This window comes from Acomys russatus, chromosome 21 (assembly GCF_903995435.1).
Source record: "Acomys russatus chromosome 21, mAcoRus1.1, whole genome shotgun sequence".
Classification (NCBI taxonomy): domain Eukaryota; kingdom Metazoa; phylum Chordata; class Mammalia; order Rodentia; family Muridae; genus Acomys; species Acomys russatus.
In genome coordinates, this window is record NC_067157.1 from 51658817 (window position 1) to 51802417 (window position 143601).

Here is a 143601-nt window from a genome sequence, read left to right on the forward strand (position 1 = left end):
AAAAACAAACAAACAAAAAAACAAAAAACAAAAAAACACTGAGGAAGACCCAAAATATACCCTGCCTACACAATATACAGGGATAAAGATGGAGCAGAGATTGAGGGAATCTCCAACCAAGGCCTGGCTCAACCTGAGACTCACCCCACAGTAGAGACCTAATTCCTGACACTATTATGCTATGCTTGCATACCAGAGCCTAGCATAGCTGTCCTCTGAGAGGCTCTACCCAGCAAGAGATCGAAACAGATGCTGTGACTCACAGCCAAACATTAGGCAGAACACCGGGAGCCTCATGAAAGGGGCAGGGGGCAGGGGGATACAAGGACCTGGTGGGGACAAGAGCTCCACAAGAAGGCCAACAGAGTTAACTGACTTGGGCCCAAGGGCACTTACGGAGACAGAAGCACCAACCAAGGACCATGCATGGATTGGACCTAGGCCCCTTACACAGATGTAGCCAATGGGCAGCTTAGTCTTCATGAGGGTCCCCTAGTAAAGGGAGCAGGGGTTGTCTCTGACATGGACTCTGTTGCCTGCCTTTCAATCACTTCCCCCTGGTAGGGCTGCCTCACTAGGCCACAGGGGAAGAGGATGTGCTCAGTCCTGATGGGACTTGAAGTACTGGGATGGGTTGGTGGCTAAGGCCTCCCCTTTTCTGAGGAGTAGAGAGTTGGGAGGGGAGGAAAGGGAGGACTGGAGGAGATGAGGGAGGGGGCTACAATTAGGATGTAAACTTAATTAATTAACTAGTTAATTAATTAAAAACATTAAGGAAGACACCTCTGCCTTCCACATGTTCATCACACATGCATGTGCCACCCACACATATGTACACAAACATACACACAAAAGTACTTACGGTTGTTTTATTATAAATTATGTGTATATAATAAAAATACGCATTACATCAGTCAGAACAAGCTAGGTTATCTGCCGAAACAAATGACCCTGAACTCTTCTTAATGGCAACAGAGACTGATTTGCCACTCACCCCTAGAATCTGCTGTGGCGTCTCCCATGTCTTCTCCCTGCTGAAGGCGAATGACTCTGTAGTCACTGGGGGAGGGTGGAAGGAGAAGAGTGGGGGACATGATGCCTGGCTATGGACATGCTGCTTCAGGGGTCACGTGCCATCTCTGTACACATTTCTCAGAGTATCTCTGGACACAGCTGATGGCACAGAGGAGACACAGGGCTGGAGGTGCCACTGCCTGCCTTCTCAGTGCCGTTAAACCGTCACCTGGCCAGCTGCTCCGTCACCTACCCAGCTGCTCTGCCCCTCCACTGCTAATCCACCTGATCCCATGGCCAATTCAATGTCACCACTCTTTTGCTTTTGATCTCTTTGAACTTTGCTCTATTTATACCTGCTCAGTTTCTACACCCAGCCACATTTGTCTTTGCCTCAGAGGAGGGGCTCCGAACTCTCTTAACTGTCTTCCTCTGACAGGAAGTTTCTTTTTTAACCCAAAGATATATTTTTAAATGATATACTCAGTCATATACTCTTTTATTAACAATTAAGTTTAGGTTTTAGCTTTTAGAAAACGAACAGAGGGGCTAGAGAGGTGGCTCAGCAGTTAAGAGCGTGCCCGCTCATCCAGAGGATCTTGGCTCTCAACACACATATGAGGCAGCTCTCATCCACCCGTAAGTCTCTCTCCTAGGGAGCAGATATCCTCTTCTGGCCTCACATACATTCACACTGATACATTCCTAAGAATAAGATCTTTAAAATTAAATAATAAAACCCAATCTTCCCATCTCTATTTTACAAATAAATAAATAACTTGGTTGGTCTCATCTCAAAGCTTACCCTTGTCCCAGTTTTTAATGTTATTTATGTATTTGCTTTCATGTGTGGTATGTGCATATGTAGGAGCCAGAGGTATCTTTCACTATTACTCTCTCTTACTGAGTCAGGTCTCCCACTGAACCTGGAGCTTGCCACTCTGCCTAGACTGGCTGCCAGCAAGCCCTTGGCGTTTTCCTGTCTTTACCCACTTTTCATATCACTTATACCAAATGCTGTGGCAGTTACATTTGAGTAAGGTTGGGAAGGGACAGCCATTCAGAACATGACAAGTGTGCTTATGATTTGCATATTATTCTGTGTGCATGTTAGCCTTCAAAAAAAAAAAAAAAACCCCAGAAATGCCCACGTCTGTCCATGAGAAGCTGTGCATTGCGGTGTTGCTAGTCATCCATCTGAGGTCACACACAGGAAACACTGGGCTCTACTCGCGTTTTGGGGGAAGGGTAAGAGATTTCACCAAAGTCTTTTATCTTTCCTCTAGCTGGCAGTGTAAAATGCTTGTGTGAGTTCCTCGGCGTGGCATTAGGAAGTCTCCGTTGTCTGGGTCCTTGGTGACATGGGATTAGCCACAGACACGCTTGGGGTAGCCATGGAAGCTATCAGCCTCGGCCAGTGCCTGGCAGGATGGAAGGAGACACAGGTCAGTGATTGAAGGACTGACTTCCTCATCAGGGCACCTTCCGCATTAAGGTAGGAGGGAGCTCCATGTCTACATGGGAGCTCATGGTTTTCCCAGTGGGGTGGGTGAAACTGCAGTTGTTAGAGTTCTCCTCAGATTGATGGCAGGAATAAGTAAACTCATCGGAAGTTAGCATGCCTTGCAGTTGTGTTGAAAATGTACTGATGAGCCAGCCAGGCAGTGGTGGTGCACACCTTTAAACTCAGCACTCAGAAGGCCCCAGCAAGTGGATCTCTGTGAGTTCAAGGCCAGCCTAGTCTACAAAGTGAGTTCCAGGACAGCCAGGACTACACAGGGAAATGCTATCTCAAAAAGAAAAAAAAAAAAAAATCAGGAAGAAAGAAAGAAAGGAAAGAAAGAGCAAGGTAAGGTGGTGGTGTCTGTCGCATGCCCTAATCCTAGCACTCAGGAGGCAGAGGCAGTCAGATCTCTGAGTTTGAGGCCAGCCTGGTCTACAGAGTGAGTTCCAGGACAGCCAAATCTACACCATAGAGAAACCCTGTCTTGAAAAACAAAACAAAACAAAACAAAAAAGAAGAAAGGAAAGAAAATGTACAGATAGTTTAAACAATATTGGTATTGAGAAAGTAATTTAAGATTTAAAGAACAAAACACTCTGCCAAAGCCATGTGGCTCAAGCTTCTTTGGCAATAGAATTATCTGGCTTCTTTAGCTTTCATGGTCTTATGCCCACAGCTTGTTGTTTTTGTCCCGAGTCAACTTCACTGACTTAGACAGTTTTCATCAACCCTGACCTCTAAAGTGAAGATGAAAGATAAATACAATTTTACAATAAAGAAATTAAACCACCCAGAGTCTTCTTTAAATTCCACCTTTATCTGTCTTGACAGGTTCTCACTTTGAAGCGCTTTCTGGCCTGAGCTCACTATATAGACCAGGCTGGCCTCAAACTCACTACATATAGACCAGGCTGGCCTTGAACTCAGAGATCCACCTGCCTCTGATTCCTGAGTGTTGAGATTAAAGGCATGCACTACCATGCCTTTAAATTTCTTTTAACTGAGCTTCCTTCAATCCCAAATAGATACCTTGGTAAGACATAGGTTGTCAAAGAAAAATGCATATTAGATCTTACAGACCTACTGACAGTAAAGTTGACAGAGGAAAAATTATCCAATCAAGGTAATGAATTGGAGATTATAACGTTTAACTTCTGTGTCTAGACCTAGGTTCCATCATGACTTCAGGTAAATTACCAAATGTCCTGCCTCCCTTTCCAAATCTGTAGAGTAGGTGCTGACTTCAGACTGTCACAGTGACCATTGGTGTATAACATACTAAATTGCCTGACCCAAAGTGAGCACTAACTAAACAGTGGCTATCCAAACAACAACAGCAAAAATAGTGACAGCTGTCAGTGGTAACTATGGCAACATCAGTGTGTGTGTGTGTGTGTGTGTGTGTGTGTGTGTGTGTGTGTGTGTTTTCTACTTCTTTGGCCTTCTATATGGAGAGATCAAGTTTAGTTTCTTTGGTTTTGTTGTTATTTTAGGTTTTCAAGACAGGGTTTTCCTCTGTAGCCTTGGCTGTCCTGGATTCACTTTGTAGACCAGGCTGGCCTCGAACTCACAGCGATCCCCTTGCCTCTGCCTCCCAAGTGCTGGGATTAAAGGCCTGAGCTACCATGCCCAGCTGAGATCAAGTTTAAACGATGAAAATCGTGATTTTTTTTTTCACTCTGATTCTACAAGAGCGTGGGAGGTGCAGGGGAGAGCTGGGTAGTAAGAATTCACCAAAATGAGGAGTGATATATAGTCTCCCCACAAAACAGCCTAGATTCTGGCATAGCCTCCCAGGGCTTTATGTACAGGTTTGAATCTTAATGTTATTTTCTAAGGGATTTAAGGCTGATCCACCTTGTAGAAACTGTAAACATGATTATAAAGGGAATGGGACCTTGGCCAGGACTTTGCTAGTTCCCCAGAAAACCCACCAACAATTAATGATGAAAGATAAACCTTTTAAGCACACAGCTCACTTCCTGTGCAAGGCTTACTGGTAATGCTCATTTCTGCAAAATATTGGAAGTGTGCAAATGGGAGCCAGTTTGGGCTGTAACTAGAGAAAATTGCTCTTCTTTATTCAGCATCTGCCTGAGGCAGGCCCCGTGTTCTTTGTGGCTGTGAAAAGCCTTCATAGAGAAACTGTACAAGAAACATAAGGGGTGTGATTTCTCAGGGACAATGTCACTGGGCTTTTCCTATGCGTTGGAGGTAGAAATGTTGTGGTCTGATACTGACGCTGAGAAGATTCTCAAGAAAATAGCTGTGGTGGGGCAGCTGGGCCTAGCTGCAGCCTCCGAAGACCTCAAGCTTCGTCATTGTGAGTCTGCGGCTTGCAGGCTGTGAGGACAGAGCGGGGACAGTATGTTCTCAGGTGCGCGTGCTGCTACGCGCTCATTTCTATTCTACTGTTGTGTTGCCCCAACACAAGACCGACATCTATTTCCTTTGGTTCAGTGGCTGCCCGCTCAAAGAGCACACACACCAGGAGATGACAAAACAAGGGCCTGCCTTCAAAAAAAGAACTGCCTCTCCCTCCCAGCCTCCTCTGTCCTTCAGCCGGCCATTTCCTGTACTTGACCACTTGCCAGCTCTCAGTGTCAACATCAAGGTTGGCTGTTGGGCCCAGGACAGCAATGAGCATTGTTTTATGTTTCCGTGGCAGGAATGAATGCAGTCATGTGTCAGCCCCAGGGACATGTTTTGAGAAGTGTCATGTTGGCTGTTATTGTCACTCTGCAAAGGTCACAGAGCATAGGTGACTACGATGTCCCCCAGAAGAGCAGTTTTATGGGACTGCATGATTGTTTTGTCAACTTGACGCAACCTAGAATTCCCTGGTTGGAGGGTCTCAGTGAGGGACTGTCTACGTTGTGATGGGCTGCGGGCATGTCAGTGCGAGAGTTTCTTAATTAAATCAGTTAATGTGGGTGACACCGTCCCCTAGATGGGGGAGAGAATGGGGGGGCCCTGAAGATTGAGCTGAGTTTAAAATATATATCTTCTGTGCACTCTTTCTCTCTGCTCTTGTCTATGGACGTAATGCAAGCAGTTGTTTGAAGTTCCTGTTTGACTTCCCCACAGTGAACTTAGAATCATAGGCTGAAATCAGTCCCTTTCCCGCTAAGCTGCTTCTGCTGGGATATTTTATAACAGCAAAGGAAATGAAGCCAGAACAGGCTGCCATTCTGTATGATCTCTCTCTCTCTCTCTCTCTCTCTCTCTCTCTCTCTCTCTCTCTCTCTCTCTCTCTCGCTCTCTTGTTCTCTCTTGTTTTTTGTTTTTTGAGACAGGGTTTCACTGTATAGCCTTGGCTGTCTTGGACTCCCTTTGTAGACCAGGCTGGCCTCGAACTCACAGCGATCTGCCTGCCTCTGCCTCCCGAGTGCTGGGGTTAAAGGCTTGCGCCACCACACCCAGTATGAGCTCTCTCTTTATAGCTATGTGACCCTTTCCATCACCGATGCTGCCACCTCTGTGTCTAGGTCAGCCCTCCCTGCTTCTTCTGGCCCTTTGTTCCCTCACCGTGGACATTAAAGCATCCTTTCTGTCCCCAAGCATCTGCCTATGAAGAGCCTCCTGTTTGTTTGCTCATCCTCCTGAGATGAGAGCGGTTTGTTTGCCTGCTTTTTTTTTTTTTTTTTTTCTGGCTCTGGAATACAAATCGGGTGTGACCTGCTTTGTGTTCTCAATCCCTCACTTGTGCCTGACACCAGAAGGTCAATAAAACTAATGGTGCTGAGGTGCTGCATCACACCCCGTGAGCAGACTGTCTGGGTCCTGGGTGGTGAGCAAGGCACAGGACAGGACTTCTCACAGGACAGCAGCCTCTTTCTGTCTTCAGTTGCTCAGAGTAAGTGAAATTTAGGTGGCCAGAAGGCAGAATTGGGAAATAATGTGGAAATGGAAGAGCATATGATGTGTTCCATAGTCTGTGGTTGCGGGGATGGTAGGGGGTGGGGGTGGAAAGAGAGACACTTTACCGTGCGCATATGGAGGTCACAGTGCAACCTCGTGTGTCAATCTTCACTTTCCACTGTGTTTGAGGAGGGTCTCAATGTTGATAAGTTTCTGGGGGATCCTTCTGACTCTCCTCCCATCTCACTGTAGAGTGCTGTTCAGCCTTTACGTGGCTCTGAGGATCTGAACTCGCGTCCTCACATCTACAAAGCAAGTGCTGTACCATCTCCCTGGCCCCATATGAATGCTCTTAAATGAGTTCATTTGGGGTACAGGGGACACTCTGGGGGTTATTGAGAATGGAAAAGTACAGACCCACCCTTGTGTGGTTCATGGGATAGTGCGAAGACCATGCAAGCTAAATTACCCACCCTTGCATGGTTTGTGGGATAGTGTGAAGACCACGCAAGCTAAACCCACCATTGTGTGGTTTGTGGGATAGTGTGAAGACCATACAAACTAACTGCCACAGGATTATTTTACCTTCTTGCTCTATTCTAAAACATCACAAAAACAAAAAGCTTCCAAGAGAGAAGTGTGTTTGTTTCGTCCATATTTTTTTAAAAAAATACGTGGAAAAACCCCAATTTGGTTTTAAATTTCTTGGTAGTACACATGACCAGAAATCTAATTTGTAGCTGTGTTCTTTATCTTGCTAAAACTGTGTTAGTATCTGCTGTGGGCCTGCTTATCTTTCTAAATAACTTTGTCTGACAGGAAAAGCCCTATTGACTAGGAAGAAATTTATTAGCAATTTTTCAAATAAAGAAATTATTGTAAAAAGTATACTGTGACTCAAGAACAGTTTCAATAAGGTTCTTTTTCATCAGCTAGGCTCTTGTACATCCTAGGCAAGCATGCTAACATGGATCTGTGCTCCCGGTCCACTTTTTTATTTCTTCAGACAAAGCCTTGCCAAGTTCCCGAGGCAGGCCTCAGCCTCCCAAACAGCCGAGATTACAGCAGATGCTGCTGTGCCTGGCAGGACTTGGTTTTCAAGAATTCCACTGTAGAGTCTCCACACTGGCAAATGACTCCCAAGAATCCAGTGCCAGCCAGCTGAGGAAGGCCTAGAGCACCGGAGACATACAGCGGAGGTCACTTAAATGATTCATATCGAAAGAGCAGCTACGAGCTCTGTTCTCCCCCCCCCCCAAATATTTATTTATTTATTATGTATACAGTGTGCTGCCTGCTTGTACCCCACAGGCCAGAAGAGGGCATCAGATGACATTATAGATGGTTGTGAGCCACCATGTGATTGCTGGGAATTGAACTCAGGACCTCTGGAAGCGTAGCCAGTGTTCTTAACTGCTGAGCCATTTGTCTTAGGTAGGGTTTCTATTGCTGCAATGAAAGACCATAGCCAAAAAGCACGTGGAGGAAAGGGTTTATTTGCCTTACACTTCCACACTGTAGTCTATCAATGAAGGAAGCCAGGACAGGAACTCAAACGGGACAGGAGCCCGGAGGCAGGAGCCGATGCAGAGGCCATGGAGGGTGCTGCTCACTGACTTGCTCCCCATGGCTTGCTCAGCCTGCTTTCTTGTAGAACCCAGGACCACCAGCCCAGGGATGGCACCACCCACCATGGGCTGGGCCCTCCCCATCAGTCACTAACTAAGAAAATACCTTACAGCTGGATCTTATGAAGCCATTTTTCTCTCATATTTTGATTGTGAGCCTAGCCTTTAATGGCTGAGCCATCGCTCTAGGCCATGAAAGCGTTTTCTCAATTGAGGTTTCCTTCTTTCGGATAACTCTAGCTGGCATCAAGTCAACATAAAACTAGCCAGGACAGCCCTCTCGAGAGGCAACAAGTAAACAAACAACAAAACCAAGACACATTTCCAACAATAGACGGCTTTACCAGCACTCTGTGCACCAAGGACCAGAGATACTAAAACTATGTGGAAATGAGAATAGAGTCTCTCATTTGGCTGAGTGTATGGAGAAGCTGGGATCCAAGACCCCAAGAGTGGAGAGAAACCACGGGGAGCACGGATTTGGAATGCTCATGCCTGGGGTCGTCGAACCATTGTCTCGATGTCTTCTGCCACACCAGAAAGCTCTGTGACCGACATGTGAAATTCTTTCAGTGAGTTGACATTTTGTGTTGCGTCCTTAGCTTTGCATCTGTGGGATAATGACACGTGGATCATAGTTCCTTGTCTGCTTTCAAACTGTTATCTATCGACGTGACCAGCTAGCTATCTTCGGTGCTCAAGGATGGGCGCCCTTTGCATTTCTTGCGGTTTGTTAGAACTGTGTGCACCCTCTGGGTTTTCTGTTGTGTGATGTTTCGCCTTGGTGACTAGGAAGGTCAGAAGTCTATGTAATATTGAAGGGATATCGCTGTCTCAGTCCAGCCCCCTGGTAGAAATTCCAGCCCCCTTTCCTTGCTCTTGACTTCTCTCTGCCTTTGTTCTCGTCACATGCTTTTGTTATAATCCCACCACAAAATGGGGTATAAATAGCAAATAGAGACACCCAGAATAGTGCCTGGCACTTGGAAGGTGCTGCATAAATATCCAACCATGATGGCTAGATCTTTAAGGGAGGGAAAAAAAAAAAAGGTATACTCACTCTTTCTCCACAAGGGGGAGCCCAAGTTCTCCTTCTTCTTGAACAGGATACTCCTTGAAGCTTGCCCAGGATTGGGGGAGAGGGCGAGGAGTAGTGTTTTGTATATTTCTGAAATGCGCAAAGGCACCTGCTATGTGAGCACTGAGGCGCAAAGGCACCTGCTATGTGAGCACTGAGGACCCCAGAGTTCCTCCTGTTGAAATCCCATCATTGTCCTTCCTAGATGGCACTCACTGGGGCAATGCCTTGCTGAGAAGTGTGCATCCAGCCACTAGAAACTGTTCACATCCAGTGCTTTGAGCTGTGCACAAAAATATTCATTTAAAATAACCAAGAGTTGGGGGAGCTGGAGAGCTAGCTCACAGGTTAAGAGCACTGGCTGCTCTTCCAGAAGTCCTGAGTTCCCAGGACCACAACCTCAGGGTGGCTCACAACCATCTGTAATGGGATCTGATGCCCTCTTCTGACCTGCAGGTGTACATGCAGGCAGAGCACTGTGTACATAATAAATAAATCTTTAAAAAATAAAATAAAATAACTGAGAATCAAGCAAAACAGCACATTGCTAACCAGTATGTTTAGTAGAAATAGAAATGAGAAAAGACAGCAAGGGGCGGGCACAGGAGGCTATGCTTGAGAAGCTAGTGACATAAATACTGACTTGCTTCTCATAGCGTTTGGTCACGCTCTGTTCTGGGGGTGTGTATGCACACGCTCATGTGTGCCGGCTGACACGCATGAAGATGCATTAGTGTGCACATGTGCATGAAAGCCAGAGGTCGTCCACCCATGTTGTTCCTCAGGCGTGTCATCTCTTTGTCTTTTGAGTCAGGGTCTCTCACTGGAACCAGGCTAAACTGGGACTTCCTCCTACTGCCCAGTGTTCGGATCACAAGCCGTGCCACTGAATCATGCTTTTATTAAAAGATTTATTTATTTATTATTATGTATACAGTGCTCTGCCCACATATACACCTGCAGGCCAGAAGAGGGCATCAGATCCCATTATAGATGGTTTTGAGCCACATTGTGGTTGCTGGGAATTGAACTCAGGACCTCTGGAAGAACAGTCAGTGCTCTTAACCTCTGAGCCATCTCTCCAGCCCCTGTATCAGGCTTTTGGCATGGATGCTGGGGTCTGAAGTCAGGTCCTGGTGCCTAGGAGGCAAGCACTTTTCAGATGGATCCATCGCTCAGCCACCACCACAATCTTTCCTATTGTCCTTTTTCTGTGGCAATTCAGAGCTCTGAAAGCTGAGATCAGCTAGTTCATTTATCCATCTGGAAAATGGGAACAAGGGGACCCAAAGCTATGTCACAGAGACGTGCTAGGTGGCTTCTCTAGAGTCTGGAGTCCTGTCGCCTTACGTTTCCTGCTGCCTGTGTAGGAAGCCTTTCCAGAACAGGCACCTAAGGGTGCTTTACAGGGACCAGAGGACAAATGGGCCCCTTCAGACCTCTAACTTTCCCCATCCAACCCCTACAACTGTTATGTTAACTTTATCCTGCTGTGGAGAAACCAACAGATATAGAATCTCTTAGGCCATAGTCCTTAGCTTATGGGCCCATAAACTTGGTCTGAGGGCAACAACATCTTTATTTTTATTAATCTTTCTAAGAATGTATTTTATTATGTGTGTATGGGTATATCTGCACACCACTTGTGTGTCTAGTGTCCTCAGAGGCCAGAAAAGGGCTTTGGACCCCCTGGGGTTGAAGCTACAGATAGGTGTAAGCCATTATGTGGATGCTAGGAATTGAATTCAGGTCATCTGGAAGAGCAGCCAATGTCCCTTAGCACTGAGAAACCTCTCTAGAGCCTATTTTCATTATTCTTTAAGTAAAAGTTAACATTTCCTTCATTTGTGGATATAAGCAAAGGCCAAGGTAAAATGAGTTAGACCTGTAAATGGGTCCTGAGAAAAATCACACATGTTTTCCTATGACATCATGTGCTATAGATATTGCAAAGCAATATTGCCACTTTAACATTCTCAGTCATTACATCTCTGCTAGACCTCAATTATCTTGCATATTGGGCTGGAGAGATGGCTCAGAGGTTAAGAGCACTGGCTATTCTTGCAGAGGTCCTGAGTTCAATTCCCAGCAACCACATGGTGGCTCACAAACATCTATTGTGAGATCTAGTGCCCTCTTCTGGCCTGCAGATGTACATACAGGTGAAACATTGTATACATAGTAAATAACTAAAATTAAATCTTGGGCTGGAGAGATGGCTCAGAGATTAAGAGCACTGGCTGCTCTTCCAAAGGTCTTGAGTTCAATTCCCAGCAACCACATGGCGGCTCACAAACATCTATAGTGAGATCTGGTGTCCTTTTCTGGTGAAACACTGTATACATAATAAATAAATAAACCTTAAAAAATAAAGCCTTTAAAAATTATCTTGCATATCAATGAATACACATGCTACCATAACAATTTTTTCTTTTGTTTCTTTGTTTTTTGAGACAGGGCTTCTCCGTGTCGCCCTGGCTATCCTGGACTCGCTTTGTAGATCAGGCTGTCCTGGAACTCACAGAGAGCAAGCTGCCTCTCAAGTACTAGAATTAAAGGTGTGCGCCACTACTTGCAGCCTATGTAACAATATTCAAATAGGTTGGTGTGGCCAATTTCTTTTACAACCCAATGTGCTTTATTATATGCATTGAAATACATAGACCTCTGCAGACGGCTACAGATTAAGAAAAGGGCTAAGTGCGTTTGTTGGTATCATTCATGAATTCAAAAGGACTGTAACTGTCAATGTACAGACAGGCCCCTCACCACTAAAGGATCCGATAAGCTGGAAAATGAAAATGGCATTACAGAAAGCACACCGCGTGAACCATCTGCGTTTTCCTCATGGGTGGAGGAACGCAGAGTCTTTTGACCTGAACTAAACAGAAACAAGGCCTGATGCCTAATGATGCTGATAGCACTATTACAGGGCATGAATAATTGAAGCTGCCACAGTTAATGCATATTCCCCTAATTGATTATAACTTTTCTGAGCTTTGACGATACTTGTGAAAAAATAATAACCAACAGCTGAGGACCTCCTTTCTCTAATGTATTTTCAATTAAGACGATGTAAAGTCAGCCACGTACTCTATAATGATGCTTCGGTCAACAACTGTGTAACATATATATATGTGTGTGTGTGTGTGTGTGTGTGTACATACATATATATATATGTGTGTGTGTGTGTGTGTATGTATAAAAGACATAGTGGTCCCATAAGATTATTACAGAGATAACAAGTTCCTATCTTGTTCTGCATGTTTGTGGTGGCTTTGGTACAAGCATGCCTACTGCATGGCCAGGATAGCAATACAACCATGTGTGTATATACATGTGAAAATGCTACTTGCTGATAAATGACCATGTGTAAATGTAATGCCCATAGAAGCCAGAAGGTGGATTTGGGTCACTGGAGCTGGAGTTACAGGTAGCTGTGAGCTCTTTAGCATGTGCGCTGGGACCAAAACTTGGGTCTTGGGTCCTCTGGATGAGTAACAAATGCTCTTAACCACTCAGCCATATCTCCACCCCCACCACACCATGGTTTTTAATGTGTGTGTGTGTGTGTGTGTGTGTGTGTGTGCAGGTATACATGTGTGCTCATGCATATGAAAGCCAGGTAGCTGTTGTCCCTCAGACATCACCCACCTTGATTATTTTTAAAGATTTATTTATTTATTACATAAACAATGTTCTGCCTGCATGTACACCTGCACACCAGAAGAGGGCACCAGATCTCATTAAAGATGGTTATGAGCCACCATGTGGTTGCTGGGAATTGAACTCAGAACCTCTGGAAGAACAGCCAGTGCTCTTAACCTCTGAGCCATGTCTCCAGCGCCCCCACCTTGATTTCTTTTAAAGACAGGCTTCTTCACTGGCCTGGAACTGGCCATTTGGCTAGGCTTGTTTGATCAACAAACCCTAGGGATCTGCCCATCTCCGCCTCCTGGATTGTAAATACGTGCCTCCCTGCCCAGCTTTTTCACTTGGGTACTGGGGATTCAGCTCACTCTTCCTTTTCCAAGACAGTTTGCCAACTTAGCAAACCCCGTAGTCTTCATATTTTTAAAATATGTTTGTCGTCTACATTTATATATTTATTTATTTGGTTTTTCAAGACAGGGTTTCTCTGTGTAGCCTCGGCTGTCCTGCACTCACTTTGTGGACCAAACTGGCCTCGAACTCACAGAGATCCACCTGCCTTTGCCTCCCTGAGTGCAAGGATTACAGGCGTGGGCCACCACGCTGGGCCTTGTCTTCTACCTTTGAAAAGGCAAATAAAAGAAGCTCAGTGTCAAATTGTTGCTCTACACAGTGGTTTTCAACCTCACTGGGGACCACATATCAGACACCCTGCCTATCAGATATTTACGTTACAATTTGTAACAGTAGCAACATTAGTTACAAAGTTGCAACAAGATAATTTTCTGGTTGGGGGTCACCACAGCATGAGGAACTGTATTAAAGAGGGTTAAGAATCACTGGGTAGCACCATTCCCTCCACCTCTCCATGGCATCATTTTCTCTCAACCATCTAATCTTGTCTGGTGCTGTCCATCACTCCAGAGCCAGTGAGCCATATCATCCTTAGGATAGCTGCATATTGCCTGGTGTGCAGCAGGTTAGACCATCTGAGTCTATGTAACTAAATAGGTGAATTCTAATGTCCGGGGTGACTGAACGGCTAACACTAGCCTCTCGGAACATTAAACATGGGTCTCTGTCCTCTCACAAGTGAAGACCCAGAATTATTGGTAGGAAAACTCAAGTTTGGGAATGATAAGAAACATTGAAAAGATTTTTTTTTTTTTAATGGAGTTTTAATCACAGCTGAAAACGCGGAGCTGTGTCTGCAGAACGTGCCCTCTCTCCTAGAGCGAAGTGCAGAGGCGTCAAGCCAAGGGAACCGATGGGGCTTTTGTTTGCACTTTTTGACTTTTTTTTTTTTTTTTTTTTTTTTTTTTTTTTTTTAAAAGCAGGTTTTAAGCCATTAACCAGGCTGGACTTTCATTGTCACTCCTGCTGACCTGGACGTGTTTTTCTGGGGCAAGTTCGTTGCCGTAGGTCATTGGCGCTTTCTCATCGCAGTTTGTGATCTTCATCGGGCTGGAGATTGCTAGTGGCGTCCAGAAATTATCTGCTCAGCAGCCATGCATCACTAATAACAATCTCTGGCAAAACCTCAGAAAAAGATACGCTCTTGTCTCATCGGGCAGAGCCCAGTGGAAACTCTCCCCCGGTGGAAGTGAGTCCAGTACCGGGGCAGCCTCGTGGAGCTTGCTTCTCTGAAGGAGTACGGCACAGTTAGGAGTACGGCACAAGCCAGACAGAGCCCCTGGTGAAACCAGAGAGGGGCTCCTGCGGGATCCAGCGAAGCAGCTGCTGGACTCCGGCTTCTCCCAGCTTCTCCGCAGGACAGTGGATCTCTTCTATAGTGAGGACAGGAAATGGCCCAAGAAGTGGACCTGGAGTCCTTCAAGGAGTTGGAACGGGAGGTCATTCTCCGGGTCCTATACCGAGATCAAGCTCTTCAAAACATCGAGGAGGAAAGGGTCCGGTAAGCTGGGGTGGACCTATGGGGTGTGGGTTTTTCTGCTTGGGACCTCGGCTAGGCTCCTTGGCGTTCTCGTGGCTGATAGCTCGGGGCTGAGCTTCTGACGCAGAAGGGTCCCAAGGAAGGTGTGGGGATGGGGATTTTTTTTTTTTTTTCAATAGAACTAAATTAATCTCACAATTCTTTGGAAAAGGTGCCTTCGTGATGTTTGTTTGCTCTTTGTGCGTTTGCCTGCTTTGTGCGGGTAACTAGAGGAACACTGCCAGGCTTCTGGCAGCTTCCCAAAGGAAAACTTCCAGTTAAGATTTCCCCCTTGTTTCCCATGGTACCCGAAGTCACAAAGGAGGGGGTGGGGTCAGAAACAGAAAACCGGTAGACTCTATTCCTGTCTTTTCTCGTTGTTCGCTTTTGCCAAGTGCAGCCTGGAGGAAAGTTGGGTGAACCTGCTTAGCCTGTTCCCTGACCCCTTTATCAACAGGAGCGTCTTTTCTGGCCTGGCTGGGTTGCAGGAACTGTTTGGTGTGAGGTTTTACTTACTGGCAGCTGTCGACGTTGCCAGAACCGTCCACTGTTAGCTGGGAGGTTCCCTCTGTAAACACATCCCTTGTTTTTCCAGGTTCGCGGGTACACCTGAAATCTCAGCACCTGGGAGGTAGAAGCAGGAGGATTAGTTCATGGTCAGTCAGGGCTGGAGAGATGGCTCAGCACTTAAGGTCACTTTTTGATCTTGCACAACCATCTGTAACTCCAGTTCCAGAGGGATCCAATGGGCTCTGTGGGTACCAGACACTCACGTAGTGTACATATACTCATAAAGGAAAAACACACACAAAATTGAAAGAAATCTAAACATTTTTAATTAAAGAAGAAGAAGAAGAAGAAGAAGAAGAAGAAGAAGAAGAAGAAGAAGAAGAAGAAGAAACCAGGCGGTGGCACACACCTTTAATCCCAGCAGTTGGGAGGCAGAAACAGGCAGATCTCTGTGAGTTCAAGACCAGCCTGGTGTATAGAGCGAGTTCCAGGACAGCCAGAGCTGGTACACAGAGAAACCCTGTCTTGAAAAACAAAAACAAAAGTTCAAGGTTACCGTTCAGCTATTAGGCAAGTAAACAGCTGGGTCAGAGAGCACAGGCTTAGCACATAGTAAGCCCTTGGTTCAATCCCAGCACCAAGTGGGCGGTATAGACCATTAATTTTTAATAGGAAAGCATTTTCGCATTTTCAGAGTTACAGGGAGGCTGGCTCATCAGTTAAGAGCACTGGCTGCTCTTCTAGAGGACCACAGTTTGATTCCCAGCACCTATATGGTAGTTTACAATCATCTGTAACTCCAGTCCCAGGGGAGCCCAATACCCTCTGTAGGCCTCCACAGGCACTGCACACACACGATGCACTGACACACATGCAGGCAACACACATAATAATAATAATAATAATAATAATAATAATAATAATAATAATAATAATAATATCACATATAAAATAAAAAATTTCAAGAGTGAGGGAAATTGTCTGGTTAACCAAAGATACAAAGTTTTTTCACATGCTCTTTCATTTCATTTACTTATTTATTTGAGACGAGATCTCTTTCTATAGCCCTGGCTGCCCTGCAGTCCCTGTGCATATAGACCAGGCTGACTTTGAGATCATACAGATCTGCCTGCCCCTGCACCACCATACCTGGTTCCCCCCTTTATTTCAAAACTCTTTAAATATACTTATAAACTCTAATTCATTGGAAGAATAAGCTGAGAAAATGGAACTTTCTTGATGATTAAAGGGACTGTTTGGATAGTAACAGTCTCGTGGACACTGGTGAGGAAGGTTCTATTCAGAAAGGATGGAGAGCATGGATGAGCTGCCTCTGAGACGGCTGTGGAGTCAAGCCTTTGTCATGTGATCCTCACAGCCACCCTGGGGGATGGGGTTCTGGGCTTTAACAGGTGAGATAAGAGACCAGCTCATCAAGTACCAAAGCCCTCTGGCTCGCTACGGTGGGTCTGTGGAGACTTGTGCCTGTAGTCTGCTGTCCAGCTTCCTGTTTCTCCTGGTTTTATCTCTATAGCTAAAGTAAATTACCCTGGACAAAAGCAGTCTTGGGGGAGAAAGAGGTTTATTTCATCTTACAATTCCAGGTTACCACCCATTATTGTGAAGATGTCCCGGTAGGAACTTCAAACACCTAGTCACATCACATCCACGGCCAAGAGCAGAGATAAACCAATGCTTATATTCTTGCTTGGCCAGCTCTGTTTCTCCACTCTCACATAAGTCTCCCCTGCCTAGGGAATGGTGCTGCCCACAGCGGGCTGGCTCTTCCCACCCCAGTTAACTCACCACGGTCTCCCACAGATATGTCCACAGGCCAGCCCCGTGTAGACAACCCCCACCGAGGCTTTTCCCAGCTGAGTCAAGGTTATGCCAAGCTGACATTGAGAGGAAACCATTACACTACCCACTCGCTGTTCACAGGAAACTGAAAACACACCTGCAGCATCTCCGGTGGAAAGGGGCAAAGAGCTCCAGCCAGGAATACAAGGAAAAGAGCTGTGCACGTTGCCAGGGGGCTCTGGGCTTCCTGCTGAACCGCGGAGCCGTGTGCCAGGGCTGCAGCCACCGCGTGTGTTCAGAGTGCCGTATATTCCTGAGGAAGACTCGCGTATGGAAGTGCACCGTGTGCTATGAAGACAGGTGAGCATCATGGGTAGAGTGTGCATGTGTGTGCATATGCTATAGTGCTCTGTTTCTTCTCTGACCCAGGACTCAGGGATGGTTCCAAAACAAACAGGTTGGCTTCAAACTCAGCATGTGTAGACTTCACAGCTCAATCATCAGTCAATGCTCCTGAAAGCCATGTTACCGGATCTGATCCATAGACGCCCCCGGGCTGCCTGCACTAGAGCGGCTTCTCTCTGCCTCAGAGGAACACGTCCTAATTAGAAAATGGTTTTATTGTGTAAACTCTTTTTGAGACCGAGTCTCACTATATATCTCCGGCAGATATGCAAATCGATACACAGACCAGGCTGGCCTTGAATGTACGGAGGTCTGACTCCTGAGTGTTGGAATTAAAGCTAAGTGCTATCTTGCCCCAGCCATAAAATAGTTTTATTTAAGAATGTTTGGTGACTGGTGGTGGACTGTCTCAGAACTTGCAGTTTATTTGGATTTCTTGATTAGTGCCTTAGGCTTTATTCCGTTTCTCCATTCTCATATAATTTGCCACTGCCTAGGAGATGGGCAACACCACAGCCTCCTCCAAGTGCTGGGATTATGGGGCCACTGTATGCCCAGCCCAATGCCTGGGCTTCCTGAGATGTTATTCCTTTCAGGAAAGGTATTGGAATGACAGCTGGGATGTGAGGAGGATCCCGAGAGTGTTCTGAAGGAGGAACATGGGCTCAGATGCAGCAATAGGTGGTGCCTATAGGTTATTTACTGAGTCTCTGTCTATTTGATGTCGAGGAGTTTATTTTTCCTATTTGTATATATTTTACATGCATGTGTGTCTGTACATGGTCTGGGGCCCACAAAGTTCCCAAAAGGAGATTGCATGCTTTGGAGCTAGAGTTAAAGGTGGCTGTGAGCCACCATGTGGATGTGGGGAATTGAACCCAGGTCCTCTGGAAGAGTAGCCAGTGCTCTTAACCAGTGAAGCATCTCTCACGAGTTGTTGTTGTTTGTTTGTTTTTGTTTTCTTTTGAGACGGGGTCTCTTTCCATAGGCCTGGCTGGCTTTGAATTCACTCTGTAGACCAGGCTGTACTGGAACACTGAGCTCCACTGGCCTCCACCTACAAGTGCTGGCACCAAAGCCTCAAGCCACAGCACCTGATTGACAATGAGGTGGCTTTGTTGTTGTAGGTTTTTTTTTTTTTTTTTTTTTTTTTTTTTGTTTTGTTTTGTTTTGTTTTGGCTTGGTTTGGTTTAATTGGTTTTTTGAGACAAGGTTTCTCTGTGTAGCCTTGGCTGTCCTGGACTCACTTTGTAGACCAGGCTGGCCTTGAACTCACAGCAATCCACCTGCCTCTGCCTCCCGAGTGCTGGGATTAAAGGTGTGCACCACCTTAAACACAGAAGCGGTGCTTTTGAACAAGTCATTTTGAAAATTAGGAGCATATTTGACCTGCAGTCCCACTGTTCCAAGTGAGAGCAGACCATAGGTTTCTTGAGAGTATGGAGGGGCACAGCCACTTGAAGGACGTGCAAACAGTGATTCCCACAGACCTGACTGGAAGAGGGGAGTGTGGGGCAGATGTGACTCTGGAGAGTGACCAGAGACTTGGGTCTGAAAGCAGCTTGTAACATCACTGCTCGTGTTGGAGGCCCCTAGAACAGATCATGGAAGACAGACGCGTACACAGAGCAGCATTCAAGCTGGGTTCCTCTTCTAAATCAGGGGAGCCATCTGCCTGGAAACCCTGACACTAACACTTCATTTCCTGCCCCTTTGTAAGGCTTAATGCATGTCAGTTGCTCAGCAAATGATGGACTGGTTCTGTCCTCGCTGTTTGAACCAGTCCCTTCCTTCTGTCACAGCACCCATCTGCCTCCTGGATCAGCTGCCCTCCTCAGAGTCTGTGTCCTTCAGGCTTTTCTTAGTTCAGGAGAAAAACCCCGAGTGGGACCATGAGCTACCCTGGCCACCATAGAACCCACTGCCATTGAGGAGGTAACTATGTTGAAATCTCTGCCCTACGCGGCATCATGCCTAGCACTGTAACTTGACTCAGGAAACACACAAAATGTGATTTCTATAACCCCCAGCTTCCTTATTTCGAAATAAGGATATTTTTCAAAATACCTGCAATAATTGCGTCACCCCAGGTGGCTTCGTGAAGGAAGCTGTGCTAGGAGAAAGCTAATTAGCAGTAACTCAGGCTTTCTCTTGCTTCAGTTGGCTCACCTCTTCTTCATTCCCCTCACTCCTAGCTCTACCTTTGCCCACTCAGGGGCCACTGCCTTGCAGAACTTAGCCGCTCCCCCTCCCCCACATCACATACTGGGACCTAGGAAAGGGTCTTGATTCTCTCCACTTTTCTTCCCCCTGTTTTTCCCTCAGGAAATTAAAAAAAAAAAAAAAAAAAAAAAGAACCAGCAGGGTGTGGTGGCGCACGCCTTTAATCCCTGCACTCAGGGAGGCAGAGGCAGGTAGATTGCTGTGAGTTCGAGGCCAGCCTGGTCTACAAAGTGAGTCCAGGACAGCCAAGGCTACACAGAGAAACCCTGTCTCGAAAAACAGGGAACAAGATTTTTTTTTAATTCAAGGAAGAGGGAGACTTGAGGGTACCAATTAAAAGTATACAAAGAAGGGCCAGACATAGTGGATTTCTGTGAGTTCCAGGCCAGCCAAGACTACAGAGTGAGGTTCTTTTTTTTTTTTTTTTTTTTTTTTTTTTTTTTTTTTTTAAGAATGACAGTCAATTTAGATTCCAGCAGGGGCCGGGCATGGTGGTGGCACATACCTGTAATCCCAGCACTCGGGAGGCAGAGGCGGGTGGATCGCTGTGAGTTTGAGGCCAGCCTGATCTACAAGTGAGTCCAGGACAGCCAAGGCTACACAGAGAAACCCTGTCTTGAAAAACCAATAAAATAAAATAAAAATAGAAATAAAATAGATTCCAGCAGGGGAAAAGGCCTTTGAAATATGCTGGCTGTGGACTGCTGGAGGCCCCAGAAGACATTTGGCAGACAGCTTCTTCCTTGAGGGCAAGTTTTCTCTTGAAGACCTGATCAGCTCTAAGCTTCCCCGCCACCACCCCTCCCCCCTTGCCCCCCCCCCCCCAGAGTTCAGGACCCAGAAAGACAAAGGAGCTGGACTGACTCAGGGCTGACGGGGACTCCCAGACCATGGTGGTGGGAGAGCACCTTTAAGCCTTCCTTAAAGCTCCCATCCACCTTAAGGGTGGCTACTACTGCTGCCCATGCTAGGAGTGGCTGCTGCCTCACACAGTGTGTCTGAGGCTATGAAGCAGTGTGGAGCCTGAAGCCTAGGCCCCCTCTTCATTGATACTAGCCTGCCTGCCAGGATAGACAGCAGCCCTGGGAAAGCAGCGCCTTCAGAGGCTCCTGGCAAGCCTCTGCCGTGGGATGGCATGCTCACTGCTCTACAGAAGCCATGGCTATGTCATCTAGTGGCCCGAGGAGGCGGAAGGCCATGGTGAGTGAGCAACAGGAACTGGGTCTGGAAATCGGGCAGCAGAAGTAATTCTGCTTTCTTCAGAAGCTGAAGTACGTGGATCAAAGGTTCAAGGCTCCAGAGTGAGTGTTAGAGCAGCCTTGGGGGCTTGTGCCATGGCTCATTGGACTGAGACACTTGCTGTCTAACAGTACAAGCCTGACAGCTTAGTAAGGCCCGTATCAATATAAAAATAAAGGTGGTGGCGCATGCCTGTAATCCCAGCACTGAGAGAGGCAGAGGCAGGTGGTTCCTTGTGAGTTCGAGGCTAGCCTGGTCTACAAAGTGAGTCTAGGACAGCTAGAACTACACAGAGAAACCCTGTCTTGAGAAACCAATAAATAAATAAACAAATAAATAAATAATAGGGCTGGGAATGCCTCTCCGCGCTAGAGTGTCTGACTAGTATGTTCAGGGTCCTGGGGTCAACATGTAGTATATTTTTTTTTAATGTAATAAAAACTCTGTTGCAATGAATGAGCAGCCAAGTGTGGAGGCTGATGTCAGGGGTGACAGGAAACTTGGGGGTGGTTCAAAAAGGGACTTGGCTCTCATAGGTAAAGGAGGGACAAATGAGCCTTGATCCCGAGTCTGTCAAACTGATAGCATTTCTGATAGAAGTGGACCGAAGGGTACCATAAAACCAGAAGAAATGGAGATGTGGGAAAGCAACAGCAAGAATTCTGTGGGCAAAGATTGGAAGGGCTTAGAAGGATGTGGCCCATTGGCTGGAAGTTGCTTTCTGGGGTGAAGGAGGAGCCGAGGAGCAAGGGTGACTCCAGTGAGAAGGCACAGTTAAGTTGGGAAGAGGGGCTGGTTCCAGAGAGAGGGGATTGGTTCCACTGACTGGGGGTGGGGATGGAGGGGGGCAGAGGTAATTCCAATAGGAGAAGCTGATTCCCAAAGGAAGAGGGAGATGCCAGGAGCAGGAGATGAGTCCAACAGGAAGAGGTGACTCCGTGAGAAGGGGGTAGCTCTCTAGGGGAGGTGATACTGTGGGCTAGAGTAGTAGCTCTCGACCTGTGGGTTGCGACCCCTTTGGCAACCCTCTATTACATCACAACTCATAACCACAGCAAAATTACAGTTATGAAGTAGCAATGAAAATAATTTTATGCTTGGTGGGGAGGGGGGTGGGTCACCACAACATGAGGAACTGTGTTAAAGAGTCCCAGTGTTAGGAAGGTTGAGACCCACTGGGCTACAGTATTCACCATCAGGTGATTTCAGCCTGAGGAAGGCAGTGAGCGGAAGGAAGGGGAGCAAGCGAGCAGCCAAGCTCACCCTTGGGTGACATATTGACAGTTCTGCCGTAGAATGGTCCAAGGCAGCAACTGTTGAAAACGTCAAGGAAATTTAGCTGTTGAGGTTTTGATTTTCTCCTTTATGACATGAAGCCAAATTCCTCACACCCGAGAGAAGTGGATTTCTGAGGAATTGCTCTTGCCCAGACCTTTCCGTCCTCAAACTGTGGGCTTTAGTCTATTGCTTCGTAATTGGCTGGGGGCGTGAGAGTCCGCTTTGCTTCAGATGTTTGTGAGCACACACTGTGTTTCTTCAGGGTCTTTTGTGATGCCGGGGATGGAAGCAGGGCCACGTGCGTTCAATCCTTTTTCCCTTCTAAGGAGATGCCTAGGACCTCATGCGTGAATTGACCCGGCACATTCTCTGAGCCGCGCCGTCCAGCAGGTACACGCGCACAGCCTTAGGCAGTTGCTGCTGCTTTACACTGGGAGTGGGCTGTCAGAGGTCAGAAAGTCCGTGTGCCACGGAGCTACACCCCCAGCCCCAGGTGACCAAGGATGGCCCTGGATGTGGCCAAACAGCAAGTCATAAATTTACTTAAAACATTTTGAGATTGTCTTACTTGAAAAAGAAATCTCCGTTGTGGCTCTCAGACTTGAACTTTGAGGACAACGCGTGCGTGCCCTGTTAAATACCTAGAGGCTGGACCCTGCTGTGTGGTCAGAGTAGATTCAAACCTGAAGCTTGGGGGAGCTGGTTACACAAGCTTGAAAATATCTGAAGAGTAAGTGTGTCCTGGGGTTTTTATAAAATAACTAGAGCAGAGTGTCTTTGTTAAGGTTTCTCTTGCTGTGACGAAACATCATCACCAAAAGCAAGTTAGGAAGGCAGGCGCTTACTTGGCTCACACTGCCACCTAACTGTTCACCCTCCAAGGAAGTCAGGACAGGAACTCAAACAGAGCAGGAACCTGGAGGCAGGAGCTGATGCAGAGGCCATGGAGGGGTGCTGCTTACTGGCTTGCTCCCAGTGGCTTGCCCATAAAGTGCTCATGTACTTTCTTATGGAGTAGGGGTTCTTAACCTTCCTAATGCTACAACCCTTTAATACAGTTCCTCATGTTGTGGTGACCCCAGCCATAAGATGAATTTGGTTACTATTCATCACTGAATCTTGCTACTGCTATGAATAACAGTGTAAATCTCTGTGTTTTCTGATGGTCCTAGGTGAGGCCCAAAGGGGTTGAGACTCATAAGTTGAGAGCCACCAGCTCTGGGATGGCCCACAGTGGGCTGGGCCCTCTCACATCAATCACTAATTAAGAAAATGCCCTACAGGCTTGACTATAGACCAAGCTTATGGGGACCTTTTCTCAATTGAGGTCCACCCCTCAGATGACGCCAGCCTGTGTCAAGTTCACGTAAAACTAGGCAGCACACAGAGTTTGAGATGGAAAGTTCGAGATTGCGGCAGGCGGTACTGATGTTTTGGATTGTTCAAATGTCCTGGATGCACCATCCCTGATGCCCCAGTGGACAGGAATTTAGGTGAGTTCAGTTGAAAGTTGACCCTGGTCCTGGCATCACCCCACTCTTGAGTTATTCCTACGAAGCAGAAATGATTGCTATAAGATCCTGGCATTCATTAGAAGGGACTCTATTTGGTTCAAAATACCTTTTCTTTCTTGTGCGTGTGGAAAGCAGAGGCTAATGGCAGGTGTTTACCACTGATGCTCTCCATCTTATATGTTGAGGTGAGATCTCTCACTTGAAGCCAGAGCTCATCAATCCAGCTATTCTAGCCAGCCAGCTTCCTTTGGGGATCCTGTTTGCACCTCCAGTATGCTGGGATTACAGATGGAGGCATCACACCTACCCAATGTTTATGTGGGTGATGGGGATCTGAATCCCGGTACCCAGGCTTTTTGTGGCAAGCATACTACCTAGATTAAATCACCTGTTAGGATAGGACTTAGGAAACCGAGGGCCTCATGCTGGGCGAGTGCTCTGTCACTGAGCTACAACGCCCACCGTTTTAACTTGTGTACTTTTCTTTTTTTATTATTTATTTATTTATTTATTTGGTTTTTCGAGACAGGGTCTTTCTATGTAGCCTTGGCTGTCCTGGACTCTGTAGACCAGGCTGGCCTCAAACTCACAGCGATCCGCCTGCCTCTGCCTCCCAAGTGCTGGGATTAAAGGCGTGCGCCACCACACCGTATTTTTACATTTTGAGCCGAGGTCTGGTAGGGAGCCTCTCCTGGCCTTGTACTCACTCTTCAGCCCAGACTGTGTGGTTCTCTTGGGTCACCCTGTCCCACCGCTGGGATTCCAGGCCTGTATCACCAGACCCTGCTAGTGTGGGATTTGGACTGGGCATGAGTGCGTTCTTACGGGATGGCGTGGCGTAATATCTGCACGGCATGAGAGACATTCTAATGAAAATCAAGTGACATTTTAACAAAGATCCTGCTACAATTATGTTTCCTATTAAAGTAAAACTTCCCAGAGTGTAAAAAAATCCTGTGAATTTCAGACTAACCCTCAGTATACCTGTAATTCCATTGTTTAGACAAAATCCTGAGTGATCACTTTCAGCCCACAGGGGGCAGATGGCCCACTGTGGACGTGAAGTACTTTCCGTTCACTGTTGTCAGTGCATGCAGTCCTCCTTTGAGGAAAGGACCATCCATCTGAAAGACAGGAAAGTGACAACCGAGAGTGTCCAAGCAGGGCTTCCCCTCAGTGCCAAGATTAAGAATTCAGTTCCCTCACTGCCCGTCTTTTGTTCCAAACATGATAGGCTTTTCCAAGGCCCACCTGTAACACTGCGGACAGAGATGGTGTTTGTGTGCTGCCTGAGGGTGGTGTGCTGGGCCTGGAACCCATGGCTTTTTGAGAGTTAGGCAAGCACTCTGCAGAGCTACATCTCCAGATCTGTGCGTTTCCCATGCTAAATAAAGAAGTCTGATACAGCGCATAAAGAGCCTCACATAGTCAGACATTAGCCAGGAAAGGTTCCAAACGGGCAGTGTTGTGTGTCTAGGTCCTGTGTACAGCGCATGCCATTTCACGTGGAATACGTATAAGAAAAGGGAAATTATTTACAGGATTATGATATTTCATTCATGCACAAAAGAGAGTAGAGGTTCTTTTTTGTTGTTGTTTTGTTTTTGAGACAAGGTTTCACTGTTGTAGCCTTGGCTGTCCTGGACTCACTTTGTTTTTTGTTTTTTTTTTTTGTTTTGTTTTTGTTTTTGTTTTGTTTTGTTTTTAATATTTATTTATTTATTATGTATACAATGCTCTGCCTGCATGTACCCCTGCACACCAGAAGAGGGCACCAGATCTCATTATAGAAGGTTGATGAGCCACCATGTGGTTGCTGGGAATTGAACTCAGGACCTTTGGAAGAGCAGCCAGTGCTCTTAACCTCTGAGCCATCTCTCCAGCCCCTGGACTCACTTTGTAGATCAGGCTAACCTCGAACTCACAGTGATCCGCCTCTCAAGTGCTGGGATTACAGGCGTGTGCCACCACGCCCAGCGAGAGTAAAGATTCTTAATATTTTTTGAAGTCTTGAAGCCAAAGCAGACATTAAAACTGTAGAAAATTGCTGGGTGGTAGAGGTGCACTCTGGAAGCAGAGGCAAGCAGATCACTGTGAATTTAAGGTCAGCCTGGTCTACAGAGCGAGTCCAGGATAGCCAGGACTATCACACGGAGAAAACCTTGTCTCTAAAAAAAAAGACCCAGTGGCTTGCCAGATGTTCATGCTGCAGACATACCAGATGAAGCTGCTGACCACTGTGAAGCAGGGCAACAGGCTTCCCGCGTGGCCGGTCCAGCCTCTAGCCTGCTAAGAATGGTTTGTGCACTCACCCAGTTGAAAACTTTTCTTCGATCTTGCAGCTAAGATGCTTCACCGTGACAAAGCAGAAGGGTGTGGCCTTGTTTTTGCCTGCCCACAAGCCCAGCTGAGCTGCTTTTGGTGTTGGTACAGGAAACAGACAGGCATTTGTGATTAAACCCCAGGCAGCTATGAGAAATGTGGAGAGGCTTGTAAAGAAGATAAAGCAATGATTTTTATCACGCTGCTATCAACGCTTCTTGAGAAACATTCACCACCCCTTCCTTCACCTCAGGCCCCCTACTTGTCACACCCAGAGACACTCACAGGTCCCAGCACAGTGTACAGATGAATGCGTGAGGACTCCCACCTCTCCAGGGAGCACCCTGAGAAAAAAGGGATGAGGCAGGGCTCAAAGTGGACAGAGCCCATAGCAGTCCACCCTCAAAGGGGTTCCTGCTACCAAAAGGACAGTGCTAAGGGCACAAGGAAAGAAGCACTCACTCTTCGTGCTTAGTGTATGTGTTTTTTAATCTACATGTAAGTATGTGACTTCCGGGTCCCCATGAAGGCCAGGAGAGGGTGTCAGATCTCCTAGGGCTGAGGTTAGACAATTGTGAGGGCTGAGGGAAAGAGCAACTGGCAAAGTGCCACAGGCAACATCCATGGAGCCTGCAAGACCAGGGGAACTAACTGCCTTGCTGAGCAAGCATCACCATGGCAACAAGAAAGTACTAGGAAGAAGCACTTTTCAAAAACATGGCTGCTCCCTCCATGCAAAAGAACCCCAGGCATAGCAGGTAATCCAGGCTGGGTAAGGGGACAGGGGACAGAGTGAAGGGGGTTCTGGACACTGACTAAGCCAATAGGGAACCCTGTCGGTGCCCAAATAAAGGCAGAACTAAATCAGCTTAGTTCAGACTGAGGTTTGCTCTCTTCAGTTGCTTTCCCAGAACACAAAAGGGAAAAAAAAAAAAACCCAACCAAAATCACCAACAACAACAACAAAAAAAAAACAACAGGTGTGAAATGCGGAAGAGAAGACAACACATTTTTTTGATTGATTTGATATGGGAGGGGCCAAGCCCATGGTGGGTGTGGCCATCCCCTGGCCAGGGGTCTTGCACTGTATAAAGAAGCAGACTGGGCAAGCTGTGTTCTTTCTTCCGTGGCCTCTGCTTCAGCTCATAAAGATCAAGTGGAGAGGCCCCGCCCCCTTTCCCAGAAGCACTTTACCTATAGGGTCAGATGCCTCTGTGATATTGCATTTGCTATTACAAAAGACAAAGAGGCCTTCATTGAGTTTCTTGATTAGAAGGGCAGGACCCAGGATTAAAGACCCAGTGAGGTCACTACTCCTGTGAAAGCCCCTGGAAGACACAGGGAAATCCATTGACTTGGGGGACACAGCGTTCTGGGGTTACTGTATGGAGGGCAGGCTGTTACAGGAAGTAGGCAGACCCAACTGCTTTCTTATAAAAGGGGCTCTTCGTTGGCTTATGAAAACCACTAAATAAGCATTTGAATTCAAATGAAATTCCAGAATCTAACCCTACCATCACCCAAGCACCATAGCGTAGGAGGGAGTTCAGAGCAGAGCGGACTAAGGTCAGCTCTGTGGCTAGCCTGAAACCCGGGGGCAGCCCTTTTCTACAAAAAAAAGAGGTTCATTCATGGCTATACTGAAACAGCTGCATCAATGGGCCAGGGCAGGAGCTGAGTCATCTGGGGCTGCATTGGGAACACGCTCTGGCCGTCTCGTCTTGTAGACATGAACAAGTTATTATAGAAAGCCTTATAAAAGCACGATGCATTAGAGAAATACTCTCTACCCGCCCCCTCCTCCCCCCCCCCCCCCCCCGCCCGAACTCTCAAACCCAGCCCCTCTGTGACCTTGAGTACTCACCAGGGTAGCACTTGACCTGGTGACCACACAAAGCGCCAGCCTGGGGAACCTGCCTCCTTGTATGGTGACAGGCTTCGCTGAACTAAGCAGATGACAAACGGAGTACAGACCAAAGGTGCAATAAAACCGAAAGCTCACTAAGTCTCAAGAGGGTTCTAAAGATGGGACCTGCAGTCAAGTGCCGCCCACAGAATGAGCTTGACCTTCACGCAAGAATGGCACACAATAAGTGGAGAAGCATTCTCTTTCTGGGCATGCTGGCATGGGCCTAATAATCCCACCACTCAAGAAGAGGAGGCGGGAGAGTTGTGAGTTTGAAGCCAGCCTGAGCCTGAACGACCTAGCGAGGCTCAGTCTCAGAAATGTATTCTCTTTATTAAGAAAAAAAAAAAAAGTAATCTAGGGCTGGGCTCAGGATAGTCGGCGCTTGCAACGCAAGTGTAAAGATCCAATTTCTGATCTCCAGAACCCACATGGAAGACAAGGGCTGGAAAGATAGCTCAGCAGTTATGAATGTTGCGATTAAAGGCCTGTGCCACCCACCGGGCCTTCAGGATGTTCTAGAGGCTTCTTTGCCATCGGGCCTTTGCCAGAGAGCAGGCATGGAGGGAAGGGCCATTTCAGGCACTCAGAGAATCCTGTAGACATAGATCCATCTTCCATTCCAGCTGTTGTCAACTAAACAGTGATAATACCAACTGTACCTCTGGAGGCACCGCGCCCACTGCCTCGGGGCCCTCTGGAGGCACCGTGCCCACTGTCTCAGGGCCCTCTGGAGGCACCGCGCCCACTGTCTCAGGGCCCTCTGGAGGCACCGCGCCCACTGCCTTGGGGCCCTCTGGAGGCACAGCACCCACTGCCTTGGGGCCCTCTGGAGGCACCGCGCCCACTGTCTCGGGGCCCTCTGGAGGCACGGCGCCCACTGACTCGGGGCCCTCTGGAGGCACAGCACCCACTGCCTTGGGGCCCTCTGGAGGCACCGCGCCCACTGTCTCGGGGCCCTCTGGAGGCACGGCGCCCACTGACTCGGTGCCCTCTGGAGGCACAGCACCCACTGCCTTGGGGCCCTCTGGAGGCACGGCGCCCACTGACTCGGGGCCCTCTGGAGGCACCGCGCCCACTGTCTCAGGGCCCTCTGGAGGCACAGCACCCACAGTCTCAGTGCATAAAGCATAAATGCAACTGCTTCCGCACCCGCGGATGCAGCAGTTTGATGCCAAGTGAAGACCTAAATGTCTTTTTAATTCGCGACTTGCACGTAGCAGTGAGGTCAAAGTAGCTTTTTTTTTCTGCCTCGACTCCTCATTAGGAGACATCTGTGCGCTGGAATTTGCAAAGCACGTTCAACAGTTACTGCTCGTTTGCTAATTCGGCATTATCAGGGTTGAAGACCATAAAGATGGATGCTGGTGCCTCCAGAAACAGATGAAGCGCCAGGTGCTCGATGTTTGTAATTCTAGCCTCCCTCAGGCCGGGGACTACCTTCCAGGAGTGTTCAGCCTGTGGCCCTCAGGTCGCAAGTGTACATATATGTTTACGTGACATCTAGACACAACACTGTCATCTACAAAGACCCTTGTGCTGGTTAGTTTATGTCATCTTGACACGAACTAAAGTCACTTTGGAGGAGGGGAACGTTGAAAAATTGCATCCATTGGATTTACCTGTGGGCAGGTCTGTGGGGCATTTTCTTGACTGATGATTGAGATGGATGGGCCCAGCCCATGGTGGGTGGAGCCATCCCCTAGGCTGGTGCTCTTGCATCTTATAAGGAAGCAGGCTGGTCAAGCAATCTTGATGGCAAGCCGGGCAGCAGCGTTCTTTTGTGGTCTCTGCTTCAGGCCTCTGCTTTTTTTCCTGGCCTCCCTTGGCAAGGGACAGTGACCTGTGAGCTGAACAAGACTTTCTTCCAGCAGGTGGCTCTTGGTCAGCATTTTATCACAGGAACAGAGAGCCAAGTAGGACAGCGTGTTTGGGCATTTCCGCAAAGTATGAAAGAAAATCACCAAGAAGCCTCAAAAATGTCTTTAGGGAGCTTACAATTTCATGTTGGGTCACCCTCAAAGCTGGCCTCAGGCTGGATACTTCTCAACGTGTGACCCAAGATAGTTGGGCCAGAAGGTTGGGTGTCCATGGGCTATGTAGAGAGAGGTCAGGTGGCTAACAGTTATCTATAACTCCAGTCCCAAGGAGTCTGCCACTTCCTGCTGGCCTCCAAAGTCACCAGGTATGTACATCGTGCACAGACATACTGTAGGCAAGGCACGCATACAAAACTAATACTACTGTTTAGTAAGTAAACATTTCAAATGTGCTCTAATTGAGAAAATGGCTCACACCTGTAATCCCCCCTCCCCCCGCCCCAACACTGGAGAGGCTGAGGCAGGGGTGTTGCCAGGTGTGGAGCTGGGCTGCATAGTGAGTTCCAAGTCAACCTGGGCTGGAGGGTGAGGCCTGCTCTCAGATAATTTCCCTTGCTTTTCAGAAACGTGAAAATCAAAACTGGGGAATGGTTCTTTGAAGAACGAGCCAGGAAATTTCCAACTGCAGGTAAGTTCTCTTAAAACCTAAACTCATGTAAAATGATCCTCTCTAGTTTTAAAATATTTGGCGTTAAGTTTTTTGGTTGAAGGCGCGGGGGTGGGGAGGGAGGACAACCCTCATGGTCATGGAATTGTCAAAACATCTGGCTGTCACTTGCACATCACAGACTGAGGCAGCTTCCGGTGTACAGAATCAAATGAGGGCACAGTAAGCAGCCACCCCAAAGCAGAGAGTGGGGTTCGAGGGCCAGGGACAAACTTAGTGGTGAGCACGGGGTTTCTTCAGCTTACTGACGTGAACTTCATATGCAACTCAGATCAAGTAGGCCCTCCTGTTTCCAGGTGTCAGTCGATGTGGGATCTCTCTTCTCAGAGTTGCGTATTTAGCATGAGTGACTCTGTTTGAGCTTGGTCTGGCCTCTTGGGACTTAGTGCTGGAATTCAGACCACAGCAGTGGTCCTCCAGGACTTCAGCTGTGGCCCTGACACCTGCTCCTCCCCACCACCCGCCTGAGCGTCCAGCTCCCGAACTGAGCCCACTGGTTACCTTCACCTGAGGCTCCTCCCTGTCTGTCATTCCCGCCTCTTGGAGGGCACTTCCACTGAGCTTCTGCTTTGCCAGGCTCCAGGCACTATTTCAAATGTCTGGTTTGCTCCCGTCCTCTGCAGCGGTTGCAAGGTACTTTTGTGTACCTACTTTCATTGCTTTCTACGGGTAGAATCTGGGCTTTTAATACTCATTTAAACATCTTTTAGAAATCTTATTAATTCAGTATTTTGTTCATGATCCTTAGTTTTAAAAAACTGGCCTAGATCCAAGCTCAGTTGATAAAGTGTGTGGGACCTGAGCTCCACTCCCAGAACCTACCTCAAAAAAAGGCTGGGCATGGTGGTCCAAGCTTGTAATTATGATGGAGGCAGAGACAAACGGATCCTTAGGGCTTACTGGGCGGCCAGTCTACCCTACTGGGCAAGCTCCCAGTATCAAATAAACAGAGAACACCTAAGGACCAACACCCCAAGTCTGGTCTAGGCCATGGTAAATAACCAGTCCAATCTCACAACCTTTAAAAAGACTTAGGAGGACTGGCATGGAGGTTCTGGGTTCAAGTCTCCAGAAGAAACGATAAAAAGTTAGTGTGGCTGTATCTGTGCTAGTGACCCCAGGACTGTGACTGGGTACTGCCGGGGCTTCCTGGCCAGCAACCTACTACAGATTCAGTGACAGAACCTGTCTCAAGAAACACGATGGACCCCGGCAGAGGCAGGAAGACCTCTGTGAGTTCAAGGCCAGCCTGGTCTACAGAGTGAGTTCCAGGACAGGCAGGGCTGTTACACAGAGAAACCTTATCTTGAAAAACAAAACAAACCAAGGAAGAAACAGGCTGGAGAGTGACAGAGCTAACGGCATCCGTGTGCACAGCTGTGCACCCCTACACTCGTGTCTGCTTGCTCTCTCCATATATACACATCACACATGTACCAAATAAAGATTTAAGAATAAGCAAAACATGAGCTCTAATTCCTCATTTTGCACAAAAACAATATAAAACAATTGGTTATTTTGGCTCATTTTTTTCCCTCATGCTATACAAACTAAATTTTACATTAGTTTTATGGTTTTTACAAAAAAAAAAAAACAACAACAAAAACCCAATTTACCTGTTTTATGTGAGTGCCTGAGTGTATATACATGCACCATGTATATGTGGTGTCTGTGGAGGTAGAAGAAAGGGGTTGGGTCCCCTGCAACTGGAGAGACCTGGGTGCTGAGATCTGAGGCCGGACCATCCACAAGAGCAGCAAGTGTTCTTACCCACTGAGCTGTCTCCCCAGCCCCTAGTTTTGCAGTGTTGCTGTCGAGGATTATCTGTGCCATCGGAATCAAGTGTCCGGAGTGTCACATCTCTAAAGTGTCTGCAGGAAGCTTCCCTGGGTGCCCTGACAGGGTTCCTTCTAGATCTGCCGTCCTCACTATTTGGTGGCGTGTGCAGAAAGTTTTTAATGTGGTTTCTCCGACCATGGCTTTGCCATCAGCTGAGAGTGTTTCAAGTTTGTAGCTCTTGGCTTCACACACTTAAATTCCAGTTCAGTGAAGCACTGGGGGGCAGAGGGGTATGTTAGCTGGAGTCAGTGGGACTTGGACAAAGTTGTGTTGGGAAGGTACCCGGGGAATCCTTTATGAGCACTGGGAATTCGAGAACCTAGTAAAGTGGCTATCCTAATTATGAAGGACATTTTCTTAAGTTCCTAGTAATTGCAAAGCTGAGACTAGAGATCCAGCCTTACTTTTGGCGCCACCTTTTGGCTAGTTGCTGTAAGTGCACATGTTTACTTTGGTGCCAATAGTAAGTAAGTACAAATATGGCACTTTTATACCTTAATAGCCATCAGCTTGTAGAATATCTGCTTAATGTGCACAAAGCCCTGGACTCGATCCTCTACACCATATAAAATGAGGCACAGGCATGCATGTTTGTAATTCCAACACTTAGGCATCAGAGACAGGAGCATCAGATACAGATACAGAGTGAATCTCAGGCCAGCTGGACTACCTGACCCCTTGACTCAAGTGTGCGTCTGTGTGCGTGTGTGTGTGTGTGTGTGTGTGTGTGTGTGTTAGATGAAAGTCAGGCATTATACACATCTGTGGTCTCAGCCCCCAAGAGGCTGAGGCTGACTATACAATGGGATCCTGTCTCAAAGATTAAATAAAAACAAAACCAGAAAGCAACATCAGTACTTTAATACTACCTCTACTTCAAGTTAGGAGGGTAAATGTTACATGTGAACAATCTACTCAGACTTGCTCTATTGTTAATAACTGAAAATAAAATGAGTTGGGAAGGTTGGCCCTCCACACGCCCTCACTGCATCACCAACCAAGATGAATTTTGCATCTGGCCACTATAGAGGGGCAGGAAACTTTATCCCCTCTTGGTGGCAGGCAAGGTTTAATATTTTAAATGACTTTTGAGGGAATTATTCTTATGCATAGGAAACTCAGTCAGTGCCCATCCATCCGCTCAGTGGCAGAGTGCTTGCCCAGCACGCCCAAGGCACTGGGTTCCATCCGCCTTCCAGAAAAGACAGAAGATAAGTTGGGCTGGTGGGATGGTTCACTACCAAGCCTGATGACCTGTGTTTGCTCTCCAGGCTCCACAGACAGAGATTTGACTCCCAAAATGTGTAGTGTGCACATAGATAAAAAACAAGAAATAAATGTAATACAGGTTTTGTTTTTCTAAGAGCTAGATTCCATTAAGTATGTGTGGGACTCTGCTCAAGACTGTGCCTGTGTCCCTCCCTCCCCACTGTTCACTCAGGGCACACCCATCTACCGCAGTCATCAGGTAGACTCAGGCAAGGGTGCTTCTGTAAAGCTATGGCTGATTGTTTATGGGAGTTCACTCTCTGACTTGTATCTTTAATGAAATCACATTTATTTTTCCAGAAACAAAAATGCTCTATTTCTTATTGTAAAGAAAAGACAGGACTCTGTCTTTGATTCCTTTTTTCTTTCTGTTTTCCTTAAGAGGAGAGGGAACAGGCGCAGCACCACAGAGGGAACTGTGCGCCCTAGAAGTGATGTTCCCAGTTGGCTGGGTGCTCCTCAGGCCCCAGGACTTTAGGAATTTTAGACTGGTCCCACCAAGCTGGGGAGAGCAGAGATAGTCAAGTTGAATTTAATCATCAATAGATAAAGTAAGACTCTGGCCTTTAAACTTTCTGCTTTTACCCAATGGTCATAGGTAGTAATCTTCCCAAAGCAGAATCTTGATTTTTCTTTTCCATTTAAAGTATCAATTTAGCTTGTTTTTTGGCAATTCTACAGATGTATAGGCTGCACTCTGATAACTCTCCCGACCCTTTCCTACCTCCTTCCCAGCTCTGTAAAACCCTCCCGCATCCTCACCACCCCTTTCCCAGATTTTTTTTCTTTTTTTCGAGACAGGGTTTCTCTGTATAGCCTTGGCTGTCCTGGACTTGCTTTGTAGACCAGGCTGGCCTCAAACTCACATCATTTCACCTGTCTCTGCCTCCCGAGTGCTGGGATTAAAGGTGTGCGCCACCACGCCCGGCCCTTTTCACAGATTTATGTCTTTGGGATACCTCCTTATGAGCTGTTGGTCAGGAAGACTCAGCCTCTTGTTACTACTTAGATAGTGTCGTTCCTTTCAACGCTATACTCATGACCCTTGCGTGGAAAACCGCCTTCTGAGAACCTGGGATGAATAATATAAGGCTTGTGTCCTCAGATTTCTCAATCTAATGGGCAATGTGAACACACACACACACACACACACACACACACACACACACCTTCCTGTGGGGGAAGGCACAGGGACTTAAGTCTGTATAATAGCCACTGTGGGAGGCCAGCCTCGCCATGACAGTCGCTCATTGTTCCAGGTTCATTTCTGTTGCTGTGATAAAACAGCCAAAAGCAACTCAGGGGAGCAAAGGGTTTGTGTGGCTCACAATGTCAGGTCACACTCATCACTGAAGGGAGTCAGGCCAGGGACTCAAGCAGCTGGTCACGTCGCATCCACAGTCAAGCGCAGAGAGAAACGAGTGCACCTTTGTTTGCTTGCTTCTTACACCTGGCTGGCCTTCTTCAGTCTTACACAATGCAGGGCCCCTAACTAGGGGATGGTGCTGCCCATAGTGGGCTGGCTCCCCCTATGTCGGTTAATAACCAAGATGATCTCTCAGATCCGGGCAACTCTGCAATTGATTGCGCCAGGTTGACAGTTAAAACTAAGAGCACACAGCAGTCCTATCTCTGTAAATAAACCTTCAGTGAGGCAGGAACAAGAGGTACAGACAAGATCCTGTTGGTGGAGAGAGGCTTAGGGACACAGTGTGTCTGGGAAGCTGACCTGGCCAGAACCAAGTATATGAGACGGTAGTGGCAGCAGGTGACCCTGGAGAGGAAAATGTTGAATAAGACACAAAGGGTCTCTAATCTGGCTTTCTAGGACACCACAAAAAATGGGCGGGGGGGGGGGGGGGAACATGGCCTTTGTTACTTTCACAGCGCCAAGCAATGAAGAGTTATTGTTAGATATCTTAAAGGCTGCAAGCCTAAGACCAAGGTGTCCAGGACACCTTGCTTCCCCGTTTCAGCAGGCCCCTAGTACATGCCTGGTGTTTAGAAGCTTTACCCCTGCACTGCCTCTACTGTTTTTGTTTTTGCAGTGTTGTTTGTCTGCTTGTTTACCTGCAGGCCAGAAGAGGGCACCAGGTTACATTATAGATGGTTGGGAGCCACCATGTGGTTGTTGGGAATTGAACTCAGGACCTTTGGAAGAGTAGGTGGTGCTCTTAACCACTGAGCCATCTCTCCAGTCCCGCCTCTACTGTTATGTAGCCACCTCCATGTAGTCTCCCTCTCAGTGGGTCCAGCTCGGGTTCAAGTTTCCCTTTTTATAAGAAAATAGCCCTGCCAGAGAAAGACTGTAGTGGCTTTATCAGCTGAGGGCAGATAAAACAGACCTGTTTTCCCCATGTTCTATACTGTAAGCTGAGAACAGAGCATACTGTGAGAAAGTGTCTCAGAATGCAGGGAGCTCCTAGCCTTCCGAGGGAGCTCTGAGCCCTGGGCTTTCACTCTGAGTGACTAGGTACCTACTTAGGAAAAGGGGACTGTAATGTGACCAAAGTGAAAATGTCCCTCTCATGTTGAAAAGTGTGTGTGTGTGTGTGTGTGTGTGTGTGTGTGTGTGTGTGTGCGCGCGCGCGCGCCCATGAGCACTCCTGTATGCTAGAGCTAGCTTTAACATAATAAGTCACATGGCCTTGCAAGGAGCTCTACCCATTCAGGAGTTGCTCTTGCCTGCCACTGGGCAGGATACAGACCTCTCCATCCCTACTCCCTACTCCTCCCTACTCCTCCCTACCCCTCTCTACTCCTCCCTACCCCTTTCTACTCCTCCCTACTGCTCCCTACTCCTTCCTACTCCTCCCTACTCCTCTCTACTCCTCCCTACCCCTCTCTACTCCTTTCTACCCCTCTCTATTCCTCCCTACCCCTCTCTACTCCTCCCTAACCCTCTCTACTCCTCCCTACTCCTCCCTACTCCTCTCTACTCCTCCCTACTCCCCTGAGCTCCAGGAGAATCTGTCTGTGCACATTTCCTTGGAGAGCTACAGGAATTAGAAACATGTTTTTTAAAATGAAGATTCACTGGTTTTCAAGAGTAAAAAGCAAAGGGCAAGGGAAATGGGAGTGGCTGGGGATGAACAGAAGCCATATTGGCAGCATGCCTCAGATGCTGTGCCCCTCCCTCCAACGACCCTCATTTTAGGACCTCCTGCCATGTAGGTTCTGAATCTACAAGGAAGGTTGAATTGGTGGTTCTGGGTAGCCTCCTATTTCCCCACAAAACAAAACATGGATCTGAGGATTTTTTTGTTATTCTTTTTTTGTTTGTTTGTTTGTTTTTTGTTTTAAAGATTTTTTTTTTTTATTTTACTTTATGTGTATGAGTGTTTTGCCTGCATGTATGAATGTGTGCCACATGTGTGTCAGGGAACTGAGTTGCAGGAGGTGGTGAGCCACCATGTGGGTGCTGAGAAATGAACCTGCGCCCTCTGCAAAAGCAACAAGTGCTCTTAGCCTCCACGTCATCTTTCTACCCCAGAGAACATAAGTGCTTCCCATTTGGTCTTGGGCCTCAGCTTGCCACAGCCAGTAGGGGACAGCAGAGAGCCAGGTGCACAGCAGCAAGGCCACTTTATGAAATGTGGAGGCCAGGCTAGGGGTTAGTGGAGGGGTTGAGATAAGAGCCTGAGGTAGGAATGCCTGGGGAGGTAGCTCAAAGAAATGAGGTGGGGGGTGACAGTAATTGTGGAGCCTGGGGTCAGGTGTGGCCCAGGGAAAGCAGGCAATGAGGAACTAAGAGGATGGAGGAGCCCAGGGAGACAACACCACAGGGATGCCACATAGGGCTTGTGATTAGGCCTTGGGTGACAGAATTAGCATCAGATTACAGGTCGGGGAAGAACAGGGGCCTTGGGGGTTATGCCTCAGGGCCAGGTATCCAAGGACACACAGTGAGAGGGGCCAAGGGAAGGTAAATGGACAATGAGGAGGGTGCTCAGAGCTCACAGTCCCTGTGCCTTTGCCTGGGGTCCTGCTGCATGCGCAGTATTGCCGGCTTTCCTGTCTCCCTCTCTTCTCTCTTTGTTTCCCCTTCTAGGACCAGCCCAGCTAAAGACCTGAGCTGGGGCTACACCTTGCTTTGAGGGTTGGGGCTTGACATCAGGACTTAACTCTGAGTGTTGTCTGTCCCTCCTAGAGGCCTCCCCTTGCCTACTCCATTGCTCCCAACATCCTATTCTGTCAGTGCATGCTTAAGTAGCACCCACATCCAAATCTGTGACATGAATTAATCTTCCAGACAACACAAGAACTGGCCTGACTCCCAGAGCGGTAGTCTACTGGGTTGGCCAGAGTGGAGGCTCTGGATGTCTCCTTGAGCTGCAAGGTGACTACTGTGCTACAGCCCCCTCCACATGCCCCCTATGTCCCCATCCCCCATCCTCCCCCCCCCATGCTGGTAGCCAATAACCACTGTGGGGTCACAGGATTAGGGACAGGCAGAATTTTGTTTGGGAGGGCTAGTACATTGTAAAGCAAAAAGGGCTACCTTGGCAGGTGCAGTCTCATTAGGAGATGATTAGTCACTCTGACTGGACTTAAGCAGATTACGTTGTTAAAGAGATTAATTTAAATCTTCATCACAAGGGGCATTTCCAGGAATACATTCAATTATGTGGTGTTTCCTAGGTGAAGGAACTGGGGAACTTGGAGGATTGTTTTAAATTACCCAGATTTAGAAAGTCTAACTCAACGTTAATGTCTAATAGAATTGGTCATTCTCAGACGTGATGGATTGTGGTGTGTGCATGTGTGTGTGTGTGCATGGAGGGGGGCTATTAACAAGTCAATGACTGTCCAGTGGACAGAGAGTTACACATTAACCTTACCTCCTATATTTTTACGTTTATTATTTTTTATCTTATGTGTATGGGTGGTCTGTCTGTATGTAAGTGTGTGTTCCACATGCATGCCCACAGAGGCCAGAAAAGGGCATTGAATCTCCTGGAATTGGAGTTGCAGATTGTTGTGAGCTGCTCTGTGGGTACTGGGAATCAAATCCAGGTCCTCTGCAAGATGATCAGTGCTCTTCACTGCTGAACTGTTTCTCCAACCCTACACAATAGTGTGTGTGTGTGTATATGTGTGTGTGTGTGTGTGTGTGTGTGCATGTATACATGCGTGAATGTGCCAAGCACATGTGTGGTGATCAGAGAACAACTTGCAGGAGTTGTCCCTCTCCCTGCACCATGTGGACTTTGGGGACAAAGCTCAGGTTGGCGGGTTTGGCAGCCATGGCCTGCTGAGCCATCTCGCCAATCCTTCACGATCTGATTTCTGAGCATTTTTGTCACCCCCGAAGGATCTCTTTTTTACTAACAGGAAGTGATATTAAAATAATCTGACTGCATCGGCTCCTGTGCTTGTGTCACCTGCTTTGAACTCTTAGCACTGACTGACCTTGACTTGTTCCTCCTCCAGGCAAACTCGAGACTGCTGGGGCGAAGCTTCTGCAATCTTATCAGCGGCTGAGGTGAGTGCAGAAGGACAGAGTGTCCCACGTCAGCAGGGGCTCAGAGGACGCCCTGAAAGAGGTCACTGCTCTGGGATGTGGCTTTTTAAATTATAAAGTTCCTGGAAAAGGTTGAGAGGAACGTGCAGGTTTTTACGCACATTTCACCCCTCAGACTCTCCTGAGATGTCACAAAGAACGAACTATTGATGACACTCCACACGGTGCTGTCACTTCTATCTCCTTTTATTTCTCTGGCGTCTCCCCTGGGGCTGGGCATGCACCTAATATGTTTATGGAACAAAAAATACTCATTGTCTGTTGATGCCTTCTGAGAGATGTTTACGTCTTTGCACAGAGTTCTGAATCTCTGACAGCCTGAGGCGGCAGGAATCACACACATACCCCATCCCGCTGAGTTTAGTGATTGTTACCTAGAGTTTCCAGGGGTGCTACATATTTTGGCTCATGATGAATTTATCCAGTCTCAAAATTTAGAACCTCCTCCCCTTCCCCTTCCCTCCTCTCCCCCTCCTGTCCCCTTCCTGTCCCCTTCCTGTCCCCCTCCTGTCCCCCTCCTGTCCCCCTCCTCTTCCCCTCCTCCTCCCCTTCCTCTTCCACCTCATCTTCCTCATCCTCCCCTTGCCCCTGTCTGGCCATTGCTATGTAGTCCAGGCTGGCCACAGGGTCCTGACAATCTCCTTGCCGCAGCAGCCTAGCCGGCTCTGAAATCGCGGGCATGCGGCCACATGCACTTGTTAATTTCTTATTCCCCTCCCCCACCCCATTTGTTCTTTCTTCTCTTAGCTCCTGCTTCCAGTATTTCTCAAAGTGTTTAGTTCTTTGCTTTTCCTTTCACATTTGGCTCTTCTGAGAGTGTGGTGTGCACTCCGAGTGCACAAATCCAAATAGGACCTCACATAGGAAGTGTGAGTTCAAGAGGCTCAGTGAGGGAGCCAAGGTCCCATAGTGGCTTCAGAATGTTCTGGAGAAGTCAGTTGAAGCCTGGACTAAAGGCAGTGACACCCTCGTGTCCGTACCCAGACACCAGAGCACAGCGAGGCAGGGTCAAGCCGTGTTCCCACATCATTTTCTTTAAAAGGAGGTGAGACACAAGCCAAGCTAGAGCTTGAATGATAAAGTCACATGTTTGGAAATCTGTAACCACTAACTTGGGAGTTCTAACCCATTATCCTTATGTTTCTCCTTGGCAGCAAAATCTCTGTGGTCCCTCCAACGCCACCGCCTCTCAGTGAGAGCCAGTGCAGCGGCAGTCCCGGCAGGGTAACTTGGCTATCTGTGGGTCCTTGGGTGGGATGTGGGAGGGAAGGCCAGGTTAGGATGCTGGAGCATTAGCACAACAGCCTTGGAGCATGTAGATCTGACTCAGCTGGAGCAAGAGGTGGAGAAGCCATTTTATTTTTGTTCTGTGGCAGGAACCATCTGCAGTCTCTGCTGGCTCCTCCTGCTTGTACCCTGAGACATTTTGTCCTGAGTCTTGTCGCCAGCTTTTGTCCCCAACTCTGTGCTGTGCCTTTAAGTGTGTGTATGTCTGTGTCTCTCTGTGTATGTGTATGTGTGTGTGTGTGTGTGTGTGTGTGTGTGTGTGTGTGTGTGTGTAGGGCTGTGTGAGTGTGCGCGAGTGGTGTGCCTGAGGGGTATCTTAGTATTTGCAGGCTCTGGGGAGACCATAACTATCTCTGGCCCAAGAATTTATCTGTGTGACCTCAGAGTGTTATCTTGATTTTCTACCCGAGAAGTGAAAATAATTCTTTATCTGACCTGTCTCCAATACAGGATAATGCCTACGTGCACTTGGAAATAAAAGTGACTTGGATTTTATTATCTTTATCAATCTGCACATAAAAAGGAGCAATCATGTCCTATGTGGGATAATATATGTGTCCTTTTGAGAGACCAAAAGATGTTCATTCTTTTTCAAGTTCACAGACACCCCAGGGCAAACCTCACAACTCTATTCTGTTTTCTCCTATGAGTGTTCTGAGGGACATGAAGGGATGGACACTGCAAGTGTGGATAGATGGGTTGTTGGGTGGGTCGATGTTGTATGGGTTGACGGAAGTAGGCAAATGAATAGATAGCGAGAAGGTGAACAAATGGATAGTCAGCGAGTGGGTAGATGGCCTCTGGAGGGCTGGATGGATGGATGGAGTGGTCAGTGAGTGCATGGGTACATGGGATGTTGAGGAGGCAATGGATAGACAAGTGGAAACTGGATGGGTGGATGGGTGGATGGATGGATAGATGGATGGATGGGTGGGTGGATGGATGGATAGATGGATGGATGGATGGGTGGATGGATGGATGGATAGATGGATGGATGGATGGATGGATGGATGGATGGATGGGTGGATGATGGATGGATGGATAGATGGATGGATGGATGATAGATGGATGGATGGGTGGGTGGATGGATAGATGGATGGATGGATGGATGATGGATGGATGGGTGGATGGATGGATAGATGGATGGATGGATGATAGATGGATGGATGGATGGGTGGGTGGATGGATGGATGGATGGATAGGTGGATTGATGGATGATAGGTAGATGGATGGATGGATGGATGGACAAATGGATGGATTGGTACACAGAGGGATAGACAGATGAGTGGGTAGGTAGATACAGATAGATAGATGAATAAATAATGGATACATGAATAGACAGTGGAAGAAAGAGCAGCTAGATGGACGATAACAGGGTAGATGGATGGATTAGGCCTGGACAAAATTACTGTTTTCCCCTTTTCTGTGTTCCCTTTTGGGAGAGAGAGCTCTTTGTTTCCAGTGTTGGTCACCTTGCCCCTAATACCCTCAACCCCCACGTCGCCTGCATTCTGTTTCATCTACATAGGCTTTAGGTAGAGCTAGAAGAGGAAGGCGGCCAAACAGGCAGTAATTAGCTGAGTGCCGTCTTTGAGCCAGTGAAATGTCAGTCATTATGTCTAAGAGGTAGTTGTTATCTTGTGAAGTGCCCATTGATAACACTCCATCCTTTAATGAGGCTGCAAGCCACAGAGAAAGATGGCTGGGTGCCAGGGATGCCTGGGGGCTGTGCCCTGCCCCCTCCAGACTCACCCACACACTTTTCCCACCCCTTCTCACCCACAGCGTTTGGAGGCTGGCAGCCTGGAGATGGTGGGGCAAAGGCGGGTGGTGGTCTAAACAGAACGTTCTCTTTTAGTTACAGGAACTTGGTCACTTTCGAGGATTTAATAAGTCCGTGGAAAACTTGTTTCTGTCAGTCACCACCCAGATGAAAAGTAAGTGACATCCAGGTTGTGTGCTTCCATCCTGGCCTGTGCAAGCCCGGCCAGCCAGGCAGCCTCAGATGGTAAAAGCATGGGTCAACAGAGCAGCCTCTGGCTCCTTGGGGAGGGCCTCAGATGCCATTTCAGTCTGTCAGCCTCGCCCAGCTCAGCAGCACAAAGGATTCCAAAGGAATGAAAACAAAACACAAAAATACCTTGCAATGAATCCAAGGCCAGGGCCTTTCTGGCTGGTGGAACCCAGTATCTGCCACTTGTCCTGCAAGTGGTAGTAATCCCCCAGTCGCAGGTGCAGTTAAGCCCAGCCTACCATGACCTGCCATCCCATCTCTGTCAGCATTTCTTCTGTTCACATATGCTTTGTTTCCGTTTCTGATGATCTGGGCACTGTTAGAGCAGGTCCAAATGGATCTTGGGCACACCTTTCTCTTCCTCTGCTCCTTGTCTTCCACTTGCTGCCCCCTTTCTGTAGCTGCCTGTGGACGGTCTCGCTGTTGACGAGCCGGAGCCAACGGGACAATTTGATTTGAATGAGTCGTCTGTATTCCACACAGGCTCCCTGTCACACAGACAGCTGGAATGAAAGCCCTGCTTTGTCAGATGAGCAGTGGGCTGTCCTGGGTCTCTTTTGGGAGGAGGAAATCACTGAATTTCATGGGCCTATTTGCCCCTCTGTGGCTATCAGCCTAGCTGTGACAGCTGTTTCTTCCCCACACAGCTGGCGCTGATCCCATGGCAGCCTTCTAAGTCAGACCCCTGCCCAAGTCCATGTGGCTTATGTGAAGTCTCTATCAATGCAAGAACACAGCTCTCACGTCAGAGGAAAGGAGAAACAGTTTGTTCTGGAGCCAAAGATGAGCAGCCCAGGTTATCCCAAATACCACAATCAAATGTGGTAAAAAGTTTCATGAAAATCTGTGGTAATAATGCAAGGAAAGCCATAAGTCAAAAACACTTTTCAAATTCATTGGTGAGAACATCAGACAGTTGGGTTATGGCAAAGTCCAGAACCTCTGTTACAGGCCTCAGACTTTATCTGATGACATTCTTAGCCCCTTTGGGTCAATGGAAGCTAGGAAGTTGTTTATATATTCCGAAAGGATTGACTTAATAGTCACAAGGAGGACATTAGCTCACACAGAGGTTGGCGCTGAATGTCTGTTAAGGAAACCAAAGACAGCTCGAGATGATCTGGCTTTGAACCTGCATCATTCGAACTCTACAATCAGACTAATTCAATCAGCCAGTCTGCCTTGCAGATTCCTTAACACAGGCAAGACTTCCTTCTGCCAATCTGGTTCACCTTCCTCAGTCGAAGGCTACCATGGAATCAGTACCTCAGAATTAATCCCAACAGCCACTAAAATCCAAAGAGGCAGGACACCTGTGTCACAGCATAGTTGCCCCATAGGCACAGGGAGCCCTAATTGCAGAGGTGCACCTGATGCCAACATGTGGCATACAATATCTGGTCACCCCTGGTGCCCTCTGTTCTGTTATAGACTTGCCACCCTCACCTAGTCATCTTTTTGTGATTTTTCTAGTCTCTAGGATCTGTGGGTGGTGGGGTACCCCAGAAGAAGGCTCCCTTGGGTCTTGGCAAAGCTTCATGCTCCTTACTGTCACCTCTTGTCTTCTAGAGCTCTCCAAGTCCCAGAATGACATGACCTCTGAGAAACATCTTCTAGCCATGGACCCCAGGCAGTGTGTAGGCCACACGGAGAGGCGGAGCCAGTCAGACACCGCTGTCCATGTCACCACCAGGGTATGCGCTAAAGTCTACTGGGTTCTGCACAGACTGCCTTCATGTCACCTTTCCTGGGTTTTCTGGCCTGTTTTCCTCTATATTTACTTTTCTTTTGTTAGGAAACCTTAATCAGGCAGGAAAATCTAATTATATATAGTCTGTATTCGGGCACACGTGACCAAAGGAGGCACAGAGTTTTAGATCCGAGCCAGAAGCGATAGCTTGTGTCTGTATTTCCAGTTACTTAGGAGGCTGAGGCAGGAGGCTTGACTGAATCAAGGCGTTGGAAGCCAACTTGAGAAATAACATGAGACTCCTCTTCCTGAAAACAGAAAAAAGAAAAAGGAAAAAGAAAGAAAGAAAAGAAAAAAAAAAAAAAAAAACAATAATGGTTCCAAATCACCCCGGAAAGCCTTTCACTAGCCTGATTCCAAGCTCCTGAGGTCGCTTCTCACTTGTGTCAGTGCCACACCAAAAGCAAGCCTTCCTTGCAGGCTGACCTGCTGTTTCCTGGGGGTCTGCAAGTTTCCTCTCATGATTAGGAGGCCTTCCTACTGCCATTCAAAGCAAAGAAGCTCTGGTTAGGCTCTGCCTGGACCCCTGATGGAAAGTGGGAAAAAGCTAAACTCTGTGCATGTGTGAGTGAGCAAGAGGCAGGGCTCCTGCCCTGTGATCTAAAGAAAGAGAGCTTATCCCGGAAGGCACTCTGATCTCTACCACATGGGTTATGCCAAAAGCAGGTGCACTGGGTTCCAGTCCAGCCCAGGTGACCTGGCTGGCAGTGGCCAGCGTCTGTTTGCAGGCCAGTGTGACTGACCTGCTGAGCTCTGCAGGACCTATGCCCCTCCATCCATGCCGTCCCCAGTCTGTCCCTTTTTGAGACAATGGTGAGCCTCTGGAAGACACTCTACAGCAGTGGCTCTCAACCTGTGAGTCTCCACCCCATTGGCAAAGCTCTATCTCCAAAAATGTCTATATGAAGATTCATAACAGTAGCAACATTACAGTTAAGAAGTAACAACGAAATTAATTTTATAGTTGGAGGTCACCACAGCACAAGGAACTGTATTAAAGGGCCACAGAGTTAGGAAGGCTGAGAACCACTGCTCTAGAGATTTTTTTTTTTTCTTTTTCGAGACTGAGTTTCTTTCTGTAGCCTTGGCTGTCCTAGACTCGCTTTGTAGACCAGGCTGGCCTCGAACTCACAGCGATCCTCCTGCTTCTGCCTCCCAGGTGCTAGGATTAAAGGCATGCGCCACCATGCCCGGCTGCTCTAGAAGTTTTTAAGTCCTGCCCTTCACCTGAGCCCAGGATGCCCCTTGATAAAATAAAAACAGTAGGAATCTGCTTGCCCAGCACAGAGCTCCTGTATACAGCCTCCATTTTGCCATCTGTATCACCTGATACATTCTCTGAACCTCAGCATGTTAGGATGTGCTAGACTCTGTACAGACCTTTACACGGACTGTCAGTCCTACGAGAAGGGTGTTAAGGGTAGTCCTGTTCTTCACTGAGAAACACAAAGGCTTAGAGAGGTTAGGACCTATGCCCCGTTACATGTCTGGAGATAGGAATGCTGTGGCCGAGCTCTAGAGTAACTGCTCCAGCTGGCTGTTGGTTGTGGCTGGAGGAAAGTCAGCAGACACTTGACATGCGGACTCCCACATCATGGAGTCCTCACTGGTGATGAGATTCGGAGTTCCTGAGTCATTTCTGCTGAGCTTCTGGGTGATAAGGGGCTGCTGATGCTGGTGGTTTTCCAGTGACTTGTGCCTCAAATATTTGAGATGTACTCAGGAGGGCTTTTGAAGTTCCCAAGTGCAAACAGGCACCAGCTCACAACGGCCTCCCTGGAGCTGACCTCTTTTCTTCTAGTGGGCAGGTGGGGGCTAGCATGAGGTCCACTTCCAAAGAACTTTGTTCTAGGCAGATGGAGCCTTAGTTGCCTGTGTTATCAGAGAAGATAACATGGCTCCCATGACCATGATCAGAGGCCAGCCAACACACCCAGCAACTCACAGCTAGTGAAAACGGTGCCAGGAGTAGAACCCAGCTTTAGATGTTGCCTCCCGAGGCCTGGGATTAAAGGGGTGTGCCACCACGCCCAGCTGAATAAATACAATTTAAAGATGCATTTCCCCTGTTTACGGTCACATTAGAAGTAATCTTGTTCATCAGTATGAGCCCTATATTTCATGCGATTACATGTCATGGTCATTACTAAAGCCAGAACTTTCTTTAACATGTTCTATATTCCAAAGCAACCCACCTGTTAAAAGCTTCCGAGTGTCCCTAATGATTCTGCCTCGGGGGCCCTGCTGGTGTGGTGGCGGTGTGCGCGTTCATCCAGACACGTGGCTTTCTCCTCATCCACTAGACGTTTGCATGTTAGAGACACAGTTCACAGATGCAGGCTGGCTTGCTGGACACTCAGACAAGCAGGGACAAGGGGCTATGACGTCTGTCCTCACTCTCTCCAGAAGGCCAGCACACCCGATATCCTGAAAGCCTTCCGCCGAGAAGATCCCAAACATCCTCCCAGCCCTGTTTTGAAGCAAGACACTCTCCCGTCCAGTCCAACACGCAGCACTGTCTTCTCTGGAGGCTCGAGACACGTGAGTCTTGTCCCAGTGCTCTTTAGATAAGATGTGTGGTTATCGGGGCTGGAGAGGTGGCTCAGAGGTTAAGAGTACGGTCTGTTCTTCTAAAGGTCCTGAGTTCAATTCCCAGCAACCACATGGTGGCTCACAGCCATCTGTGATGAGATCTGGTGCCCTCTTCTGGTGTGCTGGTGTACATGCAGGAAGTATACTCTATACATAATAAATAAATAAGTAAATCTTAAAAAAAAAAAAAAAAGATGTGTGGTTATCATGCTATCAGGGTCTGGAGAGGTAGCTCAGTGGTAGAGCACAGGCACAGCATGTACACAGCACAGCCCTGTACCAGGGAAGAAAAACCAACCAGACACTATCCAATTGGCCTGGCAGTCAGGTGTGGTGCATTGAGTGGCCCCCATAGGCTCAGATATTTGAATGCTTAGTCCTCAGTTTGCTAGAACTGTTTGGGATGGATTGGGAGGTGTGGCCTTGTTGGAAAAGGACAGTCATTGGCTTGAACTTTGAGGTTTCAAAAGCCCGTGCCATTTCCAGTCAGTTCTCTCTCCCTCCCTCCCTCCCTCCCTCCCTCCCTCCCTCCCTCCCTCCCTCTCCCCCCCTCCCTCCCTCCCTCTCCCCCCCCTCTTTCTCTCTGCCTCATGCTTGTGGCTCAGATGTGAGCTCTCAGCTACTGCTCCAGCACTCTGCCTGCCTGCTGCCATGCCCCCCAACTAATGACTGTTATCAACTCACCTTCTGAAACTGTGAGCCCCCAATAAACTCTCTCCCATAAGCTGCCGTGGTGATGGTGATAGAAACAGAAAGGTAACTAAGGCACACAGGAAGGGATGGACTAATGTCTTGTGGTCAGACTGTAAGAGTGGAGCTAGGGGGTGATTTTCAGTGAGATTTGGGGCTAGGGAAAGCCTCAAAATTACCTTGAGGCTAGCTTTTCCCTTCGCCTTTTAAAAACTGTCACCTTGTTGAGAACATTGTTGTATCTTCAGAAAGTAATCGGTGCTTGTTAGTTTTTGTCCGCCTGACACACAACGGAGTCGTCTGCAAAGAGGGAACATCAATCAAAGAGCTGCTGGCTCCTGGGCAAGTCTGTTGGGCATTTTCTTGATAAATGACCAGAGGAGGGCCCAGTCCTTTGTCAGCGGTGTCACCCTTAGGCAGGTGATCTGGGTTGTATAAGAAAGCAAGCTGAGCAGACTGTAATTACTGTCTCCCTTCGTGGTCTCTGCATCAGTTCCTGTCTCCCGATTCCTGTCGCGAGCTCCCCCCAAAGTTCCTTTAGGCCATGGCGTTTATCAATGCAACCAAAAGCAAACAGGACAGTAACAGCATAATGGTGTGTTTCAAGGAAAAGTTTTAAAGTTTGTTTTTATTTTTAAGACAGGGTCTCCGTATACATCCCTAGCTGGCTTGTAACTCACTCTATAGACCACACTGGCCTGGAACTCAAGGGATCTGCCTGGCTCTGCCTTCCAAGTGCTGGGATTAAAGGCGTGCACCATCATGCCCAGAGAAAATGTTTTAAAGTTTGATGATCTCATTACCAAGATTTTCTTCTCCGGATATTCTTTCTTTCTTTCTTTTTTCTGTGCTTCTTTTTTTTTTTTTATTTTATTAATTTATTCATATTACATCTCATCTACAGATATTCTTTCAGCTTGTGTCTTCATGGGCTGTGAGGATAGTGCGCTGATTTGTCTAGAAGCTTAATATGAATTTTCCTTTTATGCTTTCATCTGTGCTCACACTCAATGTTTGGTACGATACACAGGTTGAGGCTAATTTTATGTGGCTATTTAGTCAGCACATTATCCTTTGTTTTAAAAAGATTATCTCTCCTCTAGAGAGTTGGTCATTTTCTCCCATCAAGTTTTAGCAAAGTCCCTGTCCTGGACACTCTTCCTCTGGTCACTGGGTCTATCCTTATGCCACGACCACCTTGTCTTGTTTCCAAGTTTTGAAGTATAAGTCCTCCGGTTATAGTCTTCTTTTTCAAGAAGGCTTCATGACGTTTAAAATCTTCCTGTTTCTAGAATAGATTTGTAGTCACCTACTCTCTCATTTACTAAACAAAACCAAATGCTAGTTATGCCTAGAATTTCTATGAAGGAACAGGAGGCCTCAGTTAACAGTAGTTTCTGTTTTTTTGTTTTTGATTTGTTTTGGTTTTTTTTTTTAATGTTTTGTGTTGCTATCACAAAACAATAGAGATTCACTGCTTACCATTCTAGAGGATAGGATTCCAAGATCAAGGCCGTGGCAGGCTCAACCTTTTAAGGGACAGTTTCCTGCTTCACCTTGGGCGTCTTCAAGCTGGGTCCTCACGTGGTTGGAGCTCCAGGTTTATCATCGTCTTAGCATTGTCTGCGTGAGATCAGCTTCCCTGGCCTGCCTTTTTATCAGCTGTCCGTTAGACTGTAGTTCCCAAGTCCCCCTGATGAATACATAGGAGGTGACTGCTGTTATTCTCTGATGGCTTCTCATCTCAGACGTCCTCATGTGACCCTGTGGTGGGCACTGTTTGTTTACCTCACAGTCGAACAACTTGAGTGTCCAAGGGTCAGATGGTTTACCAGAGTCCTACAGGGGCTGTGGGACTTGAGGTCGTGATAAGACCATAGAATATCAGAGATGAACCAGGCGGCGGTGGTGCACGCCTTTAATTCCAGCACTTGGGAGGCAAAGGCAGGTGGATCACTGTGAGTTCGAAGCCAGCCTGGTCTACAAAGTAAGTCCAGGATAGTCAAGGCTACATAGAGAGATCCTGTCTTGAAAAACTAAAACCAAAAAGGGAGGGAGGGAGGGAGGGAGGGAGGGAGAGAGAGAGAGAGAGAGAGAGAGAGAGAGAGAGAGAGAGAGAGAGAGAGAGAGAGAGAGAGAGAATGAATATGAGAAATGACTCACAGGCTTGTTGACTTTTACCTGAACTGGTTTTTCTTTGTTATACTGTCCTGTCCCTGTTTCTTCTTTTCCCCCTGTAGCTGATCCCTGCCTGGAAAAATCTTTAAGAATTAAGACTGGGCAGAGGAAATGGGTCAGTGGGTAAAACTATAACCCTGATGACCTGGGTTCAAATCCCTGATGCCCTATAAAAGTCAGGTGCCATGCCATATGTCTCTAATCCCAACACCCCTGCAGTGAGATGGGGGTGGAGACAGGAGGATACCCCAAAAGATCAGAGCTAGCTAGCTTGGTGTAAATAAGGTGAGGGCTGGCAACCAAAGTTGTCCTCTGACCTCCACACATGCACTGTGGCATGTGTGCCTTCACACTGGCACAAGTCTGCACATATGCATAAACATGGTACAGGAAAATGGACTTTCAGGAGGTTTCTTAGGAACAGTTAGGCCATGACACTGAGGAAGAAGTCATTGCGATGGGCATTATTTCTCAGGATAGTTTTTTCTTTTTTTAAAAAAAGATTTATTTATTTATTCATTTTTTTAAAAGCAGTATTCTGATTGCACATACATCTATATGCCAGAAGAGGGCACCAGATCCCAGTACAGATGGTTGTGAGCCACCATGTGGTTGTTGGGAATTGAACTCAGGACCTCTGGAAGAGTAGACAGTGCTCTGAACCTCTGAGCCATCTCTCTAGCCCCAGTTTTCCTTGACTTAAACGCAATAAGGCACTCCACTCCCACACCATCTCATACTCTTCCCTGGTGTGCACCTTTCAAATGGATGACGGTGAGCTTAGATTGATGTCTCAGTGTAACGTCAGCTTTTAAACTGAAGCAGGTTTGCCTGAGGGAATCAAACTTCCATAAGGCAAGAAAAATAAAACAAAACAAAACCCTGTTATTTCTTATCCAAAGATGTTGCCTGCCCTTCCTAAAGGAATTCTCAACTCTGAGAAACAAGGAGTTGGGTTAGAAAGAGCTTGTGAAATCTCCATGTACACACAGAGATGGACAAGAGAAAGTCAGTTACCTCCCAAGGAGTGGAATCAGGGCACAATTAAAACAAAAGGCTATTTTGGGATGATGTTAATAACATCTAAAAAAATGCAAGGCTAGGGCACAGAACAGCAGGCACATGAAAACCACATGGTGAATGGAAATTGTTCTGGCTTCCCTGGTGGGCAGTTGGAGATAATATGCATATATTCAAAAGCCTTGAGGTGCTTTCTCCCTGCCTGTGCTGCAAGTGCCTTGTGCATGCTAAACACCCCTAGCCCTGCGGGTTCTCTTGAATAATTTAATAGACAGGAAACACTTTTAAAGACTGCCCTGAATATTTCCCCAAGTGTGCAATATGGATGTCCAGGGCAGTGTTCTTTATAATTGTTTTAATTTTGGAAATTTGGCTGCGGCCAAACAGAAAACGAGCTGCAGTTCCTGTGTGTGCAAGACGCTTTTAACTGTGTGGATACCAGAATAAGGCAGAATATTTGGGAGGGGTTGATAGTACATATTTAACGAAACCATAAAGAAAAAATAAAGTTGATTAGCAGGTGGTTTTGAAGGAGCCTGTACTCCAACAGGAAGGAGGGGCTGACAAAAGGAGGGGAGCAGTTCTGAAATCCTGGGGATGCTTTTTTAAAAAAATCTTGTGTGTGTATGTGCTTGTGCATGTGAAGGGAGGCAAGCACGTGTCGTATCATACATGGAGTCAGAGTAACCTCAGGCATCCATCTCCACCGTCCACCCTGTTTGAGACACGGTCTCCTGTTCCTAGTGCCTGTGTCGGGCTGGCTGGCCAGAGAGATTCCAGGGGCTCTCTGTCTCTGCCTGTAGGATCAGCGAGATCACAGGCTTGTGTTACTATATCCAGCTTTATGTGGGGTGTGGGGATCTGAACTCAGGTCCTCACGTTTGCATGACTTTCCTGGAGGAACTGTCTCTCCCCAGCCCCTGTGTTCTTTTTCTTAACATGAGAGTGGGGATAGACGTTAATACCATTTTTATTATTTAAAAAATACTATTTATTTATTATGTATACAGTGCTCTGCCTGCACATACACCTGCAGCCCAGAAGAGGGCATCAGATCACATTATAGATGGTTGTGAGCCACCATGTGGTTGCTGGGAATTGAACTCAGGACCTCGGGAAGAGGAGTCAGTGCTCTTAACCTTTGAGCCATCTCTCCAGCCCCAGTCTTCCCGTTTTCAATTGGGTGGAGGAGGAAGGGCTGGGAACCAAAGAGCTGACAGTGCTCTTAAGTGCTGAGCCATCTCTCCAGCCCCTTATTTTTATTATTTAACTACTCTTGTGCATTACACGTCCTGCTTACTGCCGTATACATTTCACAGCCCAAAAGAAGACAAGAACAAAGGAAAAGGCTTCTCTGGCTTTCATAGGGTCCCAGATGGTACAGAGTTTTCAGCGGACAGGCAAGGTTCTAAGCTTCTTTGTCCTTATAACTGCCTGAGCCAGCTAAGCCTTATGCAAGAGATTCTGTTTTACAAATAAAGAAACTAAGGAAAACTGCTGGAGACGACACAGCCTGCTGGGCTCGGGCCAGGGCAAAAGGCCCCCTGTTACCAGCTCACCTACTTTGTAGTACTTTTCCATCTGTTCTTGGTTTTGTGGCGCACACGCCTTTACACCTAGCGCTTGGGAGGCAGAGCAGAGACAGGCAGTAAGTTCGAGGCCAGCCTGGTCTACAAAGCAAATCTAGGACAGCCAGTCCTACAAAAGAAACCCAGTCTTGAAAAACCAAAAAAAAAAAAAAAAAAAAGGAACTTAATTATTTTCTTAAATGATCTGCCTTTGTGATGTAGGCAGGCCCAGGATGACCTTCAGGGGGACCCAGCAAATGAGAATCCCTGACCGTTGGCAGGTGAATGAGAGCTGGCTTTCCTTTAGAAGGCAGATGGCACCAGTGGCTCTAAGGGGAAGCAGGCAGCCAATCTTCATTGGTCTCTTGGGCCAGAACCTTTGGGTTGACTCTGATTTGCTGCTCAAGTCCCAAGCTTGCTCTGAAGTTCTGCCCTGGCTTTTGGGAAAACAGAGCTGAGCCTAGACAATGACCTGGTGGGAGGGTTAACAAGCAACTCTGAAGAACTTTGCCCTCATCTTTCTGGGCTGAGATCCTGGGTCTTGAACTCAGGGCCTTTTGCACTGTAGGCAAGCACTTTATTGCTGAGCTATAGCCCCAGCCCAAATGTTGTCCTCCCGACTAGAGCTCTTTAGCTCCTCCTTTTCCTCCATCTCTTCCTTCTCCTAGGCAGCTCACCTCTTTTGCCGACCCCTCTCCCCATCTCCGCAGCCTTCGCTTCTGACCCTCGCTCCTCCTCTGAGCCTCACTATCTTGTGTGTCCTTGAATGTACGCCATTTCAAAGTTGCTTCCCGTTCTGGCACCCACACGGTCTGGTCTGAAGACATTTTTCTGAGGCTGGGTGTGGCAGAGCCTGGCATTAGTTAGTTCAGGTTCCAGGCCCTCTGAATTGCTTTGGTTTGGTCTTTCTTTCTCTCTGCTGGTTCTGGCTGTCTGCTGTAGGCTTTCTTGGTTTCTTTTCAGGACTTTTACACTATGGAGGAGCCAGTTGGGTATTAGAAACAAATTACTTAGACCTCACTGTTCCTATGAAGTCTATGCGACGAGATGGACTGTTTACAGATGGCGGCAGTTAAGTAAATTTAACAGTGATTAGACGACTTAATCTTTTAGGCACAGGCATCCTGTGACACATAGCTTTGTGTGTCATTTAAGCTTAGATGGCTCTAATATTTGAAGGTAACTCCATTTTTATTTTAGGTCCCCATAAGATTTTAAATATAATTTATCGTTATCTTTGTGCAGTCCACATGACTTGTTTCTGTGTAGTCCTCTTCATAACTGTGAGGTCAGCATCAGATTCCTCTGTTACACTTTGACACAGACAGGGTCAGCCAGCCCTGGACCCCAGTTCCCTCTGATCCCCAACCTCAGCCGCGTAGTCCCATTGCTGCTTTATACACACTATCTGGCTATGAATGCGCCTGGCCCGAGACTGATGCTTATGGAATAGCATATGAGCTAGTCCACTTCACTCTTGGTAAAGACTTTGATTGGGTAACCCTTTACCAATAGGCAGAGACGTAACGAGCAAGCAAGGCAAGGCCTGCCAAGCACCACCTTAGGATTTACCAGGTGGCAACTTAGGTTAGCAAAATGCAAGCCCAGGTGCATTTATCAGCTTAACAAGAGTCCGGGCGCATGCTTCTGTGTGACCTGTGATCTATCGTGGGAGCAGAACTGCGAGATACTTACTAGCTGTGAGGTAATTTATGATGTCTGCCATTGATTTCAGGGCAGCTTAATTAGCATTAACAGCACCTGCACGGAGATGGGTAATTTTGACAATGCTAATGTCACCGGAGAAATAGAATTTGCCGTTCGCTACTGCTTTGAAAGCTGTTCCTTAGAAGTGTACATCAAGACCTGTAAGAACCTCGCCTATGGAGAAGAAAAGAAGAGGAAGTGCAATCCGTAAGTTGGTTTGCTGGGGAGGGGGGGGGGGGGACGTTGTTTATAATTGAGATTTTTGGCACCACACAGCTGCTGTGCTTTGATGTGTTGCTCACAGGAGGGTAAAGATGGGTCAGTAGCATATAGGGGAATTTGGGTGCTCAAGGGGGTATTTTAGATCATTGGAGTTGCTGTAACTGAAGACTCAATAGGCAAGAGACAGCAGACACTTATCCTTGAGGTTGTGGATGCTGCGAAGCCCAGGTCCTGGCAGAGCTGGTGTCCCTGGTTCATAGGTGGACATCTGTGCCTGTCATCCCATGGGAGAAGGGAAGAGGGGCAGGGGTCTGAGGACAAATCCTATTCCAGGAGGGCCACCCTTATACCTGACTACGGCCCAAAGGCCCAACCTCCACATGCAATCACGTGGGGGTTAAGTTCCAACAGAGGACTTGAAACTTAGGGCCATAAACGTTCAGTGTGCATCAAGGAGCCACAGCCAGGCAGTGGGGAAAGGAGACCGTCCGTAAAGGTTGTTGGAAGTTTACTTCATGCAGGAAAACCAAAATTAATGTCATCCTTTATACAATTCATAACTGTTTTTGAAGATCTGTTTATTTTACTTTACATGTCTGTATGTTTTGCCTGCACATATGCATGTGTGCCACATGGGTACAGTGGCCGTGTGTCTTAATTACTTTTCTATTTGCTGTGATGAACCCCTATGACCAAAGAGTCTTACGGTTTCAGAGGGTTAGAGTCCATGATGGAGTAGGAAAGGAACAGCTGAGAGCTCACATTTTGACCCACAACTACAAGGCAGAGAGAGGGAGGGAGATAGAGAAGGGGGGGGAGGGAGACCTGCTGAGACTGGGGTCAGCACAAGGCTTTTGAAGACTCAAACCTGCCCCAGTGAGTGACACACAACCAGGACAGCCATTCATCTGAGTCCTTCCCAAACAGCGCCACCAGCTGGAGACTAAGTGTTCAAACATCTGAGTCCATGGGAGCCTTTCTCATTCAAAACACCAGGACAGGGTGTCGGATCCCATAGAACTGGAGTCACAGTCACTATGTGTGTGCTAGGAACTGAGCCTAGATCCTCTGCAAAGCAGCAAGTGTTCCTAAGTGCTTAGCACCCCCCCCCCACTGGTATATTAAAAAACAAAACAAAAAAACCCAAAACACTGTTATTTGAAGGTGAAAACTAACAGTTTCCCATAGAGGCATTAGCCGCTTGGATCCCCACTGGTAGATTCTTTGTTCATATCCTTGGCCCATTTTTAAAATTGCTTTGTTTGCATGTGTGTGCATGTGCGTGTGTGCGTGTGTGTGTGTGTGTGTGTGTGTGTGTGCGCGTGCGTGCGTGCGTGCGTGCGTGCGTGCGTGCGTGCACGCACACACACCTGCCCACATGAAGTTAGAGGCTGATGCAGAGCCTCACATCCTCTGACACAGAACTTCCACCCTCGGTCCATCCCAGGCCTCAGGAATTTGTTTCATGGTGCAGAGGATTAGGCCTCAGCCCCTTGTGCATGCTGGCCACATACTGCATCGCTGAGCTAGACCTCAGCTCTAGGAAAATGGCTTTAAACCCTATTTAAAATAGACTAGATCCCCTGTTTAAAATAAGACTTTGAAAGTTCTGCATTTGTGATATGTGTGTGTGTGTGTGTGTGTGTGTGTGTGTGTGTGTATTTTTTTTTACATCACTTACTCCAGCTATTGCTTCTTTTCTAGGTTATTTGTGATGACTTTTCTTTCTTTCTTTCTGTCTGTCTTTTTTGTTTGTTTGTTTGTTTGTTTGTTTGTTTTGAGACAAGGTTTTTCTGTGTAGCCTTGACTGTCCTGGACTCACTTTGTTGACCAGGCTGGCCTCGAACTCACAGAGATCCACCTGCCTCTGCCTCTCAAGTGCTGAGATTAAAGGCGTGCGCCACCACTGCCCGGGCTGTGATGACTCTTCTTAGCAAGAATTTGGTGTGATAAATTTTCCACGTCTTTGCCTTTTAAGCCCCTGCTCTTGAGGGCAGGACTCAGGTGGAGCATGCTCTTTGCATGTACAAGGCCCTGTCTTGTGATTGCCAGTGCTGCAAGGAAAAAGATAGATAGGAAACTCAAAACAATATACATATATAATATATAATATTAGAAGTAGAAGAATTGGTTTTTTGGTATAGCTTAAGGCAAGGACTTTTCCCCTGTAAATTGTTTCAGTTACTAGCTTGTAAGTGATGGTAGGAAAAACAATGAATCAATGAGCTAATCAAACTCTTCTCCATTCTGAAGCCCTCAATAGCTCCTCAGTCAGGCATATTTATCAAAATTCAAATTTCTATAGCAATTACAATTTTTCACAAAGACCCCCTTCTTGCCTGGCCTCAGCTTCTGTCTCCCTGAGGACACCATAGCGCCAGGGATCTGGAATAGTCTTACTTCCCAAAACACTCCCTGACTTCACATTTAAATTTGAGGTATTTAGTCAAAGTAATGTTTATGTTTACAAAGAAGACAGACTGAAATATAATTTTTAAAACTTTAACCTTAAAGCCGGGCATGGTAGCACATGCCTGTAATCCCAGCACTTGGGGAGGCAGAGGCAAGGGCGATCGCTGTGTGTTCAAGGCCAGCCTGGTCTACAAAGTGAGTCCAGGACAGCTAAGGCTACACAGAGAAACTATCTTGAAAAAACCAAACCAAACCAAATAAACAAAGAGTGTTGATGAGCAGTTCTGCTTTTCTGGGTTCAAAAGCTCTTTAGCCAAGAAGAGAGTATAATCTTTGAGGTCTCTGAGAGCAAAAGGCTAAGTGTGAGTCGCGAGTTTCCATTTTCCTCCTTTGTTCTGAGGTCTCAAGGGTAGCGATGGGTGGAGGTGGAAAGAGGGAGCCTGGCACACACTGGAAACATCTGGTTCTGGGGTCTTCATCAGACAGGAGGTAAGGAACCAGAAACAGATTCGAGAAAGTCAAGGTCGGGAGCTTTTCCTGCTGCAGTCTTGACTTGCAGCAGGGAGTACATGCTCCACACTTGGGTAAGGCTGTGAGAGTCAGAAGTTATTCGCACAGCACTTGGCCTGCAGAGGGATACCCCAGCAAACAGCGTGCTCTACAAGCGCAGGGACCTGAGTTTGGATCCCCAACAGCCGTGTAAAAAGCTGCACGTGTTGATGCGCGTAGGCAATCCCACATCTGTAATCCCAGTGATGGACACAGACACATGAAGCACTCTGGGGCTTGCAGACCAGTCTAGAGACCCAATGATGATGATGATGACAACGACAATAATAATATTGAGGGCAACTAAGGAAGACACCAAACATAAACCTCTAGCCTCCACGTGAGGGTCCATATGCGCACGCGTGCACGCGCGCGCACACACACGCATACACACACACATACGTACACATACACACATGCATACACATACACACACAAGACGGCTCAAGCTCCAGCAGGGAAGCAGGGCAGAGAAACTGCTGGTGCTGCATTCTGCTTCCCTGAACTCTGTTCACCCCACGTTCAGCTGTCCCTTTGTCCATCTGCTTCTGCCTACTAGGTATGTCAAGACCTACCTGTTGCCTGACAGGTCCTCCCAGGGAAAACGCAAGACACAAGTCCAAAAGAACACCCTGGACCCGGCTTTCGAGGAAACCTTGCAGGTAGGTACTTGCCAGGCAGGGCGAACATTCCTGAATCCTCCCCGCAGGCTGGGCCTAGGGTCAGAGTCCAGCGTGCCTCCTTGAAGTGCTCGAGGCAGTTACCTATAACTGCAGACAACTATACGTTTCTTCATGGTTCTGCCGGTCAGTTGACAGGAGGCAGACATTAGCCTTTGCACTCTGCCAGACTCGAAAACAACCTTGGGTTAATGATTTCTAAGAAAATGCACATCTTGAGCTAACAACTGGGTGCACATTGTGACTTGTAACATTTGTCTGAACATCAGAGAGGTATTCTTGAGCAAAGGATTCTGGGAATGAAGCTGGCTGCTATGGTTTAGTCTTCACAAAGTGCCTCTTTATTGGAATATATGAAAGCCATAGGTTTCTTCTTTTTATGAAAAATGTCATTTTTATAAGCAAAACAGAAACAAATTGCAGGACTAGGGAGATGGCTCTGTGGGTAAAGTCTTCAGACCCCACACAGAGCAAGACTCTAACACTTGTCTATAGTCTCGCTGTCCTTCAGCAAGATGGGAAGTGAGACAGAGTCCCCAGAAGCTGGCAGGCCAGCTAGCCTGGTGGTCGGGCACAGCAGCAAAACAAGAGACCTGTCTCTCACAAGCTAGAGGGTGAGGGTAAGCGTGAGGTTGTTCTTTGACCTCCATAGGTGCCAGTGCAAGTGCCACACTATACTCAGTCATGTGCAGTGTACATTGTACACACCCATCCCACACACCCATCCTGCATACCTATCCTGCACACCCATCCCCATCCTACACACCCATCCCACACACCCATCCCCATCCCACACCCCCACCCCCATCCCACACCCCCATCCCACACACCCATCCCACACCCCCATCCCACACACCCATCCCCATCCTACACACCCATCCCCATCCTACACACCCATCTTCATCCCCATCCCACACACCCATCCCCATCCTACACACCCATCCCACACACCCATCCCACACACCCACCCCCATCCCACACACCCACCCCCATCCCACACCCCCATCCCACACCCCCACCCCACACCCCCACCCCACACCCCCACCCCCACCCCGCACACATCACACACACACAGTATATTCATACTACACGCACACAGTGTTAAGACAGGAAATCATCAAGGAATTATTTGACTTTTCATTTTCTGTCCTACTAAGAAACAGGACTGTGCTTTAGAGCAGAGCCAGGGCCTCATCTCATTTGAGGTGGAAGAAGTTCCAGCCATGGGCTGTGGCTGCTGCAGCCATGAGCTGCCTGTCCCTGAGGAAACCCCAGCCGGTACTGGCACTGGTGGGCAGAGGGGCCTTTGTCTGCCTCCTTGGCAAGTAGTGGCAGTCAGAGTCCATGTGGAGGCTGGAGCCGCGCCCTGAATTTATTATAATAACAGCCATTGTTTCCTGGGCCTCTGCTCTGGCCAATTGCTTCATGTAAACCCTGAGGATGGCATTAGAGTCTTCACTCGCCGACGGGAAATGAGACTTGGGGAATCCGAGAAGCTTAGCAGGCGCACACAATGGAGAGGCTGTGAGGTTCATGGTGTAGGAACCCCCTGTTTTGTTTTTAGATTACAGATTCTGACTCAGCAGGTGTAGGCAGGGCTTGAAATGCTCTGTTCCCACAGATCCCACTCTGCTGGCCACCCACATGCACGTCCCTGCAGCCAGGCCTGCATGCTACCTGCTTCCTGGGAGACATTTGAAAATTATGGGCTGCCTGGCCATATTGGGCTGATATTGAAATATTCATCACAAGTCTAATAAGGTACTTTGTGTAAGACTGAGACCCAAGAAGTGAGATGGGAACTATTTTAGATAAGTATTTAATTATATAATTCAACCTAAAAAATCTTACTTGCCTTATTTAAATTACATGCAAGATCTCAAAAGAAACAACAATTATAGTCTGTTAGGAATATTTTGTGGTCTTTGGAAACTTTTTAGATCCATGTAAAAGAATAATGTCTTTAACTTAATTTCACAGAATTCTAACACAGACCAAACTTAATCTTGAAACTCTTGAAGCCAGGCATGGTGGTGCATGTCTTTAATCCCAGCACTAGGGAGACAGAGGCAGGCAGTTCTTTGTGAGTTCAAGTCCAGCCTGGTCTGCATTGTGAGTTCCAGGTCCCTCTTTAAAAAACATGGTAGGAATTAAGTACTCCACTTTCCTCTGGCTTTGGCATCCAGGAGGTTTGTAAAATCAAGGAAAGATGGCTATGAGAACCACCTCTGGCTGGTTGTGAGTTGACAGCGTTCCACCCTGACTACCCCCTCCCCAGCCCCCATCTTTTTAGAAGTGTACGAGAGTTGAGGCTTGGGCTTACAGGGATGCCTCAGCTGCTAAGGTACCTGTCACATGGGGACCCAGCACCCACATAAAGAGACAGTTGTGACTCGTGTGTGTTACTCCAGTGCTTGGGACTAGAAACAGGAAGGTCTCTGGAGCCCATTGGTCAGCCAGCCTAGCCAAGCAGCTTCAGGCTCAGCTGAAAGATCCTGTCTCAAAAGAAGAAAATGGAGAGCCAGGCATAGTAGAGCACGCCTGTCATCCTAGCACACAGGGAGGCAGAGGAAGGCAGAGTTCTGTGAGTTCGAGGCCAGCCTGGTCTACAAGGCAGCCAAGGCTATATAGAGAAACCTTGTCTCAAAAAAGAAAAAAAGGAAAAAGAAAAAAGAAAGAAAGAAAGAAAATGGAGAGCAATTGAGGAAAACACTTACTGTCAATCTCTGGCCTCTGTATGCATATACGCCTACATAAATACACACTATAACACACAGACACACCACACACATACTGCGTAGAGCATACAGACACACCGCACACATACTGCATAGAGCACATACCCACACCCACACACATACACACACCACACACCTTGCACACTGCATACACCACACACGCACACATTGTCAAAAGTTTTCTGAATAGAATGGTTTTTGTGGCGGGGGGGGGGGGGGGGGTGCGGGCGCTCTGGGCTCTGGAGAGGTTTCTACTCCCTTGGAGACTCTCTGCATGGGAATCTGAGGGAACAGAGACAGTACATTTGGATGTTTAGCTGTCGTCTGCTCTTGGTCTCTGTCTCTGCTTATGCGTCAGACCCCATGGTCTACAGCAGCTCCTGGCCACTGGTGCAGGCTTTGGAGAGCAGAACCAGTAGATTCAATGACTGCTCCTCAGACGGGGTGAGCAGCCAGCGGGGACCAGGCAACGCAAGCCTGCATGTCTCAGGGAGTCCGGCAAGGGCCTGCAGGGTGAGTGATTAGTGAATGGCCCTGAGGCAACACTGTGGTCCCACTGCATCATGGCCCCATAGCTAGCTCTTCTCGGAACAGCCTTACTTCTCACAGGGCCACAAGCCCAGCCCTGCGCTCAGGGCGTAACTGATTTACTCATGAGGAAGGGGCAAGATGAACGTGTGTGGTGATTTAGTTGTTTGTTTGACAGAGGGAGGAGTGGAAACAGGGAGCCAGTGTAGTGGCATAGACCTTTAATCCCAGCATGTGGGAGGCAGAAACAAATGATCTCTCTGAGTTCGAGGCCAGCCTGGTCTACACAGTGAGTTCCAGGACAGCCAGAGTTACACAGTCAGACCCTGTCTCAAGAACAACAACAAAAAGGAAATGAAACAGGGATTTGGAAATCAGCAAAAACCAGAGTCAAGGGCTGTGGAGCGGGAACATAGCTCCGGTGTGCCTAGACCCATGGCTACGTAAATCCCAGAGGGAAGGGGAGGCCAGCCAGATCGGTAGAGTGGGGACTGCACCTGTCACTACCACCCTTCTCTGTCTGCAAATGCAGAGAAGTCACAGTGTTTCAGTCCCTGTCTCCTTGCCACCTTGTTCCTCAAAGGGAAAGAGGTGCAGAGAATGGAAAAGAAGACAGGAAGTCCAACTAGACTGCACATGTGGCTGTGAGTGTCTGGTTACACTACGCCACAACCCTGGAGTAGGCAGCAGGCTGCAAAGGTCAACCGTGAGAGGTCAGGGCTGGATATGTGGCTGGCCATGCCACCCACCACCGATGGCTTCCAGATGGGGGGGGGGCACAGCCACCTCAAATGAGTGACTCTGACTATTGATGTCACTTGTACATGGGGAGGCCAAAGATGCCTGGTACAAGGTGAGGGCTCAGCAGCCAGTTCTGTGTGTTCATTATTGAGAAAGTACAATGTACAGATAAAACTGCAGGCTCCCAGAAGCTGAGATGGGGTGCTCCATGTGACACAGACTTCAAAAGGGCCATGTGCCATCTACAGTCCTGATCTCTGTCCCCACATGCCACTCACATGCAATTTCTATACAAGGTAAAATTACTGGCGTGAAAGCTTATGCTTTGCATTTATTCATTTGTTTGTTTTACTGTGTTCCTGGGGACATATCCTAGGACTTGATGCATGTTGAACATGTGTTTTATATGCAGCTGTGGTCCCATTGTGTTTTTTAAAACTCAAAAGTCTGATCTTTAGTATTTTGGGATAATATTGGCTTGGTGCAGTGTGGCCCTGTATAAGGGCAGGTCCTGTGTGGACACCGTTCTTGGTTTGGTTTTCAACAGTGCTGAGTTAGGCAAGGGTGTGTGGTGGGAACGGATGGGAGTGGATGAGAACCGGGCCGCAGGAGAGTTCAAGGTGCTTGGCAAGCAGGCAAAGAGGTCTGTCTGTCCTGGCCCCTGGCTCCAAGCAGCTTGGCCCACAAAAACTACACCTAGACCCTGGCTGCAGGAGAGTGTCAGGGCTCACAGCCTGTGCAGGCCTTGGGGTGGTTCTAGGAGAACTGGCTAACCATCTTGTCCTTGTATCTGTAGTATCAGGTGGACCCTGCCCAGCTGGTGACCCGGAGGCTACAGGTCTCTGTGTGGCACCTAGGTACCCTTGCCCGGAGGGTGTTCCTCGGAGAAGTGATCCTTCCTCTGGCCACGTGGAACTTTGAGGACAGTGCGACACAGAATGCCAGATGGTATCCACTACGGGCCAAGGTGTGTCTTTGGAGGTGTGTGTGTGTGTGTGTGTGTGTGTGTGTGTGTGTGTGTGTGTGTGGTGGTGGGAGTATTTGTTACTTTTCTGTTGCTGTGATAACCCACCATGACCAGAAGCAACTTAGGAAGGAGTATATTGCAGCTTACGGTTCCAGGGGGACCGAGTCCATTATGGCAGGGAGGCACGGCTGCAGACAGGAGTGGGTAACTCGGAGATCACAGCTCAAGGGCACAGAGGGGGCAAACTAGACATGGAGTGAGGTCACAAACTCTCAAAGCCCACCCCCAGTGACACATTTCCTCAAGTGAGACTCTTCATCCCCAAAGCTTTCGTAACCTTCCCAAATAGTGCCATGAACTGGAGACTAAGAGTTTAAATTCTTCTTTTTTGTGTGTGTTTTGTTTTGTGTTTTTGGTTTTTTGTGGAGTTTTTTTGGTTTTTTGAGACAAGATTTCTCTGTGTAATAGCACTGGCTGTCCTGGAACCCTCTTTGTAGAGCAGGCTGGCCTTGAACTCACAGAAATCTGCCTGCCTCTGTCTCCCTAGTGCTGGATTAAAGACATGCACCACCATGCCTGGCTGCCACCACACCCAGTGAGTTTAAATTCTTGAGCCTATGGAGTGACGTCTTTTCACACAAACCCACACCTGGCAGCGTGAACGTAGGTTAGGATATATCTGCATGGCACCCATGGGTGGCCCAACTAGCCTCCTTTGGTGAACGGGCTAGTGGTAGAGTGCCAAGCTAAAGCTGCTCTACCTGATGCTGGCTAGGAGAGTAGCACCCTGTCACTGAGTGGGAACTGAATGTCCACAGGCCTGCCACAGGGCTCTGGCACTGGGTACTCTGGGGCTGGTACTTGGTGCCTAGACCTTGGGGGTCCCTGTCCCAGTTGGCACCCAAGAACCTGTTGATTTGGTGCATTGGCACGGATGGTGGCTGGCCCATGCTGGCTCCCTGGATATGCCAAGGGCAGCTCCTCGCTCCAGGTGGTGGCAGCCATGACCGTCCTTCTCAGTAGACTTCTCCATACCCAGGACGGGAGGTCCATCAGATCCAGGATTATCTCCACTCTGGGCTTCTCATTCAGTTCGTGATGAAATCACTCAGGACCAGAGAAGCCATTTGTAGACTGACTGGCATTTCCACAGAGGCTACAGAGCTCGCCAATGGCTTCAGGAGGCACCATCTGCAGCACTTTCTGCCCTCGGTGCCTGAAGGAGACATTGGCATGGAACAGTAGCTCCAATCCTTACTGACCTAGAATGAGGTGATGGACAGGGATGGATAGTGACTTTTTCTTTCTCTTCTCCCCGCCCCCCCCCCCCCCCCCCCCCCCCCCCCAGACAGGGTTTCTCTTTGTAGCCTTGGCTGCTCTGGACTCAATTTGTAGACCAGACCACCCTTAAACTCACAAGAGCTCCACCTGCCTCTGCCTCCCAAGTGCTGTGATTAAAGTGTGTGCCCCAACGCCCGGCTCATGACTGTTTTTAAGGCCAGCATTGTCCAGGCTTCCTGGAGCCATGCTATGCCCAGTGGCTCCTGATGTTCTGCGGACAGTGAATTGCTGAGGGTGGCAAGGATGTCATTGTAGGTAGAGGCCTAGTCCACCAAGCATGCCCTCTCTATTCCTAGGCCTTGAGAGGACTTGGGGGGAGGGGTTGGGCATTTATGGACTGAGTTGAGACAACCTGGACAGTACAGGTGGTCCCGAGGTGTGACGGGAAGGATCCTGCTTCTGAGCTTTGCCTCTCACCCCCAGGCTGAGAAATATGAAGACACTATTCCTCAGAACAATGGAGAACTCGCTGTCCGAGCCAAACTGGTCCTTCCTGTAGAGCCAAGAACGCTCCAGGAGGCCCGAGAAGGTTGGTGACCTCCAGCCCCATGAACACTGTTTGTGTCACTGTCCCTAAAGCCCAGAAGGCAGGCAGTTTGAGGTAGGTAAAAGATTTCCCACTGCCCACTGGTCCAACACATTTCCAGTCCCTGGAACTTGTGACTTGAGGGCATACAGGTGACCAGAACAGGCAAGGCCTCCAGTGCACGCTTTCTCCTTCCTAAAGTATAGACTGGCCAGTCTCGTAACAGCATGCATCCCAGTCAGAGTTTGGCTCTTTGAGAATCGAGAGTGCTTCTAGGCCCCTGGGAGCCGGAGACTCAGAGAGATCTGGATAGAGTGGGTTAAGGGCTTGGACTCAAGCTATTCAAGGTAGATAAGGCAAGGCATGTGGACACTGTGCGGGTAGAGACAGATGGACACAGAGAGAACTCACAATAACAAAGGGTAGTGAGTTGACTTTGGCAAGACTAGGATGGTCCAACCTGAGTTACCAAGGCCAGCAGCAGGCACCTGGAGGTGGCCACCAGGACCTAAAATGGCAGCTTATCTCCCTTCTCAAACTGCGAGCTACAGTCAGCATGCACAGCAGTCCTCCATGTAACTGCCACCTTCCTGGCAATCCACTGATCCTTTATTCTGCCCGCGTGCTGGCCATCGAGGCGGTGTGTAGGCAAAGCCCGTGAAGCTGGTGGAAGAAGTGTGCCTTTTCTTCTTCCTGCTATCTCAAGGCCTGGAGGCTGTGGGTTTTCTTGGGGAGCCACCACTTTCTGGGTGTCGACACTGCGTACTCACGTATCAGAGGAAACGGGCCTAACCCAAGTTCTGACAATCTTTCTAGGAACAGGCCAGCTGGCGCTTAATGGTCAACTCTGTTTGGTCGTGCTGGGAGCCAAGAATTTACCTGTGAGGTCGGATGGCACCTTAAACTCCTTTGTTAAGGGGTAGGTATTAGATGTGTTGGTGAGTTTATATTGAGCGTGGCCCGAAATCTGTAGGAAACACCAGAACGTACAGGCCATTTGAAGTCACCTCATTTTAACTTTCCTATGAGAACCTAGGACAGGGCTGGTAAGATGGCTCAACGGATAGAGGCCCCCGCCAACCATGACGAGCCAAGTCCAGGCCCCTGGAACCAGCCACATGGTGGAAAGAGAGAACTCCTGCAAGTGGTTCTGCAACTAACACGTGTGTGGCACGTGCACTTGGTCTCATGTGCATGCGCATATGAAACAGATCACAATGTAATTGGATGAAAAAGAAAATGGAGTATAGCACATTTTTTAGGACCATGGTTTCCAAAAATGGGATTTGGTCGTGTAAGGCTCACTTACAAATAACACATTTTAAGCAGAAGCCCAGACCTTGTCAGTTCTTGAAATATCAGTAACTGGCTTGGAAATCAATGACGATTTCCCTAGCTCAGCACCATCTCTTGACCTGAGCATCATCTGGCCGGTCAGCTGCTGTGCCACTCTTAGTCACTGCAGGCGTGCGCTGGTCCTCCAGAGTCCACTGAAGCATGGAAAAGTAGGGTGGCCTCTCAGGACAGAATCCCTCACTACTACTGTGTATGCCCTCTGGCAAGTTCCATTTTCTCAATGTATTTGCCAGAGAATGGAGCAAAGTGAAGCCACGTGTATACAGAGCCCTGGTCCCGTAGCATTGGTTTTAATGGTGGCGTGGCCATGAGGAGCCATCACAGTGAGGGCCATGTGGCACAGAATTCTGACTCACCCTAGACACCTGATGTGGGATGCAGCTCTAAAAGGAAAGAGGACCATTCTAGGGAGAAGAGGCCCACGGACAGGCCTCGGGATGCTAACCCACTTCAGCCTAGAATGGGTACCCCAGGGGGAAGGAGGTTGCATGCTGAGCTTCAAGGATCCTGTTTTCTTTCTCAGCTGTCTCACCCTGCCAGACCAACAAAAACTGCGTGTGAAGTCCCCAGTCCTGAAGAAGCAGGCTTGTCCCCAGTGGAAACACTCCTTCGTGTTCAGTGGTGTGAGCAGCTCCCAGCTGCAGCACTCGAGCTTGGAGCTGACTGTGTGGGACCAGGCCATCTTTGGTATGAACGACCGCCTGCTAGGGGGAGCCAGGCTTGGTTCAAGTAAGTCTGTTCACTTTTTGTGGATCTGTGTCTCTCAAATGTCTTATCAGTGAAAGCCACAGGTTTATGTGTCCTTAGAGACAGTCCAGCATGGATACTGATTTCTACAGTGGACACGATTTATCTGGCTTTGAAACTGCTCTATCCTGTCCTAATAGGGTCTCCTAAGTCTATGTCTGTAACAGAACCACAATACAGCCAAGTATCTCAGCAATTTAAATCAGCTTTGGATCAGCTAAAGAAACACGAGCTTCAGGCTTCACAACAGGCAAGGGACAGTGTTTACTTTTTGTTCCTGGTGTCAATCATAAGAGGATTATTTTCTTAAGGAAAATATCTTAACCCAGACAAACATACATCTGGAAGGACGTCACTGAGGGGACAAGGGCACCATTCAGTGTGGCTCACCAGGAGGCTGCTGGCATTGTATGCCTGACCTCCTCCTGGACCGGGCAGGTCTGGTGCCCCATCCAGTCCTCAGCAGGACTCTCCCCAGTAGCCCACACACAGCTCCTGAGATTGCCAGCTGAGAAATACTAAACAAGACCCTGGGTTGCATTCCTTAGAAAGCAAATGTTTTCAAGGAAAACTCTTCCTGAGGGGATATGGGAGACAGATCCTCACACCATCTTCACCCTCAGAATTAAGCTCCATGACTCCTGCTGAGACCTGGGTGCCTAGGGCCCCCCTCCCTTCCCTTTAGAGCAGAGGTTCTCAATCTTCCTAACACTGTGACCTCTAATACAGTTCCTCATGCTGTGGTGACCCTCTTACCCATAAAAACATTTTATTGCTACTTTATAACTTTGCTACTACTTATGAGTTGGAGTGTAAATATCAGATACAAGACCCCAGTGAAAGGGTTGTTCGATCCCCCACAGGGGTCTCAACAGCACAGGTTGAAAACTGCTGCTTTAGAGCAAGGACATCTAAGGTTTGGGGGTGGGGTGGGATGCCTCTGAGAAAGTCTTTAGATTGAGGGAGAGAACAGGGTTCTCCCTAGGAAGCGTGAACTGGCATTCTCACCCACTGCCCACCCCTCTCGTTGCAGAGGGAGGTGCTGCGGGTTGCATCGACTCCTGCTCACAGTCCAAGCTCCAGTGGCAGAAAGTCCTGTCCAGCCCCAACTTGTGGACGGACATGACCCTCACCCTGCACTGAGGGGGAGCCTGAGGCGAGTGCCTACCTGCAAAGGTCGACGTAGCAGGATCAGACCCACCGGATCACCAGTAACGGACTACAGCTCCTGCTAGGTAGGGAGTCACGGGGAGGTTCCTGTCGGCAGATGAGGAGGTGACCTGGTTTCAGTAAATGCTCAACAGCAGCCCATGGCTCCTGGCATTTATTAACAACAAAAATTTTAAGAAAAAGTATGGTGAAAGTTGTCTGCCTAGCCTTCCTGTGGTGAGCCTCCCAGCTAAGGGGAGCTTGGGAGGACACCTTTCTGGTTAGTACGCCCGAGGGCATGTCCCCCCACCATGCAAGCAGATACAATGCCTCGGAGAGCTTTGGTTGTGTATAAAATCTGATGCGGGGTCACCTGCACATGACATCACAACTGCAAAGGAGAGCGCGTGTGCAAAAGGAAGACTGACGACGGGAACCAGGAACATGGCGCTCACAATAAACAGGCTGGAGTCCCTTCAAGGCTGGAGGTCAATGATCTCAGTGTGTATTTTTTTCAAATAAGAAACCAACAGGAAATTGAAGTGTGCATTTATGTGCATTTTTTGTACAGCATTGATGAATCAGTTTCCCAAGTGCCCCCATGTCAGATCGAGTGTCGCAACTGCATGGTTCTTAATATTTCATTCTTTTATTCTGTAAAAGGTAACAAAATATACAGAACAAAACTTTTTTCCCTTTTTAAAACTAATGTTACAAACCCATATTATCACTTACACATAAATACTATTCTCTATAGCAGATCACTGGGTGTGTAGTCCAACAACATACGCGGCCAGGTATGTGTCAGAGAGTCCCCATACTGTACACTCTGAAGGACTGCCGCAGACTCACTCTGCCAGCAGTCTAGAGGAAGGAACCCCTCGAGGGAGCGTACTTTAGACCCAAATTTCAAAATCATTTTCACCCCTCCAAACACAGAGATGGATCCTTCATAAAAATTGAGGACAAAAATCGATCCGAGCTCATTTCAAAACTAGAGAGGGTATGGCACCCGTGTGTAGGCCACAGTGCTGTCCCCAGTGACACTGAACCTTGTGTCACACGGGCCAGCCTGAAGTTTTAGATTTAGAGCCATCCAAATCCCTGATTCGGTAGCTGTCATAAACATCTGGCCTGTTTGGCACTGTGATACAATTAGAAGTAACCAGGGAGGGTCCCACCGGGTCCTGGGGCAGAACACTTCTGCCGGTAACTGCTCTTTTAAGGGACTGGAACACGTCAAGGGGGTTTCTAGACTTAAAGAGTACTAAAGAACCAAGTGTGACACCCCCTGCTGTGAAGGTGCCCTCCGCCCCTGGCCTCTACATAGCCTCAAACTCGTCAATGCGCTGCTTGGTGTTGCCCTGCCTGATCTGCCGCAGCGTCTTGTACTTGTCCCGGCCTTGCCGCATGTTCTCGTTGTGGATGATGTCATTGTGGGTCCTCTTATTCTCATCCCGGGCCTGTGACAACTCGTTGCTCAGAGTCTGTAACACGAAGCAAATGTCCGTTACCTACCTGCCTCCCCTGTAAGGTCATGGTGAGTTCACGGGGACCTCATGGAGTGGCTAGGAGATGAGATATGAAAGGGCAGGAGGGGGTGCCAGGGGCGAAGTCCTGGGGGTCCGTGTGCCCCACCCACTCACCAGCAGCTGCCGCTGCACACGTTCGTTCTTCTCAGCCTCGGTGATGCGCTTCTCCTCGTTGCGGTCATCCAGGATGCCCTCGCTGGAGAGCTCAGCACTGTAGCCCATGGGCTCTGCCCCCTCATCCTGCAGTCCCTCTTGCACGTGGTAATTCACAGGCTCGTACGCTGGGGGTGGTGGGGGTGGGGGCGTCGTCATCACCAGGTGCAGCTCCTCCTTGGTCTTCACCAGGTCATCCTGGGCTTCTTTAGCCTTTGGGGAGGAGAGCGCTGGTCAAGTGAGAACCCACAGCCCATCATATAAGAAGTGGCCTGGTCTGCCAGCAAGGAGCCCAGGGGTTCTGACTCCACTTTGGCTCTCAACAAACATGTCCACAAACAGGAAAATCAAGATTCCAGACACTGGATGCTGTAAAGCACCATTTCTTTGTGCCTTGTAAGGATAGGCTCACTGGCCGTGCTCTCCAGCTGCTGGAAGCATCACCACTTGGGGGTAATTCTGTGCGTGCATCTTGCTTTTGGGAGTGTCAGTTGGGGACCCAGACCCCGTCTCTTTCACCTGCACTCCCTGTGTAGGTGTGAGCTTCAGTTTGACCTGCCTTATAAATTGGATTTCTTCACCTAATACTTTACAATAAGCCCTTTTTTTCTCTGCTTGCAATGGGTTGGGGAACACGTAAGGTATGAATGGAAGATGTAGGCCTGGGGCAAGCCCAGAAAAGGACCCCTAGGAGCAAAAGGACATGTGGAGAGAGCCTCTCAGAGGCCAGTGTTAAGTCCATGCTAAGAACTGCAGTTAGATGCCCCAATGCCCTGGGGGTGCAGACTCTCTGAGAGGGGGCTCACAATTTCAGCTTTTGCAGTGACCCTGTAGAGCACACAAAGCAGAATACTGCCCTGGACCCGCCCCAACTCCGAGAAAGTGAGCCTTCTGTCACACATCTGGGAGTTGGGGCTGTCACGCTGGTCTGGAAATTTCCAAAGTCCCAAAGTATACTCTAACTGTCACATCCTGCTTGAGGCTCTGTGACCCCATCACAGGGGGTGCCCAAACAATTAGAATCAAAACTAGTTTCCGGTCAGGGGTGTTTGATGATGGCTGAAGAGCGCGGTGGGGGGTGGGGTGGGGGGTGGGAGCAGAGGGGCAGACTAAGTGGCTTTTGTTCCTCTGCTACCTTGTGATCGGGGTCAAGGCCATTCCTTTAGGGATTTCCACCTCATTAACAGAGAAGGCATCTGCAAAGGATTGTACGAGCTTCTAGGAACTTGTGATGTGACCTGCAGCTGAGCTTGAGCACCTCAAAAATGCCCCTCTCCCCCAAGATGCACATGGCCATGGGTGATTTCTGGGGTTCAGACTCACCCGGTGCTGCCACTCCTCCACTTCGTCCTCCTTGCGCCTCCGGGCCTCCTCCAGCAGGGCGATCTTGGCAGTGTACTCTGCCAGCTCCGCAGCCTAGAAGGAGCGTGGTAAATGCTTCTGGCAAGAGCCCCTTGGTGAACCAACACTCACCCACAAGAATGAAAGGCCTCACTGGTCTTCATGGTGTGTGTGTGGGGGGGCGCCTATCTGCATCTCCCTGTGTCTCTCTCTGTGGGACCCTGAGCAACCACACCCATCTCCCTGACTTTGGGATTCAGACAAGTCCAGCCCACCCAACTCCCAGCGGCGGCTGCAGCAGATCTGCTTACAGCTCTAGCCGAAAGTTCTGAAAGGACCCCTGCCACTTGTTTGGTGCCCTGGGAGCAACCTCTCCATAATTCAGCATCCTGAAACCAGGCAATCCCTACCAGCTGCTCCTGGCTCTTCATCTGATCCTGAGTCTGCCTTTCCAGCTCTTCCTTGGCCCGCAGCGCGGCCACGCGGTCGGCCTCCAGCCGCTCAGCCTCCTCCTGCGCCCGCTTCCTCTCTGCCTCCAGCTGAAGGGCCTTCTCAATCTGCTCGGAGAGCTCTGCAGGGAGAAGAACACGGAGTCAGAGCTGCTCAGACTCCCCAGGCATGAAATGAACCTTAGCCTTCCGATCCACCCAAAGTGGGCTGAAGGAGACAGGGGTGGGAGGGGGGGGGAAGCCAGTCTCACAAGAGTCCTGAGCTGAGTCACTGGGCTGCGAAGATAATCTCCTCAGTGTGGTTAGAGACCACCAAAGAGCAGCTGGTCAGACGCTCTGTTTCCGGGCCAGGTCTGACCCTGACGCACCCTACTGGTACCATACTCCCAAATGGCACCCTAAGGCAGAACACCCTTAGGACTCACTCATCACCTGGGCTCTGACTCAGGACACAGGAATGGCCTGCTGGTGTGTTTCAGGCTCCAGTAAACAGCATCTCCCCCTCTAAAGTGTCCTCAGAGAGCAGGGCTGCTCCCATGACTCTGGGATGTATGGTAAAGGTGTCACAAACTGGCTGTGGCAACTCCCTCACTAACCGGTAGCGTTCTCAGTGAGCAGGGGGAAGCCACACAGCACAGGATTGCTTTCTACCCTCAATGATGGCATTGTCATGGCTCTACTCTGTCTTAGGGAGACTGTGCTAAACAGAGACTGCACTCTTGAACAAGTTCCCCCTTGGCTGTGAGCCAAACCCTGTCTGGCTCCCTTGGGGAACAGCCAACCCCCAAGTGGCTGTGGGGGTGGGGTGGGAAGGGCAGGCGGGCAGCGCAGGCTCCTGACCTCTCTCGGCCCTCTTGGTCTTCTGCTCATAGTCCTGCAGGCGGAGCATGAGCTCCTCCTTCTCCCGGAGCATCTGTTCCTTCTCTCTCTCCACGGTCTCTCTCCTCTTTTTCTCGGTTTCCAGCTGTTGGCTGGTATGGGGCAGAGGGAGAAGACACGTAGGAAGGGTGAGGCTCAGGCAGACAGGACACGCAGACCTGCCACTGCAAGCAAAGGGGCGCTCCAGCCTGTGCCTGGACGCTTTGTGACAAATCAGGAGGGAGTGTCCGCAGGGACAGTCCCAGCCCAATACCAACTGTGCTGCTGTTAACAGCAGCGACTTAAGGATGGAACTGTCCGTGCCTGGGGTCGCAGAGGCCTATAGACTTGGTTACACAGTGACTGCTCGGGGTCACTGGTGGGTGCTGTGCCCCGCAGCAGACGGCCCCGCGGCAGGCGCGGCCACTCACCGCTCCAGTTGCTTCTGGTGCTTCTCCTCGCGAGCCTGGGCCTTCATCTGCTGCACCTCAATGGTGTCGGGCTTCCTGCGGCGCATGTACAGCTCATGGTTCCCCATACAAAGCTGCAGGATCCGCTTGTTAATTCTCAGGCGGGGGGCGTAGAACACAAAGTCCTACAAAACACAACAGGGTAGGCTTAGCCTCAGCTCTTTCACCAGCCTTCTTTCCCAAGGCCACACCTCACAGAGTTCATCAACTTCTCTAAAAGGCCAAAAGCGACAGAGGAGGGGTTCAGAAATGTTCACTCCGTGTGTGTGTGTGTGTGTGTGTGTGTGTGTGTGTGTGTGTGTGTGTGTGTGTGTGTGTTTCTATGTGTGCTGTGCCTAGCATGGGTGTGTATGTGCTAAATCTCAGCCTATACTCCTCTACCCAGATGCCTCTCCTGCACTGAGAAAGCTGGTTAGCACTGTACCTGTAATGTACTACTACATTCTGGTGTCTGCCTCTCCAGCCCCCCAGCCTGTCACTACCCGTCCTTTCCTGTTCCTGAGTGTACACTCCACCTTAGTTAGCTTCTGAGTTTCCTGTCTCCTGCCAAGCCTGTCATCTGTCACACTGCTACAGACTAGTCCCTTCCCTGATTCACTCCACTGCTCCAGATTCCTAGGCCAGGGATGCATCACAGCCTTGCAATGCCAGTCCCACCACCACGCCAGCGCCTGAGCTGCACTGTCAAGACCTTTGAGTATCCTGTCACTGGGAGTGATTGTCACAATCCAACCCAGTGATCTCAGCCCAGCTGCTGTGCCTGCCGTATCCTGGGGTTCAGCCCCCGGTTCCCAGGGGTTCTGCCGCTGTGCTAGCATGTCATTCTACTCCCTGGGGCTGTCCACTCATCTGTCTTCCCAGGACCAAATCAGTAGGTACTGGTGCTAACAAATAAGTGCTGGGTGACAGCCCATTAATGCACATGACCACGCTAAGTTGAGTTCCACAACCCTAGCAAGCCACTCCATCACTCAGCCTCACGGTCGTGGAATGGGGGTGACAGTGTAATGGAAATGTCATAGGACCGAATCAGAGATGTTCATAAGAGATCCAAATAGTACCTAGGACAGTAAATACTGGCTGCCATGCACAGGGGCTACTGGTGCAGGCTGCCTTGTGTACTCACAACTGCGGGCAGCTTCTTCTCAAAGAGGAGGGGGCAGCCTAGTGTTTAGAGACTTTGGCACCAGTGACTCCACGGATTTAGGGTCATGACAACAGACAACCCTGCCTCCTAACTTCTTGCTCCCTCCAGGATGAGGGCAAGTGACAAGGGGAGACATGCCCCCTGGCTTCCTCCAGCCTTCTGGAAGGAAGGTGATGGAAACACAGCCGTGTGCATCTCACCCACAGCCACCTCACACACAGACAGCAGGATGGAAGAGCCAAGCGGAACACCAAAGGGTAGCCTGTTCAGTTCCCTTGTCTACGTGAGGCCTCTCGGAACCCTCAACTTCCTGGGTGGGGCTGCCCTCTGGTTTCACAGACTGATATTAAGCCACTGGGTTTTCCAGGGAGGAGCCCACAGAGCTAAGAGAAAGAGGAATTTTTATTACCTACCTATCTCTTATTACATAAGAGAAAAACAATCTTGGCTATGGCTTTAGAGGCACACGGCCCAAAAATGTTCCATTGTGACTCATAAGTATGTGCAAAGAAACGCACCAACTCCCCTTTAGAACAAAACCAATCACAAAGATTCAAGAATCAGGGTTCCTCCAACCCCTGCCTGCAAGACAGACCCAGAAACTACTAGAAAACACTCCAGAGAGTTAGTGGTTGGTGGCTCGATGGGAGAGAATTTCTCCCATGCCTTTGAAAGAAGCCATTTATGACTCCAAGTTAAAGATTTCTGGGTCTAAGTCCCCAAAGTGCATTTTAATGCAAGACAGAGAAGGGAAGGACTTTCTAACTGATGGACAACCAGCGGCCTAAAAACTAACAGCAGGCCCAAGAAGAGCAAGAGAAAAGGGGTAAGACATGCCACCTCCTCTCAGGTAATGGAGATGAGCCGGGCCACATTCCCAGGAAGCTCCCATGAGGCCACAGGCCTATTCCAGCACCAGCTGTGGTCTGTCAGAGGCGCTCCCGAGAAGGCAGCCCTGAGCAACCAGCTCAGCAGAGTTCAGACCCTTCTAACAATTCAAAAGCCACTGAAGCTGCAGAGAGCTCTCTTCTTTCTCCCTGGCTGCTACAGCAATGGTAGGGGTGGTTCTGAAGGGAGAGGTGACTGCCTTGGCCCTTCATAGCCTGCCTTATCTAACTGAAAGGGAAATGAGATCAAAAATCCCACAGAAAAGTCAAAAAATGAGGCCCCAAACTGCCTCCTGGCCTGGCCCTTTAGAGAAGTTTTGTAAATTCCCAGGGTTCCTCACTCAAGGCTGAACTGTGTAAGAAATCCTACCCCTCAGCCACCCCCAAGGTTTCTGCAGTCGTTTATATCAAGTCCAACCTTACGGCTTTTTTGTGTCCAAAGTAAAATATTGGGGCTGGGCATGGCCACTCCGCAGCCCTGGAGGGGCATGGGAGGGTCACCTGCTCACTGCCACCTCTGTCACCTCTGAGCTCCCAGACTAATGCTGCCCCCACACCACACTTGGGTGTCCCTCTTCCTTATCCTCAGCCGGCTTCACTCGGCTTCACTCTTCACCTAACAGGTACTGCTAGAACCACCATGAGAATCCTACTCTTTGCCTGGTTTTATCGGTTTTCCCACCGACTATGTAGAACTGCAACTGGAACACCAGGCTGCTGGGGTGCATACAAGGTGTGTGTGTGTGTGTGTGTGTTGGGGGAGGTGTATCCATGTCACCATGTCTCCCTGTATCATTCTCTACCTTATTTCTTGGGGGTGGGGGCGTTTCTCCTTGAACCTGGAGCTCGGAAATTCTGCTGGACTGGCTGGCCAGCCATCCCCTCAGAGCAGCCCGTGTCCATCCCACCTTCCCCTCAGCACTGGGGCTATACACGCCTCCTCCAACTGCACCTGCCACATATGCAGGTGCTGGGGACCAGACTCGGGGCCTCATTTGTAGAGTAAGCACTTGGCTGACTGCGCCATCTCCCCAGCCTCCTTTTCTGTAGGTAAAGCTTCCTACTGGGCTGCCTGATAGTGAACACGTATGCACTAATTTAATCCAATCAACCTTGACTGCTTTTGCATTCTTTGGCTTCCCAAACGCTAAAATATATGGCTATATGCACGCACAGATTCTGCAATAGCCCTAAAGACTCCTCTACTGTCAGCTGGATTAAAAAGAGAAAAAGTTCTGAAAATGTATTAGCACCACACTGAGAAGAAACCGACCCACTCAGACTTCAGAACGGGCTTGCTTTTCTAGCCATGTCCCCCCACTGCACACAGAACGTGGGTTCCTTGTGACCCGCAGCTGGTGGGGCTGCTTATTAATGGGAGCCGTTACCATGGAGCCCGAGTCTGTACTATAAACACAGTTTAATTTTAAAGAACTATGTGAGTGCCCGAGGAGTGGAGGAGTCACAAGTTTACAAACAGCAGGAAACATTTCAATAAAGAAAATACTTTCACAAGCCAAGCTGAGACCTGCTGACTTTACAATTCTGATAGCCTCGCACAAAAAGTGCAGGGAAAGTAACTGGCGCTAACCCAGAGTGTTTGCCATTTCTAAGCTGCCCTCAGCCTTAAGAGGCTTAGTAGACACTCATGGCATGGCTACAGCCTAAGTTTGTCTTTCTAAGCTTACCACTGTGACTGGGGAACCAAAAAAAAAAAAAAAAAAAAAAAAGACACGGGGACCCAAAGTCTTTCTCAATGTCTAATTGTGGAGAAAGCTCTTTAAAAGATTACACTTAAAAACAAAAGCAAACCAAAAACTAGAAAACAATATTCTTGCCATTTCTACCATACTATGGTTGTGTCTATAGCTTCGATAATCTGAGCTAACAGCAGCTAAAAGTTTAAATGCTGACAGAATGAAACTCAAATCCTTTCAGCTCTTAGGTTACACTCTGCCTCCCACGTGGACAGAGTACGGTGCCTCAGTGAAGGTCATGTGATGGATCAGAGTGACTACAGGGGCAACGTGGGATACCCCATCAGAAGGAGAAGAAAGGCAGAATGGAAGCCCCGGAGACCCGCCGTTCTCTCAAATACTTGGAATGCTTCCTAACTGGTAAGCCCAAAGCAGTACAGGAAGCCAAATTCTGGTCCTTTGGACTTGAAAGTCTCATTGTCTATGCTCTAAGCAGTTATTGAGGTGATGCTGGCCCAAGCTCCACCCACAAGTTGGTATCCCTGGTAGGCTGCCAGCTGCCCACATGAGCCTTGGGCAAGTGGGTGTGCCATGGCAGGAGGGTGTCGTTTTTTGGGAAATGCTCATTATCGCTCTGTCAAGGTCAGTGAGAACCGAGACCTGCCCTTCTCTCTGTATGAAGACTAAGATTACATCTAGTTTTGGACAGCTCCATCTGGTCTCCATAGCAACTTCCCATGGCGGCGGTCAGCCACGTGGGCCAAAGATCTCCGAGCTCCTATCAAAGGGAAGCCTGAGGAACACTGCCTTCTCAGGACCATGGGGACACTTAGGAACTGGGTGCTCTGAAAGCCCAGTTTGCAGGCAGTGACCCGGCTACACCTGAACTTACAGGTGCCTTCTTGTCGATGGGCTTAATGACAAACTTCTTGTCGTTGAAAGAGATGTTCCTGATTTCACTCCAAGGGAAGCCGATCTTTGGGGTCAACCTGAGGTTATAAAAAGAAAAGCAGCAGTTGGTTAACACACACACACACACACACACACACACACACACACACACACACACACACACACACACACACACACACACACGGGACCTTAGCAAATCTCTGAACTTAAAATACAAAGCAAGTCCAAGAAGCATTAGTAAAAATACCACGTTTAAACAGCCATTACCACCCCAAGTTCAACTAAATGGCTGTAGCAGTAACTTTGGTGCAGCCACGTTTTAGTTTTTCTCAGTTTTGGGCAGCTGTGGTACACCGCCCCCTCCACCCAATCATCTTTCGATAAACTGATGAGGAATACTTTGGTCCTATTTGACACTCTCCATGGCACCTCCTACCCGACTTCTCACACAGCCAGAGGCCCCCCCCCCCCCCGCCTTTTGTTCTGCTGACTTCATTAGTTCCTTATCAGCCAACCAGTTCTTCCTTCAGATATGTCAACAGAGTTTCTACTCGCCCCAGAGTGGTCTCACAGCTTGAAAACTCCACTTTATGTCAACATAAGAGTTCTGGGTTGCCAACACATTTTCTCGTCCCCTCCCACGCAGGTCCCTTTCCTTTCCTCTCTGACATGGGTCAGCTTAGTGTTGTAAGTACTGTGTTATTCCTAGCTTTATGAAAACATGCCTTGTTCTCCATATGGGCCTTCCTTGCAGAGAAGCTGCTGACCGATGAGGTAGACTGGGGTGGGGCGGATTCTGAACTTCTGTCTCCCAGCTGGCTAGATGCTGCCCTGTGTTAGTCCAAGGTGGCTCAGGGACTACACAAAAGCCCTCCTTGGTCTTATGACTCAATGCCTTTACAACGCTGGCCTGAATTCTGGCTTCTCCATTAAGAGATGTCAAGGCCACACTGTTTTGCTTAACCGTGTCCCACACCCTACTCTCCCAACACCTCACCAGAAATTAATAGCAGACAGGAAACAAGGACAGAGTCTGAAACACACAATTCAAACCACAAGTACTACAGTTCTGGGCCGGGAAGATGGCTCGGCAGGTGAGAGTGTTGTCTGTGCAAGTGTGAAGGCCAGAGAACTCATATGAAAAGCACCTGTACCCAGAACTATGGTGCAGAGACCACAGGACTGCCAAGTTTCCCTGGCCGCCAGATTAGCTTCAGGCTCAATGAGAGATCGACCCTGCCTCAAGGGAATAAAGTGGAGCATGGTCAAGCATGGCATCTAGTATCCTCTGGCTTCTGTACACGAGTGTCCACACCCAAGTGTGCATATACCACCTAGGCATTGTCACACACCTAAAATAAAAATAATTTTTAAAAAGAGAAAGAAGGAAGAAGAAACCCAGTCATTTGCTGTGGTCTCTACTTTGAGCAGGTCACAGCTGGGCTGGGGGCTAAGGTGGAACTCAACGCCTAACATCAGTGGGCAGAATGGATCTTGCCTTGGCAGCAAACGCTGGGTCAAAACCACAAAGCAGCCTTTGAAGGCCACAAGAGAGCGTCTAAGCACAGCAGGGGGCTTCTAGGGACAGTAGCCACAACACAACTGCAGAAGGGACGCAGGACACTGGGCGGGCTGGTTCACACGCTGAGGCCTTTGGCACATGGATTCTTTTTTCGCGACTCTCTAACCCAGTGCTACCACACATCATGACAGTCAAATGCAGTGCGCCCTGTCACGTCACCATGACCCACGGGATACAGAACTTTCAGCAACATGGTTTTGTGGACAGATCTAAGAACATTTGAAATACAGCTATGGCCTGCCACCATCTTCTGCCTGTGCCCCCCTCACAGGGAAAAACCAAAGCACAGCAGCGGAGGGCAGCTGCTCCTGGAGGATTCGTCCCGGAGACCCCAAGAGCAAGAGCTGGTCACAGAAGAGCTGAGAACCAGGAGACAAGCCACTCAACCCACAGTCACATGGCCACATAGCCAGGTCAATCAATGAATGTCTCCAACTCTCAAACTCCAAGGAGGCCAGGCTCTGTTCTGCAGCTCCTGTCCATACAGGTCTCTCTAGTTTCTGACCTAGAAACGCCAGGCCTCCAACCTCAGCAGGCGTCTGTTTTCCAAAGGCTGGGCCCAACATGACCAACGACTTTGAAAACCCACATGGGCAACAATCCATAGCCGCTCATAAGCATAATTGTAGTATTGGAACAAGGGCTAAGCACGAGAGTTGTGACTCACTTCTGAGCTAGATAACTTCCTTTAATTCTTAACCAGCTGGAAAATGAAAGCCTACAAGGGTTCTCTTTTTCTCTCCCTGTCTAAAAAAAGAGATCACACGTAAAACATGAGCACTGTCCACCCAGAAGGCTGCCATGGGACTTACACTGTCAGTGCCCTTAACTGTCACCACTTAGGTGGGGAGGCAAGGCGGTACCCATCTAGAATCCCAGCACTTGGGAAACTGAGGTAGGAGAGTGGTGAGTTCTGGGGTAGCCTGAGCTACTTGTAGGGCCCTCAAATTGGAGCAAGAGAGGAAATGGAGAAGGCAGATGTTGACTCTCCACCAGCAGGAACCAGAGGTATGTGGAGATGGCTGGTTGCTGAGCATGCTCAGACACTCTCAGCACCATGGAATTGCTTGTAAAGGACACGGGTACCCATGCCAAGGTCTCCTACAAGCCGAATATCCAACAACCTCAGTAACAAAATAAATGCCATGCTAGCAAACCCCCACAAGTTCATACTAACACAGAGAAGTGAATACAGAGAAAAGCAGCTGGCTCCTTCTAGTTAACGTATTTGTGACATGGCCATTCCTAAGTTCCATCCATGGACATTAGAAGCAATAGCTGAAAGTGTAAAAATCAATGTCAGTGAACTCACAGGATCGCCCTAAAATATGTTTACCAGCTATAATGAGAAGGGCAGACACGACAGGAGGGTCCTGGCTACCACTGACGCACCCGCTGGGGGCTGGACCGACCCACTGACACCACGTGTTGCTTTGTGGGAGGCCCCGAGGCATTTTTACAGGATGCTCACCCAAAGTGCAAAACTCAAGTCTGACTGTGAGCAAACCTCAGGCAATGCAAGGTGAAGCCTTTCCAAAAGCCAATGGGAAGTCCAAAACAGCAATGACCAAGACCCCCGCTGTCCAGACCTAGGGGCAGCTACGCCCTATGCCGACGCTGGTTGAGTTTTGTAAGCAGAAACCAGTGGAACAAGTGGGAAGGAGGCCCACAGACTGTCAGCACTGTGCATCACCCACCGCCAGCGTTCTGATGGCCACACTTGGGTCTGTAGATGTTAGAGATGGAGGAAGATGGATAACGGTGTATGGGAATTCTTCGAACTATTTAAAATCTTAAGTCTGAAATAACTTTTTTGAGGACAAATAGTTTTTTTAAATTAAGTCAAAGCCGGGCATGGTGGTACACACCTGTAATCTCAGCACTTGGGAGGCAGAGGCAGGTGGATTGCTGTGAGTTCAAGGCCAGCCTGGTCTACAAAGTGAGGCCAAGACAGCCAAAATAACACAGAGAAACTCTGTCTTAAAAAAATAAAAAGCAAAATCTGCAGCTATGAAGATGACAAGCATTCTGTCTTGGTACAATTTGAGAAATTTTTTCAGGCATATTTGTCAAAATTCAGCAAATAAAACACAAGACTTTATTTTATTATCCTTAAGTTTCATATCAAAATCTACTGAGCCCCAGTAAATGATGTGTGTGTTCACTTCTTGGGATGAGTACAGATGCTATAATTCAGGACAAGACACATCTTTCTGTGAAATACTTTCTGGCTCCAGGCCAGAAAGCACTACATCCAGTAAGCCATCTTCAGTGACCAAGCGCATGGCGTGTAGTCCCCAGCCAGGCCACAAGCTCCCCCAGGACCCACTGATCTAAGGGCATGAAGCCCGGAGCCAGCACTGCCTGCACAGCTACTTTATAGTGCCGTGACGCCCAAAGTGGTTATACTAAGTGGGTAAACGTGCTGGCAAACGTCTAAGGTTTCGTTTATTTTTGTGTCAGGAGCTCAACTGGACTTCTGTGCATAATGCCCATGGAGGAGGAGGAGGGGGAGGGAAAGGGGAGGGGGACGGATGTTTGCTTACCTCCCCCCCTCTTCCTTCCAAGCCAAGGGTTAGAGAAAAGGGAGAAACAAATGTTTTCAGAACCCTTGCTCCCATTGAGCTGTGACATATACCAGGAGAAGGGCGTCCCCAGGAGACACGTCCCAGACAGAGCCTGTTTAATTTCAAAAAGGCTATGATAAAGATACATCTGTTTATTTGGGTATCAGGTTGCCCCTATTAACAATGTATCAAGAAAATCCAACCCCCACCATTAGTTCTACTGGCGAAGGATGCAATTCAATACCCTGGCCCTTAGGGCTATGGTCCCTGGGAGCCCAGAGCAGTCTCCAGCAAATGGGAAAGAACCGTGCTCCTGTTAACTGACTTCATGCTTTTCCTTTAGAAGGTATGGTGATGGGGGTGGAGCTACCACCTGTCACCAGGGGAGAGAGAAGACTGAAGGACTCTGGGAGAACTGCAGTTAGCTGCTGAATGGGAGCCTGAGGGACAAGGGGGAAGACCCAGTTTAAAATGTACTTGTTTTTGTTTTTTGTTTTTTTTTTTTTAAAAAGCAACATTTCTGTGGGCTGGGCTGGTTACAGGCTGACATCAGCAAGTTCCTGCCTATGGCTATTTCTTACAGCTGGGAAAACCTGTTTGGACAGCCTTTGCCAGGGCTTGTTACAAAATCTGCCATTCAAAAATGGAGTTAAAAGGCAGAGGGGGCTTCCCACATGCATTTCCACAAGGACCTGGGCCCAGTGCTGATTTTCTGATGCTAGGCTGGGCTTTTCGGCATGGTGATGGTTCACAGGCCTCCACTCCACAATCAGAGATGGAGGAAGGACTGTGAGCCTCTGAGAGCCTCTGCCTCTGTGATTCAGGTTGCCTTAGTTTCCCCACCAACGCCACACCATGCACACTCGGGTAGCAAGCCCTCCGTAGCTCCCTTCTGGGCTCTACAAGGGGTTCAGGGTGCCTGGGGTGTTCTGAACGGTTCTAAATAACATTATTTATTTATATTTTAGACAGGGTTTCACTATGTAGCCCTTCCTGGCCTTGAATTCACAGAACTCTGCCTGCCTCTGCTCCTGAGTGCTGGACTAAAGACCCGTGCCACCACTCCTGGACACTAGCTGGATTCTTCATGTGTGTGTCAGTTACGACCAGCAGGATGACTCTCCTAGGTAACTCCAGAGACCATGGGGACAGGGTGAGTGAGATATGAGGAGCTGACAGGAGACAGCGCGAGCATCACTTTCTAACACACTTCACAGGGCTCAGCCACATCTCAGGACTCTCAGCCTGTTTCAGAAATAAGACCTACAAACTGGACAGAGACCCCGGGACATTCTTAACAGCTCACCTTTGGTGAAGCGAGCTGATTTTCCCTGGTGGAAAGAAGGTGTCTCTAGGACAAAAACCTGCAGCTGACAAGAGGTTCCCAGTGCCAGGCAGCTCTGTCTGTGACTTGGTTCACAGACCTTGCTTGACAATGTAATGGCTGTGAAGCAATTAGACACCTTCTGCAGGCTCAGGGGATTTAGCTAATTGTTCATACATGCAGGCTGCTGCTGCGGCTCTTACAGACTCCTGGGGTGTCTGGTGGCATTATCAACATTCCTGGGTGGATTAGCACAAGCCTTGAGCCAGGAGTCCACCCTGGCTAGGCAACAGCTTAGGGACATTCGTGGAGGGGGAAAAGTCCTCTCTCTCTGCTTCACAGGGTTCAGAGTCCTAAGGTCATCTCACTCTGGGCCCTCCTTGTGCTGTGGAACAGCTTTGATATATAAAGTGCTAACTTGCAGATCACCCTGTAAGATGCTCCGCACAGTCCAACACAGACAGACAGACAGACAGACAGACAGACAGACAGACACACACACACACACACACACGGCACTTCGCCTGTTTTCCCAGGCCTGCTACTCCATGGCTAAAATCAGTGATGAATTCCAACTCACTTGTCATCTTTCTCATAAATGTTTAGTCCAAGGGCATCGACTCCAAGCCAAAGGTCTGTTCCTTTCTTATTTTTGATCTCAAAATAGTTGATCCCATACATTTCCAGGTCTTGGGCTATCTTCAGGTATTCCAGCATAGCACTGTCCCTAATGGGAAGAAAACACAGGAATTCTGGTTAGCAGCACGCATACCCAAACACTCGAGCCTCTCTCTGTACAGGCAGAGTAGAGTGGGAGGCACGGTGCACAGGCAGGCAAGGTCTGGAACAGCAGCCAAAGGATGAGCGATGCCTGTATGCAGCTCCCTGACAGGAGCCTGTGGTATCCTAAACCCTGTAACCCACCTGCCCCACACATTCAGGAAGAGCCAACTGATTTGCCCTGGTTTCTAAGGAAACAGACTTTTTTTTTTATTCTCTTGCTAGGGGTAACTCTGTTTCTTGCACTCACGGAGCAATTAGGGAGCCCCACAAAGGGCTCTCAGAGACTTCTGGCCTACTCGAGGACTCTGTGGCACACAGTCCCTGAGTTCCAAACTGCAAGAAAGTAGTAGGGCTGGGCACAAGGCCAGAGGCAGGGACTGGGGTCTTTCTTCACCGTAAAGCCCATGCCTGTCTATCACGAGTCAACACCCTTCTCAGCCAAAGCATATGCTCATATCCTGATGACTGTTGAAGGCGATGACCTCAATAAGCAAGTGAGCTGGCAACTCTTCAACAAGAGACAGAAGAAAACCCCACTCCACAGGTGACCAGTGCTCCCCTCAGCCAAATGAGTGCCGGCCCCTGGACTTTCTTCTGCAGGGATGGTTAGAGCTAGGCGTTGAATGCACCTGCTTCTTTCCCCAATGAGAACACCAGGCCTTGTTTAAAAGACAAACCTCAAATTGTCTTCTCCCTGAGGGAACCTCACTTTCTGTCTTGGACTTTACCAAGCACGGGAGACCAAAAGCTGACCTCTCTGGAAATGCTCCCCGGAGTCCCATGAGAGGGCAAGCTGAAAAGACCTCACTCACTTGAGCATCCCTCGGTGCTCCGCGTGCCACACCTGGATGCGGTCCTCCCACTGGTCCCTGCTGAGCTTGTGCTGGTCCATGACTCTGGGATTCAAGAAGAGAGAAGTAGGATTGTCACCTTCAAGGGCTATGAGACGTGACTCCCTAGAGGCCACTTCCCACGTGTGTTTGGCCTTTTACTGTTCTGAATGAGACAGTTAGGGTAAGTTTTTGTTTTTACTTTCCGGTTGTCTTTCTCGAGCATAAACCTGAAGATTTGGCCTTTCAATGAGCACTACCCCACTGGAAGTTTCTAAAAATTATTTTAAGTGGCATTTTATTCCAAAGGGGGTCTTTTTCTTTTCTTTTTTCTTTCTTTTGTCACCATTAGTGAGATACAGGTTACTGTATACCAGACAAGTCAGAAAAGGGGCCTGCTCATCAGACTCACGAGGAAGGGACACAGTACCCCTGCTGTGTCTTGGTTAATCATTAGGAGCCTGCTGGCTCAGAACATTCCAAAGGGAGCACTCAGGAAAGCACCAGCTTAAAGGAGCACTCGACCTCGACAGAGCTCCCTGCTCCCTCACACCTCCTGTTCCTTCCTCCTGGGGCAGGGGCCTATGCTCACCCAGGCCAGCCTCGGCTCACCTCTGAGGGATCAGTCGCTCAGAGCTGAGGTAGCCAGCCTTGTGCATTTCCTTGTTATAATCTCCGAACTTGGCCTGAACCGCATAGGACCCCAGGAGCACGGCCGTCTCTGGAGGACAGTAGATCTCGTCGCTAAGGATACCCTCCTTGACCTGGAGGAAGAAGAGCTTCTGCGTGATGTCCTGGATGAGCTCCTCAGCCACATCCTCTGGGTAGAACTTGGCCCGGAATTTGAACTGGACGGGGTTCTCTTTCCGAACCTCCTGTGCAGAGACCTGGAAAACAGGAAGAAGGCAGCTCTCAGAACCAACTCCAGCCCATCCCTGAGCACCAGTGATGCAAAATTATCAGATAGTTATCACTGTGACCATCTGAGAGTATTCCAGGCTTGTTTCAAACCTGGTGCATTATGGAGGATGGTCTGAAATTTCTGGTACTCCTGCCCCCACCTTGCTCACATGAGTCCTGGGACTGTGGGACCTGCCATGCCTGGTTTATACAGGGCTTCACACATGCTGGGCAAGCAACTTGGGCACATTCCCTCGCCCTGAAATCCACCTCTGTAGCGTGCGTCTGAGGCAGTCAGTCAGTCAGTCAGTCAGTCGGTCCAAAGCACTCCCACTCTGCTGGGAGCCCAACTAGTAGGCTGCAGGACCACTCGCCTCAGCCTCATTTCTTGGAATCATGCTATCAAAATCCCAGGGACCTCATTTAGGAGTGACCCCATGTCTTTCCTGCTGGAACCTGTCCGGAAGCTGGTCTGGCCCTAGATCATGAACTGACCCTCAGCCCCCTGACAGCAACACGGAAAGTGAGGTGGAGGAGAACGCGCAGCCTGCCAAGGGTCTGGAGAAAACACGCTCAGCTGATGACTCTGTTACGGTGACTGGGGCTAACCAGTCTTTGGGGCTGGGAGATAATTTACTGCAGACTCAAACAAAGCAGCAGCAGGGTCTGAGTCATGGTTTCTAGACTAATCTCATGAAACAAAGCAAAACAAAACAAAACACAAAAAAAGGCTGAGGCCAACTAAAAGCAAGGCAGTGAACCACTACCTGCCCTGACACACCAGGAGGAGGAGTTAGAATCAACCAAGATCTAATTCTATTCCAACTGTCCCTTCCTGGAAGGCCGCAGCCTCTGTCTATAAAAGTCTTTACACAAATAACAAGGAACAAAAAGACAAAGACATGGTTAGAACATTCTGGTTTTAAACAGTTCCCGATGAATAGCCTGTAAATAGTTAACCCCTACTTACCTTTTTATCAAGTTTCAACCAGGTAGGAAATCCTTTATTGTCTACATACTGGAGGCCAAAGTACCACACTTCCCGGAGGCCGATAGTCTTTACCACCTGTGAGACAGTGAGAGGCCCACCATGAGAAACACCGTTACACAAGCAGCCAGCGGGTGGTCCCCCAGGAACTCAGCAGTCCCCAGAGATTGACACTGCTTGGCACAACCAACAGGCCGAGTCTCAACTGCAACCTCTGACCCACAGATGTCAGGTCAAAGCACAAATGACACATTTTTAGCTGAACTCTGCCAGACTCAGGGCTCTCTGTAAGTTTTATGAATTCTTACTCAAACCATCTTACTGAAGACTTCAGGGTAGGCTATGAGGAGCACACAGAACTAACAGACCATCTTCAGGAATGTCCAGGCACACTGGCCCGCACCACGGTGCCCGGGTGGGAACAGCTAGAAATAACTAGCACAACACTTGTTCCATCTTCCTGTCAGCCAACTGGAGTCTGACTTCCTGAGGACATGCAAATGGTCCTTGGCAGGGAGCAGGCGGCATTGACTGGTTCCAGGGTTGTAAGAGTGACGGTGTTTTACTTTAGAGCCTGGGCTTCCCCAATATGGCATGTTAAACAACAGGGCATTCTGAAACCACCCCATAGGTCATAGGTCCTCTCTATAGGGGAACCCACACTCCTCAAAAGCCATCTGTTCCCGCTGCCTTCAAGGTCCTATGAGTCAGCTCTCAGCCTCGCCCAGGGGAGTGTCCCAGCAGCTTGAGGGTTGACCCGCGCCTCTGCCCCCGCCATCAGAAGGGCTTGCATGGCAAGGACAAGGATGGCTGACTCGGTCAACTCCGGCAGTAGCCGACGGTCTCTTTCACTCGGCGCCATCAGGCTGGAGGGTCTTTTTGGAACAAGCTTCCTCCACCTTGCATCTGGACCTGTGATCTCATTTCTCCGCTCTGCTTTGAAGGCAGCTTCGCCTGTGTCCTCAGCGCTCAGACGCAGATAAGGACAGTGGTGCTCACGAGCCACGTCACTGCTCCGGCTCAGGACCTGGACGTGGTGCCACGCGGCGCCTGGTGCCTGCGCCCAGCTTCCTCTGGAAATCTTTCAGGGTGACCTTTAGGTTTCACCCTTAGTCTAGCCTCACCCCAGAACAGAAAACATCTTAAACCTCACTAGGAGAACAACCTTCAAACAATGGTGACTGGCAGCCCGGACCTCCACCTAGCCCTGCTCGACAGGTCCGGGCATGCCCTGGCACCCGGGTTCCGCTGCAGGGCCACTACCCTGTGCTCACTTTCCAGAGAAGATTAGATCAAGCACAGGCAGTGCCACCTGGCGCCTCCCAAGATACCGAACCCCCTCCCTCCCCAGGTTTCCACAGTACCAGCGCTCTCATTTTTGGGTTTGGACCTTGAATGCAGAGTGCCTCCCCCCCCGAAGCAGTGGGGCCACTTGGGGTGGCAAGCACTCCTCGATCAGGTGCTGTGTGACTCACCTCTGGCCTTGTGTCCCCAGACCCCTTTCTACTCTCTAGAATTTGCTTTCTTTTGTCTCCATCACCCGCCTCAGGATTCAGGAGGCACAAGACCACGGGCACACCTGCCCTGCCACATCCCAAAAAAGCTGCTGTGGACTCCACCCAGGGCCAGGATGCCGAGGGTGAGCTCTGGCCATCATTACACGGGCATCTCTGACACATCCCTCCCCCACTGTCTGGGCCCATTTAGTCTATGAAGTTGGGCGGAGAACAAAGAGCCAAGGAGGGTTTTCCAAGCCCTACACGATGAGATGGGAACAAGAGGTGCCCCCCCCCCCCATTCTATGTGAGCCTCATGCAGAACGATCTGGAAAAGCTGCTTCCCAAAACCAAGCGTTCTGCAGTGAAACTGCCTGTTGGAGCCAGCTACCTGAAGTGTTTTGTTAAGAAACAGAACACAGGCTGTTTGCTCCCCAAAGCAAGTGGGACCACAGGCTGATGCACTTAGAACCACTCAAGGTGTCCGATGCGCCCCGCCACGCCCTTGTCACGGTGCTCACATTAGCAGAGCTACTTCTGTCTCGACCACAGGAGAGTAGTCTAAATAAAGCAGAGGCAGCCAGCTACGGCCAGGCTGGACGCCAAATCTGGTCTGTGGACTGTCTGTGCGGTCCACAAGATCAGAATGTGGCTCTTTTTTTTGTTTTGTTTTGTCTTTTCTGGAAGGTTCAGGAAATCCCTTTAAAAATCCTGTGCCCTGTATGGTTATTATTTGAACAAGGTCATGCTCACTCTATTCACGGATTTGCGGCTGATTTCAATAACAGTGGACAGAATGAACAGTCACGACGTAGACCACATGGCCTTCGAACCTAAACGCCTATGTGGCCCCTCTGCAGAAAAAGTCTGCTGACCTTGACACAGGGCTGCTGAACGACACTAAACGATGTTCTCTAGTCCACGTTGGGAAGGCCCGAGCCATTTGGCAGAACTGTATGTGGAGTAGTGTATGGAAAACCCCAGGATCAAGTGAATGCTACCAACAAAGGACACTTAACAAGAAGCCCCGGCTTTGCAGGTGTTTCGCAGCAGATGCTACTGTAAGCCAGAAGAGCACTCTACTCTCTCAAAGGCCCTTTTCCTCTCTTACCTCAAGTGAACAGAACAAGGCAACCTGCTTAGAAGACAAAAGGGTTGGTCCATTTCAGACTGACCTGATCAAACAGCTGCTTTCCGGTGGTGTTCGGCTGGATGGCAAACTCCAGCTCCGCATCCATCGTGGTCACCCGGACGTTGATCTGGAAAACAGACGAAGAGACTCAACGGTCTTCTCCTGGTGGCCTCCTCACCCTCCCACTTAAACCCAGAGCGGCTCGGCCGCACAGCAGCTGCACGCGCCTTTTTAATACCTGTCTTTATGCCAAGCACAGAACACCTGCCGGGGCCCTAAGTGAGGGACAGCTGACAGAGGCCTCTGCAAGCACAGGCTCTGGGTTCAAATGCAGCCTCACCACGTCAATAAACCGTGTTGAGGTCTGCAAAATCTTTAATAATACATTTTCCCATATACTATCTCATGACCCTCCCCACATCTCCCCCACAATAGCCAGCGGAGGGAGACAGGGCTCCTGGGATACCAGCAGGATGTTCACACCAAGGCAAAGCACACAGGAGGGAGGAGGGGCCGTGTGCCTGATAGTTTGGGGACATTAGTAACTGACAGAAAAATGGTACAACGAGTAAACATCAAAATCAAACAGGAAAGAACATCATGCAGCCATTTAAAATGGGAACTGTAAAATAGAAGCAAGGAAACGGACTTCTGAGGTTAAAGCTGTGCCGACCAAGTGGTACAGAGGCTATCAACACGTGCGCATAGGATGGAGGGAAGAGGAGCAGTGGAAGATGCCTTCCTTACAACGGCGCCTGCCGAACTGAGGTGGGGCAAGTCACGGGCACAGCTCTAAAGTGCGTCAACTCTCTCACCCCATTGCTGCTTTTGTTTGTTTGTTTTGCTTTGCTTTGCTTTTAAAGCAAAATGGAGCTGGAGAATTGGCCCCAGCATTTGTTGCTTTTGCAGAGGACACAAGTTCAGTTCCCCAGCACCCATGTGGTGATTTGCCACCATCTGCAACTCATCCCATGGGTCTGATGTCCTTTTCTGACCTCCATGGGCACCAGGCATACATGTAGTGCACATACATACATGCAGGCCAAAAATGCATTATATATATATATTCTAATATATATATATATATATACTCTAAAATTTTACTTAAAAAAAAGTCAAGACACTTGTCACACATCACCCCTGAGAAAACCTGGGCTTACTATGTATAGGAAAGCTCTAGCTGGCTCTTCTGCCACTTCTCACAGAGAAAGACCATAGCACACAACAGCTGTGATGCTTAGAGACGAGGAGGTTCAGACAGGGCCAATCTTCCCAGCACAGGTTAGCTGTTACAAGGACAGGACTAACCAGCCCACAGGGCTCAGCAGGCGGCCAGAAGACACCAGGAAGGAGGGAGCAGGCCAGGTGTGAGCTCCTTCTCCAGAGACAGAATTTGTCTGTCTTCTCTCCAGGTGTGGCAACACACATCTTTAATCTCGGCACTAGGGAAGCAGAGGCAGGCAGATCTCTGATTTTGAGGCCAGCCTGGTTTACATAGGAAATTTCACCACCCAGGGCTACACAGTGAAACCCTGTCTAAAAAACAAAACAAAACAAAACCAAAAAGAAAGAGGAGGAAGAGGAGGAGGAGGAAAAAACAAGAGATTTGCCCTTAATGTTAAGGACTGGACCCACTATGGGATGTTCCAGCCTACATCCCAGGTGCCCAGAGACTCGTGTGCTGGCCATCACCAGTACATAGGAGAGGCATCATTATCCAGATTAAAAAAAAAAAAAAAAAAAAAAACAAAACTGTCTCCCCATATTTACAAACTGAAGAACTGTAATTTATTACAAAGAAATTGGTAGTCATTCCTGATAGCAATACTCCTTTTAATTTAAAAAAAAAAAAAAAAAAAAAAAAAAAGTCATTACGAGAGCATAAACTAATGTGCTGGTGCTAGGTGGCAGATCTTCAGCGACCACCTGGCTATGACATAACAAAGAATGCACCATTCTGAAAGTTACACGAGGTTTTTTTGAGGCAGTCTTACTATGTAGCCCTGACGGACCCAAAACTCACAATGTAGACCAGACTGGCCTCTAACTCATGGGCAATCCTCCTGCCTCTGCCGGGACTACAGGCATATGCCACTATACCCAGCTATGCACCACCACCTTAGGGTTCTGATTAGGTTTTATTTGTGTCAAAGTTCAGACAACTCTGAAGAGAGTAGCTTCATAGATACTTTTGCTTGCTTTTTCTTAAGCTTGCTCAGGTCTGTGTGAGTCTGTCAACCCATCCTTTCCATAGCAGGGCCTTCATCTCCACAGCCTCAGCAACACAAAGGGGACTCCCCCCACCAGCCCTATCCAAAAGGGCAATCCCTAGGTCTGACTTGGGCTTTTAAGAATCCTCCCTAAGCAGGGCGTGGTGGCGCATGCCTTTAATTGCAGCACTCAGGAGGCAGAGGCAGGAAGGCCAGCCTGGTCTATAGAGTGAGTTCCAGGGCAGCCAAGGCTACACAGAGAAACCCTGTCTTGAAAAAAAAAAAAAAAAAAAACAAAGAACAAACAGAAGAATGCTCCCTGAAGGGGCCAAGTCAATACTAGCAGGGCCATCTCTACAATCCTGATAACACACGTATGTATATACAGTGCCTTCTCTACAATCTTGATACTCAGGACAGACAGGTGTGCTAAAGCAACCAAGGCAACAGGTCTGGCAGACGGGCGCAGCCCTGAAAGTCCACGGCTGCCCTGTACTCAGTCGATGAGAGTGCAGCTCAGCAGCTGCAGCCCAGCAGTGTTTCCACTGAGGACGCTGCTGGCACCAGGGCGTGGTGTTCATTCTACGGGACTATCCCAAGCACCATAGCCTCCAATAGCCTGCCGAGACGGTCCCTGAGCACAAGCTTGACAAAAGTCACCTAAAAGCACCACTCTCCACCAAGCACACACATTCCCAAATAAGGCACACACGGCCTTACTGTACAGCATGCTAAACTGCTCTGTGTTTAGAAAGACCGCTAGGGTTGTTTTCAGTTTATAAATCTTTTATAATGCATTGCGACGTGGCATAAGCTTTCGTCAAGATTTTAATGTGACCTTCACTAACCATAACAGCACTGTTTATATACACAGATGGAGTCGGGGCACAGTCGGCTTCAACCCCAGCATGCCTTTGTGTTACCCCAGGCTGGGATTTCAAGGTAAATGATTGGCTTTTAATGAACTCCGAGGATTTGGACACATCTGGCGCCTGGATGGCAGCAATGTCACAGAGAACACAGGAGAGCTAAATGGTCCTGTTGACAGCAGGATGGTCCCACAAAGAACGTAACTGATCCACAAATCCAAATGGCACCCAGAGACTGGAAGAACAGAGGGCCTGTGGCAGTGCTGATTGTCTGGATAATTTGCACCTCGTATTTGTCAGGAGCAAAGCTGAAGGGCTGGGGTGTAGCTCAGAGCTCTTACTAGTTACTTGATGTTCTGGATATTCATCCCAGCGTTGCCAATATTATGTCAGCATAAACACTTGTGTACGTATGCATCTCTCTCTCTCTCTCTCTCTCTCTCTCTCTCACACACACACATACACACACACACACACACCGACCGCTTAGTCATTTAAAATCCAACTCAAACACCCCAAAAAAGAGTAGAATTTATCTCAGAGTTGCCAAAATTGTCCCTCATCTGGGAAGGGGGAGAAGAGGGTGTGAGGTGGGGGATGATAGTTGAGATTAAGATTACACATGTGCCTCTTGGGCCCCTTCCACATGGTGAGGCTAATGTAAAGTAATCCAGACCTAGCCTTCTAAGATGCTAAAATCCCAATGCAGCCACACATGACTGCACTCAACTGCTTACAACGGAAAGGCACAGATGTGCGCAGGGGCGAAGCATTCTTCGGGTTAACAATAACGGAGTCTTCTGACAGCTACCTAATGTCAGAGCTTTGGGATGACTTGGCTTGGCTTGAGATGGCTCAGCAGCCCAAGCCTGACATCAGTTTGATTTCCAGGACCTACATGATTGACAGAGGAGAGGACAGACTTCTCCACTGTGTCCTCTGACCTCTACATGCACAACAGTGGCGCGCAAGAGCCTTCTCCACCCCAACGAATAAATAAATGTAATTTAAAAATTATAGGCCTGGTTAGCATGGTCCTGATGGTATCTGAGCCCCTTGAAGGAAGTGAGTTTCCAATAAATACGTGTGATTCCCGTTGATCCCGTGTAGTGGCCAGGCAGCCCCGCACCTCTGGTGAATTGTTTTTACTTTGGTGGCAAAGGCCAGTTCCTCATTTCCTGCCAGATCACAGTGCTGGGCTTTGTTTAAACCACACTGCCTAAAGCCGAAAGGATGAAACTGGTCAGTAAAAATTAAACTTGAACAAAGCTTTGTGGTTTTTGTCTTTGCTTTTAATGAAAAGCAATTAGCATTTCACAAGCATTCACTTGAACCACGCAACCACAAAAAATGCACGCATTATTATTATCAGGACTGACCAGTGGCCTGCTCACCCTGACTCCACCCATCTTTGCTTAAGAAATCTTTTCCAAGCACTCTATCACTCTTATTCTAGGTTAGCTCAGCTTAAACCCACTGTACTTAGAATGAGAGTTTAACAGGCCTGATCCTACCGGTGGGTAATTCCCATATCCTGAGCTTGTTCAGGCTGTACAGGCATCTGTGGGCACCGTGTGCAGACAGCACAGTTAGCCCCCACCTTCTCTCTCTCTCTCTCTCTCTCTCTCTCTCTCTCTCTCTCTCTCTCTCTCTCTCTCTCACACACACACACACACACACACACACACACTCCTGTCTCCTCTGCCTCTTCCTCTCCCTTGGGTGTGTTTCAGAGTCTAGGAACCTGTATCTTCCTTTTGTTATTTTGAGACAAAATCTAGGTATACAGCCTAGGTTAGTCCAGAACTCACAATCCTCCTGCCTTGACCCCCAGAGTGCTAGGGGTTACAGGTGTGTGCCACCATGCTTGGCTCAGGGATTCGTATTTCTTTCCTTTGTGATGTGTTTTGTTTTTTTGAGACAAGGTTTCTCTGTGTAACCTTGGCTCTCCTGGACTTATTTTGTAGACCAGGCTGGTCTCAAACTCACAGAGATCTGCCTGCCTCTACCTCCCCGAGTGCTGGGATTACAGGGGTGTTTCTGAGCACAGGTCAGATGCATCACTGGGACAGTGGTAGAATGAAGGTGTCAGGGACTGTACTTTAACCCAGAGCAGAGGAAGCTCTTTCCTGGGGCCTCAGTCACCTGAGCTGCAAAAGATAGCCCTCAGCTGGCCGGGGCTGGTCCAGTGGAAACTCTGCCCAGAGACATGGGGTGGGACGTGAGGGTGCAGATGGCCTGCCTGCTTAGGAGCATGCAGGTAGAACACAGGGCAGCCAATGACATCCATCACCTGACCACAAGGAAGGGGACAAAAATAGAGGCTGGTAGCAGGCAGCCAGGAGACTGCGTTCATGGACACCTACCCTTCACTTTTGGGGATGACCTTTCCGGTCAGACATGCCACAGGGCAGGCCAAACTGCTTCTGTGCCACGGAGATTAAAAACCCAATCACCCAGCCTGGCTTTGTTTGGAATAAACCAGTAGCAGCTACCCTGCTAACGGAAATACACCCAGCCTCCCCTCCACTGGCCTCCCAATCACTGGGCAGAGAGGTCAGAATCTCTGTTCCCCCCACCCCCCACTCTCTAGCCATGTGTAAAGTCTTGGGCGTCTTTCTGCCTGTGTCTGTGTGCTTCTCTAGACAGACCTCGTGTTTTACAGAGAATACACGGGGATGGGGTGGTGTCCCGGGGATGGGGTGGTGTCCCGGGGATGGGGGTGGTGTCCCAGGGATGGGGTGGTGTCCCGGGGATGGGGGTGGTGTCCCGGGGATGGGGGTGGTGTCCCGGGGATGGGGGTGGTGTCCCAGGGATGGGGTGGTGTCTTGAGGTCATGTGAGTAAGTTTCTCCTTCCTCTGTTTAGCTAAGGCAAACTGTGAAATTCCATGATGGCTCAGGCTAGAATTCTCTGGCTATGTTGCCCAGGAGCATCTCAACGATGCAGGGATTTTCAGGATGTGCTTTGAAAAACATGATTTCCGGGGCTTCATAGAATAGCTTTCAAAATATTATTTAAAACATTTAAGAGTTTAAGAAAAAACTCAAACCAACGGACAAGGAAACTACGCATCATCTATCCTATCTATTCTGTGTGTAATTGGCGAGTCGGATTTATGTGAAATTATCTCGTGGCTCTTTCTCTGGTAAATCAATCTTGCTACTGAAGTTTCCTTTGGGTGATGTCACTGAGAGACTTGACCTTAGCTCAAGATTTCTTCTACACTCACTTTTTGTTTTGTTTTGTTCAGACAGGGTCCTAGCTGCCTATGTAGACTAAGCTAGCCTCAAATTCACAGAGACCCACCACCTGCCTCTGCCTCCTAAAGGCTGGGATTAAAGCTGTGTGCCATTATGGTGGGCTTCTACACTCACTTCTACAGGGTCGGCGTAAACATCAATACAGGTTCTGTCTCGAAAAACAAAACAAGCAAAACCCAAACAAGCTCCGGACAGATTCTTCTACACACACACACACACACACACACACACACACATAGTCACATGACACGCCCAGCCTCCAAGGAGCCTTTTCAGTGGCCGCTGCTGATGAGACTTCTCCAGTGGTTTTCTTTTATAGTCAAGTATCAGGAACAGGGAGGAAAGTCAAACAGTGGCACTTGAATGTTTGGATTTCAGGCAGGGGGATGCAGCAATAAGACTGCGCCCAGTTATCACACCCGCCTGGGCTCAAAGCTCAGGCCAGGATTGTGCAGAGCCCAGCCTGCCTTATCACGGCAAAGGTCAGTGCTGCTTTTCCAACATTCCAGCCGAGGGTGCCACTTCAGCAACTTTTAGCCACCTTCACATATCTGGGTAGGACCTTTTAAATGTTTGGAAATGCTCTGAGTAGGAAGTGGACATAGTAACAGTCTCCCTCAGAGGGAGGATGGCGGTGTCACAGATGACATCAATGCTCATCTGCTCTTTCAGGCTACTGGACTAGATAATTAAGGCAAGTCTATATTTTCATGTTGAGTCTGTCCTTTTGAAAAACTTTTTGAGGAAATATAATTTACATGCCGTAAGATTCACCCACTAGCAGTGTGCGATTTGGGATTTCTATCATTCTCAGGATTACACAACGAACATTGCTGTCAAGTTTTAGGCTTTTTAATTTTTTTATTTTTGGAGACAGTATTGCTACCTAGGAGAGTCGGCTTCAACTTACAATCCCTCCGCATCAGTCAAGGGTTCCAGGTGTGTGCCGCCATACCCAGCGAGTTTTGGAATGTTCTCAATCAAATCACCTCAAAAAGAAACATGGCGTCTAACAGCACGCCACCCCATTATTCTTAAGCCCCCAAGCCTTGATGGCCAACAAACTACTCGTTGGCTCTATGACTTACCTACGCTGGGCATAGCAGGTAAATGAAATCTCCCGCCTGTCACTTGACACGCTTTCAAATCACCTGCTGTGCGTGCAGTAGTGCCTCACTCCTTTCCCCACTAATTGCCGAATAGCAGCCCACTGTATGGATACATCTCTTTCTCAATCCACTTGATGAATTATTGGGTAAATATTTTATTTGTTAGTTTGCTCCCTGTTGCTTTAATGATTGCAGATCGGACAGCTAAGAAGCAATGTTACTGGAACCAGACTATGTATGGTCAGCTTGATGGAACAAACATAGAAGCAGACTGATTTTCTTTCCTTTCTTTTTTTTTTTTTTTTTTTGGTTTTATTTCGAGACAGGGTTTCTCTGTGTAGCCTTGGCCACCCTGGACTCACTTGTAGACCAGGCTGGCCTCGAACTCACAGTGATCCGCCTGCCTCTGCCTCCCGAGTGCTGGGATTAAAGGCGTGCGACACCACGCCCGGCAGCAGACAGATTTTCAAAAACTAAATATTTAATTAAGCTTACTTTTTTAGTTTTAAATGAGGAAAAAAAAAATGCCATACTCTTGGGAAGGCAGGACTCGCTGTCGAACAGCCTGGCTCGACCACAGCAATATGCAACTCCACTCCCACCGCAGCACCTTTCCCTATGCGGCAGGGCAAGGCAGGGTCTAAGGCAGGGTCTGCTGCTGAGCTGGGGGAACTGCTAAGCTACGGCAGAGGGCAGAGGTGAGAGACAGGCTCTCCCTGGACAGAAACAGGGATCCAGTCCTCTGTTCTGAATTTCATTCCAACGAAACTTCCTCACACTAACAGACACCCCACCCCGACCCCTGCTCCTAAGGGCCTCCTCCAGTTGAAGGAGAGATCAGAAATACACGTCCTGGGCTGTCTGACCGGAGAAGGAACCCCGAGCCACAACCTCTCCTAATGGTCTAAGAGTTCCACCTGATTACTGACTTTGGTGTCCCTCTGGGATGTAAGCCACTCTGTAGGCTGGGTTAGCCCAACAAATTTGCTTCCTAGGCCTGGGCTAGGGATAGGGCTTAGGGGTGAGGTCAATCACAACATGTGTTCATGGGAAAGAGCCTGGCTACATGGAAATCACTGGCCCCGGGTGCGGGGCAGAGGGGCCCACAGTCTAGTCCTGGGAATCTGGGTCCCTTCTAATCTTTGATACAAACCAGTGTCTCTGCAAATGCAATGCTGTCTTGTAGCATCTGCTAAGACACAGAGGCCACTTTGCACAAAGGCTGGCTAACAATTAACCGAACTCTGTGAAACATTCCCAGGAACTTAGCAAACTTTAACAGTGTGAGAAGGCCGACTCCAAACCTCAACCAAATCGGGCAAACACAGTCAGCAGCAGGTGAGCAGTCCCTGTGGCTTGCTGCTGGGTTTTTCCTCTAAAGCTCGTCCCCTGTCATATGCAAGCCCCTTTGGAAGCTGCCACAGCAATGGCTAAGTACAATGTAAATGTTTTTACATATGTTTACTGTGTGTGTCTATGTGCCTGGGCCCAGCTCAATGTCACAGGAGGACTCTGAAGCTGGCTCTCCCTAGCCACCTTTACTAGAGTTCTGGGGTGTGGTCTCACAGCCAAGCTTGTGCCACCCTCCACCCCTGATGCCCACCCCCCGCCCCAGGGCCTTCATATTGTTACAATAACTGCTTCTATCTCAAACACAACCCCCATGGCCAACTGTCATGGCAACTTTGTTTCCATCTGTACTGAAATGACTGCCTACACCAGCACTGGGACTAATACTGTTTATATGCCTGTGAAGTGTATAAAACCACTGCAAGGGCAACTCTCAGGACCATATTTTATATTGTTACCATTGTTAGAAAATGCTTATTTGTAATGCTTTTAAAAAAAAAAAAATTCCACAAAGCTATCCCTCCTTTTGGAGGGCCAAAACAAGAACTCTGAACCAGAGCTGACCAAAGTATCACAGGAGTGTTACAGAGACAAGGTTCGTGGCACGGGGTCCTTTATTTAATGAGCAGGTCTGTAACACTGTTCACGTGATTGTGTAATGCAGCATTGGCAACCTTTCCCGGACCTCTCAGCCACAGCTATAGCTGTTCCCGAGCGTCAAAGGTAGGTTGGCTTACAGTGACTTCCAGGACACTCTTGCTGATGAAGGAAAACAGCAGGATGAGCACACAGTAGGGATGAAATAGCACTGAGAAGACTCCGCAGTGCACTGGATGATGCTGAGCACACACGGTTGCTCTGGTCTTTCACACTAAGCTCTCTAAGTCAGATCTGGCCGTTGTGTCATTCTGCCGCCCTAGCAGTGTACAGAGCAGCCTGGTCAGCGCACTTAGGAAGACTGCCATAATGTAAAAGGAAGCTCACCCTTGGGTCAATTACTACGAAAATTGTCAGTCAAGCAAGCAGGAATATCTGTGTGCATCACTGTCTATATAACACAGCAAGCCAACAAAGGCATCTGGCTAGGATGCATAGTCTCAGAATAATAAAATAGCCTTATAATGACACGACAGTAGTATATATCCTTTTATTGCCTAAGTAATAATAATAATAAAATCCACTGTCAGCGCTGACAAGAGTCCATTTGTCACACAACCAGAGAGCAGCTCCACAGAGGTCAAAGTGCTGGCCTGCAGTTCTGCTGTCTCGTCAACTTTCCCAGGGACACCATTCATAGAAATACAGTCACTGAGACCTGGTGGCGGTATTCGGGGCACAGGCCAGCATCAGCCATTCCACTGAAGACTCTGTTCTTGGCGTCAGTGTGGCCCACTAGCAAGAAGGTCAAATAGCAAGGCTGCAGGAAGGACAGATTTCCTGGCGGTAGCATGAATTAAGACTCACTCCACCAAGCTACCAGTGGCGTCCTGGCTACAGTTTGCCCCAGCATTAACCACTAATGAAGAGTGAAGAGGTAACCATGGAGGCCAAAGGCGAAGGAGCTGCTTGACTCCATGAAAAAACAAGCAGTTTTCTGTCTCGTTTATGGTATGCACACAGTTTAGAAAGTGTGAGTGTAAATTCCGAATCAAATAGGAGTCTAAAGACATCGTTTCTACTGTCTGGCAAGCATGTATGGCAAAATGGAAGTTGCCAAATTTAAGGGTTTTCAACTTTTTTTTCATGATCCGTGTATGCTCACATTCACAACTATCTATAAACACCTTATACCTTGCCCCCTGGGGTGCCTGGAGTGTTATGGTATATTTCAGCATGACAGGCTCCCCCAACCTATGCCTTGTACAGCCTCCGTGTGTGCAGCCAGCCTGATCCCAGAAAGAACAGCAGGTACACACCACTCTTTACAGATGCCAAGTGCACTTGGAAGAAAGTCTGCGGGTAACTTTAATTATGAAAATTAACAGGGCACCCCCCTCCCTTTTCAAGCTGTTTTTACTGCAGCAGCAGCAGCAGCAGCAGCACAGTAAATATAAACACTAAGTTCTTAATATACTGGCACTGATGCGGGGCCTAGAAACTACCTGGTAACTGTCCCCGGGCGGGTTTCCACCCTCTAACATACATGTGCATGTTTTCACTACAACAGTGACAAGTCTAACTGTTCTCTAGGTGATTCTCAATGGCTACTGCTTCCTGTCTAGGCATTCCTCCCCCTAACCCTCCCCTCCTCACCCCACCCCGTGCATGCACATGTCTGTATGTGTCTGTGTGTGAGATCTTTCAGTCCACCCTCACCCCATCAACATGTATGAGTGCCTGCATGCATCTCTGCATCTGTCTCTTCATTTGAGATGCTCGTCTCTTTAAGTACCTAGTCCAGCCACGGAGTCCCAAACCACCTACCTGCCTCAGTCCCTGGGCAGCAGGCAGGCACCACCTGCCTGGGCTGATGGTCAAATCTTTTTAATAACAGAGGGAACCAAGACCCAGCTGCCTTAGGCAACCATGTCAACTTCTGATACTCATCTGTCTGTGCAGCCCTTGCATTGCATTTCTAAGGCTGCAGCTAGCCCATGGCTTTAAGCTTCTGAACTGAAAAGTCTTTATTAGTCAATTCCAGAGTGGAGACGGCTAAGAGCTCTGGTGGGCTTTCTCGTAACTTCGAGAACAGGCAATGAAATCTCAAGTTCTCAGCAGCTCCTTTCTGCCTCACACCATAAACTACTTCCTGCCCCTAGACCCACTTCCTGTCAAACCCAGGCTGCTTAACAAACACAAAGAGCGGACAAACCAGTCCTGTTTGCATTCATTATGATGGGGGTTGGGAGGTGGGGGATTCTGACCTTAGAAGCAGAACTGAACTTTCTGAGTGGTCACATTAAAAAGAGGATCAGGTTCCCTCTCCACTTCCAAACCTGGCTGGGCACAGGGCATGCTGAGCCCTCCCCACTGACCCTCGGGCAGCAGAGACACCGCTTCCCCTGCCCGCATCAAGGCAGGAGGCCCTGTGGGCAGAACAATCGGAAGGACGCTTTCTGGACTGCTAACAGTCTATGCCAACGCTGCCAGGTGCCTGGCACCTGTAACTTCTCACACCCTGTGTGTGCTTGTCTCTAAGGAGGGACCTGTTTCTTCCAGCCTGGGATTTCCATGGGAATCAAGCAGGAATTCTCAGAAACCCCTTCACAGGGAGCAGGGGAGAAATATAACCAAAGGATTTTACCTGCTGCTAAGGAGAAGCACACACAGGCCCGCCCCGCCTCCTCCAAGGCAGACAAAATAAATTCTCACTCAAGGTCACTCTCTCTTTAGTGGAGTCTGGATCTGATTTTGGTTTCACTAGTGGTGTCACACATACTTAAGCTTGGATGCAGCTCACAGAAATAACCTGACTAATTATACACACAAACTGCTGATGCCTGCCGCCCCCCCCCCTCCCCAGAAGAGAAAGGTAGGGACAAGTCAAGATGGCTACTACGCGCTACACAGGTTTTAAATTCCACCTGGACCGTCCTATTTTCTTTGTAAATTTAGAAGTCTGTGAAGTCTTCCCTTTTTCTTTCTTTCTTTCTTTTTTTTTTTTTTAAGATTTATTTATTTATTATTATGTATACAGTGCTCTGCCTGCATGTACACCTGCAGGCCAGAGGAGGGCATCAGATCTCATTATAGATGGTTGTGAGCCACCATGTGGTTGCTGGGAATTGAACTCATGGCCTCTGGAAGAGCAGTGAGTGCTCTTAACCTCTGAGCCATCTCTCCAGCCCCAGTCTTCCCCTTTTCAATCGGGTGGAGGAAGAGGGGCTGGGAACCAAAGAGCATGTTGGAGCATCCTGACTTCCTGGCCGACCTGTGGTTCTAGCACGGGCCTCTGAAGCAAACCACAGAGACCCAGGGCAATTCAGAGGCAAATCTGCCCCTGGTGAAGTCCACACGAGCAGGAGTATATTCTGCAGTTTAAAGAACATTTTCTCTAAAAGAGGATTAGATAAGAGTTGTTTAAACTTATGCCCGTGACTTCTTTTGCCTTCAGCAATCACAGCCTGACCCCAACCGGCTTTACTTTTCTTAAAAAATAAATCAATTAATTAATTCACCGTTGATCAGCATGTTTATAAACTCTGCTTGAATAAACAGACTTCAAAAAATAACCTTCTATTTTTAAAAACTCTGTTTTTGAAGTTATATTAAGTTAAACCAAGCTCTTCAATTTGCATGTTGTCACAACCAAATGCCACAAAGGGGTTATGTACACAAGTACTTGACTTGGGGGTAAGAACATTTTTCAACCCCTCACCTCCCACCCCTACCCAGCCTGCTCTGCCTCCAGTACCAGAGCACTGACATCCTAAAATAGCTGCATAAAATCTCCACTCAATAGATAACTCATCTTTTATTATGTTCACTTCCAAGTCTGACAAAGTTGCTTGTAAGACAGTCCAGGGCACAACACCCTCTCTCCCCCGCCAAATCTTGGGACTCTATACACTAACAGTGAGAAAGATGGGGACCAACAGTTTGTGGGTTTCCATGTTAACTGCAATTCTGACAAGAAATTGCCTTTAAAATGTGTATATTGAGGGGAGGCCAAAGGCCCAGATGCAGTGACATCAGCTATTCATTTGACCAGCACCCCACGGGTCACCAACAGCACTTACGGGTCTCATAGAGAACCCCTCAACATAAGACTCTGGGCAGGTACTGGTCCCCCAAATCAGGGGGGCTTCCCGATTTCCAACTGCAAGAAGTGTAAATGCATACATTTTGTGAAGAGACAAAGTTAAGAATTCTCCTCCTTTCCACACCGGTAATATGTTCTATTTTGTGTGCCAGTGCATGTGCACCCTGTATGGACATCAGAGGACAACTCCTCTCATTCCACCAAGTGAGCTCTGGGGATTGAACTCAGATCCTCAGGCTTGGCTGCAAGCTACTTTACCCACTGAGCCATCTCACCTCCTCTCTGTTAAAAAGTCAACTCTCCTATAGACATCTGACGGTCACAAAAATAGAAGGAAAGCACTGTGAGACTGTGTGCACTTTCTTCCTATTTTATTTAACACGACTGACTCCCTGGAATGCTTCATCCATTAGGAGTGGGGGAGGGGAGTGAGAAAGAGTCTGAATGAGAGTGTAGGTGTTGGGTGGGGGGGGGGGGGGGGGGGGGAGAATATGAACTTTGTCTATTTTAGGATCTGAAATCCCATCCACCAATAGACTTCAGCACCCAGCCCCACAAGTCCTTTTGTCTGTCCAAATCTAACTAATACATTTTGCTGCCCTGCTTCTCCACTGTCCTCCTCCTGCCAGCTTCTTGGGAAGATGCACAGTTGTCCCAACCCTCCCTCCCTGGTTAAGGCCCACGGAGGAGGCTCCCCCAAACAGCGATGCATTAAGTGCACCAATACCTCAGCATCTCAGCGAGAAGACTGGGTTCCAGAAAGACAGTCCCGTTCTAAGCTGTGCTGACCTTGTCATCTCTAGATCAGTCTTCTCCTCAGATCCCACACCAACACACACAGAAGAAGAAATCTACAGACACCACTATGGAGGCACAGGCAAATATGTCTCAACCAATGTCCCTGACCCACAACTTCTGAGACATGATGGACATGTCTCAGGGGACCTGGGGGACACTGATGCACACCTACCACCAAATCTATGTGAAAACAGTTTTAGATACATGTCGCTCAAGACAGTGTTCTGTCCGGGCTCATTGGCAACACAAGCGATTTACCAGAAAAACAAGCAAACAAAAACCCATCACACCTCGCCCACTCTGATCACTCTGCCCCATGGTTTTAACGTTTTGCTGGACAAAACTGTAATAAATGTATAAAGGGTAACTTCGCCCACCCCTTGACAAAGCCTGAAAATACCCTGCAGCCACCTGTCTGCTTTTATGCATCTTATTAAGTATCTGTCCCTTCACTCCCCACCCTCATCATGTGCCAATCTTTCGGGAGAGTTGGTATGTCTTTCCCTAGGGAGAGGCAGAGGGAGGGGCTGCTCCCCATGACCTCTTGGCAGAAAGGCTATCTCAGGCCTGTACTAACTTTCCTTGGCCTTTGGCCACTAGGGGAGGGTGGGGCACACTCAGGAAAGGCTAGAATGCACATCAGTTGGAAACTGGTCAGCCATGATGTATGTGGTGGCTATGTACAGTCAAGGAAGCAACAGGGATCCAATCTTTCGAAGGGCTTTCGTCGTTAGCCGATGCGCTCCCAAGACCTGCAACCCTGGCGCAGTAGGCAGACAGGAGATGTTGGAGGGGTAGTCACCATGAGAGAGAGAAAAAAAAAAGCAAAAGCAAACTTTACTTGCTGCCTAGTTCATTGGGTCGTCCCAATGGGAAACAAAGACCACCGTGGGATGGAACACTTTTCATTAGATGAGAGCTCTGTAGTTCACCCACCAGGATCAGGCAAAATACAGCACCCCACCCACCCATGCCCCAACACCCTGATCTCCTCAGCCCTTACAAGTAGGCAGTCAGGTTCTTGTTTAAAGGCACAGAGTGAGTGGAATCAGCCAGTGAAAGGCAAGCTTGTACTTAACTCTACCATCCCCTTATGTATCAGCCAATAATACAAGAGTTTAAAAGTCTTTTGGGAAGCAGGTAATGTTTGGGTTTTTTATTTGATTTGGTTTGGTGTTTGTTTGTTCGTTTGTTCTGGTTTTTAAACTGACATCTCACTGTATAGCCAGGAAAAGGCATAAACAAACAAGTACCAAACGGCAAGAGAGGCAGATCGAAGGTCTGGGAAACACAGTGAAGACGGCGAGGGGTCAGTGTCCCTCCAGCTGGGTTTAATTTTTAAGTTTTCAATGATGAAAAAGCAACTTATTTATAGATGTTCTCTTTCCAACTCAAATATCAGGTACAAATTGCTCTCAGCATGTGCCAAAGATCTGCCACTAGACAATGGCTCAGGAGGCGACACAAGATACAGCCGCTGTCCCTGAGAGACAAAAGGCTGCCACTAACACCAGCCTTGTTAAAGTATTACTTCTGCCCCAACCCTGCCTGCACTCCATGACAGTTTTTCCAATGGCAGTCTGTGCCCGGGACACAGATGCACTTAGGACCTACTGACACAAACGGGTTGTTTTATGAGAGCAGTTCTGTAAAATCCAGAACCACAGGAGTGGTTCTCCTTCCAAATATTGGCCTAGTCATAAAATATACACAAGGTCTAACAAGGACTTTGACAATAGTCACCTTTATCCTGGAAGCAAGGGGTTGGCCATTTTTTTCTCTGTAAAGGCCAGAGGGTAAATAGCTCAGGCTTTCAGGGCCTTATTTGTTATCTACACACGTTGTTGATGTTTTAAAACAAGGCTTCAAAAAACCTAAAAAAACATTCTTATCTGCGAGACCTTAGGAAAAAACGTTGGCGTGTACATGATGGCTCACCTGTCACACATCCTTAAATGAAGAGAAAGGCCTCCACCATCTACTGTGATGAGTATCCCACTCCCCCCCCCCCCCGCCCCCTTCACCCGTCCGCAATGCTGGGATGTCTTCTCTCAGGCTAAAGGAAAAGGAAACCAACAGAAAGAATTTGGTTGTGGAAAGTGACCTCAAGCTCACAAAAAGAACGGCAAAACATACCACACCTGTACTGACCTGTGTAGTGACACTTGTCTCCCCCTAATCTGCATCAGAGAAAGTTGAGTTGAAATCAGAATTTTTGTTTGTTTCACCTTTAAAGTTTGTTCGCTCAACTATATTAAGCTAACAGGGTGACGTGGTCGTGAAGTCTTCCTATTACTTTTAAACAGCACTGCCATCTATCTGTAGGAAATAAAGGCCTTACTGAATTAAAAAAAAAAAAAAAAAAAAAAAAAGGAACCAGCCCATGGCCAGAAGTGTTCCCAGCCATAGACCCGATCCCTCTGTCCCCTAGCAACTGGCCAACAGGGAGACTACTCTGGGCCCACTTGCTCCTGGTCACTCTCCCAACTCACTGTGACCTTTGCCTACACTCACCTTCCGCAGCAGAATTCCTCCCAGGCAAAGTCTGTCACTATCTTCCATACCCTAGCGCCGGGCCCACGTGTGACAACGCAACACACACACACAGTGGACCCTGACAGCAGGAGATGTGGGAGGCAGAGGGCTTTTTTTTTTTTTTTTTTTTTGGTAACTGAACATCATCTGTGGCTCTTTCCCCGTGAAGGTCACGGATAAGCTTGACCGAGAATTTGGTTTCTCTGACAGTTTACACTGAGCAGTGCACACTCAAGTCACAAAACTTATGCACTGTCAAGATTAGCTGTGTGACTTCACAAATGTAAGCCTTGCCTCTGTTTATCCTAGGTAGCATCTTTTGCACTTAAGACATTTTTTTTTACTCAAGATGGAAGACTAAGGTGTGCAGGTGCTAACTGGCGTCTCTAAGAGCAGGCCGTGAACTTGATGAGATTTGGTGGTTCTCTACGTTTTTATTAAGCAATAATGTACATGCACTAAGTAATAAATATCCTAGTCAAAGTTTCTAAGTCACGTTTTTAACAGAATGGTTTTTGTCTTTATTTTAAAAGTATGCGTGCTGAGTGCTGTCAGCATATCATACATTACTGGAGGGGTCCAGAAGAGGGTGCCCCATTTCTTGGAAGTGGAGTTACAGAGGCTGTGAGCTGCCATAGTGGGTGCTGAGAAACAAGCCCAGGTCCTCGGCTAGAGCAGCAAGTGCTCTTTACCACTGAGCCATCTCTCCAGCCCTACTGCGTGGTTCTTTAAAAAACAAAAACAAAAACAAAAACAAAAAAACAAAAACAAAGCTGGGTATGGTGGTGCATACCTTTAATCTCAGTACTCGGGAGGCAGAGGCAGGCGGATCATTCTGAGTTCAAGGCCAGCCTGGTCTACAAAGCGAGTCCAGGACAGCCAAGGCTGCCCAGAGAAACCCTGTTTTGGAAAAAAACAAAAACAAAACAAAATAAAAACAACAATAACAAAAAAGCCTCTTGGCCTGGGGCTGTGGCTCAAACTGGTAGAGTGCTTGCCTACTGAGCGCGGAGTACTGGGTTCGATCCTCACCACATTGTAAGTTGGGCCCAGGGGCGCAAACCTGAAACTCCCCATCTTGGGAGTTAGAAGTAAGAGGAGCAAAGATTCCAGGTCATTCTCTGCTACAGTGTCAGTTGTGGACAGCCTAGGCTACAGGAGAGCTCCCCACCAACATCTGAAATGCCGTCTCTACTCCGGAAGTCAACAGCAACCAAGGGTAAGCATGATAAGAAGGATGCTATAAACTTCCAGTCTCTTCCACAAGCATTTCCTATTTCAACTGCGATGGCGCAAATCAAACGCTAAGAGGCAAGAGCCTGCGCGTAGTTAATGTCGAAAAGAAAGAAAAGGTCCACCTCATTGTACTTTTCAGATTTTGAGAGAGAAGACTGAATGTAGCTGCCTCACAGGAGAGTGGACTCACCCAACGAATAAGGGAGACCTGCACACTGAGCCATGCAAGGGAGCTAGAAAAAGTCGGGAGTCACAAAAGTTTCAGTGGCAAAAACTAAGAAGAATCACAATTCACTAGGTGGTGCTGTCTTCTTCTCCCAAGCTCTGAACATTAATCAAGTTAGTCCACATTTTGTTAAGAAATAACAATGTCACCCTTTTGGGAGGGTGGCAACCTGCAGACGCCAATGCGGAAGAACTAAGGGGAGAGAGGCTCAGTTTCATGGGGACAAGGGCTCCTGCTCCCCGCCCCAACAAAACAAAGAGCCACTGCCAAATTCAGCTCTGCTCCTGGACCCCATGCAGAGAGAAGGCAAGTCATTCCATGTCTTGCATCTGAGCTAGGCTAGCTTTGTCTTTTGGAGCTAGAGTCCCATCCTACCAGGTCCTTTCCCACCTCAGTGACAAGCCAGAGTCCAAAACAGTAACGTCAGGCTGAAGTCAGACTTAAAAAAAAGAAAACAAAAAAAACCCAAAAACTAAGAACTGTTTTTCAACTTTATTAACATGTACAAAAGCAAGTCCTCGGCCAGCCCACATCAGTGGTACCAACTCATCTGCGCAAGACAGAAACCAGAAGGCCACCTGACCCAGGCCTTGTCGCCCTGTGTATCCAATCTACCACAAATGCTTCCCCCCCCCTACACACACTTTTACCTACCCTGGTCTAGACTGTCACACTCTTATGTCACTCATCATGGCGCTACAGCCACCCCAGGCTCCAACTGGAACCCTAATTCCTCCGCCTCCTACCTGGGCCGGGCCCGGGTGCTTGCCCCCATTAATACCACTTCCTTCCTCACTGGTTATCAGTCTGAGGCACAGCTCGGCATTTACTATGATTGCCCTGAAACCGGGCTGTGAACCCCAACGACAGGGGTTATTTCTGTGTCTACCAGCCGGCACCTCAACACCTCTCACAGGAACTTAGCAAATGTCTGCTCCACTCCCAGACAGGCTATAAATATTCATCGTGCCTTATTGTGTGATGATGGCAGATCAGTAACCCTAGCCAGCATTTCTCACTGCAGCATGCCCAAACATTAGCTACCTAATTCACCATCTGCCCTGGGGGAAGGGGGGGGGGGTGGGGGGGGGGTGGGAGTGGGGAGGGAGCATGTCCCATGCTCTTCTCAATGAAGGAGTGTATGCGCGCATGCACCTGTGCACTTAAAACCTATCAGTATAGTCATTAAAATCTGTCCCTGTTAAAATATCAAGTGAAAGAAAGACAATACTCCCAAAGAGGCAAGGTTGTGGCAGAAATTACCTTGACTCACTTGCATGAACGCTAGCATGCATAAAGCTCTGCGTTCAGTCCCTAGCAATGCAAAACAAAAAGTTTCGGTTCACAGTAGATCCTCAAACACACTTTCAAGTTCTCACAAAGGGTAAACCTGAGGTCCACAGCACCACTTTTGGACATGAGCCTGGTTAGGGCATCTTGGTGCAGGGGAGAGAGGCAGTTTCCCTTGAGGCTGGGAGATATCCGAGCTGGTGGCTTGAAAGACAACACCCTTTTCTCTGAGACTTGCCCACAGCTTCCCACCAGACCAGGATAGCAGGTTAGGGAGAAGAGAGAGAAGGAAGGGAGAGAGAAGAGCTCCCAGGCTACCTTGCCTGAAAAGATTGCGCAACTGCTTCCTGCACACGCTGGCCCCACCCGTGTCCCCGACGGAGGGCAGCCACACAGCACCCAATCCAAGTGCCATATGAGCAGAGGCCAAGGTGCACTCCAGAGCACCAGACCGCCTTCCTTGGAAATCCGGCGTTCCTACCAGATGGAACTCCAAAGTGACCGTAGAAATTCAAGAGCAGACATAGGCCACAGCTGTCCTTGCTCAGGTACCATACCCTCCCCCAACGTCTCCCAGCAGGATCCAGCCTCCAGAGGGCCACCGGTTCTCTCCCATCACCTCCACCTCACCCCACCCAGAGGCTGTCTTAACTGCTGCAACTTTACTGGGAGAGCTTTCCCCCTTTGAAAACACAGAAATGAATGCTAGGCTCTGGGTCTTGAGTGGAGAACCAGCGCATGAGTCCCCATAGGAGAGAGCCATGCTGACCCTCTGTGCCAGGTGCCCTGCTTGCTGAGTGAATAAACATCCAGCCTGTTAACGCGCAGAGTGCAGAGAGCATGTCGTTTGTACTGCTTTAGGGACAAAGTAATCTGCCTGGGCCATGTTGACGGCCACAATTCAGATGTGTCTGCGGTTAACTGTCCTTGCTCCTTACGCCGCCACAGAAGCATCCAACCACACTCAAGCCACACAAGGCAATTCTCACTTTAGGCTTAAATAGAATCAATAACCTTTTCGCTTAAAGGACATACCTACAGAGTTTGCTGGTGGATACTTCGTTTAACATTTACCCAGGCAGGAAATAAACAAACCCCAATCACCTACCCCAACAAAGTAAACTAAACTAACAAATTCAATTACCCAGTGACAGCCTTAGAGGCGGCCACTAGGCCAGTCCCAGTGCGCAATCTAACAGACCATCTCCAGCACCCTCCCCCACCTGCGGTGGGGCAGGAGGGATTTCCTTCCACAGGCCTGCACCTTGCACCTAACAGGAGCTCTCTCAGCAGAGTCTGGAAATTGTTAACTCTGGCTATTGTAGAACAGCAACTTCAAAAAGGTTACTCTGTTACTGAAGCTGATCCGTCCACAGGCCACAGGCAGTGGCTACCCTTCTCCCTCAACCCCTGAACAACGCTTCACTTCTTTCAGAACAAAGTTCTTACCACAGAAGACCTTTAAAACAGGACGAAATTCAAACATGGCGGCCAGAAGAGGAAGAAAAAAAAGAATAGAAAGCCTTAAAAATAATCCCAGCACTCGGGCGGCAGAGGCGACGGATAGCTGTGAGTTCGAGGCCAGCTTGGTCTACAAAGCAAGTCCAGGGACAGTCAAGCCTACACAGAGACATCCTGTCTGGGGGTGGGGGTGGGGGGAACCAAAAATCAAAAACTACAACAAAACAAAAACCAAGAAACAAAAAAAGAAAAGAAAGCCTTAAAAATGAGGCAATGTGACACAGTGCAATGTCTGGACTTATGAACACTTTATACTACAGGAACCTGAATGGGACAAGCGACAAGCTTCTGTCCACATGAGGTCCCTACGCTACACACAGAAATAGAACCGTACAGTGACCGCCAGGGTCTGGAAAAATGGAGATTTACGTTTCGTGGGTACCGAGAATCAGTTTAGAATAGTGATGTGGTGAAAGTGGACGGTAGGGAATGTTTGATTAACAGTGTATTTTATGCCACTGACTACATATTTAAAACTGGTTATAAAGATAAATTATATGCTGTGTGTAGCTTATAATTAAAATATAAGAATAAAAGAGAAATTACAGTTTGTAAAGAGAGGGAAAAAAAGGAGCAAAGGGAAAGAGCGCCCCCCCCCCCCAATCTCTGTATGTTTTAATGAAATCAAGAACACCACACCCGGAACTAACTTACTGACCACCCCCCAGCGGCTGCTGCAGCGCCACATGGGGGCCAGCTTTACACCACAGGCATTGTAGAGCCTGGATGAGTCACTTTAGAGTTTGCAAAGCATTTTGTGTGGGGTCAAAATGCTCTCTCATGAATAACTTAGACCAAAAACTATACTGATGTCTGGATCTATTACCATTTTATGAGTAGTTTCTTTAATCCAACAGAAAAATAAAACTTCTAGACAAGACCCTCCTTTCAGAGAACATAAAGGCAGGTGGGAAATATACATCGAAACCTGCCTGGTCCTTGTTTCTCCCCACCCTCCAACCCCGTCCCGCCAGCAATCAATCCCAACACAATCAATCTCAAGAACGGAGGCAAGCACGCAGCACATTAACTAGCTCAAATCCATGACCAGGGAGCCCCCCAGTGAGCCGCCTTATCAACCCTCTGGGACTGCCTCATCTGCAATTCAAGTCCACGGCTAACCCTCCGATTGATAGGGATCCCGCCGCAACCAGCAAAAACCCCTGCTGGCAGCTCCTCTCTAGCCTTCGAGAAAAGGGCTGAGACCAGGCTATCCCCCAGGCACAGAGCCTCTCTTCTCCCAAATGCCCTTCAAACCGCCCAGGAAGGTGTGGGCTGCAAGTGGTTTCGGTCGCTCGAAGGAACTGGGCGAGCAGGTGTAGATGGTAAGAAGCCACCCAGTCTCCGTGCGTCTTGAACTAATTAAGAAACTTCGAAGTTAAATTGGCAGCTACTTTTAAAGCATTCCGAAGACCCGGGAAGGGTGGGGGAGGGTTAGCAACCGAAAAGCACCAGAAAAGCGGACTTAAAGAGTGCCACAAAGGCGTTAACAGGTAGCAAGAGGGCAGTCGGCGCCCTTCACTAGGGAAAAAAACAAAACAAAACAAACAAAAAAAACCCAACAACAAAACTCGGTTCTACGGAAACTGCCCGCGCAAGGTGACTCCCGGGGAAACCCAGCCTGGCGCACGCCACCCGCTCAATAGAGACGACTTACAGGCTTGGGCATTTTGGCTGGCTGGCGGCTGCGTGGGTCCTCGGAAAGTCGGCTCAGCGGCGGCAGCTAAGACTCGTCTGGACCTGCAGGCGGAGGGAAGCCCTGAGCGCGCCCCGCAGCCCGGAGCTTAAGAACCGGCCGGGCGGTGCCGGGTGAGTCACCGCCCAGCCCGGCGCGGGGCGGGGCGCGGGGGCGCGCGGGGGAGCGGGGCCGAGCGCTTGGCAAGTTTCACTTCGTGTAGCAACCGTTGCCCTAGAGCTGAAACCGCAACCGCGGGACCTTTTTGAGAAGCACATTTTTTTTTCTTGATTTTTTGTCGTTGCTGATTTTTTTAGAACACCCCAACAAACTAGGAGCGGCCGGGAGGGGCGTGTCCAAGCAGCCCGCGCTAAACCTCAGCTTTGGGAAGGAGCTCCGGGGACAGAGGGTCGCGCAGCCGCTCTTGCTGTACCCGAGGTTCGGCTCCACTTTCCCCATGCGTGGAGACTCCAAGTCCACGCACAGGCGGTCGCCCCTTCCATCAGTCCCCTCCGTGGAGCGCACGTGGCAGTACACCGAGCTCTCCTCCCGTGCGCCGGCCGCCCGCGCTGCCGGGCGGCCCGAGCGAGGCAGGTTCCCGGGGCCGCGCCCCTTCCCAGCCCGCGCGCACGACCCGCGGGGTGCGCCAAGATGGCCGCGGCCCAGCAGGATGGAGACTGGATGGGACCGGACCCGGGACTTCCCTCCACACGCCCTTGTTCACGACTCCGCGGAGTCTGGTGCAGTTGGCGAGCGCGGAGGGAAGGTGCTAGGGCTCCGCGGTGTACGGAGCAGAGTCGAGGAAAGAAATGCAACTCCACGTGGTGGGGCGGCGGCCACCTCGCCTGTTCGTGGGTGGGGCTGCCGGGTCTCACGCCGGTCGTGGCCCCGGGTCCCGGTGCACATGGTCGGCACAGCCTCTGAGACAGGCACGCGCGTGGAAAACCCCATTCCCGCATGACTTGGTTAAAGAAATCATCTGTAGCTTAAAAAAAAAAAAAAAAAAGTCCCATAGGTAGTTGTCTCTGAAGCTGTCCTAAAAACTAAATGTAAAAGTTGGGTTTTTTCCTTAATAGTTCTCAAGGGGATTTACCTCCACCCCCCGCCCCGTAACACTCCAGGTTTATGTACCCTAGTGATCGGTGGAATTTGTTGGACTATTATAGGTTCCCAATGCCTGGTTCAGAGACAACTGACAAGCTCCCCCACCCCCTCAGGTGGTTAAAGTTGGAGGAACATTGAGACCTGATCTGCTACTGAATTTCCGGTGGGACGAGGTGGGGGGGAACGACGGTGCAGCGGGACTGGAAAGGTTGTTTCCTTAGTTTTCTTATCTGCAAAACGGCCCGGCTTTATGGCACCTGTTCCGTGGGGTGTAATGAGGATTAAATGTATTGAATGTGAAATGCACTCAACGCCATTCCGGGACTGAGTGTAACTAGCGACCCGGGGGAAGTTCCTTGGGGACTCCGCATCCTAATTTGTAGAATGGGGATCCTAGGGGCGACATAAACGCAGATGTAGACGTAACTGCAATCACACATGAAGTTAGCACAGTGCAGGGTAAACAGTAATGCCCAATCTGCTGTGGGTTCCATGGCTCCTAACTGCATGTCTAGGCTCTTCAGAGGCCGGGCAAAGAGTGAGGCTAATGGCTGAGATGATTTCGCAGTTTACTCCCTTGAAAGACAAGAGTATCTTTTTATTATTATTATTAAAATAAAAATTATATAATGAATAGAAAGGAAATTATGAAAGATGTTCAAAACACCTACAGCAAGAACATCCCAGATTATACTCCTAACACAGCCCACCTGGGCTGCCTTATTACCCGGATGGATGCCTTGATGTCCGTGCAGCTAATCCTGATACGGTCTCACTTGGTTTACACAATATTGTCCTCTTGAGTGGATGTTTGGAATAGCGGTGGCCTGAGGCCTTCAGAAGCCTTTTCTGAACCTTACCCTCCAGAGGGATTTTGAAAAATAGCCTGGGTGGCATAGTAAAAATAAAAAGATAACAGGGCTTAGAAACAAACAACAGAAGCTGTATTCTGTCTCCGGCCCTTCTCGACTGGTCACTGGGCAAGCCATACAGCTTACATCTCATCTCTAAAGTAAAGATGATGGCATGTATCCTATAGACTGCGTATGCTGCAGGGAGAGCACCTATGCACATTCAACATATGTTTATTATTTCTTGCATAAATTAGCACTATGAAGCCATATTTTGTATGTATTTTTCCTCATGAAGCTCCCATTATTATAAACCCTAAAACTTACACTTATGTGTTACTATGCAGGTTAAAACCCCCTTCCAATAAAGCCACATATATCTAACGAGTGTTTTAGAAGGATTTTTCAGGGGTCATCTGTTTTTATGTGACCCCTCAACCTGGCCCTTTCAGGAATCTGAACTCTGAGGCAGTGTACGAGACTCAAAGGACAGTGGACTGGAAATCTGTGCCCCTGACAAGCCATTCTGTTACCCCACTCCTGGCGACTGTGATACACATGTAATTTTAAGGATGTCTGACTTAGGATATATTAGTCTCTCGTCTCTCTTTACTTTATGTGAGGCTCTGAAAGGAGTGTTTTGGTAACAGTTTTGCCTCTGGAGGCAGAGAGAAAGCAGTGTAGCCAGGACTCACTGCCCCACTAGAGATTCACTCTTAGACTTTCTGCTTTTCAGGCAGGGGAGCATGTGTTCCTCAGGAGCTGGGAGAAAAGGCTCTGCTACTCACCTCGCTTGGAGTTCTTGGGTGAAGGTTAAACCAAACCAGACAGGAGCCACCCTGGGCACCAGAGTTTGAAAACTGCCACTTCCATTGACATACCCCCTGATCTCTCTATCTCACACCTTTCGAGCCTGTCTCCATACAGGTGCCAGCTTAATCTCAATGAATTACAACAAGTCTGCAAAGCGGATGTCAATCTCTCGCTTTGAAAGGACGGTCAACAAGCAACAGGAAACAAATACATGTAGTAGCGTGCCCTTGGCCAACCAAGGATCTGGGTACCCCTTCAGCACTTAGCCTTGGGTGAAAATTCAGGACCGGGGACTCGGAGGATAAGGAGATGAGGTATTTAGGGAAATTTCAACATTGCTAGTACTTTGTCAATGTGGTCTTTTATTGCCTCCTTTCTAGGACTGAATTTTTTTTAATTTTTAAAACTTAATTTAATTTTTTATGTATATTTGGTGTTTGGCTTACATGTATATCTGTGTAAGGGTGTCGGATCCTCTGAAACTGGAGTTAGACAGTTGTGAGCTGCCGTGTGGGTGCTGGAAATGGAACCCAGGTCCTCTGGAAGAGCAGCCATCTCTCCAGCCCTGACATATTTCTCTTAACCATACCCCCAGGGTAAGCTTTTCACCAGGTAAGATATGCTGTGGAGAAACACAGTCTTAAAAAGTCCCGTGAACTGCATGTGCAAATTCCTGATAGTGTTAGAATTCCCTTCTCTGCTTCTGGAAGGGCAGCAGGTCACTTCTAAGCAAGTGGGTAAACGACATGGGCTCAGCAGCCTGAAGGCGCCACATAGCAGTGTCCAAGTGTGTGGTTACATTTAAAAAGCATGGTAAGGACAGTGAGCCAGGGCGTGTCCCGGGTCAGTTTTGGCAGCACAGCTTGCTAAGAAGAATGTTTCCCATTGCCTTTCTATTTTAACAGTTTGCATAAACATCCTTTTATGTCAAAAGAGTACTAATGACCACACTGATTGTTTGGCTAATAACTCCCAGGTAACATATCTTCTTGTTCTTTACTAATTTTCCCCTTGTCTTGAAAAAGAAACATTCTTCCATTCTCGGCCTGCCTTACAACAAGAAGGAAGGAACGCCAAGTCAGACCTGTCCAGATACACACACACACACACACACACACACACACACACACACACACACACACACCATTTTGCAACAAAGCGAGCTGGGGCCATTGAACGAACAGTTCTGGTTCCTCTAGCAGACTTCCCGTATCAGGTCTGCTGTTTACTTCTGGTTTGCTGATTGTAAGGGCCACACCTCCCTGCCTCATCTTGGACCCATTTGAACCCCAAATGTTGTGTCCTTAGACTGTCTGTGTTCTCTCTCTCCTCTGGCTTCATTCTTCCTCCCCAGCCTTTCTCAGCTCGGTGTACCCAGACCAGGCCCTTATCTGGGTACGCTGCCTTCCTACCTTCTCCTGGGTTCCCAGGGCTTCAGTCACCTTTCCATCTCTGACCTTGCCTTGCCCCGTGTTCTACATTGTTTCAAAGAGGTTCCCATTCCTTAAGCCTTCCCCTACCCTGTCTCAGCACACAGCCATATCCAACAGCCTTGTGTGCTCTGTCCTCTGGGTCTTTAGCCAAAGGCCTGCTGTGGGGAGCACCTCCCAGCCAGCTTTTCATCTGCTGTGCTCCCTTCTGGCTCATGGTCCTCTGCATTTACCTCACTGATTTGCTCCTGTCTGCTCTCACCCCAGCAAAGGCCAGCCTTCCTGTCTGTCTGGCTTGCTGACCAGGCCCTCAGCACTGGGGCACTGCCTGGGGCCCTGTAGATAGATGTCTGAGAAATGTGTCATAAGCCAATGAACACACTCTACTAGTTACTGCCAAACCTGGCTCTCAGGTTAGGTTACCCTCCATGAGCCATCCTGCCTGTCTGCTAGGATGACAATTAGCCCCACCATGGCTTACCTAGAAGTCTCTTTCCTTAACTACCTTCACTTCCCAAAGCACTGCCCAGAACCAAAATGGTGACAATAATTTACAGGCGTTTTTTTGAGGTTTTCTAGGTTTTTCCCCTTAAACTCCATAGGCTACAATTTTTGTAGGATTCTTCATTTACTTTTTTTTTTTTTTTGTACCTTTGTGTATGATTATATGTGTGCTTTTGTGTTCTTGAGTGTGAGTACAAGAGTGATTGTGCCAAGGCATGTGTATGAAGGTCAGAGGTCAATCCCAGGCTTTGATCCTCACCTCCTGCTGTGTTTAAGACATGGCCTCTTGTTCAGCACTGCCTATGTCATGGCCTGTGAGCTTCTAGGGATTGGTGAAACACTGAGATCACGCACACGTGCTGTCTGTCCACTTTGACATGGGCTTTGGCGAACCCCAACTCAGGCCTTTAAGCTTCCACGGCAGGTGCTTTACCCACTAAGCCATCTCCCCATCCTTATTTTGTGTTTTGTTCATTTTGTTGTTGTTTTTGAGGCAGGTCTCACCTAGCTCAGGCTGACCTTGACTTGTCGTATAGCTGAGACTGATTTTTTATTCTCTTGCCCAACCTCACAAGTGCTAGGATTGCAGGCTTATGTGCCACCATACCTGGTTTTACTGAGGGCTCCATGCATAGTAGGCAAGCATTCTACATACTTAATTAACTACAGTCCTGACCCCATCACTGAGATCTAAAATGCTTGATGGTCTGCTTTCCCCGGGGTGTAGAAGACCAGGTAAGGCAGGTGACAGTTGCTCACAAAGAGGCAGAAGATGACACAGAACAGATGTGGATTTAGAGCAGGGCACCTGCACTCACATGCACCCACACATTCCTCAGGGGCTCCCCGGCCTTGCAGCACAGCTTGGGAGTGGACTGACAATCACAGTGGGTGGTGGCTTTGTCTCAGGGCAAGGATATACCCTCTCTGTACCATCAGAAAACACATTAGCTCATCTTTTAATTTTTTTTTCTAATTTTGTTGTTGTGTGTATGGGCGGGGTCTTGCCTGCATGTCTGTCTGTGCACCTTGAGCAGGCGGGGCCATTGGAGGGCAGAAGAGGACACGGGGTCTCCAGGGAGTTACAGGCAGTGCTGGGGATCCAACCCAGGTCCTCCAGAAAAGCATCCACTGCTTTTAACACTGAGTCATCTCTCTAGTCCCTATTTTGACATTTAAAGATTTTGATGCTTTAAGTTTTCAGGAGCAGCTGGGCGGTGGTGGCACACGCCTTTAATCTTAGCACTGGGGAGGCAGAGGCAGGTGGATCACTGTGAGTTCAAGGCCAGCCTGGTCTACAAAGTGAATCCAGGACAGCAAAGGCTACACAGAGAAACCTTGTCTCGGAAAGAAAAAAAAAATCTTTAAATTTTCAGGAGGAAATTTAGTCAACAGATATGTATGTACTATTTATAGGTTTAATGAATATTAATATTTCCCCCATATACCTTCAGATTTTAAGAAAAGTATTCTAGATAAAGCCTGTGTAGCCCTCACCAGGACAATTGATATTCCAAAGGTGTCATGGCTTTACAGTATAGAGTCATCATTAATATGGAAAGAAATCTGTTTACGTGACACACTGTTTCCTAGCTTTTTAAGTTATTAATTAGATGTTTAGTTGCAAACAAAAACATTAAGCATTTTTAAAGCCTGAATCTCTTCTGTCTGTCTGTCCCATTCCCAAGGTAAGGCTGTTGTTTGCCAAGCCCTGGTGTCTTGCCGGCTAGAATGAAGCCGCCCACAGGCTAGAGCTGAGTGAAGATCTAGGAAATGAGCCAAACGCAGAGCCCTACATTTCCTTCGCGGGCCCCATGATGGCTCAGTCAACACGTGGATGTCTGAACCCTGAGATTTGACAACGGCTTGGAGATTTTCCACTTTTCATTACTTTTTTTTTTAATTTAAAATAAAATTTTTTTTTTTTTAACACGGCAGGAAATAAAATTCTGTGGCATGGGCCGGGTGTGCTGTGACTTGGTTGACTCTTATGGCCTCCCTCCAGAATGAACATCTTAAGCAACGCTCTAACCTAGGCTGCCACACAACTGCACATTGCAGTGTTGTTTATTTCGCTGCCAAATGTTTCTTGAGCTACAAGGTCTCTCCTTAAGCAATGGGAGGGCTGCAAGGAGAAAACCAGCAAGTTTATACTTCATTGCAACTTGGCCTTTGGCTGTTTGGCGTTGACCAGATTTCCCCTGCATTTCTAAGAAACTGGCAACTGTCACTTGGCTGGTTCATGTTTCCAACCCAAGTCCTTGGACTGGGTCCTCAGGTGACCCTGGGAATTTCATTCAGGAATACATGGACAGTGGGTGGCGGAGCCCAATGACTCCAGGAACTGGGTCTGGCTCTTGCCCCAACGTTAACTGTGAGTATTGGCAGTCACTGTGGACCCTGGCCTGGTGACAGGCAAGGATGCGGGCAGACTGAGGCCCCTGGGACTTGGAGAAGCGGGATGATGGGATGGGCTGCTGGAAGGCTGGAATGTGGGCCCTGTCTTGCCAATTTCCCACATTGCCTGAAACCATGGTTTTTATATGAAATTTCTCAATTTTTAAATATTGGCAATGAGTTGAACCTTTTGTTGTTTTTCCTTCAAAAGGCTCTTCAAGCTGGATGGAGCATGTGTACAAACCGTGTGCATGTGTGTGTGTGTGTGTGTGTGTGTGTGTGTGTGTGTGTGTGTGTGTGTGTAGTCTTTGTCTTGTGCTCCACAGCCCTGGTTTAGCATCTATTGTATGGACTGGGGCCAACATTTGTTTCTCAGGGCATGCCTGGCACTCCCGGGCAACACCGCTAGCGAAGGCTGTTCCTCATGGGGCTTGGGAGGGCGGGGTATGACAGGCTGGCTACCGGCCTGTCCACACAGACTCTCCACTCTCTGCATGAAACAACGTCTGTTGTAATTCCAGGCCTTAGACCCAGGGATATTCAAGGATGGAATCTCCCCTCATTTGTGGTATACAGTAGTCTGAACTGTTGGCCATGGGTCTTCCAGTCTGGCAGGTTCCATCTTGGCTTTATGCCCAAACCCCTCATTTGCTGCACCACTACATAAAGAAGAGTCCCTTGCCAGCAGATAGACCTGGGTCCTCAGATTGGCAGTGATGGGTACTAGTCACGTGACTGCTTCATGTCCCATCCATCTGCCTCGTTGCAGAGTGAAAAAGCCTGCTCAGAGAGCCAGCAGGATGGCCACTCAGTACGCTCTAGCAAAATGGCGGCTTGCTTCTTCCCAAGGCATTTTAGAACATGCTTTTCTTCTAGACCTACTGACAGCAAACTGGGGCCTGGAGGCACACCTTTCCTGAGGCTTGCTTTCATTTTGAAGATCTTTTTTTTTTTAAGATAAAGTTGGGGCTGAAGAGATGGCTCAGTGGTTAAAAGCACTTGCTGCTCTTACAGAGGACTCAGGATCTGGTTCCTAGCACTCGAATGGTAGCTTGCAACTCCCTGTAACTGTGGTTCCAGGCGACCTGACACCTTCTCACCAGACGTACATGCGGCATGCATATGGTGAACATACATGCGTATAGACAAAACACTCATAAATATATATATGTGTGTGTGTGTGAGAGCAACATATATACTCCGAGCAATATGTATATATCCATATATGTATATATTTTAAAAAGAAAAAGTCACATATATATGATGTTTATGAGTGTTTTATATGTGTGTATATGTATGTATGTATGTATGTATACACATATTCAAAAAAGAAAAAACAAAAACTTGCTCACTCACAATCAAAAGGCTATTTTGCATTTCAGAGTGGTTTTTCCAAATATCCTGCCTGCCCTGCCTTCTAGACAAAGATAGGACCTGTGCAAACTGGTGGGTGGAGAAGCCCATAGGAATGTGAGCAGACTGGGTCATGGGACTCTCACGCTCTGATAGCCTTGATTCCTTCCAGAACTTCTACAAACTGTCTGTCATCTCTCAGAACTTGCAACAGAGAAAGCCCTCTAATTGAGAGAGACCATCTCCTGTCAGGGAGATGGACAGTTCACTGTGAAGAAGCTCGCCAGGACAGCATGCTGGCCCCTCCTCGTGCTGTGTGGAGGTCTCACCTGGCCCCGGTAGGCTGCGCTTTCCCTTCGGAGCCAGCACTAAGGGCTCTTTGAGCCTTCCGCATCATAGTGCCAGCCTCTGCCAAATCCCACACGGCGAGGCAGGAGATCAAGGCTGCCACCGACTAGGAGAAACCTTCATCTGTTCTGCCATTCACTGCCTTACCGGCAGCAAAGCCTTAGGGCCGGGTCTCAGAGCAAGGATGGAAAAAGAGATGTCGGAGGCGAAGCATTATTTATTAGGCCCCTTCAACCTGCAACACACACTCGCCTCTGTCTGCCTTTTCCCACGGGAGCTGGAAGAAAGACTAGCCGCTATCAAGGTCATAGATCAGCCAAGGGGTCCCAGAGAAAATGGAAGCTTCTTAAAGATTTCAAGGCTTTCTCCAACAGATGTTCTGGTCTGTCAGAGTCTCTGATTTATCTAGACTGGTCTCCCCAGACCCTTCTGTACCTCCATGATCTCTGGCATCTAGTAGGTTTGACCAGGACCACAACTTTCAGCATTTCTGCCTTTTCATCTTTAAAATGCCTTTCAAGAACCAAGCTTCTTCCGCCGGACTCTGGTCTTTAAATACTACACCAGCTCTTGGTTTCTATACAGCCACATTTACTTGGCCTGAATCTTTCTGGTCGTTGCTGGTGACACTGGAGATACTATAAGTCGAGGCCGACTTGGGCTCCTTGAAGATATATGTCTGACACAGAGAATGTTCGTTCAGTCAGCATCTTTAGGCCATCGCTGTGGTCAGTTTTTCTTCGGGACTCCTCATAGAACTAAGACTTCCCAGCTGGGGGCTGTGGCACACACCTGTAGTCCCAGCACTCGGAGGCAGAGACAGGCAGATCCAGGCCAGCCTGGTCTACTTAGCGAGTCCAGGATAGTCAAGGCTACACAGAGAGACACTGCCTTGAAAAAAATAAACAAATCAGACGTTGAAGTCGGGTGTGGGAAACTGAGGCAGACAAGTGTTGGAGACAAGCCTGGGCTACATAGCAAGACACTGCCTCAGGGAAAGAAAACAAACAGGAACTAACAACTGAGAACATTGGCTGGCCCATGAATGTTTATCACCACAAAAGTTTCCTGTAAGAACCTACCTATTCACATTGAATTCAGCTCTTTCTATTGAAGTTACTTCATGCATATTTTGTCTATAAGCTTTTTTTTTTTGCAAATTGTATTTTATGCCCATATTTTGGTTTTATGCCCATGTTTTGGTTTGTATTAAGTGATAAAGGTAGAGGACCATGTGTCTCCTTCAGATCTTTCCATCTGGCTCTGGTGCCACCTTCATAGCATCTGAAGTTCCCCTGTGTCCCTGGGTCTGCTGGCCAGTTCTCTGTTTTCTTCTGGTCGACTCTCTCTCACATCTTACAGCCCGTGGCTCTGGTGAGGGCTATCTGAAGCTAATAGGGAGAATTTCCTCCTCGCCTGCTCCTCCATTTCAGTATAGATCCTTAGGAGGTTCTGTTGTAAACAAACAAATCCCACAGACCTCTGCCAGGACACTTCCAGAAAACACTGAGCTGACTCGCTGGTGGTTTTGTGTTAAACTTTCATTAAGTATTATGATTACTGGTTAAGCAGTAAGTGCGAGGAATGCCTTTTAATCTCTGAGTTTCTATTTATGATCCTAGCACGGGTGTGGGCAGGAAGAGCAGGTGCCCAAATTCATCCTGGGCTACACAGTGAGTTTGAGACTAGCCTGGCATACCATATGGACCCTGTCTCTAAAATAAATGTATTGCAAGACAAATGAACTGCACGTTTCTGTTGTAGAGCTCAGAGTGGAATTTCATTTCTATTCAGCCACTACAGTTGTGACGACTCTCAACATAACCCTCTGCCTAAGTGAATGGAGCCTTTTGGGCCATCTGAAAAGGGCCTGTTTGCTGCTAAGCATCCTGGCAACAGTTAGGATCTGAGTTTGTCTCTCTGCCCTGTGAAGAGTTTGTCCATAGCACAGCCTCCCGAGGGTTATGCTAGAATCCCTGTTTCTGCTTCGAGGCCTCTGCCAAGCTGGCCCCAGGGCCAAGTCACTGGCAAAGGCATTCAGGTAGGTGCTTTGCATTCATAAAGGCCACTGAATTCTGGGTAATTCTCAGCATCTCTCCCCTCTTTCCTACCCACATCCTCTGGCTAATCCCTGACAGTTTTACTCATGTCCATCAGTTCTCTTCCAGCCCCACCCCCACTGCTCTTCCCCTACTGCCACAGACCCCAACCCCAATCCCTTAGCTTGAGCCATGCTGGGCCCCCAAGGGCCACCCTGGGCCTGACACCTGGGCCTTAGCCCCACCACACGCATCAGGGCGGCCCAGCATCGGCTTCCGGTTTCCACTGCTGTTCATTCTCACGTTGGATCGGGCCATTCACGCCTCTGGTCTTTGTGTTCTCACCCAGGCATCCCTCATTCTTACTAAGTGCCAACTCTGTGCAAGGTATGGGATGGTCTTGATTATGGGAACTTCGTTTCCTTGGCCACACAAGGGTGTGTGCCAGGTAACGCCAGTCCCCAGGTGCCCTCGGGCTTTGAGAACCTGGCCGATGCTGGCTTGCTTTTCATTCCTTCTTCCAGGAATCAGGATACACGGTGAGAGCCATGCCAGCTGATGACTCATGCCCTGAGTGCGGATCACCGTGAACTTTCAGAAAGTCACCTGGTCCTCATTTGCTCTCCTTGGATGCTCCAAGAGGTGGATATAAACATCCCTTGGAGCTCAGTGTTTGAGTAACTTATGCCATGGGCAACAGAGGCAAGGTTGGACTTCGCCTGACGACCAGCAAAGCCCTCATTTCCCCCCCACCCCCCCCACCATCACAGAACTAGCCACTTAAGTTCCCACCTCACCCTGCCTGTATCTGCGAGGGGATGGGATCTGTCAAGATCCTTGGTCCCTCTTGATCCATTCATTTAACCCACAGTTATTCCTTAAGCGTCTCACTTAGGTCAGGCACGGCCTCCACGTGACTTGTTATTGTGAACAGGCCTGATTCAGCAGGCAGAACTGTGGTTTGGATCTCTCTACTAGGATTATGTGTCTACTAGATCTCCAGTAACATCTCACAGGCCAGTGCTTGATGGAGCCGCCTGGCGGGACTGATGCCGGGGAGAGGTGGAACTCGCAATGGAGCCTGTCCTCTGGAGATAGAGAGGTTCAGGCCCGGCAGAGCTGTGAGAACTGGGGTACGGGCACTGGAGCTGGTGTCTAGAGGCTCAGTGATGGGAGGATGAATCCCTAGGCCCTGAGCTATAGGCTCAAGGTCAAGGTCAAGGTCAAACCCTCTAGTGGGGAAGCTGGACTCTATGTGGGCCTTCTGGGAAGACTGGCAAAATGAATGGAGGGCCCTCCACTGGTCTGCATCTACAGTACAGCAGAGGCAGGGAGCCTAGACCTCAGTGGGTTAAACTTGAGTCATTCGTATTTTGTCTAGCAGAAGGATGCAAGCTTCAAGGACAGATCCTACTGCTGGGACACATAGCTCAGTGGTAGATTGCTTGACCAGCATGTGTGAGGGGTTCAATTGCCAATAAAGGGGGGGGGTGGGGAGAAGAAGAGGAGGAGAAGGAAAAGGAAGAGGAGGAAGAGAAGACAAGGAGGAGGAGGACAGGTCCTGCAACCAGAGGCACAGCAGCTGGCACAGTGAGCAGGTACAGAGCAGGTGCCAGGCCACGCTGAGGAGCAGACAGCCTCACAACTGCCCACTGACTGCCCCTATCCTGTCCAGAGTCCTCTGTGGACAGTCCATGGCCCTCTGTGACCACTGTTACTGTCTGCCTCTCAGCCTCATCCCCTCCCTCTGTCTGAGTCACACAAGCCTCCCTGTCCCCCAGCCATTGTGAACAGTCCAGCTGCTCCACTGTCTCTGGACCTTTCCCCCACTGAGGTGTGCTCTGCATATCCCTGGGACCTGGCTTCTTCCCAGCCAGGATCCAGCTTACTCTTCAGACAAGCACTAAGAAGAACAACTTCCCTCCCTTCCAGATCTTGCCACCCACTTTAACCTGTGCCCCTGGCCACCCCAAGTTCCTGTCACTCTCGCTACCTACCTCTTCCTGGGTACCATTCTTTCGTGTTTGCCTCCCATCAGGGTGGCTATAACGAAGTGTCACAAGCAGAATGGCTTAATAAGCAGACATTTGTTTTCCCAGCTCTGAAAACCTAAAGTCTGGAATCCATGTGTCTGCAGGCGACAGTCCCTCTGAAACTTGGAGGAGAGAATCAGTAGCTTCTTCCTGCTTCTGACAACAACCCCAGAGTCTCCTGAGCTCTGCCAGCATCCGAGCCATCACTCCCTGCCTCTGTGGCTCGTTGTTACGTGCATCCTCTGTATGTCAGCACAATTAGACTAAGGGCTGAAGTCACTCACGTGTGACCTCACTGTACCTTAGCATCTGCAATGACCCTGTTTCCAAACATGGTCATACTCTGTGGTCTTGGAGGCTAAGCCATCAACACAATTAAACCCACACCTGATAGTTATTTGTATGTGTGTATGTATATATTTGTACACATATATACATGTGTATGTAGAAGCCAGTGGACAACCTTAGGTGTCATTTCTCAGGCACCATCCACCTTGATTTTAGACTGGGTGTTTCACTGGGCTAGAACTCACCAAGAAGATTAGGTTGGTTAGCCAGAAGGCCCGAGCGTCTTGCCTGTCTCTGCTTCCCTGGTGCTGGGACTATGAGCATGTGCCACTATGGTCAGCTTGTTTGTGTGTGGATCCTGGAGGTTGAACTCAGGTTTACTGACTGAGCTGTCTCCCCCACACACCCTCTCACCACAACAGTCTGGTTTTAGTTAGCTGTGCTCTGTAACTCTAACATCTCCTCAGCACCAAGGTCCTTGACTACAGCCGGGTGGCTTTGGCATGAGACAGATGTCGAGTTGCCATCCCCCTGTATACACTTGAGCAGGGTCCCTAAGCAGTCTGCCTTTTATCACCTGTAGTTCACCAGGATACCTGGAGTTGTTGTAGCATTTATTAGAATCCATTCATTTGAAGTGAGCGGCCCAGTACAATGTAATTTTCCTAATATTGTATTGCTGGATACAACAAGTGTAAATTTGTCACTCACTCCCTCTAGTAGATACTAGGTGGGCAGGTGTAGAACACCTGGGCTGTTGGGCTTTCTTAGAGAAAGCAGCAGTGGCTGGCAAGCAAGCTGCAGAGATGTTTTCTGATCCCCAGAACCATGGGAATCCCTAAGGTTGCTATGCGACAGGCTTGTCCCTACTCTGGTGCCTGTGAGGGTTCTGGTTCCCACTCCCACAGCATGAAATCCTGGCTGGCTCTGTGGAGATCCAAAGGTGGAACAAGTGTGTCTACACTCTACAAGTGTGGAACTAATGCCCATAAGCGTGTCTGTTCACAGAGGTGAGGTGTGTGTGTGTGTGTGTGTGTGTGTGTGTGTGTGTGAATCTGGGGTAGGAGAACCAGCCATCCTTTTGAAGGAACGTGTCTCAGGCAAACTAAAGATGCACTAAGGTGTACTCTCCAGCCCTGCAGCAACCCTGCTCTCCACGGAGGCCCAGATCTCCTGCAGAGAGGGGTGAGGATGGGAACAGTGCAGCCTCTGCAAAGACCTGGGTGGCTGGGTGATCTCAACTAGAGTCCCATTCTGCCACGTGGGGTGTCCTATCAGAGATCCCGATGCAATGCCAGCTGCTAATATTTATGTTCCCTTGTCGCCAATCCTGACAATACATTTCTAAAGCATGCCAAGACCTCCAGAGCACTTCCCATTTTCACTTTGGTTTTTTCTGATACAACCAGAAAGGGGGTGGAGGTGGGAGGAGGACCTTACAAATTTACCAATTACTGCTCTAAGAAAATAAGCCTTAATATTCCTCTCCTGCTGGTTACTCACTAGCTTTCCATGCTAGATTAATACCCCCAGGTTACACATTTCTTCTTACGCCTTGAATGACACATTTCCCAGTGGTAGCAGTTGTCTCCTACTGGGGCTAACAAGATGGCTTGCTACCAAGCCTGGTGACCCATGTTTGTTCTCTGGGACTTACATGGTGGAAGGAGAGAAGTGACCTCTGACCTCCCCACGTGTGTCATGGCATTTTGCTCCCCCATAAGTAAATAAGTGTAGTACAAAAATGTACTAAATATACTAAATGTGCTAAATATACTAAGGGAATGAGTATGGTAATAGGAACCACACATTTCAGAAATATCACTATAGAGCAAGAGAAAAACCGTCTGAGAAGTGTATTATTGAATTTAAATTTTCCACTCAGCGTGAGGGCCAAGAGTCGGGTTGCGCACAGATAACCCGAGAGAGGTCCAAAGTACGATAAGGTCAAACACTAAAGAGCTGACATTCCTGAGGGCAATAAGGAACGCACCCAAAGTCTCCTTGTGCTGTGAGAGGAACGCAGCCGCAGGAAGAGAAAGGGACAAAGTTCAGGCGGGCAGCTTGGGAAGAGAGCCAGCTCCAGCTAGGATCGTCCTCACGTGTGGCCAGCGGCCTTCAACTTCAGGCTCCTGCACCCCAGCCACTGGGTACCCAAGGCAGGAGGCTCTCCTGATCATAGGAGCTGAGAAACGGCAGGGCTGCACAGGGAGACCCCAAATCAAAACAAAACAAAATGAGATAAAATGTCTGCACTTAATTGTTGGCGTTTGCATTTTTCAAGATAAGGAAATTACTCCGGGGCACCGTGTTCTCTCATCCTGTGAGCTCACAATCTATACAGCCATAAAGGAGTGTTGTGGAAACGCTGGATCTGGAGTTCAGAAGCCTGGATAATCTGAGCAAAAGCCATCCCATAATTTCACCAATGGGATGACAAGGCCTTAGGTAGCATTAAGTTTGTAGATTAAAAAATACCCAAATCACCAGGCGGTGGTGGCGGCGCATGCCTTTAATCCCAGCACTTAGGAGGCAGAGGCAGGCAGATCACTGTGAGTTCGAGGCCAGCCTGGTCTACAAAGCGAGTCCAGGACAGCCAAGGCTACACAGAGAAACCCTGTCTCAAAAAAGCCAAACCCAAACCCAAACCCCAAACCCCAAACCAAACCAAAACAACAACAACAACAAAACCCCAAGTCTTCAAAGGTGTGTATAACTTTTGGTAGGTGCCCACACTTGTAAAGTGTGCCACGTGGTCTGGGATTTGGTGCTGAGGGTTGAACCTAGAGTCTCATCTGTGTTAAGCGAGTGATGACAGGCCTCAGAATTACTCCCCAGCTCCACCGTGATATTTCAAATGGACCTGGAAACTCTTTATAAAAACTGTTTCAATAAATTTTTTATCATCAAGCCTTAAACAAACATAATGTTTGTTTATAACACTGAGGTCTTTTGGGGGGGGGAGTGTTTGAGACAGGGTCTCTCTGTGTTAGCCTTGGCTGTTCTGGACTTGCTTTGTAGACCAGGCTGGCCTCGAACTCACAACAATCCACCTGCCTCTGCCTCCCTAGTGCTGGGATTAAAGGCGTGCACCACCGTGCCTGGCTCAACACTGAGGTCTTAAATAACCTAAAATAAAATAGAAATCTTAACATTTCTTATTAGCTGTACAGCATTGCTGCTTTCAGCTTTGAGAAAGTTGCACTCTACCAACTGGACTGTAATACATTTCCAGCTTTTTTTCTATGTATTTAATTTATTTAATTTTGAGACTGAACCTCACTACGTTATCTAGGCTAACCTCCAACTCAAGAACTCAAGCCATCCTCCTGCTTAAGTCTTCCAAAAGACTTCTGAAATGAGCGAGCCAGCACAGAGGCTGGTGCCAGGCTCGTTCTAGGCAAGAGATCACTGTAACACAAGTGTGGCGTCTTGGCAGGACTCAGGAGCATGTAGCCACAGAAAGCCATAGCTATGGAAAGAACAACCCATTAGAGGGTCTGAGTTCTTACGACTTTTGAATACACAAAGGCTGGTATTTGTCTCTGTTAACTGAGTTCAGAAACTAGGTTTGTGTGACTTCAAGCTCTGAGGGAAAAAAAAAAACCAAAAACTCAGCAAGAACCTCCCTGGTGCACTTTGAAGGAAAAGATTAAACACTTGTGAACTTGATAAGAGCATCAATTCTTATCCTCCACCCTACCCACATCCCACCCTCCATCCCCATCATTAAACACTGGGACTCTGAGTACTGCAAAAGTCAACAGAAAATGCAGATTCTTTCCTTGTGAAAGAAATAACTCTTGCTGAATGTGATGGTGCATGCCTTTAATCCCTGTACTTAGGAAGTAGAGGCAGGTAGATTTCTGAGTTCGAGGACAGCCTGGTCTACAAAGCAGTCCAGGACAGCCAGGACTATTCAGAGAAACTCTGTCTCAAAAAAACAAAAACAAAAACAAGAATTGTCCCCATAGGCTCATATCTTTGAATACTCGACCACCAGGAAGTGGTATTACTTGAGAAGGATTATGGGGTGTGGCTTAGTTGGAGTAGGTGTGGTCTTGGCTGAGGGGGTGGGCTTTGACGTTTCAAATGATCAAGTCAGGCCAAGCCCAGTCTCTGTCTCTCTTTCTCTGTCTGTCTCTCCCTCTTTGTCCGTCCATCCATCTGTCTGTCCATCTGTCTGTCTGTCTGCCATATCCCTCCCTTTGGATCCAGAGTAGAACTCTGAGGTGCTTCTCCAGCACCACTTCTTCCTGCAAATCATCCTGTTCCCAACCTTGTTAACAATGGGCTAAACCGCTGAAACTGTAAGCAAGCCCCAGTTGAAGGTTTTCTCCTAGAAGAGTGGCTGTGATCATGGTGTCTCTTCACAACAACAGAACCCTGATGAAGACAAAGGCTAGGAAGTGTGGTCTTGTTGAAAGAAGTACGTCGATGAGGGTGGGCTTTGAGACTAAAGAGCCTCGCCCACTCCTAGTTTGCTCTCTGCTTCCTAGTTACAGTTAGATGTGAGTCTTCAGTTTCTTTCTTTCTTTCTTCCTTTTTTTTTTATTTTGGGGTTTTTTGAGACAGGGTTTCTCTGTGTAACCTTGGCTGACCTGGACTCACTTTGTAGACCAGGCTGGCCTTGAACTCACAGCGATCCACCTCCCTCTGCCTCCCAAGTGCTGGGATTAAAGGCATGAGCCACCACGTCTGGCTGAATCCTCAATTTCTAATCCAGCCGCTGTGTCTGCTGCTTGCTACCATGCTTCCCTGCCAAGTCATACTCAACCCTTCCTTCTATAAGCTGCCTTGGTCATGGTGAATTATCATAGCAATAGAAAAGTAACTAATACACCATAATGGCAAGAGGTAGAGATGATTTTTTAAAAATGCCCTTTAATATCTAAATGAATAAAGTGATAAGAGGGAAAGAAATACTTCACAGTCCACTTCAGAATCTGACGTAGTGAAATCTTAGATGATTGGTGGTCTACGGGGGCTGGCAATGGACAGGAAAAAGGAATTGATCAGTGATGACCATCAGTTTTATAGGATGAAAAGCCCTACGAATCTGTGGCAAAGCAGTATGTGAACATTGAATCTTGCTGTCATGCACACTTAAAAATAGTTAAGGAGCCGGGCGTGGTGGCGCATGCCTTTAATCCCAGCACTCGGGAGGCAGAGGCAGGCGGATCGCTGTGAGTTCGAGGCCAGCCTGGTCTACAAAGTGAGTCCAGGATGGCCAAGGCTACACAGAGAAACCCTGTCACGAAAAACCAAAATAAATAAATAGATAAATAAATAAATAAATAAATAAAGTTAAGGAGGGGATGCTGGGGCAATAGCTCATCTGCGGAAGTTCTTGCCTTGTTCAGAAGGACCTGAGTTTGATCCCAGGATCCACATAAAAAGGCAGAGTGTGGTACTTGGGAGGATGGCGATTTTCAAAAGCTGCATGTGGTGGTACCCACTTGTAATCCCAACTCAGGGGAAGAAGAGACAGGTAGATCCTTGGGGATCACTGGCCACCAGCCTAGCCCACTTGGTGAGAGATCCTGTATCCAAAAAAGGAGGGTGGTGCCTGAGGAATGACACACAAGTTTGATCTCTGTCTTCCACCCGCATGCATACACATGTGCCGATATGTGCACATGCATTTGCGCGTGCACACACACACAAATAGTTAATATGATAAATTTTGTGTTGAACACTTTTTAACATAAATAAATCATTCCCTAAGGTTAATTGTTATTTTTCTTGTCTATTTGCTGACACTAAGTGTGAAAATAGCCATATTTAATTGCCCTGCACTGGGTGAGTGCTGGCTATAGACAAGTCTAGACAGGCAAACCTTATAATTTACAGATATGAGCTTACGTTAAGATCATACTTAAGACACTCGTTCTGCCGTGAAGAGAACCAAGGACTTTCGAAGTGGTTTAAATTGAAAGTTAGTGGCCTCTAAGTAGAGCCTATCTCTCAGTCACTTTGAGTAATTTTTCTTGCTGGTATCAACTAGCATTCGCTCGAGAGCCCTTCAAAGAGCCAGCTAAGTGCTTGGAAGGTGTTGCTCAGCGCAGAACTGAGAAAGAAGAGACTGTGGCCAAATAATCCCACTCCCTTGTTTCAAGGAATTTAACAACAGAATAGGGAATAGAAGGAGAAAATGGCGATCCAGTGGGAAACCAGCGGGGTCTTGAGTACACTTTCCTGTCCACGGATGTCTTGTTTTCCATTGACCAACATTCTTTCCCTCTTCTGAAGCAGTGTTTTCTCTGGACAGTGTATCTACCCACCAGGCTCTGTCCAAGGACTGTGGGAGCTGAGCGGAACCTCAGCTCTAATTTTGGATAAGTGACCCAGTTGTGGCCAAGGAGAAGGTTGATGGGACCTGCACAGACACTGACTGAGCAGCCTTCCTTAGCTCTGCCAAAGAGACTCAGTTCTGCTGCTGTAAAACAAAACAAAAACAAAAACAAAACCCAAACAAACAAAACCAGTCTCTTAACTAGTAATCTGTGTTGAAAGATTATTAATATTGAATGTTTAATTATTATTTTAGTGACATCAGTGGTTACTCCTTAGCCAGTTTTATACCCAAATAATCACATAGAGAGACCAGGATCTATTTAATTGGCCTATAACACAATGCTGTGCACTAATTACTCCATCCTAAACCTCCAAGCCAGTATAGTTTCCTCCCATTCTGATTTCCCACTTTATACTTGCTTTTTACTCATCTCATCTGGCTCATTCCTCCTGGTGCTTCCTGGTCTTCTCCTCCTGGCTCCACCCTCCCCTTCCTTTTCTTTCTCTTCCCCTCACTCACCAGGATGTCCCACCCTATTCTCTGTTATTGCTCAGCATTGGCTAGTGGTTCTTATTGGCAACACAGAGAACAAACGATGACATGTTTACACAAACTTGAAACAGGAGATACTTAGGATAAACATCACAGTACAATGTCCAGAATGAAACCAGATAGTGGAGTAGAGAAATCAGCATTTGGATGAACAAGGGTAAACTATGCACCGTCCACAAGAACATTATGCCAACCAAGCTGTCAGCCTGGTGATGCCCAGAAATGCCATGTGGTAGAAGGCTCAGTTGAAAATTAAGTGGGTCTGATGTGATGCCTCAAACCAGAGAAGCTAGCCGGGCGTGGTGGCGCACGCCTTTAATCCCAGCACTCGGGAGGCAGAGGCAGGCGGATCGCTGTGAGTTCAAGGCCAGCCTGGTCTACAAAGTGCAGAGTGAGAGATCTTGTCTCAAATAAGCAAAAGGGAAGGCAGGAAGGAAGGACCTTTAAAACTAATCCATGTGGTAGGCCCTGAAAGCATTAACATACAAGTAACATTATAGAACTAAACAGGTTGTTTCTATATATTTAGGAATATATATGTGTAGAAGAAAAAAAGGGCAGGGGCCACAAATTTGAAAGAAAGCAAGTCGGGTACATAGGAGGGCTTGGAGGGAGGAAAAGGAAAGGGGAAAATAATAAAATTATATTTTAGTTTTTAAAACATCTTTACTAATTATAGCTTCCTGTAGCCAATTGTAACCTGGATGTAAATTTGAGTCATCATAGAAATGTTGAAGCATAAGATGTGCCCAACATTTTACATAAGAGAAATGCTATGACCCTGGTATCATAACTGTGTTAAGGCTTGCAGAGGGGAAGGAAGGGCACTGGGGGAATGGCCTGGGCATAGTGACTTTGTCTGTTTTTAAGAAATGTTCCCAGGGTACCACTCAGAAAAAAAAATTGGGAATTTTTTTTTTCTTTTGAGACAGGGTTTCTCTGTGTAGCCTTGGCTGTTCTGAACTCATTTAGTAGAGCAGGCTGGCCTCGAACTCACAGAGATCCAATCTGCCTGCCTCTGCCTCCCTAAGGGCTGGGGTTACAGACGTGCAGCGCTGTGCCTGCCACCCAGAAAATGTTATCCCTTTGGGCTGTTCTCTATGCAGCACACACCCTTACCTTCACACACACACACACACACACACACACACACACACCCCCTTACCTTCACACACACACACACACACACACACACACACCCTTACCTTCACACACATACACACACACACACCCTTACCTTCACACACACACACACACACACACACACACACACACACACACCCTTACCTTCACACACACACACACACACACCCTTACCTTCACACACATACACACACACACACCCTTACCTTCACATACACACACACACACACACACACACCAAGTGCAGAGGCAGGTGGATCGTGTGAGTTCAAGGCCATCCTGGTCTACAGAGCAAGTCCAGGACAGCCAAGGCCCCACAGAGAAACCCTGTGTCGAAGGAAAAAAAAGAAAGAAGGAAAAAAAGAAAGAAAGAAAGAAAGGAAAAGGACAGTTATTAATTATGGCAAATTCTGTCAAGTCAGAATTTGGGGAACTCCAGCTCATCTCTCCTGAGGAACTCAATGCCAAAACACCCCCAATTGGGTGAAAGAATTACACCCTCGGGGGGACACTAGTGGGCAGAAGAGGGGCAACATACTAGGCCATGGCAAGACTGGAGGTGTCTTTTGCTCCAGATCTGGCAGCACTTGGGAGACTGCTAGCTCACATCTTCCTCACAGGTCATGAAGGCCCAATGTTAATTATTCTCCTAGTGGACAGTGGGTAGATTAACTCCCTTCTCCAGCTGTGGTCTCTTCTGAGAGGCGGGGAGTCTGGGTGGCTGTGTAAGCCTTCTATTGTCGTTGGTTGTGTACAGTTGACGGCAGTGTACACATTGCTCTGCTCCTGTCTATCTTGCTGCTTGCACTACTTGTCCATATTTGTGTGTGTGCCATGGAAGGGCGGGGCCTCTGGACTCAGAAGTCTCCTTATCCCGGCACGGCAAACTAAACGTCTGGGACATCAATCACAGACATTTCAGAAATGTGTGCCTTTGCCCTGCAGTCCCTTCAAAGTCTGAAATGGTTGAAGTTGGCTTTAAATGCTAAAATTCAGAATCGCCTGAGCAGGGAGCCTCAACTTTCTGCATCGGGTTAGCCTGTGGCTAAATGGCGGTGGTGGTGGTGGGCTCTTGACTGTTAACAGTCATCAGAGGGGCCAGCCAGCCAGCAGCATTCCTTCATGGTTTCTGCCGCTGAGTTTGTTCTTGAATTCCTGCCCTGGCTTCCATCAGTGATGGACTGTGTCCCTGAGAGTAAACCAAACACACCTTTCTCTCTTAACTCGCCTTTAAAGGTCAGAATGTTTTATCACGGAAACAGAAACAAAACTACAACAGATCCACTCAGCATTCAATGAATTTAAATTTAAAAACTAAGGTTTTGAAAAGCCTTAGTCCAGTCCTGTAACATGGTAGTTTGTTACCAGTCAATGGTGGTCTGGTGTAAAGTTTAAAGACTGTCTAAAAATATAATAGATTTTGTAGTGAATATAATTTCACTACACATTCCCTTCCTTCCTCTATGTGGGACTCCAGGTGCAAAATTATCCTCCTGTGACATCAGCCATATTGGATTAGAGTCACCCTTTTGACCTCATTTTCAACTTGATGAGTGCTATAAAGACCTTTTCTCCAAACAGGTCACGTTTGGAAGCAATTGGTAGTGGGACTATTAACATATGCTTATCGGGGGTTGAGGGGACAATTTGTCTCTTAAGAGGGGTAGGTCGCAGCTATGCATGCTGGGGATCTAGTTATAGTTAATGTTGCCTGTTAGCACACTCTGGAAAGTGGAGTGAGAGACCAGAGGCTGCCCTTTGAGTCTCCTCAAAGCTTAGCTTAACTCAACTTCCGGAAAAGGCTCAAACAAAATCGGTAAGTTTTCCAAACCTTTGTGAGTTGAGTTGTGTTTCCCAACCGAATATTTAACTATATATATCTGGGTCTAGTAGCACACACTGTCAATCCCAGCACTCAGTAGCAGAAGCGAGAGGATCTTTGTGAATTTTTGGCCAGCCTGGTCTACGTAGCAAATCGGGAACAGCCAGGGCTAAATATCGAAAACCTGTGTCAAACAAACAAACAAACAAACCTGCTCTTACACGGGGGACATGAGATTGGAAGAAAATGGCAAGACATTACATCACAAAGAAGCTGTGCAATCTACGTCGTTAGTGACTAGGGTTGGAAGCGTTCATATTGAGGCCGCTGTCTATTTACACACATGCTTTGATGGAATATGTGCAGACTGGCATGTACAGGCTGCTCGACTTCAGCTGATGTTCAGGGCTTGAGACTTTAGACACTGACAAGGAAAAACACACACCAGCATCTGTTTTAAAAACAGGGCCAGGCATGGTGGCTCATGCGTTTAATTCCAGCTCTTGAGAGGCACAAGCAGGCAGAGAGCTCTGTGAGTTTGGACTAGGTCAGCCTGTCTCAAGCAAACAACTGACAACAACAGAAACAGAACATTAATAGTGGCTGGGGAGATGGCTCAGTGGACACGAGCACTTGCCTTGCCATTGTGAGGACCTGAGTTCAAATTCTATTACAGACATAAAAAGGCTGAGCATGGCAAGATCCCAGGAGCTTGCTGGCCAGCCAGCCTAGTCAAAGGGGCCAGCTTCTAGCTCAGTAAGAGTACCCATCTCAAGACAAAAAGATAAAAAGCATAAAGAAAGACATCCAGTGTCTTCCTATGGCTTCTGCATGCTTATATGCAAGTATGTTCACTTACGCACTCATGTACTGTACAACTCTCACATGCGCACGTGTGCACACACATGACAACAATGAGAACGATGATCACGCCGGTGATAAAAGCAGCAATTAAGACTGAGGGCATCTCAGCGACAGAGCCCGTGTTATCTATCCCAGGGGAAAGCCAAGCAAAGAGGCAATAAATGGGTGGGATGGGATGACTCATTCAATCTCAGAGAATGCTGAACTTTTCTTGAATCTAAAACTGCCTACACAGCTAGACTGAAAGTCACACTTTTCTCAATGCTTAATGCTTAATTGCCAAACTACTAAAATTTGCATTCCTCCTCCAATGGAGTCCCTGCTGAGAGAGGAAGCCATCTGAGGTAGGAGGCTGTGCCCTTCCACCTCTCCTGGCTGCCTGTTCCTGCCACCTATAGATATGTGTGAGACCTCTGTGGAAAAAGAAGTTGAATAGAATCTCCCAGACTTGGAAGGGTTAAGTCCCGAGTCAACCTATTGCAAATGGCACACCCAGTGTGAGGTCCACAGGTTAGGTAACTTATCTGTGACTCACATCGCTGGATACACTCTGTTCTATAGAATGTTGGTTAGCAACTCTCTTGCAAACATTGTGGCCAATGGCTCTGTTACATATAACATTGGAAAGGGAGAGACCGGTTACTCATTTTAACCTAGCACCAGGCCACGAGATGAATGTGGCACTGAAAGGGACGTGGGCTTTGACTCTGAAAAGAGTCCTACTGTACTCTGGGATTCCATTTCCATACCAAGCAAGGAAGCCAGAGAAAGGGCCCCCCCCCCCCCCCCCCCCCAGGCTGAAGAGCAACAGGAAAAAGACAGAAAAAGGAATCCAACCTAAAGGTCCTCCCTCTTTCTTGTGCCCTGGCTTTCCCAGGGCCTCTAAGTGACTGCGTGCTGAGAAGCTGGCAGTATATCATGCTGGTTGGTGTTTTAAACTAAAACCTTAAAACCCACTAACAGCAGCCGTAGATCCTATTAAGAGATCTTCCTTCATATTTGTAAGTTAACAGGAACGGACCTGCAAGAGGGTGGGGCTGTGTGTCTACTGCTGGAAACAAGGTGAGATGAGTCGCTGTTTGGTTGCTAGGCGACGGGTTTTATGTGACAACAGTTCCTTTCCTCTAAAGAACTGGAGTGCTCTCTTTGTTTAATGAAAGCAGAGCATTTTCTTGGTACAAGAAGTACACACAGTTTACACGAATTGGCGATAGTATAGTAAACAGGATTTATGAAAGGGAATGCTATTCTATTCTTGAATTCTTCTGTTTGTTTTACATCACCACCATAGAAATCATTTGCCTGAGGAGACAGGCGGCCTCTTCCTCTTGTTTGTCTTGTCTGGCTGAGGTCTGCATGGGATAGATTGTACCCAGGCTTCTAAATCACGGCATCTGCATTGCCAGTGTGTTTCTGAGCCACTCAGCAGAGAGCGAGCTTACATTTGGAGGGCGGGGTGAATGTGTGGTCAGGAAGGCAGTGAAGCCTCTCACCCTGGGACTCAGTCACCCTATCCCACAGCCAGGAAACCTCAACATAACTGAGAAAGCCAAAGTTGCCTTGTGCTGGCTAGTCTTGTCAACGCCACAAGAGCCAGCTCACTGTGTGTGGTGCCACCCCCAGCTGGTGGTCCTGCATGCTATAAGCAAGGCGACTGAGCAAGCCACTGGGAACAAGCCTGTAAGCAGCATCCCTCTCCGTGGCCTTTGCATCAGTTCCTGCACCCAGGTTCCTGCCTTGATTCTGTTAGCATTCTGTTTTGGTCTGTCTACCTGTGATGTCACTGCTTACCTGGCACGGGGGTGTTGCCCTGCTCAGGGCTGTATAAAAAGATAGACCCTCCTCTGGTTTCTCTCTCTCGCCCCCCCTCTCCCCCTCTCTACTTCCTCTATCTCCTCCCTCTCTACTTCCTTTTTTCTCTCTCCTTCCTCTACCCCCCTCTCTACTTTCTCTCTCCCTCTTCCTCTCTCTCTCTCTGGGGTAGTCCCTTCCCCCTTTTCCTTCTCCCCCCCCCCCAAGCTCATTCAATAAACTCCTCTACAATATAATATCTGCTGCCTGGTACCTTGTATATACCTTCTTGCACCTTATACCTTACTGCCTATAATTATTAAATACAAAATATTCCTCTCGATAATGGAGTTTTGCACTGCAAGATGAAACAAATCCTTTGTTCTCCAGGTTGCTTTGGTCATGGTGTTTCAGCGCAGCAATAGACACCCTAACTAAGACAGACCTACAGAGGTAACGCGAGTTTGCCTAACCATAGCTCAAGCAAGTTTGTTAAGGACAACAGCGGTGCTATTCTGACTAGGGGGAGAACGACTGTGGCCCTGAGTTTTACTGTGTCAGTGCTGTGTGCTCTTCTCCCATCCTCAAATACAAACAGCGCTCTTACAATGTCATTTACAAAAGGACACTAAAGTAAGAAACATATTTAAGCCAACAGCTATATTCTTAATCTTTAAACCTTTTAATTTCCAGCCTTTGAGGAGTGGAACTTTGAAAGCCACAGGATGAGGGTGGGGAGATGGGTCAGTTGACAATGGACCATGCTGCTAAGCCTATCAACTTGAGTTCCATCTCCAAGATCCAGCCAGGCATGGTGGCACACGCCTATGCTCCCAGCACTCTGGAGGCAGAGGCAGGAGGAGATCCTGTGAGTTCAAGGCCAACCTGGTCTACAAAGCAAGTCCAGGACAACCAGGACTACACAGAGAAACTGTGTCTCAAAAAAACAAAACAACAAACAAAAACAAAAAACAAAACAAAACAAAAAGTCCATCTCCAAGACCCATATATAAGGTGAAAAGAGGGAACTGCATTCTGCAAGTTGTCCTCTGACCGCCACATGTGGTATGCCTGCTCACAACAACTGTGTAAGTAAAGGTAAGTGAATACTTAATAGAAAATTTAATTTAAAAGAAAGAATGAAATGGCCCAACCTAGCCAGGCTTGATGGTGCACGCCTTTAATCCCAGCACTAGGGAGGCAGAGGCAGACGGATCACTGTGAGTTTGAGGCCAGCCTGGTCTACAAAGTGAGTTCAGGACAGCCAGGTTTCACAGAGAAATCCTGTCTCGAAAAACCAAAAAATAAATAAAAAAGAAAGAAAGAAAGAAAAAGGAATGGTCCAACCATACACAGTCATTGTGGAGACACCTAAGCAGGGCTCTCTAAGCTCACACCCACTGCTTAGGATTATGCACTGTCCATTCCTGGTGTGTTACTCTGTCTAAACACTTAATACATTCCCTACAGTCCCTTGGGGTGGGGGATGGGAACTCTTCAAGCTGCTGGTGTCCATGCTAGTCTGTGTCTCCCTACTGCCACTAACAGTAGTTTGTCTTTCGTTGCTTTTTATTTTATTAGTGTGTGTGTGTGTGTAAGCCCGAGGATGACTTGCTGGAGTCAGTTCTCTCCTTCTGCCATGTAGTTCCCAGGGATTGAACTCAGATCATCAAGCTTGGCATCTTTACTCACTGGTCCATCTCCTGGACCTTCTTTTATTGATTTTTATCAATATATAAAACAGTATTGCTGTTAATCTCTATTCTCCATCTATGACTCCTTAAAACCTTAGTATCCTCTAATGTAAGACTTGACATACAATGTGGTAATAAATAACTATTGGCTAGATAGGTGAGTGGACGCACACATGACCAACATTATATTGTTGGTTTGGGTTCCGGGCATTTGTTTAAATAGATCGGAGGCTCTGAAAACAGTGGGCTGTTTGGCATTGTGAGTGTCACAAGAAGGCAAGTCTACACAGAGTTAATGTAGGCTCTTGTCCTGCCCTGCCTCCATGAAGCCATGTATGTAGATAGAAATATCAGTAGAAACGTCTCAGGTAGCGACTCAGAATATAGACAGCCTCGTAGGTTTAGGAAATTAATTTTCAAGGTAGGGGTAGGCTGCGGATGTGCTGTGTGTCAGACTACTTACTCAGCCAGTGTGCAAGCCTCTGGGTTCCATCCCCAGCACCGCACATCTACACTTAAGGAAAGCACGTAGGCCTGCAGCTGGTCCACAGGGTTACCGGCTGTCCCTTAGGCAGTGTGTGTTTGTCTCCTAGCGCAGGGCCAGAGCGTTGCCACTCAGCCCTGCATCTGAGAAGGTATCTACACAACAGGAAGTAAGATGTGTGCTGGTCCTACTTCCTTTCCGCTGTGGATGAACTTTGCCCTCAGGGTCTCAGAGAATTAAAATGCATGCTTTAACAGGTCATTGGTGGATTACGGGGGTTTTGACTTATATTCCACAAGGGTGATGATTAATGATCATTGAAGGTTCTGGGCTCTTTATGAATCCCTCGGACTCCCACAACAGCCCCACAGGGTGGGTGTGTGAGTACACACGTGTATGTGTGCTTTTTTCGAGGGGAGGGGGTTCAAGACAGGATTTCTCTGTGTAGCTGGACTCGCTTTGTAGACCAGTCTAGCCTCGAACTCACAGAGATCTGCCTGCCTTTGCCTCCCGAGTGCTGGGATTAAAGGCGTGCTCCACCACGCCTATTATTATTATTTTTCAATAAATGAAGAACAAGGCACAGAGAGGTTAGATAAGTTGCTTGAGGGCCCTCTATCTAGTACGTGACAGAACTAGGTTTGGGTTCTAGATTGGCAAGGTCCAAAATTTAAACTCCTTCCCCTTCTAGATTTCGGCCTTTCAAATCAAGAAAGGAAAAGCACTACTTACCCTGAGCAGTCGTCAAGACATTGCCTTTTATAACTGTGCTCTCCTTGACTCTGCTCTGGAATGAGCCTGCTGGCTCAAGGCTTTGACCCAGGCTCAAACGAGGCAGTGCAGATGCCCAGCCACGCCCCAGGACTCCGCTTGTCTTGATCTGAGATGGTACCAAGGAGGATACTGTCTTCTCTGGGCTTGCCTTGAGACCCACCCCTGCAGGCTCACATCCTCAGAGCTGGGACTGGACTTCATAGGGGGCCAGAACAGGCCCTGGGAGGCCAACTGTACCTACCCAGGGTCCGTCTCCTGCGAGGGCAAGCCTGGGGCTGCACCCAGGGAGAGGACCCAACAACCATTCTATTCTCTGCCCTTGCTGAAGGCTGACAGAATCACAGAAGACCCTTCTGCAAGGGAAAAGGGTGGTGGTGGGGCCGGGGACATGATACATCCCCCAACACACTCACACGCATACATACGTGTATACACACACTGTTCACCACACACCACACTCACTACAGGTGCACTCCGTATACCACATACTCGCACATTACGTGCTCCCCACCACTTTCCTTTATCTGCAAACCCTTCTGGAGGCATGGCCGACACCAGCATTCCATACACAGCACAACTCGCTCCCCTGCCTGCAGAAGGCCCAACTCCCACGCTAAATCATTGCGATTGCCAAAGAGCAGCCAGTGGGCCCCACCCTTTTGACAGGAAGTGAGAAAGAGCAAATAGCTAGTTTTTCTTTAAGGGCTGGTGCACATGTTTAAATACGTGATTAAAAGGAGAGCGAGCTGTTTAAGAGGTAGTGACAGCTCTGAAGACGCACAATAGGCCAGGGACCAGGCAGCAGCAGCCTGGCAGAGACCACAGGATCCCCATAAAGTCTTTTATGAGCAGAGCTCTGAAATTCCAGAACCCGCAGGAGGCGGCTCCCTCCTCGGTTCAGTGGGACTGTGCCGCCAAGAATGCATTCGGTGCCCTTGGGACACCTGAGCTGTCAGGGAGGTGGCCCCAGGGAAGAATTCCAGGATGGGGCCTGGGCTCTTTCGGCATTAAGGAAATCAAAGTGTGACATCTTCCAGGAACCTGGAGGCTGGTCTGTGTGCCTTCAGGACCTGAGAGGCATGGAGTCATCAGGGCCTGGCTGACAGCATACCACTGTCCATGGGGCTGGGACCCATCACTCTGAGTGTGAGGGCCTCCCATCGCCAGCACTGCTTTAGCCAGTGTGCAAACTGGATAGACTTGGGATTCTCAGAAAACAGTCTTTCACTTGTAGTCCCTTGAACACAAACAAACACCCAAGAAGCTACAGGCAGACGGCTCCAGAAGCAGAGGACTGATTGGTAGGTCAGGACTATGGTGTCTAGGAAAACAGACTTCGGAGTACAAGGTGCACTAGTCCCACCTGGAATCTTGTTACAATGTGGGTTTCAGGGCTAGGGGGATGGTTTATGAAGTACATACACTGCTTGGTGAGCAAACATAAGAAGTTTGAGGCCAGCCAAGAACAGCCAAGAGATGAGATCCTGTCTCAAAAACAATAATAACAAAAATCTGTTTAAAAACGAAGTGGAGAGCAATTGAAGGGGATACTGGGGACTGACCTATTGGCCTCCATACATATTTACACACTTGTACACATGCATGCATGTACACACCAAGAGATAATGTGTATTTCAAGAAGGGTCTGCTACCTCCGCCAGGCCGTGCAAGGCTTCTTGGCCTTGGACTAGTCTTTGCATAGCAAAGGACCCAGAGGGGACATGAGAGGGTTTGATTAGTGAAAGCTGGGAAGGCTTCCTGGAGGAAGGGTTGCACTGTATCCTGCTGTAAGACTGTAGGAAGAAGGTGACAAAGATACCGCAGACCACCCTATATGTGGCCTGATGATTCCTCGGAATGCACGGCCACTGTCTAGTCAAAGTCCAGGACAAAATGACTCAAGACCCTTCTAGGGGGAAGAGAGGTGGCTAAACAGGCCTTGGCAACTGAATTGGCCATTTAGTAGCTGGGAGAGTAGGCCATCTTGCTCACATTCAGTCTTCTCTGAAAATACGAGGGGAACAGTGCCCAGTCCCCAAGGGCTGGGGCAAGGATTGAGTCAAGTGGCAAAACCATGTCCTGGCAGCGGACATGGGCAACAGAAAGAATCCTTACTGAGCACTGTGGTCACCTTGTCACTATCAGAAGCAGGGGAGCGGCATGCCTCTCGTTGCCTTCTGAGCCCCCATCAGCCTACTTCACACCTGCTGTCCTCTCCCAATCTGTGGTTCCTGGGGTGCAGGGCAGCCATGACTCTGGGCGAGACAGATATGGCTTTGAAGGAAAGCTTTGTCCTGTGAGGCCAAGGGAAACCCCAGCTGCCTCTGCTCTGGGCAGAACTGACTGGGGACCAGGACTTGAGATGAGCGTGTGGGGTGGAGAGTCATTTTCCAACAGTGTAAGCTGGGTGTGGTAGCACATTCCTGTGATTCCAGCACCTGAGAGGCAGGGGCAGGAGGACCAGGTGGTCGTGGCTAGCCTATATGCTTGGTTTTGAGGCCAGCTTGGGCTGCATAAGTCCCTGATTAAAAAGCGGCCAGAGAGATGGCGCAGAGGTTAAGAGACCTGCTGCTCTTCCAAAGATCCTGAGTTCAAGTCCCAGCAACTGCATGGTGGCTCACAACCATCTATAATGAGAGCTGGTGCCCCCTTCTGGTGTGCAGGTGTACATGCAGGTGTAACACTGTATACATAATAAATAAATATTTTTTTAAAAAAGCAAACCCAACAACCAAACACAAAACAATCTAAATTGCTCTATTGTTCTGCCCAACATGGCAGGCTGTCTGCCTGTTGGAACACAGCAGGAGAGCTGTAAGACAGGGGCTCAGGACAGGGGCTCATTGGTGCTGGGCTATCCGATGTTTCTTCTCCTAGCTGAGCCCTCTGAAAGAGAGCAAGGCCTTCCTGAACAGCGGTGCTGAGATGTGGGCAACAGAGGGAAGACAGACTTATTTTCCAAACCTTCCCTTTGACAGATAAGCAGCCCAGAAGGTATCAGGCCACACCACCCACCAGCTGGGCCCTGCTGGGGAGGAGCTCTCGATGGCATGACAGGAATCTAAACAGAAATGATGTATTTCCCCACTCGCTGGCATGTTTTTATCCCTGCATTTTTCTTCCTGCCTAGCAGGGCAGGGCAAATGATCTTTCGGTCAACTGGCAATGCTCCAGGCTTTTTTTTAAAAATGTATTTGTACATGAAGCTGTGAGTCTGTTAGGTAAATGGCAATGTACAAAGTTTCTCCAATTCTATTCTTTTTTTAAAACAATATTTCCTTTTTTATACATACATTTATATTATTACACATAAATAAACTAAACTACATACAGCAAGAAGAACCAGGAAACAATCAGGAATTACATAAATGTTACATTTAT

At 48.3% G+C, this 143601-nt stretch overlaps 2 protein-coding genes across 2 annotated transcripts; one reads left to right on the top strand and one right to left on the bottom strand.

Moving 5' to 3' along the window:
- The first annotated feature begins 14502 nt into the window (after window positions 1-14502).
- Window positions 14503-67877, top strand: Sytl3 (synaptotagmin like 3). Its single transcript, XM_051164450.1, has 15 exons — window positions 14503-14651; window positions 17121-17339; window positions 30310-30374; window positions 38955-39006; window positions 40200-40269; window positions 42191-42269; window positions 43916-44040; window positions 46503-46637; window positions 53880-54058; window positions 57594-57696; window positions 62518-62688; window positions 64453-64558; window positions 65372-65474; window positions 66435-66640; window positions 67692-67877. The coding sequence occupies exons 1-15, from the start codon at window positions 14542-14544 to the stop codon at window positions 67799-67801; spliced, it is 1833 nt and encodes a 610-aa protein (XP_051020407.1). The 5' UTR covers window positions 14503-14541; the 3' UTR covers window positions 67802-67877.
- A 560-nt stretch (window positions 67878-68437) lies between these two features.
- On the bottom strand, window positions 68438-111782 carry Ezr (ezrin). The gene is made up of 13 exons (XM_051164602.1): window positions 111621-111782; window positions 88899-88982; window positions 86210-86305; window positions 84952-85226; window positions 84322-84405; window positions 83307-83453; window positions 77234-77330; window positions 72572-72735; window positions 72123-72253; window positions 71244-71404; window positions 70816-70908; window positions 69454-69705; window positions 68438-69294 (listed from the first exon to the last, which is right to left on the bottom strand). The coding sequence occupies exons 1-13, from the start codon at window positions 111630-111632 to the stop codon at window positions 69130-69132; spliced, it is 1761 nt and encodes a 586-aa protein (XP_051020559.1). The 5' UTR covers window positions 111633-111782; the 3' UTR covers window positions 68438-69129.
- Between the last annotated feature and the right edge of the window lie 31819 nt (window positions 111783-143601).

Bases quoted from the DNA above. Each gene is read 5' to 3' on its own strand.
- Sytl3 (XM_051164450.1), top strand. From the start codon at position 14,542: ATGGCCCAAGAAGTGGACCTGGAGTCCTTCAAGGAGTTGGAACGGGAG. The intron at 40,270-42,190 runs GTAACTTGGCTA...GTTCTCTTTTAG, and splicing joins GCAGCGGCAGTCCCGGCAGG to TTACAGGAACTTGGTCACTT. The intron at 62,689-64,452 runs GTGTGTCTTTGG...TCTCACCCCCAG, and splicing joins GGTATCCACTACGGGCCAAG to GCTGAGAAATATGAAGACAC.
- Ezr (XM_051164602.1), bottom strand. The intron at 72,254-72,571 runs GTGAGTGGCCGC...GCCCCATACCAG, and splicing joins CACCAGAAGCAACTGGAGCG to CCAACAGCTGGAAACCGAGA. The intron at 69,295-69,453 runs GTGAGTGGGTGG...TTCGTGTTACAG, and splicing joins GTGTGCAGCGGCAGCTGCTG to ACTCTGAGCAACGAGTTGTC.